The sequence below is a fragment of the Oncorhynchus tshawytscha genome, linkage group LG01 (assembly GCF_018296145.1).
Source record: "Oncorhynchus tshawytscha isolate Ot180627B linkage group LG01, Otsh_v2.0, whole genome shotgun sequence".
Taxonomy (NCBI): domain Eukaryota; kingdom Metazoa; phylum Chordata; class Actinopteri; order Salmoniformes; family Salmonidae; genus Oncorhynchus; species Oncorhynchus tshawytscha.
Genome location: NC_056429.1, coordinates 25,838,788 through 25,982,966, shown reverse-complemented (window position 1 = coordinate 25,982,966; position 144,179 = coordinate 25,838,788). Strand labels below are relative to the sequence as shown.

Genomic DNA, 144,179 nt, shown 5'->3' with positions numbered 1-144,179 from the left:
TCTATTTCTATGTCTGGCCTGATATGGTTCTCAATCAGAGGCAGGTGTTAGTCATTGTCTCTGATTGGGAACCATATTTAGGTAGCCTGGGTTTCACTGTGTGTTTGTGGGTGATTGTTCCTGTCTCTGTGTTTGCACCAGATAGGACTGTTTTGGTTTTCCACATTCTTTGTTTTTGTAGTGTTCGTGTTTATTCCTTTTTGTTATTAAACATGAATCAGTATAATCACGTCGCATTTTGGTCCGCTTCTCCTCCCATACAGAAAACCGTTACAGTGTGTGGCATTTGCATGTCTGTTAATTCCTATACCCATCGTATGAAGGCTGTGGAAGACAAGCCAATTTGAAGCTTGATTTCACATTCAATGCTCATAGGTTTAACATTGGAATGGAGCTAAAAAGGGAAAGCTAGACACTGTGAACCAGGCAATGCCCTTATGAATATTAAGTCCAGTCAAGTACAGTGCAACCCCAAATCCACTCTAGTGCATTTATCAGTCATAAGCAGGCACGCTCGCATGCACACACAGTGCAATATCAGGTTCCCTTCTTGTGCATTCATGAGTCATACACACAAAGATGCACACGCATGTGAGCACATGCATGCATGCACACACACACACACACACACGAATATCCATTGACAGGTTTCTAATGACCATGACTTGTCACAGCAGCAGATATAGCATTATATGTATGCAGTTCTATACGTTTGAGGAGGATGGGGAATGTTAGTGGATTTCCAAATGACTTATTTTTACACCTAAATCAAGACATTATCTCCACTCACTGGGCTTCAAGGCAAAGTGATGAAAATTACATATATGATGAATTATAAAAAACTGAAGATTGTGTGCATCTACTATCAATTCCATCCGCAACTCCAACAGTGTGAAAGCTGTTTGGCCATTTGGGGTGAGGAAAATTATATTCTGTCACTAAATATCCAACAATGTTAAATCTCTATTATATATTTAATGTAGATATAACCCTTAGATAGAATAGTGTGAATCTGTGTACATGCACAATCCCATTTGAAAACTAATCCACTTATATCTAAAGAAAGGCATTAATAAATCAAAGAGAAAGCTTTTAAAGCTTTAACCTCCATGCATTCTGCAACTCCAACACATGCAAATGCAGTGCTTTGACACTCCATAGTAAGCATTGTTTAATTAAAAAGACAATTGGGCATAACAAAGCTTATAACCCACAGGTGTGAAGGTGTCCAACTGAATGTATATGGTCTTGCAATCACCTTCATGCAAGTAGTAAACCATTCACCTGGTATGAAGTCCAGTTATCACTCACAAGTAAATACATGTTTAAACTGCAAATAGACAATATGTTCAGTGACTTATCATCCCAATCCTTGGCTGTGGTTAGTAGAGAAAGGAGTAGCTCGGAGGAGAGAGCCACACCGGGGGAAGAGGTGAGACACATTGTGATGGCCATGAGTGACATTGCATGGAGGACGCATACCTCCCGGATAGTGATGGCAGCCATTTGTTCATTAAAGCCTGCAACATTGGTCCCATAGCAGCCGCATATTTAAATAAATATGCAAATGACTAAATTTCTATTCAAATGCTTCTTTTGACTTCAACAAGGTTTCTAAATAACCCAAGGGACACAATTCTTTCCATGTGAATAGACCCACCTGTCAACGACTTCAAATTAACATTTAAAAATGGTTTGAAGTTCCCCGTTCGGTGCTGCTATCTCAGAAATGGAGGAGGAGGAAGAGTGAGAAGAGAGGGAAAGTCAGCGTCACTTTAAAGGTTAATGCAATTATGAAATCAGTACCCCCCCTCTCCAAAAGTACAACAGTCAGCTAATAAAGAGAGTGGGGCTTTAATGCACACAGACATTTTTATGGCCTGCAGCAGTCATCATTTGGTGAACAGAGCTGGGAAATTCATCCAAACCAAACAACACAAATAAAACGGCAACTGAATCAAATGGGTGAGGAAATTGCTTTGCTACCAGGGCCTACAGCTTGGCAAAAGACATTACCTCTCATATAAATATTCAGGTGGCCGCAGCAGCCTTTGTTGTTCTTTTGTTATGTTTTGTTTTCTACCCAGTCATCAGTTCAGTTCATGGAAAGATTGTGCTCTTGAAATAAATGTCAAAACATGTCCCTTTAAAACTCGGGAAGAGTCTGAATGGGCACATATTCTGTGCATTTGGTCCAGGTACACTGTCTGTCTGTCACTGTGTGAGAGATATGCTCTGCACACAACATGCCCTCAGAACACACCCAAGCCATTGATATCAAAGCACAAATACAACTCTCAGTGCAGGAATGAATTCCATGCCACTGTAATGTAAAGCAGCTCCGGAACACCTGCTGTAGATATCTAAGCAAACACAATTTGCTTGGTGGGTCTTGGCAGATATGTCTCAATTTCCCTCCCTACACATGCTCCCCCTGTGTGAGTAACCGCAGCTTTCGCATTCAGAGGGGAACTGAGAAACAGCATGTTTCAAAAGACAGTGCTTTGATTTACTTTGCCTGTCCCAGCAGGCATGTGACAATACAGCACAGAGAACAACACTAAGGATTTCTCAAATAAAAAAAACAAGATGATATGCCAAATAATGAACAAAGGAATCAAAGCAAAAATAGACTGGAGAAAATAGACTGTAATACTAATAACTGTACTGCAATGGCACTATGTACAACTATATACCAAACATTAGGAACACCTATCCAATATTGCCCTCAGAACAGCCTCAATTAGTTGGCGTCATGGAGTCTACAAGGTGTCGAAAGCATTCCACAGCGATGCTGGCCCATGTTGACCCCAATGCAAGTTTGCTGGATGTCCTTTGGGTGGTGAATCATTCTTGATACACAAAGGAAACTGTTGAGCGTGAAACTCAACAGCGTTGCAGTTCTTGACACAAACTGGTGCACCTGGCACCTTCTACCATACCCCATTCAAAGGAACTTAAATCTTTTGTCTTGCCCATTCAAACTCTGAATGGCACACATACACAATCCATGTCTCAAGGTTTAAAAATCCTTATTTTACTGTCTCCTCCCCTTCATCTACACTGGTTGAAGTGGATTTAACAAGTGAGATCAATTTGGGGTGGCAGGTAGCCTAGTGGTTAGAACATTGGACTAGTAATCAAAAGGTAAAAGTCTGTCGTTCTGCTCCTGAACAAGGTAGTTAACCCACTGTTCCTAGGCTGTCATTGAAAATAAGAATTTGGTCTTAACTGACTTGCCAAGTAAAATAACATTTAAAAAAAATAAGGGTTCACAGCATTCACCTGGTCAGTCTATGTAATGGAAAACTCTTTTTTATAAGCACTGTATATATTTTTCATGGTAGCATCCCTCCCTATTCATATATAGATATATCCTCTCTATAAATTATAAATCCTCACTGTAAATCAGTTGATACTCCAGAGTTCTGTTTTTTGTTTACTGTATTTATATTGCATATTCTGTATGTTGACTGTAATCTAGGTGTCTGTATTCTGTTTGTACATTGTCTATTGCTGGCAGCACCCATTCACTAAGTCAAATTCAGGGTATGTCAAATGTACTTGGTGAATAAAGTGATTCTGATATTTTAAATGGTTTATAAACTTACAACTAAATTGTCTCAACATGTTTATTGAACTGTATATATTTTAGGAAGACAGTATGGCTGTAAGAATTAATAGAGTCCTCTCTCCCATATCTCCTGCTCATCTTCCAGTCCAGTGGGTGCACTGGGATGCAGCAACCAGTGGTACTGGTGAGAGTGCAGACATCCAACATCTGGCCAGACATCTGTTAGCGACCTCATCTGTGTCCTGCCACCTTGCTACCCAGGCCCTTAGCAGGACAAAGGTACTTTAGCAGTAATGACGCATCCCCAACCAGCAGACAGCCAGGGCAGGCAGACCAGGAGGCTGAGGCCAGACAGAGAGGGAGACAGGGAGGACCACAGTCATGGGGTGAGGTTTTAACTACAGTAGAACAGGACCATGGAAAGCGACACAGGCTACTGAAATTCAGAATTAACTGAGTAAAGAAACTATTCTGTATTATCTTGTCAACAATCATATTGTGATTATGCAGCTACGAGGCAAAGACAAGACAGAGAAGAAGCTGTGTATGCTCTTAATGGCATTGTAATGCTTATTGCATTAATTATTATCTTCTCAGGTTTCTGAGAGAGGTATTTAATGAGCGAATCCAAGTCACATGAGGCCTTTGCTAGCTGCAGGAGTTAAACACTGGAGTCGTTACAATCGATAATGATATGAGACATTAAAGACAGGTTGGTGTTTAATGATAAGCCACATGCTGGTCGGAGTGCTAGACATCTGAAGTGATTACTAAAGATGATGACACAAACAGCAGGAGGCCCCCCAGCGACAGCCTGAAGTGAGAGTGATAATAGAGACTGCAGTGAATTTACCTCGCACCAACACGGCAGCCATCTCTTTTTCATATGATATGAGACAGGTAAGGAAGTTTAAAGAGCCTCTGCTTTCTGTATCAGTAACACAGGTTTAGGTTGCAAGACACTGAGCCTCTATGTGTAATGCACAGATCCAAGAACTGCAGTATTAGCATTATGTTTGTATCAATTTCTGAGGGATTTGTAACAGATATCTTGATTCTGTTATTGTTTACTTGGACATTCTCTTGGCTTTGCAGTTTCAGCTTCCACTGTCACTGTAAATCCTAGACCTCAATGTCAAGTCATTATCTTCAAACAAACAAAGCAACTTTTGAATCTCTTACCTATTCAATCTCTCTCAGGTTGTGTCCACCCGGGGACACACACAAGCATGCACACACACACACACACATACAGTATATATTATCAACACAGAGGGCCTCTTAGGACTTTGTGCGTCCATTAGACTTTCAAATTCGGTGCAAAATGCCTCAGCATCTAAAGAGGAAGCAGAAGAGGGGGGGAATGCAGAGCTCCTATTAAAATGAGAAGGATGTACTGTGTAGAGGCTAGGGTGTTCTGTGGTCACGACCGATCCTGGATCATCTTCAGAGACGGGGTACAGTACACTCACCAACACTGGGCTATCCAGGGGTAGAGGAGTCTCCCCGGGGATTCAGGTTGACACCAAATGCCTTGTGCCACAGACTCTGGTCACTGGGGCTATCACAGGGGTCCATGTAGAGGAGTACACCCCCAAAACCCATATCTGCCAGGAGGGAAACCTTTGGAAAGAAATACACACAGAAGTCTTACAAAGCGGTTTGATTGTACAATACACAGAGGCAACCATTGAGAGAAACAGATTTAAAGTCAAATAAAAAGACAGACAATTAAACGTCCACACAGGCTACCCCATTTCCTTAGCATCTCAATACTGTATAGCATGGACACCAAGATACTATAGTTTTGACAGATACAGACAGACATTTTCATGCACATCAATGTGGACAGTGACCTAGAGATGGAGCTATAGCCCTGAAATGGATTGATAAGATTGTCAAAGAACCAGGATGCTGGAGAAGAGTGGTGCACTACTTAGAGGGATTGACATGGAGCAGGTATGTAGACATGTGGATTAAACCTAAGGTCATCTGTGACATTTGAAGCACAGAAGGAATAACAGTGTAACATCCAGAATAAAATATTCACTAGGATACACACACACATGCACACACACACCACACGACACATCATGCAACACACATACACTCACGTATGCAAGACTATGCCAGAGGTGCAGAGCGTGGGGTGATGGCTGCATATTTAGGCCAAATCTCAGTCTCAACTTCACATTGATTAGAATAAACTACAGCACACAGTTTGATAACAGCATAGGCAACACACAATGTAAATGGCACGTTTACTGTTTAAATGTGCACAGTGTTTAAAATCTGTTATCTTGTTATATCCTAATTGAAGATTGTCATGTCATTGTCCCTTTAACCCTAAGTAGGGGACTTTACATCTCAGAGGTTAACTGGCTTTTAAATGGGAGAGATCAAATCAAATTTTATTTGTCACATACACATGGTTAGCAGATGTTAATGCGAGTGTAGCGAAATGCTTGTGCTTCTAGTTCCGACAATGCAGTAATAACGAGCAAGTAATCTAACTAACAATTCCAAAAAAAACTACTGTCATACACAGTGTAAGGGGATAAAGAATATGTACATAAGGATATATGAATGAGTGATGGTACAGAGCAGCATAGGCAAGATACAGTAGATGATATCGAGTACAGTATATACATATGAGATAAGTATGTAAACCAAGTGGCATAGTTAAAGTGGCTAGTGATACATGTATTACATAAGGATGCAGTCGATGATATAGAGTACAGTATCAACGTATGCATATGAGATGAACAATGTAGGGTAAGTAACATTATATAAGGTAGATGGTACTGTTTTGAATGTGTCACATACACAGTCACAGAGTGGGCCCATATATATCCCATATATAGTAGGTAAGAGGTATAGGAAAGCTGAAGGGTAGTTTAGACCACAGGAAGCTGCTGAGGGGAGAACGACACATAATAACAGCCGGAACGGAGCATATGGAATGGCATCAAACACCTGAAACCATCTGTTTGATTTATTTGATACCATTCTGCTCCAGTCATTACCATGAGCCTGTTCTCCCCAATTAAGTTGCCACCAACCTCATGTTGTTTATACAGCCAGTACAGGTGCTACTGACCCACTGTGTCCCTTTTTATCAGGCCATTTAGAAAACCCTGGCTCTGTGGAGGAGAGACCTATCTGTCTCAGCGATACTTGTAGCTTACAAAAAGACTACAAGTCGTCTGCTACTAGGGAAATGTTAGCAGGAAAAACTCCCTAGTTCCTGACATATATTACTGTCACTTTCTGAATGGATCTGGATACATTGACTTGTGGCGGTCGAGAAATCAGTGAGAGAATAATGTTTGAAATCATTGTTGGCATTGTAATACCTGCTCTGAGCTCCTAACAGTTGCCATAGATCACAGGCCTCTGGCTAAATGGCAATAATCTCTAACATCTTGAGAAGAGAGAGAAATCAGGTAGTGCTGCTTCGAGAACATGACAACCTGATGAGGGCATGTGTGGCTGATAAAAACGTTTTAATTGCAAAAGGAGTGCCTTTGTATTTATTACTACGGATGGTTCAAAGACAAGTGAGTCTATGATGCAATGTCTTCATAAGAAGTTAGCTAAAAATGTAAATAATTCCATAGCCATCCATAGCCATTATTTTGTATCCACCACCTGTATGAGAAGGAGCATGATATTTGACATACTAATAAACTCATCTGAAGAAAAGTGTGCATGCTAACAACTTTTTGTTGAAAAGTGTATTTCCTCAAAAGCAACATATTTTGATGAAAACATCATAGGGTTGACATTCAAAGACAAGTTTGAATGTTACCATAAGTTACCATATGTTACCATAAGAATACGTAATGGAAGAAAACATACACAGTACATGATTAGTCCCTACATTATTACTATATGAACAAATACATATGGATTGGATCCCTTGATACTATTTAAACTTGTAAAGCATTCTTTAACCACATATTTCAACGCTCTGGACATTGTCTGTAATTGCTCTCATTGGCACAAAAGAACAAATTGAGAGTACATTTATCATTCACCTGTCTGCCTGCCTCATTAACATTTTAAATAAGGATCATTTTAGTGCAGCACTCTGCATCACTTTTCAATCTGAACATTAGTACTCCCTCTCCATCATTCACCAGAACCACAAATTAACAGACATCAACATCTATTAGTCCATGTACCTTTAAAATAGAAAGGACCACTTCAATTATATCTGCCAATTTTTTTGTTTGAGAGTGACATTGGGAGGAAAAGGACCATAACGCCAAGCGCGGAATCCTCACAATCCTCTCAGTCTTGTTACAAATGTCCTTTAGATATGATGCCCTGAGGGCACTGGACATATGAGAACATTGCCATAAAGTGTGCTATAACACCAGATACTGCAGGCTTCACAATCTAGCTACATCTGTGGGAGAGAAAAAGGTTTTGGCATTCGTAGACAGGATTCATCCATGTTCAATCATTTGGCGCTGAATGCCTGGGGCTAATGAGAGAGAAACAGCCATTGAATGATAAAACAGCCTGGTCAGTGTGGGTCATGTTGACCAGTGGGGTTCCTATGGCTTTCACTTTGATGCACCATAATCACATCCGGGACATGAGGCTTAGATATACAGTCGTATGAAAGAGTTTGGGCACCCCTGACAATTTCCATGATTTCCATTTGTAAATAATTGGGTGTTTGGATCAGCAATTTCATTTTGATCTATCAAATAACTGATGGACACAGTAATATTTCAGTAGTGAAATGAGGTTTATTGGATTAACAGAAAATGTGCAATATGCATCAAAACAAAATTAGACAGGTGCATAAATTTGGGCACCCCAATAGAAAAATCACATCAATATTTAGTAGAGCCTCCTTTTGCTAAAATAACAGCCTCTAGACACTTCCCATAGCCTCTAATGAGTGTCTGGATTCTGGATGAAGGTATTTTGGACCATTCCTCCTTACAAAACATCTCCAGTTCAGTTAGGTTTGATGGTTGCCGAGCATGGACAGCCCGCTTCAAATCATCCCACAGATTCTCAATGATATTCAGGTCTGGGGACTGGGATGGCCATTCCAGAACATTGTACTTGTTCCTCTGCATAAATGCCTGGGTAGATTTTGAGCAGTGTTTTGGGTCGTTGTCTTTGAAATATCCAGCCCCGGCGTAACTTCAACTTTGTGACTGATTCTTCAACATTATTCCCAAGAATCTGCTGATATTGAGTGGAATCCATGCGACCCTCAACTTTAACAAGATTCCCAGTACCGGCACTGGCCACACAGACCCACAGCATGATGGAACACCCACCAAATTTTACTGTGGGTAGCAAGTGTTTTTCTTGGAACGCTGTGTTCTTTTGCCACCATGCATAATGTCCCTTGTTATGACCAAATAACTCAATCTTTGTTTCATCAGTCCACAGCACCTTATTCCAAAATGAAGCTGGCTTGTCCAAATGTGCGTTTGCATACCTCAAGCGACTCTGTTTGTGGCGTGTGCTGAAAAGGCTTCTTCCGCATCACTCTCCCATACAGCTTCTCCTTGTGCAAAGTGCGCTGAATTGTTGAACGATGCACAGTGACACCATCTGCAGCAAGATGATATTGTAGGTCTTTGGAGGTGGTCTGTGGGCTGTTTTTGACCGTTCTCACCATCCTTCGCCTTTGCCTCTCCGATATTTTACTTAGCCTGCCACTTCTGGACTTAACAAGAACTGTGCCTGTGGTCTTCCATTTCCTCACAGTGGACACTGACAGCTTTATTCTCAGCGATAGCTTTTTGTGGCCTTCCTCTAAACCATGGGTGTCAAACTCTGGCCCGTGGGCCAAATTTGGCCCGCGGGGTAATTATATTTGGCCCGTGAGACAATACCAAATTACTACTAGAGCTGGCCCGCCGGTATTATACAGCGCATTCACCACTAATACTACGAATCCCATAATGCTCTGCTGTTTTCGCGCGCCAATCAGGACAGGACCCAGAAACGCTCTCTCCTCTGTGACAGTAGTCATAGCAACATAGACGCTACAACTGTCAGTGAGCTAACCCTTCCCAAAAATGGCGAAAAGAAAGGCAGAAAACAGGAGCTTTCTGGACAAGTGGGAGGCAGAATATCTGTTTACATATGTAAAAGACAAACCTGTTTGTCTTGTTTGTGGAGTCAACGTGGCTGTAAGTAAGGAGTACAACATTAGACGACACTATGAAACGAAACACCATGACAAATACAAGGACCTGGACATGACTCAAAGGAGCCAGAAAGTAGAGGAGATGAAAAGAAGTTTGGTTTCACAACAGAATATGTTTAAAAAAGCCACATCACAAAGCGAGGCTGCTGTAAAGGCTAGTTATATAGTGGCAGCAGAGAACGCAAAATCAGCCCGGCCCTTTAATGAGGGAGAGTTCATGAAAAAGTGCATGATGAAGGTTTGTGACCTCGTATGCCCAGAGAAAAAACAAGCATTTTCAAACGTGAGCCTGAGCAGGAACACAGTAGCTGATCGCACATGTGATCTTGCCACCAATCTGTATGACCAGCTGATGGAAAAGGGAAAAGATTTTGTTGCGTTCTCCTCGCTGTGGATGAGAGCTGCGACGCATCTGATACTGCTCAGCTGTCAGTCTTCATCCGTGGAGTGGACTCAAATCTGTGTGTTACGGAGGAGCTATTAGGATTCAAATCAATGCATGGCACAACCACAGGAAAGGAAATCTTTGAGGAGGTTTCCAAATGTGTAACTGAAATAAAGCTGCCGTGGGATAAACTCGTTGGATTAACGACAGATGGTGCGCCAGCGATGTGCGGTAAAAAGAGTGGACTGGTGGGCATGGTTCGGGAGAAGATGCGGGAAGAGAACTGCGCAGGTGAGCTAACTGTTTACCACTGCATCATACATCAGGAAGCACTGTGTGCCAAAGCCCTAAAGATGGAACATGTTATGACCACAGTAACACAGGTAGTTAACTTTATAAGAGCCAAAGGTCTAAATCACCGCCAGTTTAAATCTTTTCTGGAGGAGTGTGGTTCGGAATACGCAGACGTGCCGTATCACACAGAGGTGAGATGGCTAAGCAGAGGAAAAGTACTGAACAGATGTTTCGAGCTGCGTGAGGAAATATGTCAATTCCTGGAAAACAAAGGGAAGGATACAGCAGAGCTCCGGGAGCAAAAGTTCCTGTGTGAGCTGGCCTTTCTCTGTGACATCTCGAGCCATCTCGATGCGCTGAACCTGCAGCTTCAGGGGCGGGGGCGCATCATCACAGACATGTACGCTGCAGTGAGGGCCTTCAAAACTAAACTGTGCCTGTGGGAGAATCAGATGCTGCAAGGAAACCCTTGCCATTTTCCCTGCTGCCAATCCATAAAAGCGCAGATCTCTACCGCCGTGTTCCCATGCGCACAGTTTGCTGAAAAACTCAGTGTTCTCGCCGCTGAGTTTAGCCGGCGATTTGCCGACTTCGATGCCCAGAAATGCAAGTTTGAACTGCTTAGTAATCCCTTCGCAGTTGATGTGGAAAATGAACCAACCAACATCCAAATGGAGCTGATTGAACTCCAGTGCAACGACACGCTGAAGTCAAAGTATGATGCTGTGGGCGCCGCACAGTTTCCACGGTTCATCCCTGACACAATGCCTCAGCTCCGCACCCAAGCTGCTCAGATGCTCTCCATGTTCGGCAGCACTTATCTATGCGAGCAACTTTTCTCCCGATGAAGATGACCAAAACAACTCACAGGAGACGTCTGACTGATGAACATCTTCGCTCGATACTGAGGATTTCTTCAGCTCAGAGCTTGAGCCCAGACATTGATGAACTAGCATCCAAGAAGAGATGCCAGGTATCTGGCTTGGGCACATCAGATTAGACCAGTGTGCAATAATTAACGTTTTCTTTATGCACTTTTTCTTGCTACAAGGCATGGGCTTGAATGGTTGATTGATTTATTATCATTTTATTTGTAAAATTATTAGCCAGTGGAAAAAGTTTATTTTGGTATTTAAATCAGAAGGCTGCAAATAGAAAAGAGGCATACAATTTTTATTTAAATTTTATTTATTTAATAAATGAATGCCATTGATGTGTTTTTTCATTTGAAATTCGATTTTGCATGTCTCCACTATTAAATTATATATTGTATGGTAATAAGCGATGCTTGTTCCATATTCAATGTTAAAGCAAAACTTGTTTGGGTCCATATTAAAAGGTTAATTTGTTCAATGTTGGCCTGTGACTTTGTTCAGGTTTTACATTTTGACCCACTGGGTATTTGAGTTTGACACCCCTGCTCTAAACCATAATGTTGAACAATCTTTGTTTTCAGGTCATTTGAGAGTTGTTTTGAGGCCCCCATGTTGCCACTCTTCAGAGGAGAGTCAAAGAGAACAACAACTTGCAATTGTCCACCTTAAATACCTTTTCTCATGATTGGATGCACTTGTCTATGAAGTTCAAGGCTTAATGAGCTCACCAAACCAATTGTGTGTTCCAATTAATACGTGCTAAGTAGTTACAGGCATTCAAATCAACAGAATGGCAAGGGTGCCCACATTTTTGAATAGACTATTTGTCACATCTGATTTAATATCATACAACTTAATATTGCTACACTAAAAATCTTTGTCTGGACAATACCCCAGTACTCAGCTTTAATTAGAAAATGAATGGCATGCCACTGTGATCATTTTCTGTGACGACAGAGTAAATTATTATGCAGCCTCAGAGGGGTGCGCAAACTTTTTCATATGACTTTATCTGTCCCTTACATGACAGGGAAAAGGGCTGGTGGGCTAGAGATACCATTGTCAATGGCAGATGCCCCATCGATCTGTATAATCTATAATAGTACATTGAAAGCTTGATAGTGACTCTTTAGTGTTTATTCATTTAAGATATCCAAATATTATAGCTGTTAATAGAACTACCCATCCCGGATCCGGGAGAATTGTCATTAACTACACTAATTAGCATAGCGCAACGGTCAAAAAATATTACTAGAAAATATTCATATTCATGAAATCACAAGTGAAATATAATGAAACACAGCTTAGCCTTTTGTTATTCACCCTGTCATCTCAGATTTTGAAATTATGCTTTACAGCCAAAGCAAGACAAGCGTTTGTGTAAGTTTATCGATAGCCTAGCATAGCATTATGTCCAGCTAGAAGTAGGAAGCTTGGTCACGAAAATCAGAAAAGCAATCAAATTAAATTGTTTACCTTTGATGAGCTTCGGATGTTTTCACTCACGAGACTCCCAGTTAGACCGCAAATGTTCCTTTTGTTCCATAAAGATTTTTACAGCCGAAATACCTCCGTTTCTTGTCCACGTTTTGTTGAGAAATCCACCAGATATTGCGGTCACGACAATGCCGAAAAAAACTTCTACTTAGATCCATAATATCGACAGAAACATGGCAAACGTTTTTTATAATCAATCCTCAAGGTGTTTTTCAAATATCTATTCGATAATATATCAACAGGGACAATTGGCTTTTCAGTAGGAGCGAGAGGAACACTGGCTGCCTTTGTCTATTACGCACAAATCACTCTGAGAGCCACCACCTGACCACTGATGCAATGTTGTCGCTCACACTCATTTTTTCAGAATAAAAGCCTGAAACTATGTCTAGTGGCTGTAGACACCTTAGGGAAGCCATATAAAAAGGAATCTGGTTGATATCCCTTTCAAATGGGCAATAGAGATGCATAGGAACACAGGGGTTTCAAAATAAGAGTCACTTCCTGATTGGATTTTTCTCAGGCTTTCGCCTGCAATATCAGTTCTGTTATAGTCACAGACAATAGTTTTACAGTTTTGGAATCTGTAGAGTGTTTTCTATCCTAAGCTGTTAATTACATGCATAGTCTAGCATCTGGTCCTGAGAAATAGCCCGTTTACTTTGGGAACGTTATTTTTCCAAAAATTAAAATAGTGCCCCCTAGTTTCAAGAGGATAAGTTGCATTATGATTATCTAATAGGGTGTGTATAGATTGGAACCTTACGGAGTATAGGTGTGCAGTCACATGTATAATCCTTCCCTAACAATTCATGCCTCATTGTGTCGTTAGAATTCAAAGACACAAACGTCGCTATAACTTATACCTGATTTTGCCAAAAAGGAGAGGCTTGACAAAGCATGGGTAGTGCTACTGTGCCTTTCACAAGCACTGTAGTATGATCAGAGTGCATACAGTAGCTTAACCTATTTGAAAAGTATGGCCCTGTACTATGTTACATCCTCTATCAACACCAGGGGTATTAACCAGCTTCCAATTGGCTCATTCATGCCTCTTTCCCCCCTGTAACTGTTCCCCAAGTCGTTGCTGTCAATTATGATGTGTTCTCAGTCAACTTACCTGATAAAATAAAGGTAAAAGATATATATGGTATACACTGAGTTTACAGACATTAGGAACCCCTTTCTAATATTGAGTTGCAAACCCTTTTGCCCCCAGAACAGCCTCAATTCTACAAGGTGGCGAAAGCAGATGCTGGCCCACGTTGACTCCAATGCCTCGCACTATTTTTTTATGAAGCCATATACACACACACACACACATCTTTAAAAAAAAAATGTTTTGGTACATATACATACAGTTGACATATCACACTTTACATACATGGTACTTTTATATACAGCAAAGCTATCTTTAATCCCACCTCTCAGCCCATCCCACCTATCACCATAGACCACCCTCATTTGGATTCCATGTGCCATATATTTTTCATATATTTTCCATCATTCATCATCATTCACTCCTGTCGTATGCCATGGTTTGAAGGTGTAATCCGGAGACAGGTGTTTTCTCCATCTCCTTAGCTATCATCATTCCACTCATGTCAAAACTTGGACCTCCAGAAAGTGGAGAGCAACACAGTTTTACAACACAATACATTTGAAAAAAAACGGCATTAGACAGGATTATCTATACATACTGAACAGCTCCAAAAGACAGAAGCGTGCTATTTGGCAGACCAATCCAAACTCATCTCTCAGCATGTCCAGCCCACTCATTATCTCAGCCAATCATGGCTAGCAGGAAGGTTGCTGACTTTTTCTATGGTTAAACCAACTAGGCTCGTAACTTAACAATTGTATTAATATTTACAGATGTCATTCAAGTTTGTTATTAAAAGGTACATGAAAGTTCACATGTTCGAGAAGGCATTTCTACCCAAAAAACGCGTATTGATAAAAAAATCAACTTTACGTTCAAATGCCTCTCCAGTGAAGTAGTGACCTGCAACATATGCCTAGTTTCCTGAAACGAGTCACATGTGTAAAAAAAATTATTCCTTTTTTTAAATATCATTTGGTGAATCATGGATGATTGTCATTTGTAAAGAGTAAATACATTATTTTTGGCAGCATTTCTATGTTGAAGATTCAAGACATGTTGTGCATTTTTCATAATTTTACAGCCTATTTGTCATTTTACATCCTATTACATCCTAGTTAAGAACAAATTGTCATCCAGTAGGCTTTGATTACATTTCTAATATCCCCATCCACATGGAAAGTCTGTAAGAGTTATATGGAGGCCAATTAGGTTGTATCAAGTTAGCTGGATGTCCTTTTCGTGGTGGATCACTCTTGATACACATGGGAAATGTGAAAAACCCAGCTGTGTTGCAGTTTTTGACAAACTCAAACTAGTGCGCCTGGCACCTAAACATACCCCCTTCTAAGGCACTTAAATCTGTCTTCTGTCTTGCCCATTCACCATCCCATTCACCACACATACACAATCCATGTCTCAATTGTCTCAAGGCTTAAAAATCCTTCTTTAACCTGCCTCCTCCCGTTATCCTGATTGAAGTGGATTTAACATGTGACATCAATGAGGTATCATAGCTTTCACCTAATCCACCTGGTCAGTCTGTCATTGAAAGAGCAGGTGTGCCTAATATTTTGTACACTCAGTGTATAACAGTCCTCCCACAGATTTAGTGGATAACACATGTGAATGGGATACTGATCAGGAAGCTTTTAGCCCAGAATCTCAGGATGATTGAACCTCTTACGAATCAATACAGTTGTTTCTAAATGACCAAGTAGAAGCCATTCTCTATTCTCCAGTAAATAAAAGCACAATTACTGTGGTGTAAACAACAGTTTCTTACCTATAACGCAATATTTGATCACTTTACAAAAGCTGTAAGTTGTCCATAAAAGTCACTAATAACACATTGAAAGTGATCTTGAGAAGAAAACATTGAAAATTCCTTCAGGTACATAATGATGAAGTTGAATAATTTAAAGCCATTGTTATGAGATACTGTGTGGGTGAATCATTGTGTGGCATGTGTGCATGCATGTGTGCATACATACTATATGTGAATACACTAGTGAACAACTGAACATAGAGTACATTTCTATTATTTCCTGTTGAGTTTTATTTTATGTTGATCCTTCCCAAACAAATGATGCCTCAGTGTTGTGTATGTCATAAGAATCCAAACAAGATGTTAAATGATGCAAAGTTTGATATTACCTGCTATTCAGTCGAATACTGGCGGGGTCATTTAACTTTGCAAAAAGGGAAGAGACTTTACAGAAAATTAAGTTTTGCTTTCATATTTTAAGGGAATTGTTATCTAGAATGACTGTCTACATACTGTATATGAAAACAACTAGAAATAAATTACATTGCTCTAGCTTCCTGAAATTACATATACTATCCACTATACTGTATGTCACTAAGGCAACAGTTTTAGCTCACAGTTAGAGGACAACATAATGAATGGCTAGGTACTAATCAGAAAGCTTTTAACACAGCCACAACATCTCAAGGTGAAAACACCTCAGATAAGTCAATCAACCTTCACTAATGTTGAAAATATCAGTGGGATTTCTTTCCTAAATGACCAAATACAAGGTATTAGACAGTCAAGACAGAAAACTACATACACTTAGCCTTTTATTGTGATGCAAATGTCCTTTGTCTTATCGATGAGGTTGTAACTAGTCTGTGAAAATCCAGAATGACACAAACACGTGAGATGTTTTGAACAGAAAGCGCTGTGAAAATGGGGATTTTGGGCAACAGGGCACTTTATCTACTTCCCCAGAGTCAGATGAACACATGGATACCATTTGTATGTGTCCAGCAAAAAATAAGTTTGAGGTAGTTTCGCGAGATAATGCTAACTGGCATTAGCAAAATGACTGTAAGTCTATGGGTATCTGCCAAAGTATCCCTTTAAGTAAACAAACACACAGCATTCTAAACTATGCAGCATTTGGAGAGGAACAGATTAAATCAAGGTACTCCATGCAAATAGGGCTGCTCAGAGAGGTGCGAAGGGTAAACACTTTCTCAGTGCTGGATATTATGCTTATTCTTAATCTCCTAGTAACACCCCAGCATTAAACAAAGCAGGAACACTTCATTTTGGGTGATTACAGAGCAATGAGGTTCAGAGAAAAACCTCCAAATGCATCAGTAAACTAAACACTCAAATTCAAGGTCACACTTTGGACCCAATTATATTATCCTGCTACTTTTTCTCTCAAAATAGTCCATTGTACAAACAAATGTGGTAGGATTGATAATTACACCCACTTGGATTCCAGATGGACTGGCACAAATATTGAACAAACACAGAATATAGTGTATATCAATTTATTAAAAAATATATAGTACATGATATATGGTTTACATTTTGGGTTTTGGTACTGTATATATTCCTTTATTTTTAAACAGTGACAAAACAAACTGACCATGATCCAGTGTTGCAATAAATATAGTACGCACTGCTCACATTGATCACTAGACTACTTTCTCTGAATACAAAGCATTTCAAAAATAAAATGTACAAAAGAAAACTTTACATTCCATGAATCATGATGAATAATGTGTCTTTATCTGTAAATGATTAGACTGTCATTGGCCTGACATTGGTATGGCTTAGAGTGTTCCTATATGCCCATGGAGCAGCAAGATACTGAACATACATCTTGGGTAAAAATAGATAGATACAAATCCTATATTAAAGACAAGTTAATGCTGTAATGAGACACAAATACAACACAAAACACCCTGTCAAGACACGTGTGGACAGCAGAACTGTTAGACTGGCCAAAACTGGGGCAAAACTGGGAATTGATAGTTGTCACACCCTGACCATAGTTTGCTTTGTTCTATGTTTTGTTTGGTCAGGGTGTGATCTGAGTGGGCATTCTATGTTGGATGTCTTGTTTGTCTGTTTCTGTGTTTGGGCCTGATATGGTTCTCAATCAGAGGCAGGTGTTAGTCATCGTCTCTGATTGGGAGCCATATTTAGGTAGCCTGTTTTGTGTTGGGTTTTGTGGGTGATTGTTCCTGTCTCTGTGTTTGTTACACCAGATAGGGCTGTTTTCGGTTTTTCACATTTCTTGTTTTGTATATTGTTCATTTATCATCTTCATTAAAGATGTATCACAATAACCACGCTGCGTTTTGGTCCGCCTCTCCTTCAACAGAAGAATCCCGTGACAATAGTGCTCAAAGCTGATCTGAAGTCTCAACACACCAGCACTGACCTTTTCACTTAATCCATTATAATTAGTCAAATCAAATCCAATTGTATTCGTCACATGCTCCGTAAAACAACAGGTGTAAACTAACAGTGAAATGCTTACTTACAGGCGATTCCCAAGAATGCAGAGAGAAAGAATCATTGAGAAATAATAGAAAAAGTAAAACACGTAATATTAATAGTATTTATAAATAAATCACGAGTAACGATAACTTGTCTATATACACAGGGCACCAGTACAGAGTCTATTTGCAGGGATACAATGTAATTGAGAGATACAGTGCCTTCAGAAAGTATTGACACCCCTCAACTTTTTCCTAATTTTGTTGCATTACAGCCAGAATTTACATTTGTACAATTATTTTACAAATTAAAAGGTGACATGTCTTGAGTCAATAAGTATTCAACCCGTTTGTTATGGGAAGCATAAATACGTTCAGTAGTAAACATTTGCTTAACAAATTTGCTCTAACTTGCATTGACTCTGTGTGCAATAATAATGTTTAATGAGAAGTTTTAATATACCTCATCTCTGTACCCCACACATACAATTATCTGTAAAGTTCCTCAATCAAGTAGTGAATATCAAACACAGATTCAACCATAAAGACCAGGAAGTTTTCCAATGTATTTCAAAGAAGGGTACATATTGATAAATGGGGGAAAACACATTAAAATCAAACATTGAATATAATATCCCTTTGAGCATAGTGAAGTTATTCATTACAATTTGGATGGTGTATCAATACACCCAGTCACTAGAAATATACAGGCCTCCTTCCTAACTCAGTTGCCGAAGAGGAAGGAAACCCACAATACTAACCTAAATGATTAGGTAGAAAAGAGTGAAAAGAGGGAAGCATGTACAGAATAAAAATATTCCAAAACATGCGTCCTGTTTGCATTATCGCACTAAAGTAAAACTGCAAAAAATGTGGCAAACATATTCACTTTATGTCCTGAATACAAAGTGTAAGGTTTGGGGCAAATTCAACAAAACACATCACTGAATACCACCCTTCATATTTTCAAGCATGGTGGTGGCTGCATTATGTTATGGGTATGCTTTTCATCAGCAAGGACTAGGGAGTTCTGTAGGATAAAAATAAACGGAATAGAGCTAAGCACAGCCAATATCCTTGAGGAAAACCTGGTTTCGTCTGCTTTCCAACAGACACTTGGAGACATATTCCCATTTCAGTAGGACAATAACCTAAAACACAAGGCCAAATATACACTGGAGTTGTTTACCAAGACGACATTGAATGTTCCTGAGTGGCCTAGCTACTTAAATTGACTTGAAAATCTATGGCAAGACTTGAAAATAGGTGTCTAGCAATGATCAACATTACCAACATGATAGATCTTGAAGTTTTTTAAAAAGAATAATGTGCAAATATTGTAGAATCCAGTTGTGCACGGCCATGGGTGAATAGGGAGTACAAGCACGCACCCTTGAGGGGCACCTGTGTTGAGGGTCAGCGTTGCAGATATGTAGTTGCCTACCATCACCACCTTGGGGCAGGCAGTCAGGAAGTCCAGGATCCAGGTGTTCAGTTCCAGGGTCCTTAGCTTATTGATGAACTTGGAGGGCACTATGGTGTTGAAATCTGAGCTGTGGTCAATGAACAGCATTCTGACATAGCTGATCCTCTTGCCCAGATGGGAAAGACCAGTGTGGAGTGCAAAAGATATCGGGGATCTGTTGAGGTGGTACGCAAATTGGAGTGGGTCGAGGGTGTCTGGGAGGATGGTGTTGATGTGAGCCATGACCAGCCTCTCAAAGCATTCCATGTCTACAGGTGTGAGTGCTATGGGGCGATAAAAATTTAGACAGGTTACCTTGGCATTCTTGGGCACGGGGACTGTGGTGGTCTGCTTGAAACATGTAGATATTACAGACTTTGTCAGGGCGAGGTGGAAAATGTCAGTGAAGACTTGCTAGCTAGTCAGCACATGCTCTGAGTTTGTGTCCTGGTAGTCTGTCTGGCCCTGTGGCCTTATGAATGTTAACCTCTTTAAAGGGCTTACTCACATCGGCTACGGAGAGAGTGATCACACAGTCATCTGGAACAGCTGGTGCTCTCCTGGCATGGTTCAGTGTTGCCTGCCTCGAAGCGAGCATAGAAGGCATTTAGCTAGTCTGGTAGGCTCACGTCACTGGGCAGCTCAGTGATAGTTTGCAAATCCTGACACATCCGACGAGTGTCAGAGCCGGTGTAGTTGGATTCGATCTTAGTCCTGTACTGACACTTTGCCTGTTTGATGGTTTGTCGGAGGGGTAGTGGGATTTCTTATAATTGTAAGGATTAGTGTCCCGCTCCTTGAAAGCAGCAGCTCTAGCCTTTAGCTCAGCGCAGATGTTGCCTGTAATCCATGGCTTCTGGTTAAGATATGTACATACGTTCACTGTGGAGACGATGTTATCAATACACTCATTAATGAAGCCAGTGACTGATGTACTAAAGTCCTCAATGCCGTCGGGTGAATCCCGGACGCAATGGAATAAAAGGAATGGTATCAAACACACACGCACATACAAGTATATATATATATGGTTAGCATGTAGTATGACAGATATACAAAATGAACAACAGATCAGCATGCTTCTGTACCCCAGAGCAACATCCCCACAGTCAGCAGTTCTTCCATGAAGAAGCCATGCAGTCACCTTCACAGATCAAACAGGCTTCATCACAAGGGCTCAGGACCATCAATCTACATTTGGTATACTTGAAAATTTGAAGCCATAATGACACACACAAACAAGTTAGTACCAGTCATCCCATTCTATCCCATTTAATGTTTTGTTGCTTGGCGGTTTTATGATGCATTTTAGATGATTGAATATGACTTTGGGTTTTATTTCATTTGCTTTAATTGTTCTGCATGTTTGAATGTTTTCTGTGCTGTAGAGGGCTGTTTTTGAGCACACATCATATGTTATTCTGTATTACTATTATTTTGCTCAAACCACTGACATCACCCTGGGGGTCCGCACAACACATACCAACCAGCCTGCCTCTGAATCTTACACCCCTGTATCTTTAATTATTAGATATTGATCGAAAAGGGAATTTAATGGGATGTCAAACCTTTGATTGTTACCTTGAAAAAAAAGGCTACTTGTCCAAGTTTTAATAGCGCAACCTGGTTGATGACATTCATTGTTGTTCTTGCTCTTATCAGGTCCTACAAATGTCCATATTGCACATACAGCACCACCGCCTTGAAAGGAAAAAATAAATATCAGACCATTTGAAATCATTTGTGCAAAAGGCACAAAAGATGATCTGCAACCTAATTGGAATTATAGTTGCAATAATCACTCCTGTGGCGGGGTTTGGAAGGCACAATAATGACTAATGACCAAACGTCTAATGACCAAATGTCTGTCTGTGTGCTGGAGGAGCCAGAGTTAAAAGTTCAAGGTGTAACAGCAGCGGTGCTATTTCTGAGTGGGACACTCCTGCTGCATTACCTGGGTCCTGTTCATTTTTCATGTGGCCTGGGGGCAAATAAGATGCGATGCCAATGAGCAGAGTAGATCTCGTTTGCATCAAGAGTCCAGGGGAGTGGGAGATTTATCGCCCTTATCAGCATTTGCATCATAAAAGCGCTTCGTTAAACTCCACGGAACTGACACCAAATTGAAATACAGAGGGATTTCTAGGCTGAAAATTTCTTTTTTTTCTTTCTAGAGGTAATGTAATGAACAATGTTGCTTGCCGCACTGAGCGTATTCCGTCTGTAAACCAGATTTATTATTCCCTGTTCACTATTCATCTGGCCTACATGGTGGATGAGGGAGGCAATGATAGTTTCTCCATCAACGTGATTGAAGGGAGCAAAAGTCCTCCCAATAATTAACTATTATCATGCTGAGGAGTTGAATTGCCACCTCAATCAGGTGCCTCAGACAGAGAGGGTGGCAACATGTCCTGCTTGAATGAGGAGCAAATTCAAATCCCTCACAATGAAATGTCAATTGAACACTTCTACTGTAGCATAATCCTACCAGAATGAGAGCCATGCATCACATGCAACACTAGAGCACTGCACAGTATAAACATAAGGAATGTTTACAAGCAATGACCCACCTCCAAAAAACGCACTGCATTAATCAGTATGTTCCAGTCTATGAGCTTGGTGTAATCAAAATTCATAAGGCACTGTTGAGGCTTAGAGGGGGTGGACAGGGAGACTGGAAGGGGGACTCATACACCACTTGACCAGAGCAGTACTGCTGAATTAGTAAGAATATCTATTACCCTTAGTGGATGTCTTTGTTTACTCTGGGTCCAGCAGGAGACATCCTGGGACAGACCCATGTATTTAAATAGCTATAGTGCAGAGTTAACACAATCAGAGACAAAGAGGTAGTCTGCCTTCTCTTCTCCAGCCTGCTCTGCTCTGGCTGCTCCTCGCTCTGACGAAAAAACTGCAATTCTCCAGAGTCAGCTTGAAGGAAACAATTGCTAAATTAAATGTCTGTGTCTTTATGAAATTATATTTTGTTGCAATCAAATATGAAGACAAGACCGCTTACAGAAAGTGTAATGAGGCAAAGCCATGCACTTGTTTTTGAACAGGAAACCTTAGTGTATTTGCTTCTAAGGAGCAAATCTCAAATGAATGGAGATCTCCACTGACAAGAGACAGAGAGATGAAAGACAGAGCTGTAAAGTAAGTCAGAATATTAAATAGCCAATTTAAAGATGATTTTGGGCTACTGTAGTTGTCTTAGTGTACCGGTGCAGCTAATGGATAAAGATAATATGTAGCATATTGTACCTTGCAGTTCCATGTGCATGATGATGCATTACTTTAATGAGCAAGGCTAAGGCAGGTAGTGTAGTGGTGGATGTGTTGCAGGCTCAAATAATGGTAATTCATTCTTCAAACAGAGCCCTGAGGAGGATCCTGGTCTGACCAATGAGTATGTAAAGCTCTACCAAGCTAAAAGAGCCTCGTTATACTGTTGTTGTTGATAATGTTTTCTTCCAGTCTACCATCCTTCGCTGTATAGTTCCAGAGTAATTTAAATTGTAAAATTAGATATGTTGTGACAAGGCTGTCAAGTACAGTTTGATGACTAAGATAAAGAGAGGATCACATATTTTCTCTGTTTGAGAGAGTCTAAAATAGCTCATGGTAGTCACTGCCCAGCATTAATAGGGCTTATACTAAATGAACATCATAAACCCATGAAACAGAATATATGTCTATGCCATTAGTAAAAGATGATCCTAGAGAAACTTCCCAATGTCCCCTCTTTAAACACAGCTTCACAGTGAACAAGAACACCATTGTCACTTAAACCTCTATATTAAATATATATGCACTAAAAGACCACCTTAACAAAAGGTAGCCATCAGAGGATTTGTAGAGAGAAATAGATGGTTAAGTGACAATGGAGATCATATGTTCACTGTGTAGGTCTGTTTAAAGAGCGGACATTGGGAAGTTTATCTATATGCACTAAAATACCACCTTAACAAAAGGCAGCAATCAGAGGATCTACAGAGAGAAATAATGTATGTTCAAATACTTTACAACTGTCTGTATGTTGTCCCTGTAATTTTTATTTATTTATCCATGCTATCTCTCTGCGATGCGGAGACTGGTCTAATGTGAATTGCTCACTGACCCCTCTGTCACGTGACAGGCTCAGAGATCCCGTGGAGCCAAGCACATTACTATGGTGTTCCCAGGACTTTCATCCATCAAACCATCCATCTTTGTTTTTCTAAACTGATGTTTAGATATTGCAAATGCCATTTAATTCAAGGCAGCAAACTGAAGAGCGAATGGAACCAGGCCTGTAATGGATGACTTTGATCCCTCTTTTGGGGAGACAGATCCAGAGGACTAACTTGGTAGGGACTTTTGATTCTCCAACTTTTCTCGTGTGCATTTAGTCCCCTCAGCTAACAGCCATCTCCTTCAGTCACTCTCTCTTTGTGTTCCCCTGGAAACAGAAAGCATAACCTCTAAAAATAGCCTGGCTATATGTCGTATGTCTGGGAGTGTGTGGCCTGACTTGCATAAAGACTTGGATTAATCTTCAATCTCAAGGAGGCATTTGCGCCAGGGTTTGGTAATTATTCTGACGTAGGAAGCAGCGCTCTCATATTCTGCAGAGAGGGAGGGGATGTTTATTGTGACTCAGAACAGTGGACTGTGATTTTGATTGACCTGAATTGTGGACCAAGTTTAAAGGCATAGCGCAACCAAATTACAAAATGGCATGTTGTTTTCTTTGACCTGTAAGCAGTCTATGGACAAGGTATGAAAGCAATCCATGCTTTGGTTTAGTTTCCTTGGTACTGTTTCCAAATGCTAACATTTTAGTATTTGTGGCACAAATCCCATTCAAGTCATGGGACCAATATTAGCATTTTTTTGTGCATCTTGTCAAAATCATCCAAAAGTTTCTAAAATGTATTGTGACGCTCACCAAAGTCACTTATAGATGATTTCAACATGATCGGTGAAAAATGATAATATTGATCTCATGACTTGAATGGGATTTGTGCCACAACGGCTGAAATGTGCCAGACACTGCCAGGGAAACTAGACCAAAGCATGGATTGCTGTCATACCTTGTACATACTGTAGACTGCTTAAAGGGTAAGAAAACAAATGTGTAATTTTGTCATTTGGGTGAACTATTCCTTTAACATAAATGTACTTCTTGACCTCTGGCTGTGGCCTTTTGGGTGATCTCCGCTGCGAGAGAGGGGATTCTAAACAAAGCTAACTGGAGCCAACTAGTTTGAGGGCAGAGGGCAGGGTTGCTACTGTACTACCCTCCAGTCAGGAACACCACACACATATGTTGGCTGGGGAGGAGAGCTACAAGAAATGCTTACACTGATATTACTCAACAATGGTTGGGGGTGAAGAACTAGGAGATGACTGGGGAACATAGCATTAACCAGCCTGGGGCTACTACATTCTGCTGTCCACTCAGAGAATAAGACAGGGTAAATGTGCTGTACCCCTAGACTGCCCTTGGCATAGCAGGCAGCGTAGGAGAAGTGTTGGTCTGCAGTGGGGTTGTTGTTGTGGTTCCTGGGGTCAAGCTGAGCCCCGCTGGGTAGGAAACACTGGTGGCTGTCCCAGTGTACAATGCTGCTGGGGGAGGGTCCAGTCAGGCTGAGGAGGATGCTGTAACTGGCTTGCTGGATGTCCTTCAAGCGCAGGTATGTCCACTGTTGGTACAGCTGCTTAGCCTTGGCCTCTATGCTATCATCTGAAAGGGTAGTAAATTCCCTGATGGGAGACAGAGAAAGGCAGAGATGTAGTTATGGATGTCTGTTTACTACTCTGTGTGACAGGATTCCTGGTAGATGGTTTGGAAACAGATTTACCAAAGCAATTACTATTTATTAATTTAACACATAGTTGATTTTAGTTCTATTCACACAACCAGTAATCAGGATATCTGTGACAGAATTGAGGAATGAGGACAGTCTTCATGGTCATAAAATGTGAATAATGAGAATGGTTAAGCAGAAAATCAATTGTCTCTTGAACAAATGGATGCAGTAATAAAACTGTGAGAATACTTTATGCTGCAATAATACTGTTCTGCTGTAAGAACACATTATCAACAGATGGTTAAACATGAAGAGGAGTAAAGTGTTGATAAAGGTGCTCTGCTAGCATTTTTCAACACTGTTGATACGATTAATCTACCATACTAAGTAATGCAGCTAAAATGGCATGCATAATTACTATGAATAGAATACACAGTGTATGATATTATTTAAGTATAGAAATAATTGGTCATTCAGATACTATGTAAAAGCAGAAAGCATTTCAAAAGGATTAACTTCACCACATCATCTCTCAAGAAAAAGATTAAAGCACAGAAACTACTGAAGTTACAAGAAACCCTAAGAAACTTAGAACGATCTCATAGTCAATACAAAGACCCTCTTATATTAGGGGAAATTCAAAAGGTAAAAGAGGAAATTGACCAGATTTATAGAGAAGAGGTAGAGAAAAAGCTTATGTTCCTGAAACAATGACATTATGAAGCAGGCTCCAAGGCAACCAAATTACTAGCATGGAGACTCAGGAAGCAACGAACACAGAATACCATTTTCAAAATAAAAGACCCCAAAATAAGAAAGATCACATGCAAATTAGATGAAATACAGAATGCATTTGAATCATATTACACAAACCTGTACAAGCAACCAGAGAAGGCACAGACAATAGAGCACTTTTTGAACTCACTTGATCTCCCCTGAATTGGGACAGAGCAACATGATAGACTAGCTTTAGAAATATCCACTGAAGAAATTAATAAAGCAATATCTCAACAAAAAGTCAATATGTCTCTAGGCACTGATGGCTTCCCTTCAGAATGGTTCAAGACCTTCAGAGAACAATTAGCACCTCTACTTAAGGCCTGTTTTAACTGGACTCTGAGGGAGGGGGTTCTCCCACCGACATGGAGAGAGGCCATCATATCAGTAATCCCAAAAGAGGGTAAAGTTAAGAAATAATGCAGTTCATATAGACCTCTCACAATTCTTAACACAGATTATAAAATATATGCATCAATAATAGTCAAAAGAATGGAGAACATAATCCCAGAATTGACACGGGACAATATAAGGAGAACACTACATGTCATGGACCACATTACTCAGAATAAAACAAGTGCAATATTAATCAGCTTAGATGCAGAAAAAGCATTTGATTCAGTGGGATGGGATTACCTATTCCAAGTTATGGAAAGATTTGGTTTCAACAAAGAAGTGATACAGTGCATCAAAACACTGTATTCATGTCCGACCGCTAGAATAAAGATAAATGGACATTTGACACGAACGATAAAATTAGAGCGAGGGACAAGACAAGGCTGTAATCTTTCACCCACGCTCTTCTCCTTATACCTCCAACCATTAGTACAGGCAATAAGACAGGACCCAACTTTAGAGGAAATAACAATAAGAGGCAGTGAACATAAGATATGCATGTATGCTGATGACGTTCTGTTATTCCTTAAAGACCCAGGCTCAAGTGTACCTGGATTGACGGATGTTTTACAAACATTTGGAACATATTCAGGGTGTGCGCTTAACGTACAGAAGACCCAAGCCCTAGTATATAAATTATACCCCACAGGAAGAGCTGAAGAGTAGGTATAACTTCACCTGGACCTCTTCATCCATTAAATATCTGGGAGTAAATTTACCAAAAGATACACTCAAACTTTATTGCATGAATTACGATAACATTAACAAGAAAATATCTGATGACCTGGACAGGTGGAATTCACTTCCCTTAGATCTTAGTAGTAGAATTGAAACAATCAAAATGAACAACCTGCCAAAGTTACTGTATTTGTTCCAATCACTGCCCATAGAAATCCCACCTAAACAGTTTAGGGAATGGGATAAACGGATATCAAGGTTTATCAAGGACCAAGAACTAGATATACAACATTACAATTACCAAAAAACTGTGGGGGTATGGCCTTACCAAACCTAAAAGATCATTATGTGTCAGCCCAATTGAGACCTCTGGTGTGTTGGTGCAATTCAGAATACAAATCCAAATGGAAAGACATCGAGACTACTTTGACAGAGATACCCATACAGTCAGTTTTGGGAAATAAGGACATGGTAAAATAAATATACAATAGACAAAATCAGTGGATTAATTTATCTCTGAAGACATCGTTTAGGGTAGTTAAGCAAAATAATTTAGACAGAGAGATCAAACTGCTGAGTTGCAAACTGCTGCAACGCAGGACAGCAGATTTAAGCAAAGGACGCAGAAAGGCATCACATCATTCAGTACAATTATAAGAAATGGGAACCTAGATAACTTCCAGGACCTAAGTAAAAAACATTGCTTGGATAAACAAGATTTTTACAGATACCTACAAGTTCGACACTATTTCTTAAGGAAGATACAAGTGACTGACCCTCAAGCACCTCCAAAATTAATCCAAGTATTCACTAACGCATACAACTTGGGGAGTACCAAAAAAACTATTTCAAATCTCTACTTGGGTATTCAATCCTCAAAGAAACATTCTACAAACTATATTAAAAAGAAATGGGAGGAGGAACTTAACATTGAAATAACTGATGAAACATGGTTGAACATATTAGAGACTCAACAAAGCTCCACCAACTCAAATTCATGGAGAGAATTCTGTTGGAAGAATGTTATACGTTTCTTCATAACACCTAAACTGATATCAAAATAGACTGGCTCACTACACCCTTGTTGGAGAGAATACGGTCTATTGAGGGCGAACCACTCTCATATCTTTTGGACTTGCCCCGCAATCGAAACTGGGGAGAAATAAGATCTAACATTGGAAAAATAATGGGATTTGACATAGAACAAACATTAATTTCTTTGTACATGGATGAAATACCTGATAACTTACACAATAGAGAAAAGTACCTCTTGAAGGTCTTACTGGCAGCCAGTAAAAATGCTATCACTAGGAAATGGCTACAAAAAGACCCTCCCAGAGTGACACAATGGATAGACATTGTAGAAGAAATACACCACATGAAGCGTATGACCTTTGCTTTAAGAACTCAACAGGAGAGAGGTCAAGAATACTGGGAAAAATGGGTTTCGTACTTGGAAAAGTTCTAATTCAAAGATGTCAATGTAACTAATATGATGATATGATGATGAAGGTATGAAGAGCACTGTAACTGCCAGATCTTTTTTTGTTGTTCTTTTATTTGACTTTATTTGTACTTTCTTTGTGTTCCTACAATAAAAACAAAGTATAAAAAAATTAAAAATAAAAAAGGATTAACTTCACCAAACCACATTTGACTTAAATTCAAGTGTGACAATGTATTCTATCCTCTGAATCATGACTGATTCAATATGTCCATGTCAATCTTCCAAGACACAAAATTATGATCCCGAAGAACTGACATAAGACTGAAGCAGAATAAAAATGTCTTTAAAAAAAATAAAGACTTCTTACCCAGACCTCTTGGGATTTAAATCTGAGCTTTGAACTTTTTTGTTTGAAATATTACCATGCAAAATTCACTTTATCCACCCGCTGTTAATGATTTAAGAAATAAATAATTACTTTTAGTACGACGATGAAAGAAAAGAGAGGAAGAACATCACATTGACAACTTTTTTTTAACTAGAAGAGCAAACCTGAAATAGGTTTGGGAGATAAGATTTAGGAGATAAGGTTCTGAGGACATTATTCAATGTTCCCATCAAATATAGACATCTAATGAATTCTGCATAAAAGTCTGTTTATTTGACAACTGAAACCCATCTCACATCTTAAAGGCCAAAGGAGACTGGCTAAAAGGACACATATGTTACCGATATCAATCATGTTGCGTTTCCTGACCCATTAAATGTAAATAAGTAGCAGAGCATTACACTGAAAATAGTTCTGTATCACTGTATAAATTAACTACCGAATATGGTTTAAGACATATTTGGTAAGCCATTTTTCAAGATTATCTTGACCATATTTCATAATCAGGGATATGTCGATAGAAAGACCTTCTGTTCCTGACCTATGGGTGGAGGGCATGTTTAGGAGGAAAACAGTCGTAAATAAACCAGTCAGTCATAAACATATTTCAGATCTCTTCCAGGACTGGAAGTTGAAAGTGAACAACAGGGGATCGATCCACCAGGGATTCATGTGCATTAGACTGGATCAAAATGCATGCTATTTCTCCTGGTGTGGATGAGCTTCAAATTATATGTTAGGGTATTGTAAAATTACAGGGTTGGATAGGGACAGAGGTAATGTATTTACCAGATGAGTGGACCTAAATTGACAATCTGGACCCTCTATTTCTGAAACTATCCGCCGCCATTGTCGCAACCCCTATTACCAGCCTGTTCAACCTCTCTTTCATATCGTCTGAGATCCCCAAGGATTGGAAAGCTGCCGCAGTCATCCCCCTCTTCAAAGGGGGAGACACCCTGGACCCAAACTGTTACAGACCTATATCCATCCTGCCCTGCCTATCTAAGGTCTTCGAAAGCCAAGTCAACAAACAGGTCACTGACCATCTCGAATCCCACCGTACCTTCTCCGCTGTGCAATCTGGTTTCCGAGCCGGTCACGGGTGCACCTCAGCCACGCTCAAGGTACTAAACGATATCATAACCGCCATCGATAAAATACAGTACTGTGCAGCCGTCTTCATCGACCTTGCCAAGGCTTTCGACGCTGTCAATCACCATATTCTTATCGGCAGACTCAGTAGCCTCGGTTTTTCGGATGACTGCCTTGCCTGGTTCACCAATTACTTTGCAGACAGAGTTCAGTGTGTCAAATCGGAGGGCATGCTGTCCGGTCCTCTGGCAGTCTCTATGGGGGTGCCACAGGGTTCAATTCTCGGGCCGACTCTTTTCTCTGTATATATCAATGTCGTTGCTCTTGCTGCGGGCGATTCCCTGATCCACCTCTACGCAGACGACACCATTCTATATACTTCCGACCCGTCCTTGGACACTGTGCTATCTAACCTCCAAACGAGCTTCAATGCCATACAACACTCCTTCCGTGGCCTCCAACTGCTCTTAAACGCTAATAAAACCAAATGCATGCTTTTCAACCGTTTGCTGCCTGCACCCGCACGCCTGACCAGCATCACCACCCTGGATGGTTCCAACCTAGAATATGTGGACATCTATAAGTACCTAGGTGTCTGGCTAGACTGTAAACTCTCCTTCCAGACTCATATCAAACGTCTCCAATCGAAAATCAAATAAGGGTCGGCTTTCTATTCCGCAACAAAGCCTCCTTCACTCACGCCGCCAAACTTACCCTAGTAAAACTGACTATCCTACCGATCCTCGACTTCGGCGATGTCATCTACAAAATTGCTTCCAACACTCTACTCAGCAAACTGGATGCCGTTTATCACAGTGCCATCCGTTTTGTCACTAAAGCACCTTATACCACCCACCACTGCGACTTGTATGCTCTAGTCGGCTGGCCCTCGCTACATATTCGTCGCCAGACCCACTGGCTCCAGGTCATCTACAAGTCCATGCTAGGTAAAGCTCCGGCATTATCTCAGTTCACTGGTCACGATGGCAACACCCATCCGTAGCATGCGCTCCAGCAGGTGTATCTCACTGATCATCCCTAAAGCCAACACCTCATTTGGCCGCCTTTCGTTCCAGTTCTCTGCTGCCTGTGACTGGAACGAATTGCAAAAATCGCTGAAGTTGGAGACTTTTATCTCCCTCACCAACTTCAAACATCTGCTATCTGAGCAGCTAACCGATCGCTGCAGCTGTACATAGTCCATCTGTAAATAGCCCACCCAATCTACCTACCTCATCCCCATACTGTTTCTATTTATTTACTTTTCTGCTCTTTTGCACACCAATATCTCTACCTGTACATGACCATCTGATCATTTATCACTCCAGTGTTAATCTGCAAAATTGTAATCATTCGCCTACCTCCTCATGCCTTTTGCACACAATGTATATAGACTCTCTTTTTTTTCTTCTACTGTGTTATTGACTTGTTAATTGTTTACTCCATGTGTAACTCTGTGTTGTCTGTTCACACTGCTATGCTTTATCTTGGCCAGGTCGCAGTTGCAAATGAGAACTTGTTCTCAACTAGCCTACCTGTTTAAATAAAGGTGAAATAAATAAAAAAATAAAAAAAATTGAGGACTGAATGAGAGATGATCCTTTTCCAGAAATTTCCTTCAGTGTCTCTGCCATGTGTTTCCTCAAAATGTCAATTCTGGACCCTCTCAACATCCCACTTTCTCTGAATCCTCAACATTTGGATTCTAATCACAAAGAGGGAAATACTGTGACATTCCAAAGGAATACATAGGTTTGCATATGGACCATACCTTACATGCTGCTGCTGCCAATAGGGAGTTACCATCCAAATTGAATTCAAATTCCCAATGAACACAGCAGACCAGCTCATTTGGGAGAAAGATATGGGATGAAGAGAGCCTCCCAGCAGTTGAAGCAGTGATTAAGAACATTGGGTAATACAATATATCTCTATCAGGTGGAGTCTTCATCATCATTGTACACCACTACCTATTAATACCTGGCCTGGGTCATTGTAGCCTAGAACAGTCGTTAGTGACATACTGTTTGGAAGGCGAGGTGGGATAAGTTAGGAGACCTGATGTCATCACTCAGAGCACCACTTGAGACAACAAGATTCACAGGACTGGTGCCCAAGTCCCACACCACAGGGTGCCACTCTTAACAGCTTGGCTGGCTGACTGAAACCTCCTCACAGCGAACGAAAAGAGAGCCGTGATTCTGACACACAGACGCACTTGCTGCTGCTCCTGGCGATGGCCGATACGCACCCCGCCCGCTGACTAGAAGATGGCAGGGTGCTCTGTTTGGGCCATCTGTTACGGAGACTGATATAGCTATCACACTACCTACAGCCGCCATAGACCCAGCAGACTACCCAGCTAACAGTTACAGGGAGAGAAAACGTTTTTGTAATGTTTTTCGTTAGTTAGGGGAACATTCTATCTACAGTTGAAGTCGGAAGTTTACATACACCTAAGGCCAAACAAATTTAAACTCAGTTTCTCAATTCCTGACATCTAATCCTAGAAAAACTTCCCTGTTTTAGGTTAGTTAGAATCACCACTTAATTTTAAGAATAATAGTAGAGAGAATGATTTATTTCAGCTTTCATTTCTTTCATCACATTTCCAGTGGGTCAGAAGTTTACATACACTCAATTAGCATTTAGTAGCACTGTCTTTAAATTGTTTAACTTGGGTCAAACATTTCGGGTAGCCTTCCACAAACTCCCCACAATAAGTTGGGTAAATTTTGGCCCTTTCCTCCTGACAGAGCTGGTGTAACTAGTCAGGTTTGTAGACCTTGCTCACACACGCTTTTTCAGTTCTGCCCACAAATTATCTATGGGATTGAGGACAGGGCTTTGTGATGGCAACTCCAATAGCTTGACTTTGTTGTCCTAAAGCCATTTTGCCACAACTTTGGAAGTATGCATGGGTTGATTGTCCATTTGGAAGACCCATTTGCGACCAAGCTTTAACTTCCTGGCTGCGTTGGCTGCGTGGTCCCATGGTGTGTATACTTGCGTACTATTGTTTGTACAGATGAAAGTGGTACCTTCAGGCGTTTGGAGATTGCTCCCCAGGATGAACCAGACTTGTGGAGGTTAAAAACATTTTCCTGAGGTCTTGGCTGATTTATTTTGGTTTCCCCATGATGTCAAGCAAAGAGGCACTGAGTTTTAAGGTAGGCCTTGAAATACATCCACCAGGTACACCTCCAATTGACTCAAATGATGTCAATTGGCCTATCAGAAGCTTGTAAAGCCATACATTATTTTCTGGAATTTTCCAAGCTGTATAAAGGCACAGTCAACTTAGTGTATGTAAACTTCTGACCCACTGGAATTGTGATACAGTGAATTATAAGTGAAATAATCGGTCTGTAAACTATTATTGAAAAAATTACTTGTGTCATGCACAAAGTAGATGTCCTAACCGACTTACCAAACTATAGTTTGTTAACAAGAAATTTGTGGAGTGGTTGAAAAACGAGTTTTAATAATTCCAACCTAGGTGTATGTAAACTTCCGACTTCAACTGTATATTAGCAAAAACCTTTTGAGAACCTTTTTAGCATGTTTTGGTGTTAAAGTTAGGAGAACATTCCTTTAATGTCAAGCATAATTATCTAGAACGTGTTTACAATGTTCTCAGAATATACAACATTAATTTTCTTGATGCGTTTTATGGGACGTTGCAAGAACATTCATGTGTCCAGTTTTCTGAGGGTTAGGAGAATATTCCATCAATGTTCCACCAAACATGGTTGCCATGTTCTCAGAATTTACAATATTAATGTTCTAGACACGTTTCATGGGTCATTGATAGGTGTTTCACATTCCCATAAAACATGTCTGGAACATATGTTCTGAGAACATGGCAATCATGTTCTGTGTATATTTGGTGGGACGTTGATGGAATAGTCTCCCAACCCACAGAAAACAGTACATTTAAAAAATTAATATCTAGAAAATTAATATCATAATTTCTGACAACATGGTAACCCCGTTTTGGGAATATTCTATATGACATTTAAGGTAATGGTATATTGGAAACATTCCTTGCACATCACAGGAACATTCCTATGAAAGTGTTAGTTAATGACCGATTTAGACTGATGGGAACATTCTCTAAAGTTGTGTTAGTTGTTAGCTGGGTTGGATCCACACTAAACATTCGCCCAAACAACAACGTTCTACTCTACTTCAGAGTCAGTGTGGGTTGTGGATTTGTCACTGCAGCTTGGTCATCATCTAAAATGCACAACTTCCCAACACAAAAAAATATGTTTGCGATTGTATTTGGACAATCTTTATTACAATTTTTTAAAGCCCTTTTTATCCCCCCCAGATCACTATTTGAGTAAATAAATACCCCCCAAAACGAAGGCAGAGCATACCTGGCTCCTGGTTCACCGTTATTGACATTTTGCTCTCCTAATTAAATGCATCTGAGTGACAGTGATTGACAGCTGGTGGATCCGTGTCTGCGGTAGAGCTGGCCACCGGGGGTAGCTGAGGTACTGTCGACAAGGGCCTGGCCAATTGATAACAGCTGTTTTTGTGGCCATTGAACTGTGGCAGAATGCTATTATGGATGATAATACTGGCAGGACCGGCCCTTGCTCTTTATGAAAGTGCTATAGCTCCCCACCTCTCTACCTCTGGCTCCCAAGAGAGACTTCACTGTTGAAGCGCTGACAAAGGGGGTGATGGGAGATATCCCTCCCTGGCCGGCAACACCTACTGTGTTTCTGTTCAGAGTGTCTCCTCTGTATTTCACATTAAAGGAATAATCCACAAAAAAACTCATCATGATGATGTGGCAAGTTAATGTGCTTTTGAAAGTCATATATCTTGAAAATTTGACAGCTGACATGCAAAACATTTTGGGACTGTATCAATAGTGAACTAATGGAAAAAGAAATCCCAAAAGATAGTTTTTGAGTGGATTATTCCTGCATGATGTGACCGTCCATACTGAATACCAGAATGCTAGAGCAGGGGTCTCCAACCCTGCATTATCGCAAGCTACAACAAAAAAAATGTACCTTTCGAATTGGCACATTCTTCTCTTCTCTACCCTGGAAATATTCCTTGGGTCCCTGTGTACAAAATATGTTTATTGTCAATATACCTGGTAAAATAATGGTTAAAATCCTTCTAACTCCGTACTAGAATGTATTATGGATGTTTTTCTAATGCTAGAAAGCACTGCAGTCCGTGAACAATGTATTTTTTCTCAGCAGTTTGAGTTGTGTCCTGTCTGACAGTGAAATGCGGCTAGCTCTTACTGTAGCCTGGACTATGTAGTAGCTAGCGACTGGAATGGTTCCTGCGGGCACCAGAGGGTGGCAGAGACTGCCTTAGAGACTTTGTTTGTTACCTAGGTGTTTCTTAATATTTCATTATTGTTTCCCCTTTAAGAGAAGTGTGCTTTCTGTTCCAATTTTGTTAGCTCATGAATTTGGTTTCCTGTCTCCCTCATGTAGTTTTCAAGTTCTAATTTTTATTGTTTTGGTTTTTTGAGTTTCCTGTATTATTCCGTTCTCAATTTTTTTCAAGTAAAGTCTTTACTTTTTCTCAAGTCGCCGTTTCGTGGTCTGGTTCATTCTCTGCTCTTGGGTTCAACATTGCCACGTCACAGCTGGCTAGTATTGTAAAAGCCCATTGCCTTCATAGTAAGTTATTAGTGTGACAATTTGTTCAAAGTTTGGTGCTGATTTTGAACTGATAAACGTTAGCTAGCTATGTTTTGTGGAAAAATTTAGGATTGGCTTTTGGACGTGAACTAGCTATCATTAGGTAGCTTCAGCTGTAGTTGTATGGCTCTAACTAGCTAGCTAGCTAATGGCTAGAGTGATTTGTGTAACACACCATCGATAAATAAATATAGCTAATGTTCTTTGCCTGATCGTTAGATAGATAGCTAGCTAGCTTTCAGCTGACTGGTGTTAGCTAGCTAGCTGCTGGACTTTGTACAATCAAGCTAACATTAGCTAGGCAATGTTAGCTAGCTAGCTACATAGCTAAGCAAAATATATGTTTGCATGTATTGATTAATATCAGCTTGAATACCACCATATAGCTAGCTATCTACACTTCTGCTGACTGCCAGGATGGTGCAAGCAGCTGTGTTGTTGCCGAGCAACTGACCCGGTGTTAGAACTGAGATTTGGCTGAAAAAAAGATGATAGCATTGTCAGAAATGCTACAAAAAGGTATCACATCGCTGGATCTTAACGGATAGAAATTAGCACGAGAGAGAGAAATTATAAATGTAATAAAAACTGTTGTACTGACAAACTTAGTCAATCCGGCATTTTTTTAAATCCAATGGTCACTTTACACATGCTATATTCAACATCGAGTTGACTTTGAACTAGGTAGGCACAAGAAATACCTTAAAAATCAATTGCTAATGACCCTGTTAAAAAATCCATTACGTAGTTCTCGGTAACAGCCGGACGGCTCATGACAAGAGGCGGGGAGTGTGTTGTGTTCCTCCAATCAAGTTAATTTGCTAATTTTCATTGAGATTTGTGTCACATTGACTTCGATATGACGGTAGGGTATTTAATTTAACACTGAGCTTTAAACAATCCTGCTAGTAGATACGACGATCGTGGCATCTATAAGCTAGATATAGGACAGACACTTCAAAAGCTTACTCCTTATATTTTTTTTACTGGTTTCCAATTTCTGAATGTGTTATTCAATACGTTTCTATGGGCTAGAGTAGTGAAGACCAAATTCAATATTTTACTTTGCGCATCTAGCAACAGAGGTATGTGTCAGTCTATCAATGTTTCTGCTGTTAGGCCAACTGCTGCAGCACGTCATAGCAGAGTTTGCAAAACAATCGCCACCAAATTGATACAAATAATCATGAAATAGTTCAATCAGGTAAGCTTACTCTGCAGTTAACAATTAATTGAGAAGGTTTTTGGGGAAAGTTTCTGTCTACCCACAAGACGGTTATCATTAGCATCGCTATTGTTAGCTCACACTCACCTGTTGGAGACCCCTGCGCTAGAGACTACTCCTCCAACATGATTGCTGTTGATCTATTAGTTAGCCATAATTTGATATTTTCTATTTACAAAATGGGGTATTAGTATGTACTTACGGCATAATGAGAAAAAGGTAACAGAAATTTGATCTGTTATTATCATAATTTAAAACCGGGTGTTACATTTGCATTGAAATAGAGTCCTGACAACTGAAATCATGAACAAATACTCTTTGACAATACTGCACAGAAATTGAAAGTAACAGAAACCCAAGAAGACAAAGAGGAGGAGAATCATCCACAGACGCTGACATCAAAGCCTGTAAGAGGAAAACAAAAGACTGCTCCTAAACTCGAGATGAAACTGAGCATTTGTCTTCCAGCGTGCAGACCCAAAGACAAGCTCCTGACAGTTCATACACATCTGCATAGGTAATGTAGAATGATGCTTAAGCGTCTCTGTGATCACTTCATGCAACTGGAAGTGGATCCATCCAACCTGAGAGGTGACACCACTGTGTTAAATGAGAGCAGAGCAGGGTGTGCCAGACAGCTCCTTTGAACAAAGGGAACATCCATATTTGGAAATAAAAAGCCAAAGTTCAGGTGTAGAACTACATTGTAGGGCATAGAGAATGTGTTCCATGTGTTATGGAACAGGATAAACATACAATATTATTATGACACAATTAAAAGTCTGACATATTGCATATTTTGATGCACATTTCAATGACTACAACTAGTAGAGATATTGTTCAATAAGTTTGTTTTCATGTGAATATTGTTGTGTTAGATCACAGGGAACAGAATCATTGTGGAAGACGTGACAGGTTTTTATGTATGTTATGACTACAGCAGCGACTATGCATAAAAATTGTGGCTGTAGTGCATGTATCATACATAAATACATGCATCATTAATTACTACCATGCTGCATTGCACTACATATTCACACACACCAAATTGATCCCTTTCCATTGGCACTACCCTGCTTTATCATAATATGCAATATGGTTTAATAGACGTAGCGGTCTGTGTAGAATTTAGTTTTTCATATGTGCATGTCATTGTTTCAGACACTTAGGCCTATTGGCACAGAATGTTTTATACTCAAGTGAGACTAGCACCGATAATATAATTTCTTCAACAAAACTCCGAACAAACAAAAACAAAATCTGTTTTTGCCAAGAATGTCTCTTGCACCAATCTGACAGTGTTTTTCTCAGAGTGAGAATATTTTATCTTCAATCCAGGAAGTTATCCACAGTTTCTATTCATCTGGAGTAGCTCTGTGAGCCAGGGGAGCACAGGGAATAGGGAGAGGAACAGAGGTGGATTTTAAAGATAAAGTAAGACAATCTGCTCTTAGTGGGAGAAAAGACCTAGAAACTACTACAAACACTTCTACATGCACACAGTAAAACCTCACATGAGCACACTGTACACAACAAACACTTCCACACACTCACACTAAAACCTCACATGAGCACAGAGTACATAACACATTCAAAACAATCATACAAACATAAAAGCATGGATGAGTTCACAGACTTATGTAGCCTAGATGCAGGTGAAATTGAGGAATGCAAAACATTGTTTAGATGCTTTTTTGGCGACAATGTGATTGTTCCAATCACATATTTGCGATGGTAGGCTGCAGGGACCACTCAATAATGATCACAAATATGTGATCTATCACAGATCAGATCCCCCCCGGTACTGCTGCTCATTCCGTTCACCAGCTCCAGAGGCCTGCGTTACTGAACTGGATGCATTACCACCAACCCCGGACTTTCTTGTCTCGTTACTCACACCTGGTTCCCATTCCCCCTGACTAGTATGTGTATCTATGTGCCCTCTGTTCCCCATTGTCCTTGTTGGTTATTGTAACCATGTTGGTCACATTGGTCCTGTGAGCACCTGTGCTGTTGTATCGGCTTCCATGCTACGTGTTATTGTGCACTTGTTATACGGATCTCGTCCCGTGTATAATTTAGAGGTTTTCACCTCGCTCTTTTGTTTGGGTGTAGAATATTTTAAAAACTATTACGTGTTCCTGCACTTGTCACACTGTATAATGATAGGAGACATGATCGTATGAGTCAAAAGGTTAATATTATTATTATTTACATATATATATATATATTTTGTTTGTTTGTTTTACATTTTAAAAAATGGTCACAAAAAAAAGATCATTTAAAATGTAGTGAAATGTATGACTGTAAAAATAAGACACAAAAAAAAGATAGACATTAAGCATATGCTTGTTTACCTGAAATGAAATAATTTGACTCCTGGGCTCCGTTCCTGAAAGAAAAAAGAATGAAATGTACATTATCAACTTTCATTATTCCTAGATTTGTAATGTGTTCTCGCAATCTTGTTTTTATACATTTCAGTTAAACTTTTGAAAATCATATTTTACCTAGCCAACAGCCTTTAACCTAACATGTTTCATCAGCTGGCCACTACTGTAGACTAAAGAGTACAATTTGAGTTGTTACATTACATCGATTTTTCCTAGGAATATATAGTTAGTAATCATTTAAGTTTATACAAATGGAAGGAGTGATAACTGGTCAACGTAACATTCAACCTGTCAATGGCGCCAAAGCATGAACCTAGATAATCCTGTCTAGCTCGGTAGGCCAGGCAAAAATCTATATCCAATCTATAATACTCACCCAATTTCATGATTGCTAAATATCATCCTTCCTCGCTTGGCGAAAAGACAAGCATGTCCTGTGGTGATATGTCGACATGATGATAAAATGCAACTACCGGTGTAGCATAGTTTTTCCAAGGGAGAATAAATGAAATACATTTATAAAAATGAACAAAGGTGCTTCCCTTAGCCATGGTCGGCATACAGTACAGTATGTAATATGCTCCATATATGCTCATACCCCGCTCTCACTTTGTTCGTTTGCCACTATTGTATCAAATACACTGGACTTAGCACCTCAGGTTTCCCACCCTGTCTAAGACTTGCAGCCCCTCAGGCAGACTAAAAACAAGGCCTCTTTCAGATAACAATAAATGCAATATAGATAATAATAATTATCAATAATACTATAAATACTCGCTGCTACTACTATAGGAAGAAAGGATAAGAGATTGAGTTGTTAAAAATGACCGTTTTTGTCATGACTCCTACCGAAGGTTGCTCCCCTTCCTGTTCGGGTGGCACTCGGCGGTCGTCGTCACCGGCCTACTTGCTGCCACTGATCCCTTTTTCCCCCTTTTATGTTTATTGGTTGCACCTGTGTTTAGTTTAGGCTAATTGGTTGGGTTTTATTTACCAGCCGGCCCACCTGCTGGTTGTGCGGGATTATTTCAATGCACTTGTGTACACGGCTGTATGTCACGGTTGTCCGTGTGTTTGGGTTTTTGCTGGACTGTTTAAGTCCCCCGTGTTTGGGGCATTTGTTTGGGTTGGCGTCTGTTCACCGTTGTGGTGCATTAAAAAGTAGCGCTACCCTGAACTCTCTGCTTCCTGCGCCTGACTTCTTCCCCACTACACCCCAGGCGTTACAGTCTTATAAAGCCTCAAACAGTATGCAGCTGACAATGCGGTCTTGATGCAGCAAGGGGTACAGAGAATAGCAGCAAAATGCAACAATCAAATTCTAGAACAGTTGCATAGAATTCTGGTATGTGTGCAAAACTAACTCACACTGTAAGGGCCATTATTAATATTTCCATTAGTGTCATCACAGCTGTAGAGTTTTAAAACTCGAATATTGTTGCTTATATTCAGTGTGAACACGGTAACTGTCTGTCTCGCTCTTTCCATCAATTCCATTCAAATAGATCATCCTGTTCAAGATTGATATTTATAAGCCTAGATGTCCTACCTCTTTGAGCACCAGTCCATTTTCCTGGGATTTTTCTCCCTCGTTTCTTGATATTTCTGAAATCACAATTTGAGTCGATTGATCAAATCGTTACTACTTTTATAGCCTACCTGACAGATATTTGTGCCATATCCAATGTTACAACACAACAAGAGTGATGGAAGACATCAGAACGTTTAGCTAAAAATGTTGATAAACTATTATTTATTCACATTATAAGCTCAGTATTGTGCACACACAGTGGTGCAACTTTTGTTTTAGAAGTGTGTGGGGGGTGGGGGGACACGACCTAACCTGGCAGGGAGTCTGGGGGTCAACCCTCAGAATTGTTTTGTGCATCTAAAGCTCATTTCCTGCATTTCTACAAAACAATCTTGGTTGACCAAGAGTAGTCTTTTCTTTCGACCAATCGAATAGTCTCAATTTTTTTACGTGCATTTTTCCATATATACTGTGGACACACCGTATGTGTTTGAATAAAATGCTCTATATGTATTGAACGTGTCAAATGCTTTATTAAGCATGTTGTTTGATTAAATAATGAACACACTCAAATGACTCAAGGAGGAGTCAGAGATTGAGATAGCCTAACAAGAAGAAAAAAAACCTGTTCCGGATAAATTTAATTTATAATAGGTTTCTCAAAATCATTGTCTGTGGTTAATCTACAATCTAAATTAAAATGATGTAAGAATAGTCTACATAAAGCCAACACATATAAACATTGCAGCCTGCAGGTAGAAAATATCCTGATAAAAATAATTATCATATAAATCACATTGGCTACGCATGGCTTGTCTGCAACAAACTCAAAACATTGTATCAACTATCAACTGGGTCGCCCCGACTCGAACCATCAACTTGAAACATTGTATCAAATATTCTGTACCCTCAGAGTTTTCCGCGCTAATGAGCTCAGGACAGACACAGCTGTAGGCTATTTGTGCAAGGGATAAGGAGGGGATAAGGAGTAATCAGGTATTTTATAATGTTTCCACTGGATCAGAGCATTACATTTTTTCATTTTCATGCCAAGTGGTTATCGAAAGAGAGAATGCTGGAAATATTACTCAAATACTTTCAGGAACTACTGTCATTCTCAATTCATTCTAATAACAGACTTTGTTTACTTGCTGTTTGAGTTGAATATTTTTTGGGTGAGAAGCTCCACAGCTCATTAGTGATGTTGAGTTTAGACAATCAGAAATAGTCTACTATCAGACTATCATACAGAATTCCATATAAGGCACCCAGACCTAATGAAAGTTGCACAGTATACCCTTAATCTTGTAACAAATCAAAACTAGTGATACATAAATCAACATTTCTGCCATTGTGACATTGTGGGAGGGTAACCAACTTAATTGATGGTAATGCATTTTTTAGCCACTATAAATGATATGTTACACCGTTTGTTCTGATAACAGTCTACAGTGTCAACATTTCCAAGCAAACAAAAACAGGGAGAAGAGAATCAGCGGACATGCTGCGATAAAAGAATATACATTTTACCAGAATTTAGCCAGCCTTCACACGATCATAAACTATGCAAATATGTCCCCTTTTGTGTTTTACACCTACAGCAGAGGAATTACATTTCTGAGTGGATGATTTTCAGTTTCACTGGCATATAAACTCAGCAAAAAAAGAAACAGCCCCTCACTGTCAACTGCGTTTATTTTCAGCAAACTTAACATGTGCAAATATTTGTATGAACATAAGATTCAACAACTGAGACATAAACTGAACAAGTTCCACAGACATGTGATGAACAGAAATGGAATAATGTGTCCCTGAACAAAGGGGGGTCAAAAGTAGCCACCAGCTACATTAAGTACTGCAGTGCACCTCCTCCTCGTGGACCACACCAGATTAGCAAGTTCTTGCTGTGAAATCTTGCCCCACTCTTCCACCAAGGCACCTGCAAGTTCCTAGACATTTCTGGGGTGAATGGCCCTGGCCCTCACCCTCCGATCCAAGATGTCCCAGACATGCTCAATTGGATTGAGATCCAGGCTTTTGCTGTCCATGGGAGAACACTGACATTCCTGTCTTGCAGGAAATGCACAGAATGAGCAGTATGGCTGGTGGCATTGTCATGCTGGAGGGTCATGTCAGGATGAGCCTGCGGGAAAGGTACCACATGAGGGAGGAGGATGTTTCCCTGTAACGCACAGCGTTGCAATTGCCTGCAATGACAACAAGCTCAGCCCAATGATGCTGTGACACACCGCCCCAGACCATGATGGACCCTCCACCTTCAAATCCCTCAGTCCAGCCTCTCTCAGCCTATAGCAGACAGTCTGAGCACTGATGGAAGGATTGTGCGTTCCTGGTGTAACTCGGGCAGTTGTTGTTGCAATCCTGTACCTGTCCCGCAGTTGTGATGTTCGTATGTACCGATCCTGTGCAGGTGTTGTTACACGTGGTCTGCCACTGCGAGGACGATCAGCTGTCCTTCCTGTCTCCCTGTAGCTGTCTTAGGCGTCTCACAGTGCGGACATTGCAATTTATTGCTCTGGCCACATCTGCAGTCCTCATGCCTCCTTGCAGCATGCCTAAGGCACGATCACGCAGATGAGCAGGAACCCTGGGCATCTTTCTTTTGGTGTTTTTCAGAGTCAGTAGAAAGGCCTCTTTAGTGTCCTAAGTTTTCATAACTGTGACCTTAACTGCCTACCGTCTTTAAGCTGTTCGTGTCTTAACGACCGTGTGCATGTTCGACCATGTGCATGTTCATTAATTGTTTATGGTTCATTGAACAAGCATGGGAAACAGTGCTTATACCCTTTACAATGAATATCTGTGAAGTCATTTGAATTTTTCCAAATTATCTTTGAAAGACAGGGTCCTGAAAAAGGGACATAACTTTTTTTGCTGAGTTTAGTATGTTCTTTGGATGGTGTTGGATTCGACATTTTGAACATTGAGATATTAAAGACATGATAGATCAGATGCATAGTATTTTAACTTCTTGGATATAGGGGGCGCTATTTTAAACAAGATATTTTGTCACGAAAAGATGCTCGACTATGCATATAATTGACAGCTTTCGAAAGAAAACACTCTGACATTTCCAAAACTGCAAAGATATTGTCTGTGAGTGCCACAGAACTGATGTTACAGAAAAAACCCCAGATAAAAATACAATCAGGAAGTGCCGCATTTTTTGAAACTGCCTCATGGCAATGACTCCTTATATGGCTGTGGAGGAGCTAGGAGTCAGCTTACCTTTTCCATGTCTTCCCCAAGGTGTCTGCAGCACCAAGGTGTCTGCAGTTCGGCGTTGTGTTGACTGCATTTTTGTTTGTTTTTCTTAGCCAAACGTGATGAAGAAAACTGAGCTATTTCTCTTACACAAATAATCTTTTTGGAAAAAATGAACATTTGCTATCTAACTGAGAGTCTCGTCATTGAAAACATCCGAAGTTCTTCAAAGGTAAATTATTTATTTTATTGCTCTTCTTGTTTGTGAAAATGTTGCCTGCTGAATGCTAGGCTTAATGCTATGCTAGGCTATCAATACTCTTACACAAATGCTTGTGTAGCTTTGGTTAAAGCATATTTTGAAAATCTGAGATGACAGTGTTGTTAACAAAAGGCTAAGCTTGTGTTTCAATATATGTATTTCATTTCATTTGCGATTTTCATGAATAGGAACCATTGCGTTATGGTAATCAAATCAAATTTATTTATATAGCCCTTCGTACATCAGCTGATATCTCAAAGTGCTGTACAGAAACCCAGCCTAAAACCCCAAACAGCAAGCAATGCAGGTGTAGAAGCACGGTGGCTAGGAAAAACTCCCTAGAAAGGCCAAAACCTAGGAAGAAACCTAGAGAGGAACCAGGCTATGTGGGGTGGCCAGTCCTCTTCTGGCTGTGCCGGGTGGAGATTATAACAGAACATGGCCAAGATGTGCAAATGTTCATAAATGACCAGCATGGTCGAATAATAATAAGGCAGAACAGTTGAAACTGGAGCAGCAGCACAGTCAGGTGGAAGTTGAAACTGGAGCAGCAGCATGGCCAGGTGGACTGGGGACAGCAAGGAGTCATCATGTCAGGTAGTCCTGGGGCATGGTCCTAGGGCTCAGGTCAGTTGAAACTGGAACAGCAGCATGGCCAGGTGGACTGGGGACAGCAAGGAGTCATCATGTCAGGTAGTCCTGGAGCTCAGGTCCTAGGGCTCAGGTCCTCCGAGAGAGAGAAAGAAAGAGAGAAGGAGAGAATTAGAGAACGCACACTTAGATTCACACAGGACACCGAATAGGACAGGAGAAGTACTCCAGATATAACAAACTGACCCCAGCCCCCGACACATAAACTACTGCAGCATAAATACTGGAGGCTGAGACAGGAGGGGTCAGGAGACACTGTGGCCCCATCCGAGGTCACCCCGGACAGGGCCAAACAGGAAGGATATAACCCCACCCACTTTGCCAAAGCACAGCCCCCACACCACTAGAGGGATATCTTCAACCACCAACTTACCATCCTGAGACAAGGCTGAGTATAGCCCACAAAGATCTCCGCCACGGCACAACCCAGGGGGCGCCAACCCAGACAGGATGACCACAACAGTGAATCAACCCACTCAGGTGACGCACCCCCTCCAGGGACGGCATGAGAGAGCCCCAGTAAGCCAGTGACCCAGCCCCTGTAATAGGGTTAGAGGCAGAGAATCCCAGTGGAAAGAGGGGAACCGGCCAGGCAGAGACAGCAAGGGCGGTTCGTTGCTCCAGAGCCTTTCCGTTCACCTTCCCACTCCTGGGCCAGACTACACTCAATCATATGACCAACTGAAGAGATGAGTCTTCAGTAAAGACTTAAAGGTTGAGACCGAGTTTGCGTCTCTGACATGGGTAGGCAGACCGTTCCATAAAAATGGAGCTCTATAGGAGAAAGCCCTACCTCCAGCTGTTTGCTTAGAAATTCTAGGGACAATTAGGAGGCCTGCGTCTTGTGACCGTAGCGTACGTGTAGGTATGTACGGCAGGACCAAATCAGAGAGATAGGTAGGAGCAAGCCCATGTAATGCTTTGTAGGTTAGCAGTAAAACCTTGAAATCAGCCCTTGTTTTGACAGGAAGCCAGTGTAGAGAGGCTAGCACTGGAGTAATATGATCAAATTTTTTGGTTCTAGTCAGGATTCTAGCAGCCGTATTTATCACTAACTGAAGTTTATTTAGTGCTTTATCCGGGTAGCCGGAAAATAGAGCATTGCAGTAGTCTAACCTAGAAGTGACAAAAGCATGGATTAATTTTTCTGCATCATTTTTGGACAGAAAGTTTCTGATTTTTGCAATGTTACGTAGATGGAAAAAAGATGTCCTTGAAATGGTCTTGATATGTTCTTCAAAAGAGAGATCAGGGTCCAGAGTAACGCCGAGGTCCTTCACAGTTTTATTTGAGACGACTGTACAACCATTAAGATTAATTGTCAGATTCAACAGAATATCTCTTTGTTTTTTGGGACCTAGAACAAGCATCTCTGTTTTGTCCGAGTTTAATAGTAGAAAATTTGCAGCCATCCACTTCCTTATGTCTGAAACACATGCTTCTAGCGAGGGCAATTTTGGGGCTTCACCATGTTTCATTGAAATGTACAGCTGTGTGTCATCCGCATAGCAGTGAAAGTTTACATTATGTTTTCGAATAACATCCCCAAGAGGTAAAATATATAGTGAGAACAATAGTGGTCCTAAAACGGAACCTTGAGGAACACCGAAATTTACAGTTGATTTGTCAGAGGACAAACCATTCACAGAGACAAACTGATATCTTTCCGACAGATAAGATCTAAACCAGGCCAGAACTTGTCCGTGTAGACCAATTTGGGTTTCCAATCTCTCCAAAAGAATGTGGTGATCGATGGTATCAAAAGCGGCACTAAGGTCTAGGAGCACGAGGACAGATGCAGGGCCTCGGTCCGATGCCATTAAAATGTCATTTACCACCTTCACAAGTGCCGTCTCAGTGCTATGATGGGGTCTAAAACCAGACTGAAGCATTTCGTATACATTGTTTAATGTAATGAGCTTGAGGCTATGATTACGCTCCCGGATACGGGATTGCTCGACGCTAGAGGTTAAGGAGTGAGATCTGTAGAAAGACAGAGTGGCTGTGGAATGTGCTGGGTGGATGGGAGGAGATCAAAGGATTGCTATAGGGGAGACAGACGGACATCTGTGGACTAGGCGAAGGAGGGGTTGAGGTCAGGAGGTGAGGTCAGATCCCCTGAAGGGAGTAATAAAGGTTTACTACGCTCTTCCTGTGGAACCATAAGATGTAAGGATTGGAGAGAAAGAGGAGTGTCTTAAGTGGGATATATATCTGTGATGGTAGAAATGTTTAGCTGTCTGAATTACAGCTGTACAGAACATTTTGGAATGGTTAAACTTGGTTAACGCTTCTTTAGTGTCCGTGATTTATTTACTCTGAAAAATAAGAACCTAACAATGGTCTTAAACTGCAGTCATTTATGTCTGAGAGTATATGAACATGACTGGGCATTCAAACATATTTGTATCCATTAATCATCATCAATAGTGTCTCCCAGGTCTTCCTGAAATGTTTGTTTAACATGTTTTGTGTCTTCAGAAAAGTCTATATCAACCCTGGATACAGTTTGGAAATCAACTTTAGAGGCTTGTTAGACTGTCGTTAAATATAGTTTTAATCTTTGAAGCTTCTGGCTTGTCCAGTGTTTACTAAATAGAAAGAATAAAGCGTTGTATCTGCAAAAGGTCACCTCAGCGCCGTCACAGTCTGTTCTTCCCAGGTTGCCTGACCCTGCTGAGACCGCTGTCGCTATCTGATCCTGCTCAGATGAGGCATGACAAAGAATTACCTTGGTATACATTTATACATTATATTAGAACCAATGGGTCATTTATTTAAATTAAAATTTTTCCCAAATCCCAGACTGTAGGCTACCCATCAACTCAAAATGGAACTTTGTAGTCATTTTCTGATGGTTATAATATACTGCAAAATTCACCTGAGCTCCGTAGACTGGTCTTCCCTGGCTTTCTGAGCATGCTGTGACACCTGTCACCATCCGATCCTGCTAAGACATGATGAACATTGTTATTAACTGTGCACCGTGACAGTTTAACCTGTAGAGCCGTTTATACCTTGTCAGTGTGAAAAGTATGGAATTAGCTAGGAAACTGACAGATCATTAAAATAACATCAAATTGATCAGCAATACAGTGTAGACATTGTTAATGTTGTAAATGACTATTGTAGCTGGAAACGGCAGATTTTTATGGAATATGTACATAGGCATACAGAGGCCCTAAATCAGCAACCATCACTCCTGTGTTCATATGGCACGTTGTGTTCGCTAATCCAAGTATAATTTTAAAATGCTAATTGATCATTAGAAAACCCTTTGCAATTATGTTAGCACATCTCAAAACTGTTGTACTGATTAAAGAGGCAATAAAGCTGGCCTTTAGCATTTGTGGGTTCAATTACAGGCTCAAAATGGCCAGAAATAACTTTCTTCTGAAACTTGTCAGTCTATTCTTGTTCTGAGAAATGAAGGCTACTCCATGCGAGAAATTGCCATGAAACTGAAGATCCCGTACAACGCTGTGTACTACTCCCTTCACAGAACACAAACTGGCTCTAAACAGAATAGAAAGAGTGGGAGGCCCTGGTGCACAACTGAGCAAGAGGAAAAGTACATTAGTGTGTCTAGTCTGAGAAACAGACGCCTCACAAGTCCTCAACTGGCAGCTTCATTAAATAGTACCCGCAAAACACCAGTCTCAATGTCAACAGTGAAGAGGCGACTCCAGGATGCTGGCCTTCTAGGTAGAGTTCCTCTGTCCAGTGTCTGTGTTCCTTTTCCCATCTTAATCTTTTCTTTTTTTATCAGCCAGTCTGAGATATGACTTTTACTTTGCAACTCTGCCTAGAAGGCCAGCATTCTGAGTCGCCTCCTCACTGTTGACGTTGAGACTGGTGTATTTCTGATCAATTTTATGATATTTTAATGGATAAAAAATGTGCCTTTATTTAAAAAACCAGGACATTTCTAAGTGACCCCAAACTTTTGAACGGTAGTGTATATGGCTATACTGACTCAAAAAACATCAGAATATCCAGAATATCATGTCTCTACATGGCCATAAGCAAACAGGAAAATGCTAATCCAGAAGTGGCGCTCCTAGTGTCCGGGGACTTTAATGCAGCCAAACTTAAATCAGTTTTACATAACTTTTACCAGCATGTCACATGTGCAACCACAGGAAAGAAAACTCTAGATGACCTTTACTCCACACACAGAGACGCATCCAAAGCTCTTCCCCGCCCTCCATTTAGCAAATCTGACCATAATTCTATCTTCCTGATTCCTGCTTACAAGCAAAAACTAAAGCAGGAAGTACCAGTGACTCGCTGGACAGATGGGGATGCTACGCTACAGGACTGTTTTGCTAGACAGACTGGAATATGTTCCAGGATTCATTCAATAGTATTGAGGAGTACACCACCTCAGTCATCGGCTTCATCAATAAGTGCATCGACGACATAGTCCCCACAGTGACCGTATGTACATATCCCAACCAGAAGCCATGGATTACAGGTAACATCCGCATCGAGCTAAAGGCTAGAGCTGACGCTTTCAAGGAGTGGGACACTAATCCGGACCCTTATAAGAAATCCCGCTATGCCCTCAGGTGAACCATCAAACAAGCAAAGCGTCAATACAGGACTACGGTGGAATCTTACAACACCGGCTCTGACGCTCGTTGGATGGGGCAGGGCTTGAAAACTATTACAGACCACAAAGGGAAACCCAGACGCGAGCTCCCCAGTGACGTGAGCCTACCCAGTGATGCGAGCCTACCAGAGGAGCTAAATAACTTTTATGCTCGCTTCGAGGCAAGCAACACTGAAGCATGCATGAGAGCACCAGCTGTTCTGGATGACTGTGTGATCACGCTCTCGGTAGCCGATGTGAGCAAGACTTTTAAACAGGTCAACATTCACAAAGCCACTGGGCCAGACGGATTACCAGGACGTGTACTCAAAGCATGCACTGACCAACTGGCAAGTGTCTTCAATTACATTTTCGCCCTCTCCCTGAAGCTGTAATCAATAAATGTTTCATGCAGACCACCATAGTCCCTGTGTCAAGGAAGCGAAGGTAACCTGCCTAAACTATTACTGCCCTGTAGCACTCACGTCGGTAGCCATGAATTGCTTGAAAGGCTGGTCATGGCTCACATCAACAGCATCCTCCCGGATACCCTAGACCCACTCAAACTTGCATACATCGCAACAGATCCACAGATGATGCAATCTGAATCACACTCCACACTGCCCTTTCCCACCTGGACAACAGGAACACCTACGTGAGAATGCTGTTCATTGACTACAGCTCAGCATTCAACACCATAGTGCCCACAAAGCTCACTACTAAGCTAAGGGTACAGTGCCTTGCAAAGCTGTTCATCCCCCTTGGCATTTTTCCTATTTTGTTGCATTTCAACCTGTAATTTTTGTTTGGATTTCATGTAATGGACATTCACCAAGTTGGACTATTTTGTGTAATTAAATTGAAAAAATAACTGGTTTAAAAAAGTTTTAAAAAATGGAAAAGTGGTACATGTATTTGCTATGAAGCCCCTAAATAAAATCTGGTGCAACAAATTACCTCCAGAAGTCACATAATTAGTTTTAAAAAAGTCCATGTGTGCAATCTAAGTGTCACATGACATCAGTATACAGGTATATACACCTGTTCTGAAAGGCCCCAGAGTTTGCAACACCACGAAGCAAAGGGCATCACCAAGCAAACGGCTCCATGAAGACCAAGGAGCTCTCCAAACAGTTCAGGAAAAACGTTGTGGAGAAGTACAGATCAGGGTTGGGTTATAAACAAATATCCAAAACTTTTAGCATCCCACAGAACATCATTAAATCCATTATCAAAAAAATGTAAGAATATGGCACCACAACAAACCTGCCAAGTGATGGCTGCCCACCAAAACTCCCAGTCCGGGCAAGGAGGGTATAACTCAGGGAGGCAACAAAGAGACCAAAGATAACCCTGAAGGAGCTGCAAAGCTCCACAGTGGAAATTGGAGTATCTGTCCATAGGACCACCTTAAGCCATACACTCCACAGGGCTGGACTTTACCGAAGAGTGGCCATAAAAAAGTAATTGCATGAATAAACAAATAAGCAAACACATTGGTGTTCGCCAAAATGCATGTGGGAGATTCCCCAAACATATGGAAGAAGGTACTCTGGTCAGATGAGACTCAAATTAATTTTTTTGGCCATCAAGGAAAATTATATGTCTGGCGCAAACCCAACACCTCTCATCACCCCGAGAATAACATCCTCACAGTGAAGTATGGTGGTGGCAGCATCATGCTGTGGGTATGTTTTTCATCGGCAGGGACTGGGAAACTGGCCAGAATTGAAGGAATGATGGATGGCGCTAAATACAATTGAGGGAAACCTGTTTCATTCTTCCAGAGTTTTGAGACTGTGACAGAGGTTCACCTTCCAGCAGGACAATGACCCTAAGCACACTGCTAAAGCAACACTCAAGTCGCTTAAGGGGAAACATTTAAATTTCTTGGAATGGCCTAGTCAATGCCCAGACCTCAATCCAATTGAGAATCTGTGGTATGACTTAAAGATTGCTGTACACCAGCGGAACCCATCCATCTTGAAGGAGCTAGAGCAGTTTTGCCTTGAAGAATGGGCAAAAACCCCAGTGGCTAGATGTGCCAAGCTTATAGAGACATAACCCAAGAGACTTGCAGCTGTAATTGCTGCAAAAGGTGGCTCTACAAAGTATTGACTTTGGGGGGTGTGAATAGTTATGCATGCTCAAATGTTCTGTTTGTCTTGTTTCTTGTTTGTGTCACCCCAAAAATATTTAGCATCTTCAAAGTGGTAGGTATGTTGTGTAAATCAATTGATACAAACCAACAAAAAAAATCAATTTTCATTGCAGGTTGTAAGGCAACAAAATATAAAAATGCTAAGGGAGATGAATACTTTCGCAAGCCACTGTAAGGGCTAGACCTACTTTAAATTACACAATGGCTGAGCATGAACATGACACACATTGTCAATAAGCAAGATTCAATTAATTATTGGTAAGGCCTAAAAAGAGAACAAATTATTTGAATCAAATTATAAACAAAACGAAACATCAACTTGTTTTAAATACAGTATGTCACACTTACAGGCACCATTATTTCTCCCCTTTGGCATATAATATTTAAACAACGCAGACCATGGAGGGTTTTACGCACATCCAAACTTTTCACAGTAGCTGGACAAAGATCCATTATAAATGGAAAGGGAGAATGTCCACTTACCGTTGTACTTCTCCCAAATAGTCCTATGTTTTATGATCATAATCGGAACAATCTTACATATCAGATCGCTTTCACACATGCCCAGAAGTTGCATTGTATGCACTTCATGGAAGTTGCACCCATAAAACCAGGAAGGTGAATCACTCTGATAAGTTCGGTTGTAATAACATTTTCTGAAAAACAAGCAATCCGTTTTCTTAAATAACAATAAATGCATGTAAAATGTAACGCAAGCATAAAATCGCCAGGATAAAAAAAAGACACAAATTGCGGTTGAACCAGCCTTCTATGGGGCGGCAGGGTAGTGGTTAGAGCGTTGGACTAGTAACCGCAAGGTTGCAAGTCCAAACCCCAGGGCTGACAAGGTACAAATCTGTCATTCTGCCTCTGAACAGGCAGTTAACCCACTGCTCCTAGGCAGTCATTGAAAATAAGAATTTGTTGCCTAGTTAAAACCTCTTGCGACGAGCAATCCCGGATCCGGGATCGTAATCATAGCCTCAAACGAATTAGCATAACACAGCGGACATAAATACCCCTAGTAACTTTTCCTACTCATGAAAATCGCAAATGAAATGAAATAAATATATTCAAACACAAGCTTAGCCTTTTGTTAACACTGTCATCTCAGATTTTCAAAATATGCGTTACAGCCAACGCTAGACAAGCATTTGTGTAAGTTTATCATGGCATAATGCTATGCTAGGCTCTGCTGGCAGCAGGCAACATTTTCACGAAAATAAGAAAAGCAACCAAATTAAATCATTTACCTTTGAAGAACCTCAGATGCTTTCACTCAGGAGACTCCCAGTTAGATAGCAAATGTTCCCTTTTTCCAAAAATATTTTTGTAGGCGAAATAGCTCCCGTTTGTTCATCATGCTTGGCTGAGAAATCGACCGAAAAATGCTACAACTATAACGCCCTCAAGGTGTTTTTAACATATATTCGATAATATATCCGTTGAGGCAATTGGTTTCTCATACGAAGCGATTGGAAAAATGGCTACCTCAGTATTTTACGCAAGATTTTCTGCGGGAGACACCATGTGACCACTTGCTATATATGGTCCCTTACGGCTATTCTTCAAGGGAAATGCGTAAAAAGACGTCACAATGCTGTAGACACCTTGGGGAATACGTGGAAAACGTAAGCTCATTCGTAGCTCATTCACAGCCATATAAGGAGTCATTGGCACGAGGCGGTTTTAAAAAATGTGGCACTTCCTGGTTGGATTTTTATCTGGGTTTCGCCTGTAACATCAGTTCTGTGGCACTCACAGACAATATCTTTGCAGTTTTGGAAACGTCAGTGTGTTTTCTTTCCAAAGCTGTCAATTATATGCATAGTCGAGCATCTTTTCGTGACAAAATATCTTGTTTAAAACGGGAACGTTTTTCATACCAAAATTTTAATAGCGCCCCCTAATGCATAACTGGTTAAATATAGGTAAGAAAAATTAAATGTAGTAGGCATAATGGAGGGCTGGCTTTTCAACATATGAAACAGAAAAACAAGAAATTTTACAGGTAACAGATAACTTATGAATACAAGGTTCACCGGTATTTAGCAAGGTTCTCATCTCTCATTTCATGATGGACATGAACACAAAGCCTACGTCATGGAGGGGGTTTTACGCACGTCCAAAACGTGACCTGCATGGCTAAAATAATGTGGGCCTGCCTACAATGCATAGATAAAAAGGTAATGTCAGCTCACTGTTTTACTCCTCTCAAACTTGATATTTTAATAAAGCTTTGGTGATTCATGTTTATTTCTAAGCAGTCTCAGGAGCCAAACCCTTTATCGACAGTCTTGACTACTTGCATTGGGCAGGACAAAAAAAGCCTTAATTGAGAGGAAAGGAGGCCATGCTTGGTTTTAATTAAATTGGAAAAAACATACATTTTATGTTTCTAATTACAAAGTATACAGGCACAATAAGCACTTTAGGCTACTGTTGTTTCATGCGCATATGGGCAGTGTGCGTCACGGCTGGATAGGCTGTGTTTATGCTGTCAAAATCCATGCCATAACTGACTGTTACCACTAAAACCAACTTTTGGTTGGTTTTAAATATCCCTAACAGCGCTGTCTGAAATTAGCGCTTTGGATTATGTTTTTAAGGACCCACCTCAAATATTTCCACCCCTCCCATCTGAGCACAAGCGAGCTGATATAAGGTAGGCAAATTGCCGAAACTGGCTTTAAAGGCTGGAAAATGGCCGTTTTTACATGACGAAATTGGAAACTAACTTGCGTTTGAACTAGCGCTGCCTTGATGCCAGCAGAAAATAGAGCCTTTCTATGTTCTGTTAGATAGCTAACACTCAATCCATGATATGGCATAGGATGTAAGGCCATAATACATATTTTCTTTCAGCACCAGATTATTATCGATAACATCAAAAGCTCTCTCTGAAGTCTAACAAAACAGCTCCCACAATCTTCTTATCAATTTCTTTCAGCCAATTATCAGTCATTTGTGTCAGTCTCATACATGTTGAGTGCCCTTCCAACTAAGTCTGTTAATTTATTTACTGTGAAGTAGCATTATATCCGGTCAACGCCAAAAAAAATCTCCAAAAGCTTACTAAAAGGGTCGGTAGCAGGCTGTTCAAACCAGTAAAGGGTACTTTGCCATTCTCGGGTAGTGGAATTACTTTTGCTTCTCTCCAGGCCTAACGGCACACACCGCCCAGGATTCAGGATTTTTGGCCTCCAGCTCAGATTGCTGATGGTGTTGATGTGCGGGGAGCTACAGGCAATGGGCTTTCTTTCTTGTGACCATCTTTATGTAGTCTAATTAAAAGTATCATTAAATTACATTTTCTGCTGCTTCCCTCATCAAATCAAATTTATTTATATAACCCTTCGTACATCAGCTGACATCTCAAAGTGCTGTACAGAAACCCAGCCTAAAACCCCAAACAGCAAGCAATGCAGGTGTAGAAGCACGGTGGCTAGGAAAAACTCCCTAGAAAGGCCAAAACCTAGGAAGAAACCTAGAGAGGAACCAGGCTGTGGGGTGGCCAGTCCTCTTCTGGCTGTGCCGGGTGGAGATTATAACAGAACATGGCCAAGATGTTCAAATGTTCATAAATGACCAGCATGGTCGAATAATAATAAGGCAGAACAGTTGAAACTGGAGCAGCAGCACGGCCAGGTGGACTGGGGACAGCAAGGAGTCATCATGTCAGGTAGTCCTGGGGCATGGTCCTAGGGCTCAGGTCCTCCGAGAGAGAGAGAGAGAGAAAGAGAGAATTAGAGAACGCACACTTAGAGCCACCGAATAGGACAGGAGAGGTACTCCAGATATAACAAACTGACCCTAGCCCCCCGACACAAACTACTGCAGCATAAATACTGGAGGCTGAGACAGGAGGGGTCAGGAGACACTGTGGCCCCATCCGAGGACACCCCCGGACAGGGCCAAACATGAAGGATATAACCCCACCCACTTTGCCAAAGCACAGCCCCCACACCACTAGAGGGATATCTTCAACCATCATCTTACCATCCTGAGACAAGGCTGAGTATAGCCCACAAAGATCTCCACCATGGCACAACCCAAGGGGGGGGCGCCAACCCAGACAGGATGACCACATCCGTGAATCAACCCACTCAGGTGACGCACCCCTTCCAGGGACGGCATGAGAGCGCCCCAGTAAGCCAGTGACTCAGCCCCTGTAATAGGGTTAGAGGCAGAGAATCCCAGTGGAAAGAGGGGAACCGGTCAGGCAGAGACAGCAAGGGCGGTTCGATGCTCCAGAGCCTTTCCGTTCACCTTCCCACTCCTGGGCCAGACTACACTCAATCATATGACCAACTGAAGAGATGAGTCTTCAGTAAAGACTTAAAGGTTGAGACCGAGTTTGCGTCTCTGACATGGGTAGGCAGACCGTTCCATAAAAATGGAGCTCTATAGGAGAAAGCCCTGCCTTCTGCTGTTTGCTTAGAAATTCTAGGGACAATTAGGAGGCCTGCGTCTTGTGACCGTAGCGTACGTGTAGGTATGTACGGCAGGACCAAATCAGAGAGGTAGGAGAAAGCCCATGTAATGCTTTGTAGGTTAGCAGTAAAACCTTGAAATCAGCCCTTGCTTTGACAGGAAGCCAGTGTAGAGAGGCTAGCACTGGAGTAATATGATCAAATTTTTTGTTTCTAGTCAGGATTCTAGCAGCCGTATTTAGCACCAACTGAAGTTTATTTAGTGCTTTATCCGGGTAGCCGGAAAGTAGAGCATTGCAGTAGTCTAACCTAGAAGTGACAAAAGCATGGATTAATTTTTCTGCATCATTTTTGGACAGAAAGTTTCTGATTTTTGCAATGTTACGTAGATGGAAAAAAGCTGTCCTTGAAATGGTCTTGATATGTTCTTCAAAAGAGAGATCAGGGTCCAGAGTAACGCCGAGGTCCTTCACAGTTTTATTTGAGACGACTGTACAACCATTAAGATTAATTGTCAGATTCAACAGAAGATCTCTTTGTTTCTTGGGACCTAGAACAAGCATCTCTGTTTTGTCCGAGTTTAAAAGTAGAAAGTTTGCAGCCATCCACTTCCTTATGTCTGAAACACATGCTTCTAGCAAGGGCAATTTTGGGGCTTCACCATGTTTCATTGAAATGTACAGCTGTGTGTCATCCGCATAGCAGTGAAAGTTAACATTATGTTTTCGAATAACATCCCCAAGAGGTAACATGTCATTATCAGTGTAGACATGAGAAGCTGTAGCCAATGTGCATATCACCTTTGACCTGTAGGATTATTATACAGAACAAAAATATAAACGCAACATGTAAAGTGTTGGTCCCATGTTTCATGAGCTGAGATGAAATATCCTAGAAATGTAACATATGCACAAAAGCTTATTTCTCTGAAATGTTGTTCACAAATTTGTTTACCTCACTGTTAATGAGCATTTCTCCTTTGCCAAGATAATCCTTCCACCTGACAGGTGTGGCATATCAAGAAGCTGATTAAACAGCATGATCATTACACCTTGTGCTGGAGACAATAAAAGGACACTTTAATGCATAGTTTTGTCACACAACACAATACTACAGATGTCTCAAATTTTGAGGAAGTATGAAATTGGCATGTTTACTGCAGGAATGTCCACCAGAGCTGTTCATTTCTCTACCATAAGCCACATCCAACATAGTTTTAGAGAATTTGGCAGTACATCCAACCGGCCTCACAACTGCAAACCACGTGTAACCACACTAGCCCAGGACCTCCACACCCGGGTTCTTCACCTGGGGGATCGTCCGAGGGGTTGCTGAGGAGTATTTCTGTGTATAATAAAGCCCTTTTCTAGAGAGAAACTAATTGTGATTTACTGGGTTTGGCTCTCCAGTGGGTGGGCTTATGCCCTCCCAGGCCAACCCATGGCTGCGCCCTTGATAGATACGGGCCTAATGAATTTATTTCAATTAACTGATTTCTTTATTTGAACTGTAACTCAGTAAAATTGACATTTTTGCATGTTGTTTTTATTCTTTTGTTCAGTATATTTAAGTACATTCATGCCAAAAACGTATAATATTATTATAATGTTGGCTGTTTAGAGACAAATATTTGAATGTGCATTTTGGGCTCAGTTGACAGCCCCATTAATATATTTCAGTAGGCCTAGTACACTTACTAGCCTATTAAACTACTGTCTTGCACAAATCGATTAACCATCATGACATGTTCTCTCCCAGCTTCATGGTTTGAGAAATTGGTGCATAATGCCACACTGCTGGGTTCTTTGGATGACCCAACTGCTGGGTTACAGGCATTGAGTAACTTAGTTGGGTTGTTTTCTTTAAAAAGAGCAGTGCTGGGTTATTCAAATCAAATCCAATGTTAGTCACATGCGCCGAATACAGCAGGTGTAGACCTTACAGTGAAATGCTTATTACAAGCCCCTAACGAACAATGCAGTTTAAAAAAATAAAAATAAGAATAAGAAATAAAAGTAACAAGTAATTAAAGAGCAGCAATAAAATAACAATAGCGAGACTATATGCAGGGTGGTACCGGTACAGAGTGAATGTGCGGGGGCACCGGTTAGTTGAGGTAATATGTACATGTAGGAAGAGTTATAAAAGTGACTATGATAACAGCAGAGAGTAGGAGTGGTGTAAAAGGGGAGGGGGGCAATGCAAAGAGTCTGGGTAGCCATTTGATTAGATGTTCAGGAGTCATGGCTTAGGGGTAGAAGCTGTTATAAAGCCTCTTGGACCTAGACGTGGCGCTCCGGTCCTGCTTGCCCTGCGGAAGCAGAGAGAACAGTCTACGACTAGAGGGGCTGGAGTCTTTGACCATTTTTAGGGCCTTCCTCTGACACTGCCTATAGATGTCCTGGATGGCAGGAAGCTTGGCCCCAGTGATGTACTTCGCACAACCCTCTGCAGTGCCTTGCGGTCAGAGGCCGAGCAGTTACCATACCAGGCAGTGATGCAACCAGACAGGATGCTCTCAATGGTGCAGCTGTAGAAATGTTCTGAGGACCAATGCCAAATCTTTTCAGTCTCCTGATTTAAAATAAAATATATATATTTTTATTTCACCTTTATTTAAACCAGGTTGGCCAGTTGAGAACAAGTTCTCATTTACAACTGCGACCTGGGCAAGATAAAGCAAAGCAAATGTAGAAGATTAGGGCGGTAAGGCAATAAATAGGCCATAGAGGCGAAATAATTACAATTTAGCATTAACACTGGAGTGATAGATGTGCAAGTAGAGATACTGGGGTGCAAAAGAGCAAAAATATAAATAACAATATGGGGATGAGGATGTTGGGTGTGCTATTTACAGATTGGTTGTGTACAGGTACAGTGATCAGTAAGCTGCTCTGACAGACAATGCTTAAAGTTAGAGAGGGAGATAAGTCTCCAGCGATTTTTGAAATTTGTCCCAGTCATTGGCAGCAGAGCGGAAGTGTTGGCTTTGGGTATGACCAGTGATATATCCTTGCTGGAGCGTGTGCTATGGGTGGGTGTTGCTATGGTCACCAGTGATCTGAGATAAGGCGGGGCATTACCTAGCAAAGCCTTACAGATGTCTGGGAGCCACTGGGTTTGGCGACGAATATGTAGCGAGGGCCAGCCAACGAGAGTATACAGGTTACAGTGGTGGGTAGTATATGGGGCTTTCGTGACAAAACGGATGGCACTGTGATAGACTTCATACAGTTTGCTAAGTAGAGTGTTGGAGACTATTTTCTAAATGACCAAAGTCAAGGGTCGGTAGGATAGTCAGTTTTACGAGAGGTATGTTTGGCAGCATGAGTTGTGTGAAATAGGAAGCCGATTCTAGATTTAATTTTGGATTGGAGATGCTTAATGTGAGTCTGCTGGAAGGAGAGTTTACAGTTTAACCAGACACCTAGGTATTTGTAGTTTTCCATATATTCTAAGTCAGATCCGTCCAGAGTAGTGATGCTGGTCGCGGGTGCGTGCAGCAATCGGTTGAAGAGCATGCATTTAGTTTTACTAGCATTTAAAAGCAGTTGGAGGCCACGGAAGGAGTATTGTATGGCATTGAAGCTCGTTTGGAGGTTTGTTAACACAGTGTTAAAAGAAGGTCCAGATGTATACAGAATGGTGTCATCTGAGTAGAGGTGGATCAGAGAATCACCAGCAGCAAAAGCGACATCATTGATATGTACAGAGAAAAGAGTTGGCCCGAGAATTGAACCCTATGGCACCCCATAGAGACTGCCAGAGGTCCGGACAACAGGCCCTCCGATTTGACACACTGAACTCTGTCTGAGAAGTAGTTGGTGAACCAGGCGAGCCAGTCATTTGAGAAACCAAGGCTATTGAGTCTGCCGATAAGAATGAGGTGATTGACAGAATCGAAAGCCTTGGCCAGGTCAATGAAGACGGCTGCACAGTACTGTCTTTTATCGATGGCAGTTATGAAATCGTTCAGGACCTTGATTGTGGCTAAGGTGCACACATGACCAGCTCGGAAACCAGATTGCATAGTGGAGAAGGTATGGTGGGATTCGAAATGGTCAGTGACCTGTTTAACTTCTTAAGGTATAGGATTTCACAGCATTTTCACTTTTGGATAAATAGCGTGCCCAATTTCAACTTCCTGCTACTCATGCAAAGAACATAAGATATGCATATTATTAGTAGATTTGGATAGAAAACACTGATGTTTCTAAAACTGTTTGAATCATGTCTGTGAGTATAAAGGGACTTATGTAGCAGGCAAAACCCAGAGGACTAACCGTTCAGATTTTTTTTGAGGTCGGTCTGTTCACTACGTTCTCATTGGCAAACGATATTTCTCAGGAACTTGTTTTCATTTCCTACCGCTTCCACTGGATTTCACCAGTCTTTGGAATTTGGTTGAGGTTATTAATTTGTGCAATGAAGAAGTAGGGCCAACTAGGAACTGCTTAACACTGTTGAGTTGCGCACGACTTGAAAAGTAGCTTGGGGTTTGTTGTCTTCCTATATTGAACACAGATAGACCCGTCTTCAATTTGATCGATTATTAACGTTTAAAATTACCTAAAGTTGTATTACAAAAGTAGTTTAAAATATTTTGGCTATTCGATGCTAATGCAGAATGCCTCAGGATGTTTTTGTGCTGGTCAAGGGCAGTCAAGTCTGGGGTGAACCAAGGGCCATATCTGTTCTGCGTTAGCAGGTAGCCTAGTGGTCATAGCGTTGGACTAATAAAACGTTGCAAGATCAAATCCCTGAGCTGACAAGGTTCTTACTGTTGTTCTGCCTCTAAACAAGGCAGTTAACTTCTTCGATATAGGGGGCGCTCTTTTAATTTTTGGATGAAAAACGTTCCCGTTTTAAACAAGATATTTTGTCACGAAAAGATGCTCGACTATGCATATAATTGACAGCTTTGGAAAGAAAACACTGACGTTTCCAGAACTGCAAAGATATGAGTGCCACAGAACTGATGTTACAGAAAAAACCCAGATAAAAATACAATCAGGAAGTGCCGCATTTTTTTAAACCGCCTCCTGGCAATGACTCCTTATATGGCTGTGGAGGAGCTAGGAGTCAGCTTACCTTTTCCACGTTTTCCCCAAGGTGTCTGCAGCATTGTGACGTATTTGTAGGCATATCATTGGAAGATTGACCATAAGAGACTACATTTACCAGGTGGTCGCTTGGTGTCCTCCATCGCAATTATTGCATAATCTCCAGCTGCAGTATTTTGGGGTTTTCTGATGAGAAGCCAGCTGCCACCACTGATATATAAGTGAAAAACACCTTGAGGATTGATTCTAAACAACGTTTGCCATGTTTCTGTCGATGTTATGGAGCTAATTTGGAAAAAAGTTTGGCGTTGTAAGTGACTGCATTTTCATTTTTTTTTCTTAGCCAAACGTGATGAACAAAATGGAGCCATTTCTCTTACACAAATAATCTTTTTGGAAAAAATGAACATTTGCTATCTAACTGAGAGTCTCGTCATTGAAAACATCCGAAGTTCTTCAAAGTTAAATGACTTTATTTGAATGCTTTTCTTGTTGTGAAAATGTTGCCTGCTGAATGCTAGGCTTAATGCTATGCTAGGCTATCAATACTCTTACACAAATGCTTGTGTAGCTTTGGTTAAAGCATATTTTGAAAATCCGAGATGATAGTGTTGTTAACAAAAAGGCTAAGCTTGTGTTTCAATATATGTATTTAATTTAATTTGCAATTTTCATAAATAGGAAACGTTGCGTTATGGTAATGAGCTTGAGGCTATGATTACGCTCCCGGATACGGGATTGCTCGACGCTAGAGGTTAACCCACTGTTCCTAGGTCACCATTGAAAATAAGAATTTGTTCTTAACTGACCTGCCTAGTTAAATAAAGATAACATTACAATTAGTTTTTAATGGGGCATGCTTATTTAAGATGGTGAGGAAAGCACTTTTAAAGAGCAACCTTTCAAGGATACCCAGGCCAGGTCGATTAGAAAGGCCTGCTCCGTGAAGTGTTTTAGGGAGCGTTTGACAGTGATGAGGGGTGGTCGTTTGACCGCGGACACATTACGGATGCAGGCAATAAGGCAGTGATCACTGAGATCCTGGTTGAAGACAGCAGAGGTATATTTAGAGGGCAAGTTGGTCAAGATTATTTCTAAGAGGGTGCCCATGGTTAAGGATTTAGGGTTGTACTTGGTAGGTTCCTTGATAATTTGTGTGAGATTGAGGGCATCGAGATTAGATTGTAGGATGGCCGGGGTGTCAAGTCTTTACTGAAGACTCATCTCTTCAGTGGGTCATATGATTGAGTGTAGTCTGGCCCAGGAGTGTGAAGGTGAACGGAAAGGCTCTGGAGCAACGAACCGCCCTTGCTGTCTCAGCCTTGGCGGTTCCCCTCTTTCCACTTGTATTCTCTGCCTCTAACCCTATTACAGGGGCTGAGTCACTGGCTTACTGGTGCTCTTTCATGCCGTCCCTAGGAGGGGTGCGTCACTTGAGTGGGTTGACTCACTGATGTGATCTTCCTGTCTGGGTTGGCGCTCCCCCTTGGGTTTGCTGTGGCGGAGATCTTTGTGGGCTATACTCGACCTTGTCTCAGGATGGTAAGTTGGTGGTTGAAGATGTCCCTCTAGTGGTGTGGGGGCTGTGCTTTGGCAAAGTGGGTGGGGTTATATCCTTCCTGTTTGTCCCTGTCTGGGGGTATCATCGGATGGGGTCACAGTGTCTCCTGACCCCTCCTGTCTCAGCCTCCAATATTTATGCTGCAGTAGTTTATGTGTCGGGGGGCTAGGGTCAGTTTGTTATATCTGAAGTACTTCTCCAGTCTTATCCGGTGTCCTGTGTGAATTTAAGTATGCTCTCTCTTTCTCTCTTTCTTTCTCTCGGAGGACCTGAGCCCTAGGACCATGCCTCAGGACTACCTGGCAGGATGACTCCTTGCTGTCCCCAGTCCACCTGGCCGTGCTGCTGCTCCAGTTGCAACTGTTCTGCCTGTGGTTATTATTATTTGACAATGCTGGTCATTTATGAACATTTGAACACCTTGGCCATGTTCTGTTATAATCTCCACCCGGCACAACCTGAAGAGGACTGGCCACCCCTCATAGCCTGGTTCCTCTCTAGGTTTCTTCCTAGGTTTTGGCCTTTCTAGAGAATTTTTCCTAGCCACCGTGCTTCTACACCTGCATTGCTTGCTGTTTGGGGTTTTAGGCTGGGTTTCTGTACAGCACTTTGAGATATCAACTGATGTACGAAGGGCTATATAAATAAAGTTGATTTTGATTCGATTTGATTAGGTGGATCGTGTGGTCTACAGCTTATGAGACACTACCTCAGGCGAGCAATAGCTCGAGACTTCCTTAGATATCGTGCACCAGCTCTTATTTACAAAAATACATTGTCCGCCGCCCCTTGTCTTACCAGACGCCACTGTTCTATCCTACCAGTACAGCATATAACCAGCCAGCTGTATGTTGACATGTTTCATTGCTGAATGACCACACTAAGATATTACAGTTTTGAATATTCCGTTGGTAGTTTAATCTTCCGCGTAGGTAATCGATTTTATTTTCCTAAGATTGTACGTTTGCTAGCAGAATAGAAGGAAGTCGGAGTTTATGCAATCGCCTACGAATTCTCAAAGGCAACCCGCCCTCTGGCCTCTTTTTCTCTGTTTCCTTTTCATGCAAATCACGTGGACCTGGGCCTGTTCCCGAGAATAAGTTTCATTCGCTTTGGGCTCGTTAGACTTGTTAAAAGGAAAAAAAAGGATTCTGCAAGTCCATGGTGAGTAATCGTAGTCTTTTTAGTTCGTCAGAGACGGAATCAGCAACATTATGTTCAAAATAAGTTTAAAAAAATAAGTTAAACAGCGCAAATAAACAAACATAAAAACACATCGGTTGGGGACACGTAGAACGTCAGCCTTCTTCTCCGGTGCCATTTTCCTTGATGCTGGGTTATTGAGATAAGTCACAGCGGGTCAGATCATAAGACTAGAGGCGTGGCTTATTAGAGACTTGGCTTTTGGATAGTTCATTTTGGCCACCCATGAGAGAAAATATCATTCCAATGAATCTGTTCTGGTGTACTGTTCTCAGATATTAAGGTTGAACACTGACAATTTGGGACCTTTAATGAGGTTTACACAAGTTTATGAGTTCCTCAAGAGCCTATACATATCCAAATGTTTGGATATATGTAGATAAAACACATCCTAACATTGTACTTCAATGTTGGGATATGTAAATAATAATGTTATGAATTTGTGATATGTAACGTTCAAAAATCTTCAAGGAAATGTTTTATTTGCAGTGTACAAACTTAACATGATTAACAGGAATGACACTTCCTCTTTTGGGTTGCCAAAAATAACTAAAAGCCACAACCCCTAAAAGCCACGACCCCTGCCTCCTGAAAATAACCTATGGATTACATTAAACAAAAGACACAGCTGCTGGGTCAACCAAGCATGAAGGTGGATAAAAAAACAAAACAATTAATGGTTAAATTAACGCATGTTTGGGTAATTCAAACAGCCCAAATGGCTGGGTAAAAATAACCCAACATCTATTCTGTCCAATATTTACCAAACGCTGGATTACCAAATAACCCAAATTGTTAGTTTTTTTACCCCAAATTGTTTTGAGTGCAGTCCATGTGGTCGGCCTACAGTATGCATAGTCGAAACTCGAATGCCATCCTGTATTTAAGAGTACTGCCCTTTTTTTCTGCGCTGTCGGGACCAGCATTTGGACTGGTATAAATTGCTAGTTGGGCAGTGCATTCAAATGAGTTGGGTCCAGGGCTGATGGAACTAAATTTATTGTATTAATACTCAACTTAACACAAACTACTCAGTGCCTCAACCCACACACCGGGAAGATATAAAACATTACTACAAATACACAAAAAAAAAAACACACTATGGAGGTTTAGGTGAATGTGTCAAGGCGAACGTGTTCGGTTTGACCACTCAAAGCACTCTCAAAGCCCTACACTGTATTTCTTTCCTCATAATCACATCATCATCACACCGACAAGTCTGGAGGAGAGGAAGGAAGTTGTTGAGAGTAACAATGTAACTCCTTTTTTCAGGGAATCAGAGAAAGCAAATCCCCCCGCCCTAATTAAATTAAAAAATGGGCGCAGGAATTCAGCTTTGGCAGAAAGTCATCTCTGCAGGCGAATGCCATACAAATGCATTACAGAGAGATGGGGAGTGAGGTATCAAGAGAGATAGAGTTGGGAGAATCAATGCATGGTGTCACTATATAATGCCTTCAGAAAGTATTCCACATTCTGTTGTGTTACAGTGTGAATTCTACATTTTCTTTTTTTTCACCTTTATTTAATTGATTAAATATGATTTTATTCTCACTCATCAACACACAATACCCCATAATGACAAAGTGAAAACATGTTTTTAGAAATGTCAGATAATTTACTGAAAATGAAATACGGAAATCTCATTTACATAAGCCTTCATGTTACGCCCCTGAGAACAGGGGAGAAATAATCACGAGAGAAATACGGTGTTGTATTCTCAATTCAACGTTGTGTAATCATTTCAATAAAGTAACACATTACAAAACAACAGAAAACCCATTATACAACTAACACAGCAAAATATCTTATTAACAACGTACATGTTCATTCACAAATCGACATAAAATGGCAGCTACTCTCAGTATAATGCTATTCTTCACTTCAACCGAGCAGGGCTAATATTACTCTCTTCAAACTTAACTCTAACTTCCTCAAGACGTTACTAAGACACACCTTAAACACTCTTGACATGTTAGCGAGTTATAACATTTAAATTACTATTTTTATCATCAATAAAGTACCTGAGAACAGGGGAGAAATAATCACGAGAGAAATACGGTGTTGTATTCTCAATTCAACGTTTAGTGCATTGAGAAAAGACCGCGATTTTCACCAGGAATATGGGTGGAGACCAGAGCAATCGATCTCCGGCTCATAGATTAAGAGCATTTCGTAGATCAGATTATTTTGTGGTGCCTAAAAGTGTTAATCAATATAACGTTTACACATTACTCTCACAATTCGTACCCTTTGACAGATTTTAACTTTAACACAATTATATGAATGTTATCAATCTCTATCAACTAATACTGAATGCATCTTTTTAACCTTAGATGTTTTAAGATCCTCACATACTATGAACTTACTAATACTTTTTAATGTATAACAGGCTATGAATATTTCCTTTAACCTGTCACATTCACACCCCTGAGTCAGATGTTAGAATCACCTTTGGCAGTGATTACAGCTGTGAGACTTTCTGGGTAAGTCTCTAAGAGCTTTCAACACCAGGATTGTACAATATTGGAACATTATTCTTAAAACAATTCTTCAAATTCTGTGAAGTTGGTTGTTCATCATTGATAGGCCGACATTTTCAAGTCTTTTCTAATTGATTGAAGTGAAAACTCCGTCACTCAGGAATATTCACTGTCTTCTAGGTAAGCAACTCCCGGGTATATTTGTTCCTTGTTTTAGGATATTGACCTGTCGTAACCGGCCGCGACCTGGAGGTCCGTGGGGCGACGCACAATTGGCCTAGCGTCGTCCGGGTTAGGGAGGGTTTGGAAAATCCTTGTCTCATCGAGCACCAGCGACTCTGGTGGCGGGCCGGGCGCATGGCGCGCAAACCAAGGATGTCAGGTGCACAGGGTTTCCTCCGACACATTGGTGCGGCTGGCTTCCGAGTTGGATGGGGCTGTGTTAAGAAGCAGTGCGGCTTGGTTGGGTTGTGTATCGGAGGACGCATGACTTTCAACCTTCGTCACTTCCGAGCCCGTACGGGAGTTGTAGCAATGAGACAAGATAGTAGCTACTAAAAAAACTATTGGATACCACGAAATTGGGGAGAAAAAGGGGTAAAATATAAAAAAATATTTTAAAAAAACACGAGTCCTATATTGACAACCTGAAAGGCCGCTCAGCAAGAAAGAAACCACTGCTCCAAAACTCCATAAAAAAAGCCAGACTACGGTTTGCAACTGCACATGGTAAAAAGATCATACTTCTTGGAGAAATGTACTCTGCTCTGATGAAACAAAAATAGAACTGTTTGGCCATAATGACCATCATATTGTTTGGAGGAAAATGAGGAAGGCTTGTAAGCCGAAGGACACCATCCCAACCGTGAAGCACGGGGATGGCAGCATCATGTTGTGGGGGTGCTTTGCTGCAGGAGGGACTGGTTCACTTCACAAAATAGATGGCATCATGAGGATGGAACATTTTGTGGATATATTGAAGCAGGAAGGAAGGAAGTTAAAGCTTGATCGCAAATGGGTCTTCCAAATGGACAATGACCCCAAGCAAACTTCCAAAGTTGTGGCAAAATGGCTTAAGGACAACAAAGTCAAGGTATTGGAGTGGGAATCACAAAGCCCTGACCTCAATCCTATAGAACATTTGTGGGCAGAACTGAAAAAGCGTATGCGAGCAAGGAGGCCTACAAACCTGACTCGGTTACACCAGCTCTGTCAGGAGGAAAGGGCCAAAATTCACCCAACTTATTGTGGGAAGTTTGTGGAAGGCTACCCGAAACATTTGACCCAAGTTAAACAATTTAAAAGGCAATGCTACCGAACACTCAATTAGTATATGTCAACTTTTGACCCACTGGGAATGTGATGAAAGAAATAAAAGCTTAAATAATTCACTCTATTATTATTATTCTGACATTTCACAAGTGTTGATCCTAACTGACCTAATATAGGGTATTTTTACTAGGATTAAATGTCAGGAATTGAGAAAAACTGAGTTTAAATGTATTTGGCTAAGGTGTATGTAAACTTCAGACTTCAACCGTCTATTCAATGTTAGTTTTACATTTTTTACCCATCTACCAATAGTTGCTATCTTTGCGAGGCATTCAAAAATGCTCCCTGGTCTTTGAGGTTGAATCTGTGTTTGAAATTCACTGCTCGATAGAGGGACTTTACAGATAGTGTGTGGTACTGAGATGAGGTAGCCATTCAAAAAGTATGTCACACAGTCCGTTCAACTTACTATGTGCCTTAACAAATGGGTTAAATACTTATTGACCTTTTAGCTTTTCATTTTTTAAATAATTTGTAAACATTTCTAAAAACATAATTCCACTTTGACATCATGGGGTATTGTGTGTAGGCCAGTGACACAACATCTACATTTAATCCATTTTAATTCAGGCTGTTACAGAACAAAATGTGGGAAAAGCCAAAGGATGTGAATCCTTTATGAAGGCAGTGTACGTACTCTTTAACTCATTTTCTAAAAGTAACCCAAAAAGGTCATTATTTATCATGAGAGGGCCATACACAATAACTAGTAATGCTGCATACTGGTAATTTGTTTTTATAAACTGCTGAGGTGTAGTCACTTTTGAGGACACAAGCTCTAGAACAGTAAAAATATGGTCAAAATATGAAATTCTGATTTCTATTTCCTATTCAACAAAACTGTATAAATAAGGCTTGAAATGAAATATATTCTAAATATAGCATAATAAAATTATAAAATGACTACCTGTAGGATTTCACTTTCGTTTCAACTGTAAAATGCATATTTTTATGTTTAATGTTAGATGAAATGTGTATACTCTCACTCTCTCCTACTGCGGTACGATGTACAGATTGCAGTGGCTGTGACATAGGGTTCCGATGGAAGGACAGTTGGAAGAGCGAACGAAATGGTTGGAGGGACATCTCAGATTCAAGTGATTTCAGATTTCACATCCTACGTTTCACAGGCTCAGAAAATATACTACTGTGTCCACGGGCAGGGTTTCCAATGTCTGTGGTTTTGTGTCTAATTGGTCTACTTTGATGTTGCGGGTAAAAACATTTCACTGTGACCTGCTCCTGCTGACTATCACGCAATGAGGCAGGCTGTTGAGGAGAGAGTGAGTGGTGGGGAGTGCTGGAGGGCTGTGTGTGTGTTGAGAGAGCACAGCAGCATGCAGTTTACATGCTGACCACACCGCTCCTGTCACGTGCACGAGCATTGCAAAAATAAATATGCACATACATGTTATTCAATCATTGCACCCACACTGCTGCGTAGCCAATCGCTAAAATACAACTTGGTTCTATTTGTGAAGCTTGATGGACTGCAAGTCCCACCTCTCAGATCTCCTCAATGGTTTTTAGGAGCATATACCCACGTGGGTGATTGAAAGATCAACTGCGCTCAACACTCCAGTCCAGTTGGTAGTGGTAACGCACCTTAAAGTTGGTTACCAACCACCATATAAAGTCCAAAGAAGAAACCTGAAGGAGGAGAGATTACCAGAAACAAACTCGGTGTCACGACTGGGAGTCGCCGGTTTACTAGCCGCTACCGATCCCTTTTTCTTTTTCTGGTTGTTTTGTCTGTGTTCCTTTTCACACCTGGTTTCAATTGCTTTGATTTCTGTGGGTATATAGGGCACCTGTTACCTGCCGTAATTCGTGCAGGATTAAGTTTGTGAGTATTCGCGTTCAGTATTCTATGCGGTTTATTGTTTTCGCATTGACGTATGTAGTGTCGGCACTGTGGTTGTTCCTCCGTGTACTGACACGAGTTTGTTTTCCTTCGAGCGCGTTGTTTGGACTTTCATCTGGGCCAATTTTGTATTGGTGGACTATGTGTACAGATCTCTACATTGAACACGCTTCTCAAAGAAAAATCCCTGCTCTCCTGCGCCTGACTCCTACCGAGACGCACTTTATCACACTCGGTTTACCCTTTTATTTGTGGATTAATTGTCAGAGTAGAGGATCTTTCAGGTAAAATGACAACCCAATTTTATATCCCAGGAAAAATATGAGAGCAACAGCAACCTGTCCCCAAATGAATATAGTTGGTTCAAAGTTAGTTTTTATATTTCAATTTGCGTGTCCTGATCGCGTCTGGCGTGGGTGGACAAAATCAACATGCGCGCGAGAAGTTTGGTCGGCATGTTAGCCCGCTATTGGCTGAGTCATGAGAATGAGAGGAGACAGATCAGCACATGCTCACATCATTACAACTTTTTACCAGTTGTAGGTAGGCTATTTAACTCGTCATTATTTGCTAGCTTCTGTTATGGGGAAAAGTCCTCAATGAAACTGACATTAAATGTGGAGAATTATAGATTTGTATCTGTTGGCCATCAAGTAGCCTGTTAATTTATATGCCATTGTAGGCTACTGTCAGTGGTGTAGCGTACTTAAGTAAAAATATTTGTAAGGACTATTTAAGTAGGTATGTGCTTTGCTTTACTATTTATATTTCTGACTACCACCCAAGTCATAGACTGTACTCTCTGCTACCTACCGTTCTCTCTGCAGTACCAGAGTGCCAAGTCTAGGAAGACTACTTTTACTTTACTACATTCCTAAAGAAAATGTACTTTTACTCCATACATTTTCACTGACACCCAAAAGTACTTACTACATTTTGAATGCTTAGCAGGACAGGAAAACTGTTTAATTCACACTTACCAAGAGAACATCCCTGGTCATCCTCTGATCTGGCGGACTCACTAAGCATATGCTTCATTTGTAAATGATGTCTGAGTGTTGGGGGAATGCCCCTGGCTATCCGCAAATAAAGAAAATGAGATTGCCTGAGACTGTTTGCTTAATATAAAGACATTTGAACTGAATTATAGCAATTACATTTACTTATATTTAAAAGCACATTATTTTAGACTTTTACTCAAGTAATATTTTACAGGGTGACTTTCACTTTTTAAATTTCACTCAAGTAATGACAATTGGGGGCTTTTTCAACCACTATTCAACCATTTAATACAATAAATATGTTGAAATTATTATATTGCTGGAATGATTGCAGATCAATTTGTGCCACTTGTGTAGTCTACCTGGAGCTGGAAAGCAAATGAATAAATAGCCTTTAACTACAGGGTATTATGCAATTATTAACGACCATGTTTAGTTAATTAATCTGGAAGTTATAAAAGCAAATGCCTATCAGCTGTTAGAACACATTAGATTGACTAACAGTCAGTCAGATTAGGCTACAAGTAAAATAACATTTAAAAAGAATAAACACTGGCTGCTGTTGACAAGCACATTCAGTTCATACAGTTGAAGTCGGAAGTTTACATAAACCTTAGCCAAATACATTTAAACTCAGTTTCTTAATTCCTGACATGTAATCCTAGTAAAAATTCCATGTTTTAGGTCAGTTAGGATCAACACTTTAATTTTAAGAATGTGAAATGTCAATAATAGAGAGAATGATTATTTAAGCTTTTATTTTTTTCCATCACATTCCCAGTGGGTCAGAAGTTTACATACACTCAATTAGTATTTGGTAGCATTGCCTTTAAATTGTTTCACTTGGGTCAAACATTTTGGGTAGCCTTCCACAAGCTTTCCACAATAAGTTGTGAATTTTGGCCCATTCTTCCTGACAGAGCTGGTGTAACTGAGTCTGGTTTGTAGGCCTCCTTGCTCGCACACATTTTTCAGTTCTGCTGACACATTTTCTAAAGGATTGAGGTCAGGGCTTTGTGATGGACACTCCAATACCTTGACTTTGTTGTCCTTAAGTCATTGCCACAATTTTGGAGGCATGCTTGGGGTCATTGTCCATTTGGAAGACCCATTTGTGACCAAGCCTTAACTTCCTGACTGATGTCTTGACAAGTTTCCTACCTCATGATGCAATTTATTTTGTGAATTGCACCAGTCCCTCCTGCAGCAAAGCACCCCCACAACATGATGCTACCACCCCGTGCTTCACGGTTGGGATGGTGGTCTTCGGCTTGCAAGCCTCCCCCTTTTTCCTCCAAACCTAACAATGGCCAAACAGTTCTGTTTTTGTTTCATCAGACTTTCTTCCTTGCTGAGGAGCCTTTCAGGTTATGTCGATATAGGACTCGTTTTACTGTGGATATAGATACTTTTGTACCGGTTTCCTCCAGCATCATCACAAGGTCCTTTGCTGTGGTTCTGGGATTGATTTTCACTTTTGTTACGGTTTTCTTCCGTCGAAGGAGAGTCGGACCAAAATGCAGCGTGGTCAATTCGATACATCTTTAATGAAGACGAAACACGAATAATACAAAACAAACGTAACGTGAAAACCGAAACAGCCTAAACTGGTGAAAACTAACACAGAGACAGGAACAATCACCCACGAAACACTCAAAGAATATGGCTGCCTAAATATGGTTCCCCATTAGAGACAACGAGAATCACCTGCCTCTGATTGAGAACCGCCTCAGGCAACCATAGACTTTGCTAGAACACCCCACTAAGCCACAATCCCAAAACCTACGAAAAAACCCAATACACAAACACACCACAAAATAACCCATGTCACACCCTGGCCTGACAAAATAAAGAAAGAAAACACAAAATACTAAGACCAGGGCGTACAACTTTTTGCACCAGAGTACATTGAGCTTTAGGAGACAGAAGGCATCTCCTTCCTGAGCGGTATGACTGCTGCATGGTCCCATGGTGCTTATACTTGCGTACTATTGTACAGATGAACGTGGTACCTTCAGGCGTTTGGAAATTGCTCCCAAGGATGAATCAGGTCTTCTGAGGTCTTGGCTGATTTCTTTTGATTTTCCCATGTCGTCAAGCAAAGAGGCACTGTGTTTGAAGGTAGGGCTTGAAATACATCCACAGGTACACCTTAAATTGACTAAAATTATGTCAATTAGCCTTTCAAAAGCTTCTAAATCCATGACGTAATTTTCTGGAATTTTACAAGCTGTTTAACGGCACAGTCAACTTAGTGTATGTAAACTTCTGACACACTGGAATTGTGATACAGTGAATTAATCTGTCTGAACAATTGTTGGAAAAAGTATGTGTCATGCGCAAAGTAATTGTCCTAACCAACTTGCCAAAACTATAGTTTGTTAACATGAAATTTGTGGAGTGGTTGAAAAACTGGTTAATGACTCCAACATAAGTGTATGTAAACTTCCGACTTCAACTGTATATACATATTATTAATATTTAATTTACGAGCCCATCCTCAGTAGCCTATTCCAGCAGGCTATTGGTAAACACAAGCACTTCTTGCCTCAAAATCTTCAAGCTATTCATGTTGAATAAATAATTCTTAATTTGATCTAAGCAAATTTAAGTTGTTCAGTTCACATCTAGCCTAGGCTACTGTAGACCATCTTAAATAAGATGTAGGCCTATCAGGGGCTATAGGCTACCTGAATCTAAGCAACCATGTGGCAAAGTTGAATTACAATCATTAACCCAGATTTTAGTCTGTAGCCTATGCCTATTGAAATGACAAGTCAATCTTGGAAATTGGCCTTTAACTGTTTGTAGTCGTAACATCTGGTTTATGGTTTATGGCCAATATACTGTACCCAGGCACTCCTCGTTGCATCATGCTTAAGAACAGCCCTTAGCCGGTGTATATGGTATACCATACCCCCTTGTACCTTAATCATAGCAGTCAAACAAGTTAAATCGACATCCATTGATGGAAAATGATCTGGCGAGTTAAGGGCAAATTATATTTTCTCTTGCGACATATTCACATTTCTTTATTACACTCGCAATTATTTGGAAACCAAATTTAGCTTCTAACATCATTACAAGTTACGTCGATATTCCTTCTTAATTGGCTCAATGTGGCAACTCCTCTCTTGCTGTGAAACCTAGTCTCATTTTTTTTCAGGCCTTTTGGGTGGGTTTTGAGTTGTCATTGCAATATAAGTTTTTGCTAGACCTGTCCGTGGGAACCAGGGCTATCACTCAATGAAAGCCATTTCGATCTATGGTCTTCACAGATCGATGTATAAGCGTAAATGTCGGTTGGAACCAGTACCAGCACCACGCAAGTCCACTTAATCAGGGGACTTCAATATAAGAGGTATACATACGGCAGTACAAAATTATGCTTTTCATCTCATTATAATGTGATAAGTACTCCCTTTAAAAAGAAGCATTTACCCAACTTAATGGGTAGTTACTTCAGAGCTTTTGCACTACAATGATACCACTGCTTCATTATTACTCCAGGTGAAAAACAAGATTTTTCATTCTATTCATAAAACAATTAGGCTACACTCCATGATAATGACTTCAGGAACAGGGTTCAATGCCTTCAGAAACTATTCATACCCCTTGACCTTTTCCACATTTTGTTGTGTTATAGCCTGCATTTAAAATTGATTAAATTTAGATTTTTTTTGTTGTCACTGGCCTACACACAATACTCTATAATGTTAAAGTGGAATTATGTTTGTTTTTTACAAATTAATTGAAAATTAAAAGCTGAAATGTCTTGTGTCAAGTTTCCAACCCTGTTGTTAGCCTAAATAAGTTCAGGGGCAAAAATGTGCTAAACAAGTCACATAATAAGCTGCATGGACTCGCTCCGTGTGCAAGAATAGTTTTTGATTTCTGAATGACTACCTCATCTCTGTACACCACACATATAATTATGTGTAATGTCCCTCAGTCGAGCAGTGAATTTCAACCACAAAGACCAGGGAGGTTTCCAATGCCTCACAAAGAAAGGCACCTATTGATAGATGGGTAAAAATAAAAAAGCCACCATTGAATATGCCATTGAGCAAGGTGAAGTTATAGTCACACTTTGGATTGTGTATCAATACACTCGGTCACTACAAAGATACAGGCGTCCTAACTCAGTTGCCAGAAAGGAAGGAAATGATTCAGTGATTTCACCATGGGGCCAATGGTGACTTTAAAACAGTAACAGAGTTTAAATGCTGTGACACGAGAAAACTGACGATGGATCAACATTGTAGTTACTCCACAATACTAGCCTAATTGGGAAAATGAAAAGAATGAAGCTTGTACAGATTTTAAAATATTCCAAAACATGAATCCTGTTTGCAACAGGGTACTAAAGTAATACTGCAAAAAATGTGGAAAAGCAATTAACTTTGTGCTGATTAGAAAGTGTTATGTTTAGGCCAAATCCAATACAACACACTTCTGAGTCCCACTCTCCATATTTTCAAACACAATGCCAACTCTACACTGGAGTTGCTTACCAAGAAGACAGTGAATGTTCCTAAGTGGCCGAGTTACAGTTGACTTAAATCTACTTGAAAATCTATGGCAAGACCTGGAAATGGTTGTCTAGCAATGATCAACAATCAATTTGACAGAGCTTAATATTTTTTGAAAATAATAATGGGCAAATGTAATGTGTGGAAAGCTCTTAGAGACTTACCCATAAAGACTCAGCTTGTAATCACTGTCAAATGTGACGCAAACATGTATTGACTCAGGGGTGTGAATACTAATGTAAATTAGATGCTTCTGTATTTCATTTTCTAAAAACATGTTGTTTTCACTGTCATAATTGGGTATTGTGTGTAGATGAGTGAGATTTTTTTTAAATTGAAGCTGTAATACAACATGTGGAATAAGTGAAGGAGTATGAACACTTTCAGAAGGCACTCTACAGAAAAAATAATATGACATTCTAACAGTGCACTTAACAAAAAAGTAGAGGTCAAATTGTTCTGTAGCATAACACGAGTAGGAGGGCACAAAATGTACACTCCTGGCTTAAGATGTTACTCACTAGAGAGGTGAACCACCAACAGAGGAGGAGAAGCAGAGCTTGAACCACATCTTTCAACTGTCTGCAGCCAAGTGGAGTTTTTTTAAAGATATAATTGACAAGTGCTGTCTAAATCCTGTGGGTGTGACACATGCCTCTTTATGAATAGTGGAGTGTGACTGTTTGAGGTTGTGGACAGGTGTCTTTTATACTGATAACAAGTTCATACAGGTGCCATTAATACAGGTAACGAGTGGAGGACAGAGGAGCCTCTTTTAAAGAAGTTACAGGTCTGTGAGAGACAGAAATCTTGCTTGTTTGTAAGTGACCAAATACTTATTTTCCACCATAATTTGCAAATAAATTCATTAAAAATCCTACAATGTGATTTTCTGGATGTTTTTTTCTAATTTTGTCTGTCATAGTTGAAGTGTACCTATGATGTAAATTACAGGCCTCATCTTTTTAAGTGGGAAAACTTGCACAATTGTGGCTGACTAAATACTTTTTTGCCCCACTGTAGTGTACACAGCCAGTTAAAGTTTATTTAAACACCTTGTTTCTGCTTCACTGCATTGACCGCTGGCTTTATGATACACTATGACTAACACAATTTGAACATTACAGGTCTACTGTATGCTAACGATCCAGTCTACCAGTGATCCATGACATCAATCTTTTGCATTGTGGGGCAATATTCTGCGTGTGAAATGGTGACACTAGCATCGACAGCTTCATATTTGGGCTCCCGAGTGGTGCAGCGGTCTAAGGCACTACATCTCAGTGATAGAGGCGTCACTACAGACCCTGGTTAGATTCCAGGCTGTATCACAACCGCCAGTGATTGGGAGTCCCATAAGGCGCCGCACAATTGGCCCAACATAGTCCGGGTTGTCTGGGTTAGAGTTTGGCCGGGGTAGGCCTTCATTGTAAATAAGAATTTGTTCCTAATATGAATTAGCCCCTTTTTTCCATTTTCTCCTAAAATGACATACCCAAATCTAACTGCCTGTAACTCAGGCCCTGAAGCAAGGATATGCATATTCTTGGTACCATTTGAAAGGAAACAGACATTTTTGGAAATGTGAAAGTATTGTAGTAGAATATAACACAATAGATCTGGTAAAAGATAGTACAAAGAAAAAAACAATCGTTCTTTTGTATTTTCTTTGTGGCATCATATTTGAAATTCAAGAGAAAGGCCAGAATGTATTGTTCCAGCCCAGGTGCAATTTAGATTTTGGCTACTAGATGGCATCAGTGTATGTGCAAAGTGTTAGACTGATCCAATTAACCATTGCATTTCTGTTCAAAATTTTGTATCAAGACTGCCCAAATGTGCCTAATTTGTTTATTACTTAACTAGGCAAGTCTGTTAAAGGTTAAATAAAAAGATCCGCACTAGGAAGTACTGTTTTGCCTTCTAGAGAAAGAGGTCACGGCCAGGTACAGAAGCACCTCTCATCAGACAGATAAATAATCTGGAATTCAGGAGCTGTGCTTCACTTTCATATTTCATTCACCCTACCCCCTGCCCAGGCACACAGAGGGCTTGAATGTCACTGTGCATCTGGAATTCAAAGCTGCCTGTGAGGAAGCAGTGCTGCTCTTGGTGCTATGCTCCTGTGCTGTATGCTTCCAGTATGAGTCTAGCCTCATACTCCTTCCACACATTAGCAGTAGGATCCTAACTTCCTAATATCTTCCGTCATCATACCAAAAACCACAAACATTCCACCAGCAAAGGCCAGCAGGAAGATAAGCAATGCAGTCTACCATCTCAAACGTTTGAACAAATCAGAATCTCTTAAGATATTTCCTATCATCCACTATTGTATTTCAACTCTACACACTCATACTGAGTTTTTCCTCATTCTGAAAGGAGTCCTACCTATCAGAGTGACTCTCATTGACACAGAGACTTGGGTTTGAGAGATAGCTGTATGTGGGAGCATTGTCAAAGGAGATGTGAAATGACTTGAGTGTCATTTGGGATTCAGAGATTTGTCAAAGGGACCTTAGTGGCAGTCCAGCCTGCAGCAGAAGACCTAGTCATTGCCATATGCACAACATGGTTTATTCAGAATGCATATAGCAGCTGATTTCTACAATCAAGTCTCAACCAAGATACCACAATCTGCCTATGGCAATTCCCATAATCATTGGTGCCTTGTGTCATACCGCAGAAGACTTATGAAAAACACAATTTTAAAGCCACCTGCTGAACCTTATTCCCCACATTATTCAAATCAGAAATATCAAACTCTTGAGCTGGGACTTTGGATGTGGCTTGGAGGTAACCACAATGCAAAACACATCCCCTGCACTTAGATAGTGTGGATGCCTCTGTGGGTTTGTGGCGTATCGTAGGGGGATGGATGGGGTGTTTAGTTGTAGGGTTTCATAACAGATAGCAGAGGCACTGCAGCCCTGTGTGCTTTGCCCTGAGGGAGAGGGCAGTAAACAGAAAACCTTACTGGAGCAATGCATCTGAGTCACTGACAAGCCATGCCGCTTCCACACACACAGCCCTGCTCTGCTCAATACCATGGAAAGCAGCCTTCTCCACTCAGCATACTGACTTATCTGCGCCCACCATTCCTTCACTGTGCAGCACAACTGTAAGCACCTTCACTACCAACTGACTGTAGTGTTTTCTGAACTGGGTGTACTGGGGACTGTGGGATGTGCACTAAATAGAGACTTTGTTGGGGGATCAATGCTGATGCTTGGGAGGGGGGGGATTAGGACTTTCACTAAACTATTAGTCCATGAATCCAGGGAATGAAAGCACTACACACAGTATAAACATGAGCACTAAGGTAAGGGGGTTGTCAGAGAAAATGCACTCCCTTGTATTAGATGGGCCCTCCTTATCACTTTCTAACAGATTCCTTTCTTGCAGCATTGTCGTACAGTAAGATCTTTAACGCTAACCAGCTTTGCTGAAAATTTCGCCTTCAGAGGTGAAATATGATTATCAAGACAAAACGCATTTTACACCAAAACTCAGGGGGAGAGCCTGGAAAAAGAATTGGGGGGGTTTGAGAAGGATAGAAGGGTAGGGAGAGCAGAGGGAGGCCACGGTGTCGCCCACGCAGGCAGCAGGAGCCAGGGGAGAGGACGGCTATTTCCTGGCTGCAGAATAACAGATTGCACAATATGGGCAAAATAACACAATAAGAGGTAAATCCATTTAAATTCAATAACTTTTTGACAGCTTCCCTTTTGATTTAAACAAAACTTCCCATACATGTTGCCCATGGAAGAAATGGTCAGAAAGTCACTTTTTGTACCAGAATGACAAAACATTTAGGAGATAAGGGTGCTTTATGTTGATTCATTTTGCATACCCCACCTTACCATGAGACACCCATGGTCTTAATCACTGGAAAAGATAAAATGTTGAGTTTGATATCATTTAAGGTTGCAAAAAGTGTTGTCAAACTATTTTATTATTTATTGTTTAAACCTTTAACATTAAATATAAAAAAAAATGTGTAAACTCAAAACTATTCATATTCGCATATGTTCTAGCTTAGACCCTATTTCACATTATCTGAGGTCTTTGTTGTGCCCGCCATCGGTTGAGACACATGCTCTTGAGTACAGTGTGGGTGTTGTTTCAATCATAGAAATATAATTAATAGAAGCAAGCTATCCCTTCAGACTACTGCAATTTAGCTAGTACACCACTGACATTATATTTTAATAGAAATTGTAAGTTCTATTTACTACCACAAAGATAACCGCCAGTCCACCCACCATTGAATGTCAACTTAAGGCCACAAAGATGCCATTACCATGAGAAATAGCATTCATTGTGATGAACCATTAGCATAGGCTACTTGGCAAGCTTGGCTTCCTCTCATGCACAGTTTGACATTATGGCCGGTTTGTGTGAGTTGATCTACTTTTATTTTTCTCCTCGGTTTCAGGCAGCTATTCAGGCAGGATATGTTAGTGTCATTGAGAAATATTGATGGTGTTGTCATTAGCTTACTTACACTGCAGAGAAATCTGAGTTCTCTACGGCTCTACAGCAGATGGAAAAAACTACCGGACCGCCTTGACATAGTGTTATTCCTTCATGATCAAATGGGTGGACATGGGGAAACGTCATGGATACAAACTAATGCATCTTAAATGCATTCAAACGGGTTATCTAGTGACAAAAAAAACAGTCAGGCGTTTACTTCATATTCTAGACCCCCATGAACTGTGTATTTGGGCGGAAGTCTCTAGAAAAGGAGATTAGCTACAGTATATACGTTACCTTCACAATAAGACAGAGCATAGTTTAGGTGTCCTTCTAATTTCATATTTGGAAGGTGCATTGAAACAATTAGCTAGCATGATTTTATATTTTGAGCACAACCAACTAGTTAGCTAGAAAGATATATCTGAATGATGCACGAAATTTAGCTACTCTCGAGGAGATTTCTATGGTACCTAGTTATGGCCATTCTTAAGAACAAGCAAGCCCCTATCTGAGAAGCATGTCCGACTGATTGAGCATGCTCAATGAGCACTGATTTCATCAAAAGTGCATTACAGTGGCTTGGAAATACAGCGACATTGCAGAAGGAGTCAAATATCTAGTAGGAAAATCTTTAGTCATCATCATCACCAGATGCAGGGGAGACCAACTCTGATTTTAGCTAGCTACCATTAGCATTGCTAGCTATTTTTGACAAACTTTGTTAGCTAATGACAGCATTGCCATCCATTTGATGACATGATAATGATGGCAAAGTTGTTTCCTACTAAACAAGTGCCTATTTTAACAATGTCATCATATTTCCGGGCCACTACAGTGTAATTTAGATGAAACAGTCGTTAGCCTCCATCTATCATGAATTTTGGGCACCATCTATCATGAATTTTGGGCACCGTTATAGTCAACCAACGTTCATAACAATGGTGGAGTTCATTTTGTATGATCAGGTGTCCCGGGTGGGCATGGTTTGTGCATTTTAGACCATTCCATTTGTCCTTAGTGAAGTCTCCACCCAACCGGGGCACTGGGCCATGCAAAACGAACTCCACTGTTTGCATAACTTGACCTACTGTAGCACCAGAGGTATAACCTATGAATAGTAACATTTGTTTCTGTCTCTCTGCCAGCCGGTCTGTCTGTGCCTTGAAGTTCCAGATGTGGCTGGAGGAGTGGTGGTGGCCACTGGAGGGCAACTTTACTGGAGCACATGTAGGAGCTCATCATCATGAAGTTCATCTACAACAGCTGATAGGAGTATCCTATATTAGTTACTTCTACATATGGATTTACAGTACAAATCATTTTTCATTAATGTACAGGGTCCACTGACCGAAGAGAACAATACAGACTAAGAATTTGCAAAAGGTACGATCACAATGAATACTAGCATTATATGGACAGAGTGGACCTGTTCCTAGATCACCACTCCTACTCTGATGACAAATTCTCCCCCTCATCCTGGTCTATAATTAGTAGATGTGGGTGAGTGGACATACAGATCTGGGACTAGCCTAGCAACAGCAGCTCAGGAGAGGTAAGCAACTATCAGATCCCTCTGCTGACCATCGCTGAGGCCAGGAAGAAGTCTGCCAACCAAAGTAGGAGCCATGTTCATCGCCATGCAACGCTCTACGGACCGAGGTAGACTTTGCTTTGAGTAGAAACTCACTGACAGGCAGTCAGGCAGAGACACACACGCACTCACATTTGACCTTACATCGACAGCACGCTTCTCACAGGTACCCCCCTCTCCCTTCCCATTCATCTCCCTTTCTCCACTGTAGGTGGCATGTTGTCTCCCATCTCCTTCATAATGGCCTTAGCTGGACCCCACCGCATAACCTTTTGCTGTAGCTAGGTGAATCAAGAGCTTCACCCCGGCCAGGCTTAGCCTACCAGGTGGGCTACAGTTATTATCCCATTTGCTTCCACCAACCTCAATTATCTACTAGGGGCTTCACATTCTTCTTGAAGCGCTGATATTACTTTCTAAATTAAATATCATGGTCGGATGACTTACAATAGTGAATTATTATAGTCGCTCAGGGGACAGTACCAGAGACTGTAAGGGGGCTGTTGCCTGATAAGTTTACAGAAGTTATTTTTTGAATGTTATTTTCTATATTAGTTTAGGGTTCATCTAATATCGACCTGATGGTTTGCCTATCAACTAATGTATATTGTATATTTTCCAAACCTCAGGAGACTATGGGAAGGGAATGGGCCACCTGACCAATGCCATTGCTGTGTGTGGTTAACTCCAGCAGACCTCCTGTCTTTTAGATCCTGCTGAAATGGTCTACTATTAGCCAGGCGAGGATGCTCTCCCATGGAAAGGAAGGGCTGTTGTGGCACCAAAATAGCTGACAGTTGCCTTCTTTCTTCAAAAAATTACATATCCCCCTGACAATCTTAGTGCATTAAACTGACAACTATGGACAAGACTGTTTAAGGAAAGCCATGTTTTCCTGTCATCCAGAATATTTTCAAGGAATATATTAGGATCCTCCTCATCCCCACTTTGGGTATACTATTGCCACTACTTTATCATGCATGCACTTTTTATATTATTTGTATCCTAATTAATGTGCTTGTATCTCCCATCCAGAAAGCAGAAGCATTCCTTCTAACACCCCAACCATCCTACAGGGCTCAAAACTCCAGCTACTGAACCTCCAATCCAACCAACTGTGTTAAATTGTTAACATTTTAACCACCCTCCTCCGGTGATTGGAACATCCCACTTAACTGTTTCTCTCCCTGCAGTTCACACCTCCTACCTCTTTATAACCTGTAGTCCACCTGTGTTTGTGGTCGATCGCCTCTTAGGGCAGAGCGGGGAGCAGGAATGTTTGTGGCGCTTTGGTCCAAGGAACAAGCAGTCAGGCCAAACTGCAAATGTCTGAGCTGCGGAGATCTGGTTGGAGCTAGATCATATTGGTGTCTGTCCTAACATACACTGAGTATACAAAACATGAAGAACACCTTCCTAATTTTGAGTTGCATCCCCTTCCCCCCTTTTGCCCTCCGAATTGCCTCAGTTCGTCGGGGCATGGACTCTACAAGATGTCGAAAGCATTCCACAGGGAAGCTGTCCCATGTTGACTCCAATGCTTCCCACAGTTGTGTCAAGATGTCTGGGTGTCGTTTGGATGGTGGACCATTCTTAATACACACGAGAAACTGTCGAGCTTGAAACCTCAGGAGCGTTGAAATTCCTGACACAAACCGGTGCACCTGGCACCTACTAACATATACCGTTCAAAGGCATTTAAACACCTCCTGGGCGTGAGCCAGGTGCCCCGTTCAAAGCCCAATGCAAAGTCGGCTAAAAACAAGTGACGTAGCTTGGACTAGATTAATGAGTAGGTTTCCGTTTTTTTCACAAGCAAAAGTGATTCCTTTTGATAAAAATGCTTTATCTGCCTTTCCAATGAAAACTAGTTTGAAAACAGATGGTGCATCATCCAGAAACATACATGCTGCCTTGTTGACAAATTACTGTTAGATTTTAGAAGGGAGCTCCTTCCTCACCACTTTTGCCCATTCACGTCATGGGCCATAGACCGGTGACCCACTGCTTAGGTTAATAGAAATCCCTCATTGTGCAGGGGTAGTGTTTCACAAGTACCCTACAACTGTACACGTTTCCGATGTAGCCCCTCAAGGGCTTGATGATTAGTTGACAGGTTGAATCAGGTGTGCATGTCTGGGGCTATTAAAAATGTATACTTTTGGGGGTACTCGAGGACTGGAGTTACGGCAACAAGTGGATAAGGCAGTGATGTAGGAACGCCAGATGTCCCTGTCCTCTACGCCAAACCGACGTTTTTTTGCATACAGACATGTAAGCCGGCACATTGGTTCATTGTGGGAGGCCACCCGTCTGTCTAGAGAGACTACCATCCGGGTATGTATTATTATTGATTGATGACTGTTGGAACTGGCTAACAAACAGAAAGTGCCAGTAGTTTTAATCTTGCAATTTAAAGATAAACTATTTTTGATAGTGCTGTCTGTTCATATGTAATGCTCAGATCATCATCCAAACTCAATAGGTGCTCAACTCACCTGCAATATAAGTGTTCAATGCAGAATAAAGCATTTCTCATCATTGACAATAGTTGAGAAGAGCTGCTGCTGCTGCTAGGCTAGTCCCAGATCTGTATGTCCACTCACCCACATCTACTAATCATAGACCAGGGGTCAATCTGAAGTTATTGGAAGGATTAGAGAGAGAGATAATTCACTACCAGAGTAGGAGTGCTGATCTAGGATCAGGTACACTCTGTCCATAATACTAGTATTCATTATAATCTTACCGTTCTCAAATTCTTAGTCTGGATTGTTCTCTTCGGGCCAAATTAGACACTGTACATTAATGAAGTATGATTCATTCTGTAAATCCATATGTCCAGTACATGTACTACTGTAGCAGTACCTAATATAGGATACTTGTATAAACTGTTATAGATTAACTTCATGAAGATGAGCTCCTACTTGTGTTCCAGTAAAGTTTCCCTCCAGTGACTCCTCCAGCCACATCTGGAACTCCAAGACAGGCAGACAGACACAGATACTCAGTCTGAGAGCTACTATGAACATTCTCAAGCTGCATGGTGGCACCCAAAAGTTGTGATAGACTGAGGCTAACAATTATTTAGTCTAAATAACACTATAGTAGCCTAGAAATATGATGACATTGCTAAAGTTGCAAATGTTTAGTAGGAAACACCTTTGTCATGTCATCAAATGGATGGTATGCTGTTATTAGCTAACTAAGTTTGTCAAAATAGCTAGCAATGCTAATGGTAGCTAGCTAAAATCTGAATTGGTGTCCCCTCAATCTTAGCGAGCTAAAGTTATACTGCATCTAACGTCAGTCTGGCGACATCCAAATGATGACTAAAGGATTTCCTTTTAATTAATTGACTCCTTTTGCAATTTTGTTGAATTTCCAAGCTTGTAATGCACTGTAATGCGTCAGCGCTCATTGTGCACTCTTGATCAGTCGGAAATGCTTCTCATACAGGGGCTTGCTTGTTCTTGAGAATAGCCATAGCTAGCTTCCATTGTGATCGCCTCGAGAGTAGCTAATTTTTGTGCATTATTCAGATTTAACGAGCCAGCTATCTTGTTGGTTGTGCTAGAAATGACAGAAAGGACACTTAACTAAGCTGTCCTCTTGGTTGTGAAGGAAAGGCACACTGTATATACAAAAGTATGTGGAGACAAATTTGTGGATTTGGGTACACAGCCATGGAACCTCCATAGACAAACATTGGCAGCAGAATGGCCTTACTGAAGAGCTGAGTGACTTTCAACGTGGCACTGTCATAGGATGCCACCTTTCCAAGCAGTCAGTTCGTCAAATTTATGCTCTGCTAGGGCTGCCACAGTCAACTGTAAGTGGTGTTATTGTGAAGTTGTAAGGTCTAGGGGCAACAACGGCTCAGCCGTGAAGTGGTAGGCCACACAAGCTCACAGAACGGGACCGCCGAGTGCTAAACTGTCTCTCCTCGGTTGCAACACTCACTACAGAGTTCCATACTGCCTCTGGAAGCACGTCAGCATAAGAACTGTTCTTCGGGAGCTTCATGAAATGGGGTTCCATGGCCGAGCAGCCGCACACAAGCCTAACATGCTGACCACATTGCTCAAGTCGTGTGTGCGAGCGGTGTAAAATAAATGTACACATACATGTTATTCAATCATTGTATCCACACAGCAAGCGCCTGACAATAGGTAGGCCCTTTCCTGTTTCAACATGACAATGCCCCCGTGCACAAAGTTAGTTCCATACAGAAATGGCTTGTCGAGATTGGGGTGTGGAAGAACTTGACTGGCCTGTACAGAGCCCTGACCTCAATCCCATTGAACACCTTTGGGATGAATTGGAATGCCGCCTGCGAGCCAAGCCTAATCGCCCAACATCACTTCCCGACCTCACTAATGCTCTTGTGGCTGAATGGATGCAAGTCCCCGCAGCAACGTTCCAAAATCTGGTGAAAAAAGTATATGTACAAATCTGCGACTTGTACAAATCTACAACTTGTACATTGTTGTGCCAGATGGAAATTAATGTAAATAAGGCCTCTATGGTAAATGTAGGCTACAGGACTAGAGAGCTCTGAATTTGACCTGACATCTGAACGCAATGGATTATTGATGACTCACTGAGTTTCTAAATACATACTTTGAGTTTAATCTACTGTATCCAATTTTAATGGAGTCAGTGATCAAATGAGAACTTTTCCTTAAGCAGTTTTGACACATTATTGCATTCCATTACATAGGGATGAAAGGTCCTACAGCGGCCAGAGTCCTGGGGGAGCCTGTGTGTGTGTGTGTCTCATGCCCGGCAGCAACAAGCCTACTAAACCCAGCTAACATTTGAGCCAAGGTGACATGTGAAGCCAAACGTCCCTGCACAGTCACAAATAGAATGACCTGAGTGACAGAACCATGTGTCACTGCCACCTTGACAGGGAGGTGACCTCTCCAAGACACATGTACCGCTCTCACTCTACTCCAAATCTCTGGCACTCTTTCTTGTAGTGAAGATGAAAGAAAAAACAGCAAGTAAGGACATTTGCTACTGCCATGTGGCTGAGGCAAGTGGTCAAAACATCACAGCACTGTGTGTATGTGATGAAGGGAAAGGGGTGGTCATATCTGTGGGCAGTGGGCTACATTGGAAAGACAGTAGCATTTATATCAAAACGCCAGCGTGAAGGACAGTCTTGTATAGAGTGTATTGTGTACCGAGGGACATCTTGTCATGCTGTTGATGGTGGTGGATGCTCACTGTTTCAAAAGCTACTGTATATGGTGGCCAACTCCCTCTACACAACATGTGCCTAAGTATGTGTCTGAATGTGGTGTGCTCAGAGGGGCAGCTATGTCTGCAGGACATTGATTACAGCACACCTTTTAATGGGCTTAAATTAGATATGGACTTCTGACATTTGCATAAGCAGAGACACACATGGAAGGCTATGTAAATCATTTAAGGAAGCAAAACAATGGTCTTATTTAAACAGAAAAATATAACTTCAGGCTCAATTTCATAAACAATGCTAAAATATTCAAATCCCTTAACAAAAACATCTGTGCCCTTATTGATGTTATCTAAGCAACTCTGAAGGCAGAATTCAATAGTTTCTCTAGAAATCATATGTAATAGAGGCCCACAGTGGAGGTGTCATAATACCCATACAACCTAGTGGTCAAACAGGGAAATGGTTCTAATCATTTTTTTCACCATTATTTTTTCCCATAGGGCTGTGTTTCATGTAGTCTTACCTTGGCATGTGTTGATAACCATGTAAATCTCTTGGACACGGTGACGTTTTCACCAAGTTAATCTCAAATTCGAAAATGCTAAATTAGCATTCAAAGTATAATTATGCAAGACTAGAAATATCTAGTGTCAATTTAAATTGTGCACAAGACAGTTCACAGAATTGCTCATTTTAAAAGGTCATTATGGAATTTGTAGTTCTTTATGATAGCCACATTAGCACCTAATTAGCTTTTTTTTTTGGGGGGTAAATAGAGGTGAATATATTGTTATGGTAAAAAAAAACAATTGGAACCATCTTCCTGTTCAACCGTTAGGTTTTATGGGTATTATGACTCATACTGTGGTACTCTATTTCCTCTTCCTGGCTGGATAAAATAGGAAAGAACTAGCTGCAACGATGCCCTAGAAAGATATGATTGTGTGTGGCAATAATTATCAATCTCTGGCCCTGAAGGCTAGTTCACTTCAAAAAGCCCCATCTCTCTCCACTGGGTTTGGCACAGAGCATGAGGTGGTTCCTCCATGTGCTCCCAGTATAGTTCCTCAACATAATGCCTAGCTCTCCAGGTTAGAATGAATCATGCATAAAACAATGTATACCCTAAATACATGTATGTTATATGGAAGAGCATACAGAAACTCTTGAAACCTGATTTCATCATAGTATTAACACGGAGCCTCACCTCATAAAATAAACAAATCAGGTAAACAAAGAGTGAGCTTAACACAATGCACCTTCAGAATTATTTCTACGACTCTATGACAAATCAAACCCTGGCGCTGTACTTCATCTTTTGTAACAAGAGTGTAAATGAATGACTGATGGCATTTCCGATTAAAATGGGATCAAGCTGCCTTTTCAACTTCAGCGAACAGTATAATATTTTATTAACATGCTTTCACTAAATATCACAGGGCCTTGCTCTCGGACTGGGTTTGCAGAGGGATAAAACAGATCCTGACGACAGCACCTTGACTGCTTCTTCAAGGTCAATTGCGCTCCTGTCATAGAAAGCCAGGGCCTCTATTCTCATCTGCAGAGCCTTGTGTTCATGCACACATACGCAGGGCGCCTGATGAGGCTCAGGGTTCAGCTCCAATGCCTCTCTTCCTGCTACAACACAGCTGCAGTTAAAGCTCTGTAGATGAGGGAGTACAACCCTGCCCATATTGAACTGTATTCCGGACAGTCCATTCAGACCATGGCCTTTCAGTGAACACCTCCTGGCTCGATCTCAGCCTTTCCAGGTAGGCAACGAATGGATTTGACAATACCAACAGTGCAGTGGAGTTGCTAGTTGAGACAGTGCTTGTCAGTCTCAGCAACTCTCCAGAGGCCCATTGACTATTATCCACTGCACCGTCTCCCAACAGCGCTGTAAAATAAACCAAAGAAATCACATTTTATTTGTCACATGCTTTGTAAAGAACAGGTGTAGACTAACAATGAAATGCTTACGGGCCCTTCCCAACAATACAGAAAGAGGGAAAAAAAACAAGCACTGTGAGCGCTGCCATGCTGAGCCGCCTGTTCCCTGCTAGTCACTCCATATTATCTAAAATGCCTTGTGAAGCACAGGTTTAACATGTTAGGAAGGAAAAACCCCAAATGTCATCATTTACCTCAGCATGTTGGGTGCTGTTTCTCCTCCTAATAATATGAGGAGAAATGTATCATATGTTATATTATAACAGAGTGGATGATATAACAAAGCATGTCTGGGAGGAAACTCAAGTGGCAGCACCTAGTCTTCTGTGTAGTAATCAACATGTTCGTTCACACCTGGCATTCGATTACAAGGTTTCCCATTCTACTGTAGTTATCCAGACATAATGACGGTAAATGCAAATTGATGAACTCAATAGTACTTGTTCAAAGATGTATACCTTCCACATGTAGGCCTAATATATATTCAAGACAGTGCCCTCTAGTGAAACTACTTCATTATTCCCTGTCTAATACTTTTGCATGTCAACTATCTCCCCTTTGAGATCGATATAGCCATGTATGAGTGGAAGGAGACCTACCAGAAAAACAGAGGTGAATATAGCAGCAGAGCTGTCTCTTAAGGCCTGCTGGATAGGGTGCCCCTCTTAGTTTTTTGCTAAGTAGAGCAGTGTTATATCACACTTGGTCCCTTTCAGCCAATTTGTGATCTCAGCGTGGTTCGCTTATTGTTTTTTGGTGTGCAGTGTGACTCAAGGAACACACTTCAAAAGAGCCCCCGGCGCAAACCAAACTGAGACCATCTAGCAATGTGGTCTGAGTTTGGTTTCCTTGAATTCTGCGGGCCAGTCTTTTTTTGGGCGATGTGAAATCAAAGCTCCCCAGGTTCACTTATCATTATTCCCATATCACACTGGACTACTGCAACACCGTTTCAACACCCTCACACTGGACTACTGCAACACCGTTTCAACACCCTCACACTGGACTACTGCAACACCCTCACACTGGACTACTGCAACACCCTCACACTGGACTACTGCAACACCCTCACACTGGACTACTGCAACACCCTCACACTGGACTACTGCAACACCGTTTCAACACCCTCACACTGGACTACTGCAACACCGTTTCAACACCCTCACAGTGGACTACTGCAACACCGTTTCAACACCCTCACAGTGGACGACTGCAACACCGTTTCAACACCCACACACTGGACTACTGCAACACCCTCACAGTGGACTACTGCAACACCCTCACACTGGACTACTGCAACACCCTCACACTGGACTACTGCAACACCCTCACACTGGACTACTGCAACACCCTCACACTGGACTACTGCAACACCGTTTCAACACCCTCACACTGGACTACTGCAACACCGTTTCAACACCCTCACAGTGGACGACTGCAACACCGTTTCAACACCCACACACTGGACTACTGCAACACCCTCACAGTGGACTACTGCAACACCGTTTCAACACCCTCACAGTGGACTACTGCAACACCGTTTCAACACCCACACAGTGGACTACTGCAACACCCACACAGTGGACTACTGCAACACCCACACAGTGGACTACTGCAACACCCTCACAGTGGACTACTGCAACACCCTCACAGTGGACTACTGCAACACCCTCACAGTGGACTACTGCAACACCCTCACAGTGGACTACTGCAACACCCTCACAGTGGACTACTGCAACACCCTCACAGTGGACTACTGCAACACCCTCACAGTGGACTACTGCAACACCCTCACAGTGGACTACTGCAACACCCTCACAGTGGACTACTGCAACACCGTCACATTGGTGCCACAAAAAAAGAGAATATGATGATGTGAAGGTTTGCATAAAAGAAAGTGCTGTTTTTGGATATTGATTAGCGTTTGTCAAGGATGCACAGAATCCAAAATGTGTGGAGTTTTTAGATCAGATTACTTGTATACAGTTTGATCTTGGTGAGAATCACAACATAGGGTACTTTGTAAATACCAAGAGTGCATTGAGTGAATGTTGAAAAAAGGTCTTGGTCCCATTCTAAACAAAGCAATGTGAACGGGGATGAGAGTTGTGAACGGACAAAAGAGTTGAGTCATCATTCAAAGTCAAGGGCAGTGTGAATACAAAGAGCACTGAGGTATTTTGCTTATTCCTTTACCCCAGTTCACTTTAAAGAGGACTGAGATTGGTTATTTTAAATAGGACTACACATATGTGAAAACACCCTTACTTGCAATGAATCAGATAATTAACTTTTGTTTGTTTGTACTACTTTATTTTATAAACAGATCATTTACTTAATTAACAAGAATATCATCCAACCCCCTTTTAACAATTAAAAAGGTTAAACTAAAAATGGAAGGTAAAACCATTGACTAACAAAACGTGAAACTTGACATCATCAACTGAACATGATAATTACACCATTTTGGCTGACAGAGACTTTGACTGCCACAGGAAATAACAGTGATCAAGTCATCCCTTATTGCATTAAACATTGTCAGGAGAGCCTCCTTTAACAGCCTTTATGGATATCAACTGATGAAAGGAAAGAGTAGCTGAAGTAGGAAAGAGGGAGAGGTTAGCAAAAGTGGAAAATGTTCAGCTTGAAAGCATATTACTCCATTCCCATCACGATTAAAGTATTCAAACAAACTTGGTATCTATGGTTTGAATACAGATATTAAAATATAGAAATTAATGTTTTGTAATTACCAGAACTTTGACATTTGGTTTCAGTAGTTTACAGGGAATCATAAAATGGCCAGTCTAAAGTATGGCAGATTCGGCACCTTCAAAATACGACCTGTAAATGGTGCAGCTGAAATGGAGAATGATAGAACATTTATTCAGTCTGCTACTATATGTATGTGTACGAATCACCTTAACAGTGTCAACCCTACACAGCTGTGTGAAGCTAGAATTGAGATTCACTGCGTTGTCTTGGTACCCGAGCTGCATTGGGACCTGCTTTATAAAAACATAGTGAGATCTTCAATAAAATATCTCTCCAACCACTCGGCGCCAATCACCCACCTCGTTATTATTACTCATTAACCTTTGATCTTCCACTGACCGGGATGGACTAGAACTTTGATGGTGACCTATGACATCCAATGGACAATCAAGTCTGACTATGATCACAAAGAGTTTCAGAAAACGAAGTGAAAATCTAATGATTGTACGGAGATTGTGACAGCCGGTTAAAAGGCATCCCTTGAGAAGGTAAGAACAAGATGTACAGTACCAGTCAAAGTTTGGACACATCTACTCATTCATGTTACATCTGCTCCTGCCATGCCCTCTACTGCTCATCCTGTGTCTCCTTGACCTGCCGCCACTCCCCCAGTGCTCTCTCCCTCTCTGTGTGTGTGTGTGTGATTGTGTGTGAGACACAAGTGTGCTGGAGTCCAAGCAGATCCCCACTAGCTGCAACCTGTTCCATAGACAAGACCTCTACAAATACTCAGTCCTGCCACTTCCACACTGCCAGATCTTAAACTCTGCTCATTCTGCCCGCTGTGACTCTGGTTCCTGTCTCCAGTCCCCCAATCTTCCCATCCTCCTACTCTGTCCTGGATTCCCCACTCTACTGCTCCCTTGGACTTGCTTATCCGGTCCCAACCCCGCTCGCTCCAGCCTCAGCCTCTGCACCTGGTTTCCTGCAACCCGCCGGAGCATCCCCTGGCCTGCACTCCTTCCCCTGTGTTTCAATAAATACCTTGGTTACTTCATCCCAGTCTCCTCATCTGAGTCTGCTCTTGAGTTTCCCTTTTCCACTCTGCATAACAATTCAGGGGTTTTTCTTTATTTTGTTTACTATAACAGTGAAACCATCAAAACTTTGAAATAACACATGGAATCATGTAGCAAAAAAACAAAAAACAAAAATTGTTAGACAAATCAAAATATATTTTAGATTTTAGCCACCCTTTGCCCTGATGACAGCGCTGCACACTCTTGGTGTAACAGATTTCCTCCTCTTTGTCTGAGGAGTAGTAAGGATCGGACCAAAGCGCAGCGTGGTAAGTGTTCATGATGATTTTTAATTAAAACTCAGAACACTAAACAATAAATGACAACATGAATTTACAAAACCGAAACAGTACCGTGTGGCCCAAACACTCACACGGAAACCAACACCCACAAACAAAAAGTGAAACCCAGGCTACCTAAGTATGATTCTCAATCAGAGACAACTAACAACACCTGCTTCTGATTGAGAACAATACTAGGCCGAACACAGAAACCAAACTGTTTCTTTTTCTGACTGCCCACCCCAACTCACGCCCTAACCATACTAAAGCAAAGAATAAAATAACAGAACTATGGTCAGAATGAGACACTTGGCATTCTCTCAATCAGATTCAACTAGAATGCTTTTCCAACAGTCTTGAAGGAGTTCCCACATACGCTGAGCACTTGTTGGCTACTATTTCTTCACTCTGCGGTCCAACTCATCCCAAACAATCTCAATTGGTTTAAAGTTGGGTGATTGTGGAGGTCTGGTCATCTGATGCAGCACTCCATCACTCTCCTTCTTGGTCAAATGGCCCTTACACAGCCTGGAGGTGTGTTTTAGGTCATTGTCCTGTTGAAAAACAAATTATAGTCCCACAAATGCTGTGGTAGCCATGCTGGTTAAGTGCCTTGAATTAAGTGCCTTGAATTCAAAATAAATTTGACCGTTTCACCAGCAAAGCACCCCCACGCCATCACACCTCCTCCTCCATGCTTCACAGTGGGAACCACACATGCGGAGATCATCCATTCACCTACTCTGCATCTCACAGAGGCACGGCGGTTGGAACCAAAAATCTCAAATTTGGAATCGGACCAAAGGACAGATTTCCACTGGTCCGATTTCCGTTGCTCGTGTTTCTTAGCCCAAGCAAGTCTCTTCTTGTTATTGGTGTCCTTTAGTAGTAGTTTCTTTGCAATTCAACCATGAAGGCTTGATTCACGTCGTCTCCTCTGAACAGTTGATGTGTCTTACGTGCGCTTTGTGAAGCATTTATTTGGACTGTAATTTCTGAGGCTGGTAACTGTAAATCACATTACTGGTCAACATGAGCTACCAAAATTATTCATAAGTGTGCCAAGCCTTGCAGACCCAAGGGGGGGGGGGGGATTTTGGCAGGCAAGAAAATAGCCTTGCTGAAATCCTCTCCCCACTTCTAATTCCCTTAATTTTGTGGCGAGAGTCAAACACTTTCGATAGAACAAACTTCACACCAGGATAGCTAACTGAAATGCATAATTAATGTACAGCTGAAGTCGTAAGTTTACAAACACCTTAGCCAAATACATTTAAACACAGTTTCACAATTCCTGACATTTAATCCCCCGTCTTAGGTTTTAAGAATGTGAAATGTCAGAATAATAGAATGATTTATTTCCGCTGTTATTTTTTTCAAATTCCCAGTGGGTCAGAAGTTTATATACACTCAATTAATATTTGGTCGCATTGCCTTTAAATTGTTTCTTGGCTCAAACGTGTCGGGTAGCCTTCCACAAGCTTCCCACAATAAATTGGGTGAATTTTGGTCCATTCCTCCTGACAGAGCTGGTGTAACTGAGTCAGGTGTGTAGGCCTCCCTACTCACACACGCTTCTTCAGTTCTGTCCACAAATGTTCTATATGATTGAGGTCAGGGCTTTGTGATGGCCACTCCAATGCCTTGACTTTGTTGTCCTGAAGCCATTTTGCCACAACTTTGGAAGTATGCTTGGGGTCATTGTCCATTTGGAAGACCCATTTGTGACCAAGCTTTAACTTCCTGACTAATGTCATGAGATGTTGCTTCAATATATCCACATCATTTTGCTTCCTCATGATCCATCTATTTTGTTTAGTGCACCAGTCCCTCCTTCAAACATAACGATGGTCATTATGGCCAAACAGTTCTATTTTTGTTTCATCAGACTAGAGGACATTTCTCCATTTCTGTTTCTTTGTCCCCATGTGCAGTTGCAAACAGTAGTCTGGCTTTTTTATGGCGGTTTGGAGCAGTGGCTTCTTCCGAGCTTTAGCGGCCTTTCAGGTTATGTCGATATAGGACTCGTTTTACTGTGGATACAGACACTTTTGTACCTGTTTCCTCCAGCATCTTCACAGGGTCTTTTGCTGTTGTTCTGGGATTGATTACCACTTTTCGCAACAAAGTTCATTCATCTCTTGCCTCTGTCAGGAGCCCAGGCTTTTGCCATAGATGGTAGAATTCTCATCTCTGGACCACACACGCTTTAGATTCTATTCTGCTAGGGCACTTGTCTCTCTCTATATTGATCAGCTACATTGGTGACCAGGGTGGGATCCTTTCGATAAGCCTATGGGGCATGGGCACACTACTTCTCCTAGTGATAAGGGGGAATACTGAAGCACGTGTTATGACAGTTCTACAGTCTCCATCAGAACCCAGGCTTTTGGCATAGATGGTAAAGCTCTCATTTCCAGACTTCAATATTGTAAGATTGTGCCCTAGACAGCACTTGATGTACATTGATTGTTAGGTTACATTATATTTAGATACTTCAAATACTGCCTGATACACCTTTGCCATTTGTCTACGTACTCAATAAATGGTGAAATGCTATTTGTGATGGTGTTCTTTGTTCAAATGTATATGCATGAAACGTACATTATGGAAAACATGTCTCACATGGATTGTCAAGATTTTGGCAATGTCATCTTTTAGAGGGTTGGTAGGAAAGTTAATCATTTAAACCACATAAATATACTCACATTTCTCTGAACATTTAGTATTTCAAATTCAAACATTAAATTATAGAAAAAGCATTCTATCATTCTCCATACCTTATATTCCAATGCATCCAACATGATGCATGCCCTCCATGGTATTGGATAGCTGCTATTTGAGAAATCTTATTGCAGAGAAAATTGCATAACCATTTTCAGAAAAGATTGTATTGCAAGGTATGCTATGCCATATGTATTGGCTAATATTCCTATGCCGCTGTCGTTTTTAAACCTCAATACTAGCATAAATAACACAGCTTTCTATCTACATGCTTTGAGTTTCTATGCAAAGTATATGATCTTATGTTTATTTAAGCCTGCAGCTAGTTACTTGAAATGAGACAATCATGCCAAAACACGATTCAAAATGTGTATTTACTGTGTTCTTAACTGACTTGCCTAGTTAAATAAATGGTCAAAGGAGTTACTGCTTCCTACTATCAAAACAATTCCTATTATATGCTGCACTAGAAGTGCACTTGTTTCAGTCTTTGGGAGCTAGGTATATCCGTTCTTCATTAGAAAGCAGCTCGCGTTTTTAAAAGAAGCCGTTTACATCGTATATATACGCAGGTGACTGGCTGCCTTGATCACAAGCGGTATATATAGGTGTTCTGATTGGTTCCAAGTTTAGCAGTCAGATACATTTGCCTTAGCTAACAGAGTGTTGAAATATACTTATGAGAAAATGTGCAAGAATTTAATGTTCCAACACATTTTATAGACATAAGGTTTTACTGTCATATACAAAAAAAAACTCCCTTGATGTGGATTGATCAATTCACAAAATTGGCTGTATCGTGAAAACAAAGGTGAGCTTGGTTAGGTTAGCACTGTGGTTAAGTTTAAAATCACATTTAAGAAGAGAACATTTAGAAATAGGTGGGTTTATGGCTTTGTGGCTGTGGTAACTAGTGACAATCGTTGTAAAGGAAGTGACTGCACATTCATCACCTTTTTATGAATGGGTTCCCTCCACTTTTGACATGGGCTGGTCCACATCAGTAGTGCAATGTGATGTGTATTTCAATGCAATTGATTGTCATGAAGATTGATATTATTTGTCAACATTTTATAAATGTTGATTAAAATGTGAAAAAAAAGTTGTTCATTTGGCAGTTTGAAGAAATGCATATGCGATTCAAATCTGTTCTTTTTCCTGCAGTCTGAACAGCCAAAAAGCACATGGAATCAGATATTTCAAGCCACATTTCAAACCACATTCATAGATGGTTTGAAATCAGAAACAAATCTGATTCCTGGCAAGGTCAAATCTGATGTATTTGCCCTCAAGTGGTTTTTAGACTGTTATTTGCATATCTTGTTGCTTACTAGTTAATCTGTTAACAGTTTGGAAAGAATGTGGTAGCTACTGTAACTAGCTTGTTAATTGTTTACCAACAAATTGGTGAATGTGCTGGAAAGCTAAATAGCTATCTAGCTAGCTAGCTGAAGGGTTCTTCTGACTGAAAATCCTAAGCAACTTGGAAACATTGGCAGTTATGTCACCTTAGCTTCCTCCATGACAACTTCTGAGTGATAGGAAGTACGAGCACCACCACCATTCAGCCTACACCACTGCACACACACCTGTAGTTACTATGACAACTAGCATAGCCATGTCCGCAAATGACTGCTTTCCGAACACACATCCGATTTGGTTTCTTCTAGTGTTTGGACAGTCAGTATTCCAAATACTTTGAGCATTAAGGCATGCAGTGTGAACAAGGCTTTAGACCTGGAGTGCCAAGAGAGCAGGCTGGCCCAGCTAGACAAGTCTAAAATGATAGGCTAAATCAAATACATTTTGAATTGTCACATGCTTCTTAAACAGGTGTAGACTAACAGTGAAGCTCTTACTTACGGGTCCTTTTCCAACAATGCAGATTAAGATAAATGTAATAGCGACACAAGGAATAAATACAGTGAATAACAATAATGAGTAGAAGTAACATGACTATATACAGGGAGTACCAGTACAGAGTCGATGTTCAGGGGTATGAGGTAATTGAAGTCGATATGTACATATAGGTAGGACTCTCCAGGACTCTGTAAAGTGACTAGGCAACAGGATAGATAGACAATAGTAGCAGCACATGTGGTGTGTGTGTGTGACACTATTTGCCAGCATGTGTGCGCATGCTATGTGTGTGTGGGCGTATGTAGTGTGAGTGTATTGGGATGTCAGTGTAAGTACAATATGTGCGAGTAGAGTCCAATGTGTGTGTGCATAGAGTCAGTGCTAGAGAGTTAGTGCAAAAGGGTCAACGCAGGTAGTCCGGGTAGCCATTTGATGAGCTATTTAGCAGCTGTAGAAGTTAGAGGATCTGAGGGGCCCATGTCAATTTTTTTTAGTCTCCTGTGGGATGGAAGAGGTGCTAACGTCGCCTCTTCACAACTGTGCGAGTGTGTGGACCATGTTAATTCCTTAGTGATGTGAACACCAAGGAACTTGAAGCTCTCGACTCACTCCACTATAGCCCAATCGATGTGGATGGGGATGTGCTTGCCTCTCCATTTCCTGTAGTCCATTATCAACTCCTTTGTCTTGCTGATGTTGAGGGAGAGGTTGTTGACCTAGCACCACACTGCCCAGTCTCAGACCTCTTCCCGATAACCAACGGCGATGAGGCAGCCTATCAGTCCTACCACCATAATGTTGTCATCAAACTTGAAGGTGTTGGAGTCTTGCACGGCCATGCAGTCATGGGTGAACAGATGGGGATTTAGGTCATACCCTTGAGGGGCCCCTGTGTTGATGGTCAGCATGGTGGATGTGTTGTTGCCTTCCCTCACCGCCTTGGGGCGACCTATCAGGAAGTCCAGGATCCAATTGCACATTGAAGTGTTCAGTCCCAGGCTCCTGAGCTTGGTGATGAGCTTGTAGCTATGTTTTTGAATGCTGAGCTGTAGTATAAACAGCATTCTTGTCCAGGTGGGTGAGGGCAGTGTGGAGTGCATTAGAGATTGCGTCATCTGTGGATCTTTTGGGGTGGTATGTGAATTGGAGCTGGCCCAGGGTGTCTGGGATGATGGTGTTGATATGGTGGAGAGATGAAGCTGCAGTGGATAGCTGCCATCTTATGGATGTCGTGACGTTGTCTTAGTTAATGTGACGACTGTTGCTCATCGAATGATTAAAAGTTACTAATTGCGTGATTAACTGAATCAAGCAATTATTAACTCATTAACCTGGGGCACCATGGGAAAGTAAGTTTTATTGAGTTTCTATTTCCCAAATTAACTCAAAGAATATCCAAACATCGATTTTACAACAGCGGCTAATTAATCCGTTACCTCCACAATCTCGTTCTGAACGTCGTATAATCCGGGGATCTGCACGGACCCGGGTCTCACCAATGAGTTCGTACCACACCAATCTTAGTTGAGTATTTATTTACTAGAAAGCTAAAATGATAAAATATACACATACACAAAAACACATTCTAGGCTATTGATTAGAACTTATATAACAGGCCAACACACTATGGCCCGTGTTACCCAAAATAGGGATTTAAAAGAGAGAAAAAGAGAAAGTACAAGAGAAATATACATTTGGGTGAATTTGTCAGCTATGCTTATTCTAACCCTAGCCTTGCCCCAAACTGCCGCTCTTATGGGGCAGAATATAATGATTCAATTACGTGGGGAAGGTCTCTGTGGATTCTCCGCGTGGACCGTTCAGGCTGCTCAATGACGCACCTCTCTGGTCGTCCTCACGATGTCAGTGTCCTTTTGGCTTAGGAGTCAGTTCCCTCGCCCTTGTTCTGGAAGGGCTCTTCTGAGGACAGACAGCTCTGTAGCTCAGAGCTCACAGTGTAGGAATTAAACAGTGTAGATACCACGATTCGATGGGAGATGGAGGCTAGGTGGTTTGACTTGAATTCACCCGCTTAGACACAGCTACTCATCCGTAGCTTGGGTAGAAAAAGATTTCTTTGTCTTCAAACTTGCGTTGCGTTTTGGGTTCATTGACTTTTTAAGACCTCGGCTGCAGCTTGAGTCACTTAGTCTCCTCTGTAAATTCTTTACTCACAGGTTTTATACCCTCGTGTCAGAAGTGGTCGTAACCGCCTTTAGGGCCCTTTTCTGGGTGTACCAAGTTATGGGCAAGGTCTAGATTTTAGACAACTTCACATTTCATCTTTACCAAAACATTCTTTGATTTGGACATTTTCCATACAACGTACAATGTATAAACATCAAACATATACTAGGTAAACTGTTGACGTTACAATGTTTTCGTAATAACGTCATCTATTAACCTTTAATAACAAAACAAAAATGACATACATTTTCAAATTCTATTCATCGTCAAGACCACCATTGTGGCTGACGGAAGTATTGTTCCAAAGTCCCTTTCATGTTTAATGTTCTGAGGCTGGCTCTCCATAGTAACAGGACAAAATGAATTTGTCTGTGGCCTAAGACTTACCAGGGGTGTGAAGGGTCATAAAAACCCCACATCTTCAGACCCCTAGATCTCTCCTCCTCTGTTGGGGTTGAGAGATAATATGTAGGGTTGTGATCTCCTGTAACCTGACCTGATCAGGACAGTCATGAAATGGGCTCCTGACCAAATCTGCTATTTTGTGTGTTTATTTACACTGATCTTAACTTTTGTTTTTACACAATGTCTACGCCATCCTTTTCTATGACCTAAAACAGCTTCTGGACATCAGAACAGTGGTCACAAACCTCAATTTAGATTAGTACTTCAGTGAGTCGTCAGGCCCTGATCCCCAGGACTCGAAAGAGGAAGCGGTGGCTAAAGTGAGACAAGGGAGGCAGTGTCATGACAAGACATGTCGGCGAGCATGTAGGCCGCCATTTACCTCTGTTTTGTTGGCGAACGTGCAGTCACTAGAGAACAAACTGGATGATGTAATATTTATTTTGGTTGAACAAGCTATTGAAATTCCAACTGTCTGCCATCCTCCTGTCCAGTCCTTGGGCATCTTAGACACCATTCCAGCCGGTCCGCCTCCTTACAGGGGCAAATCAATCTAAGGTGATTTTGGTCCATTTTAGTTGCAATTAATCATAATTTTTTTCACTAACCAGAATATCATCCATTAAACTATTAAAATGGAAAGGGTTATAATACAAATGGAAGCTAAAACCATGGAAGTCATCACGTATTGATGCACTGAGTCTGTTGAACAAGATAATTACACCATTTTGGCTGACAGAGGCTTTGACTGCCACAGGGAATAACAGTAATCAAGTCATCCCTTTTTGTACTAAACATTGTCAGGAGAGCCTCCTTTAACAGCCTTTATGGATGTCAACTGATGGAGGGAGAGAGTAGCTGTAGTGTGAGAGAGGGAGAGGTTAGCAAAAGAGACAAGAGGGCAAATGTTCAGTTTGAAAGCATAGCACTCCATTCCCATCCCGATTAAACTATTAAAACAAACTTGGCATCTACGGTTTGGATACAGATATTCAAATCTAGTATTTAATGTTTTCTAATTAGAATATAAGAGCATTCATCACCATAACATTGGTTTCAATAGTTTATGGTGAATCGTGAATGGCCATTCTAAAGTATGGTAGCTTCAGCACTGTCAAATTACAACATGTAAATGGTGGAACTGAAATAGAGAATAATAAAAATGCACTCACAGTTTGCTACTGTACGTATGTTTAAGAATCACCTCAGCAGTGTCAACCCTACATAGCGGTGTAGAGCTAGAACTGCGTTATAAAAACAGAGTGAGATCTTTAATAAAACATCTAACTTCTTGGCACCGTTCACCTACCTAGTCATTATTACTCATGAACTTTGAAACTTCCACTCACTGGGATGGACTAGAACTGTCATGTCTGAATATGATCAAAGGAGATCAGAGATAATCAGGAGACTTGTAGATCTAATGACCTTCTCTATCCCATGATGCACCTTCACATTAGCCCCTAATTGAAATATCAACCAGGATGTCACCACTCTGAGGACAATAGAAAAATATTGTTTACATTCAAACTGCTCTCCTGTGAAGTCGTGACTTGCGACATATGTCTTGTTTCCTGAATCGGGTCACAATTAGATCCAGTCACAGTAATTACCTGATGGTCTGTGGGTACATGCAGTATAGACTACGTATATATGAAGTATAGCACTAATACAGTATACTCTAGATATGTACATTCAAATGTGTTAAACTACACAAATATTGGCTGATTATTCATGTCTTCTTGGGAAACTGTATGAGCTTAGTTCCCAAGGGACAGTTGTGTTCTAATCGGGATGAGAATCAGTGTGATGACACAACCTGAAGTTAGCTATAGAACAAAACAAATATCTAGGGGTGGACTGATCCAAAATATGCACATGACAGGCAGAACATAAATCGTCTTAAAACCTCTTGGAACCACCCATCCCGGATAATTGTCATCAACTACGCTAAATAGCATAGCTCAACGGTCAAATAATCTTACTAGAAAATATTCATGAAATCAAAAGTGAAATATAGCGAAACACAGCTTAGCCTTTTGTTAATCACCCTGACGTCTCAGATTTTGAAATGATGCTTTACAGCAAAAACAATACAAGCGTTTGTGTAAGTTTATCGATATATTACAAAACATTATGTACACCTAGCGGCAGGTAACTTGGTCACGAAAATCAGAAAAGCAATCAAATTAATCGTTTACCTTTGATGAGCTTCGGATGTTTTCACTCCCGAGACTCCCAATTAGACAGCAAATGTTCCTTTTGTTCCATAAAGATATTTTTTATATCCAAATACCTACGTTAGTTTGATGCGTTATGCCTAGGAATCCACCGGAAATAGCGGTCACGACAACGCAGACAAAAAAATCTAAATTATGTCGATAATATCAACAGAAACATGGCAAACGTTTGTTTATAATCAATCCTCAAGGTGTTTTTCAAATATCTATTCGATAATATATCAACCGGGACAGTTGGCTTTTCAGTAGGACCGGGAGGAAAAATGGCTACCTCTGTTTTGCGCAAAAATCACACTGAGAGCCAACAACTGACCACTTACGCAATGTGGATGTTTACGCTCATTCCTCAAAATAAAGGCCTAAAACTACATCTAAAGGCTGTAGACCCCTTAGGGAAGCCACAGAAAAAGAAATCTGGTTGATATCCCTTTCAATGGGCAATAGGGATGCATAGAAAGACAGGGGTTTCAAAATAAAAGTCACTTCCTGATTGGATTTTTCTCAGGCTTCAGCCTGCAATATCAGTTCTGTTATACTCATAGACAATATTTTTACAGTTTTGGAATCTTTAGTGTTTTCTATCCTAAGCTGTCAATCATATGCATATTCTAGCATCTGGTCCTGAGAAATAGGCAGTTTACTTTGGGAACGTTATTTTTCCAAAAATAAAAATAGTGCCCGCTAGCTTCAAGAGGTTTTAACAGCCACCTGCAGAATCCGCCATTTTGGCTGAGTTGCTCGGGACAAGTTGGCCATGACTTTTTTGACACCCGTCTGTCTTATCATGGTTGATAAGTGTAGTAGAGGGGATTCTGGTTGGCTCAGACAGAGTAGGGAGCATGGCCGTGTGGTGGTGTGGTGATTGGTGGTGGGTTCCCCAATCGTGCATTGTGGGATCCCACTACCATCAAAGCTCAATTATTCACGCCAGCTTTGTGCAGATGGGAAAGTTTGTGAAAGGGGAGCGTGTTTTGTTTGTCAGACTTGCGAACTAACCACTTCTGAGTGCCCAAAGATACATTCAAGACTACAGATTGAAATGTCCTAGAAGGAAGGCTTTACATTTCTAAGATAGACCTCAAATGATGTGTCAAAAAAATCCATGTGATGCAGTCGAACCTGACGTGACATATCACAGCCATTAACGATTGTTTGGATTCGTTTAGACAAAGTCTTGTACAAGACCCAGTGGTGTGTATTCATGGATGCCAACGGAAGTCCGGCTTCCCCAAAAGTTTACCGATATTTTAGTAAAAAAAACAAATAATTATCTTTCATCTGTGTTTCATCATTTTCCTTTAATTTGCAAAAGGCTGAATGTATCTTACCGGAGAAAGCAGCCGAGCGTGCGACACAGCGCCCCTCTGCATCGCTGTGTGTAGGCCTGATGCGGTCTGACGCTGTCTGGTCCAAAGAGGATGAAATTGTTGTTGCCCACAGCATTGAATGTGTAATGGTCGTCGTTGGTGGAACAAGGTGAGGACCAAGGTACAGCGTGGTATGTGTCCATTTTTTAAAATGAACATGGAAATAACAAAGAGAACTACCGAAAACAGTTCTGGCTGGTGCAGACACACAACAGAAAACAATCACCCAAGAAACACAATGGAAAACAGGCTACCTAAATATGGTTCTCAATCAGGGACAACGATTGACAGCTGCCTCTGATTGAGAACCATACCAGGCCAAACACAGAAATAGCAAATCATAGAAAAACTAACATAGACAACCCACCCAACTCACGCCCCGACCACACTAAAACAAAGACATAATAAAAGAACTAAGGTCAGAACGTGACAAAATTCAAAGGAAGCCAGTGAGCATTTAGCCTCCCTTGATAAAAAAGTATTTAAAATGTGCCAAACAGCGTTGAGCTAAACTGAGTGAGCTCAACTGTGAATGGTCCTGGCGCCCCAAAAAAAGTGTCAAGGGAAAGCACCTTGGATTTTGGCATCACTCCTATCATATCACATTGAGAGCATGCTGTACGTCATTGACAGAAACAACTTGAATTGTTGCGTCTTGTTGTGTTGTTGTCCTCTGGTGGCTAGCTAGCTAAAATGGTCCCTCTCCTAAATTAGTCATGGATGGAGATAAGGATTTCGACTTGTAGTTTTACTTAATTTTCCGTACTGGCCAATGATTATAATGCCGATTCTGATCCAAACATTAATTCATACCTTGTTGTGCCCCTGGCATGGGGATGGAAGTTCAGTATGTAGCTAGATGGAAAAGGCTAATGTTAACTAGCTAACGTTGCCCATGAATGGAAGTTAGGCTAGATGACAAGCATTTTAGCCAGGTGATAGACCGTTTCATCATCATGAAAGAGAGGAGGATGGTATTTCTCTACAATTAGGGTGAGTCAACATGTTTTTCTACTTGCACGAACACAAATCAGAACCATGTACAGCCACATAATAGTTAACTTATGTTGATTAGACTAAATAGTTTTTGGTATCTTTAAAAAAAAGTTTTATTTAACTCTGCAAGTCAGTTAAGAACAAATTCTTAATTTCAATGACAGCCTAGGAACAGTGGGTTAACTGCCTTGTTCAGGAACAGAATGACAGATTTTTACCTTGTCAGCTTAGGGATTTGATCTTGCAACCTTACAGTTACTAGTCCAACACTCTAACCACTAGGCTACCTGTGGCCCCTTTTAGCTGTCACTGTATGAGAATAAGCAGAGGTAATTTGATGATGTTGAAGTTGAAATGGTGCTGGAATAGTTGAGGCAGCTCCTTATTTCTTTGCAACTTGTGGTAACTCTCTGGGGTTCTAAATCAATAGTTATTTAGTGGTCGGAAACATTAACTTGCTTGACCATGCTGTAGGTCTTGCAACTGTTTGTTACATGCAATATGCTTTGTGGATTTCACCGGACAAAGGTTGCTAACCGATTTTGTGATAAAACAAAGGTATGGTTTAATTTTTTCTGCTACTGCGTCTTCTTATCTTCTCGGCCGTTAGGCCTATATATCACGGCTGAAAAGCATATGAATTAACAGGTTATAGAGCAAACAACGCAATTATCAAAATACATTGGTTGGAATATGGTATTTTTGGGGGGCTTAACCAATGATTTTATCCACGCACCGCTACTGACAAGGGCTCACAGGTGGCACAGTGGTCTAAGGGACTGCATCTCAGTGCTTGAGGTTTCACTACGGACACCCTGATTCAAATCCAGGCTGTATCACAACTTGCTGTGATTGGGAGTCCCATAGGTCAGTGCACAATTGGCCCAGTGTCAACTGGGTTTGGTCATTGTAAATAATATTTTTTTTCCTGTTAATGGTGCCCACCGTTAAAGTAAAAAATTCTGTGTCAATCTAAAATACTGTAATTTAAAAAAGCCCCATCAAAATCCATAATTTTAAGCATGGGTTGCGTCTCAATCCACAGCATCCGCTTATGTCGGTCATCTGCATCTGCATTGGAAGGTTGCCGTGTTACATCTGTGTTTGTTAAACCATGAGACACCCCAAAAACCGGTCTTCTCATGGAAACGCATGTAGCGTCTGAATGGTTTGGCCTAGAAACTATTATGACCAGTCTATGGAAAGATGTGATTCCTACAAGTGTCACTGGACTTGCCTGAAGGTAGCCAGGTACCGGTTTTAAAAAAATAATGGAAGTATGGAAGTAGTTTTCTGCCAACATCAAAAAGAGGTTAAATATGTGTAAAAATTTTTTAATGTGTCCTGAGCTTTCTTATGTCTCCTAAATTAGGACAGATACATCAAAACCTTATTTCCTATGATTTCTTTTTTGACTGTCTGTTTTGTAATTTACGAATGTGTTATTCAATGCATTTCTATGGGCTATAGTAGTAAAGGCCAAATGCAATATTTTATCAAATATTTTAATACATTTTTTTTGTATACCCACAGGGGTCCTAAAATGTTAAATCAAATAGCTAAATGATCCATGGTATGGCCATCTTAAAACAATTCCATATGTTAGCTTAGTAGAACCCCACCCACACCTCCCAAAGGCTTAGACTTTTAGAGGTTAAAGAGGACCCCTAGTGTGATTCATGATTTGGTTGGAGATCTGAATACATTAAAGAATTCCTAATTGCCTCTTTTGTTTGTTGCAATTTCCCTTTAGGTCTTCCCCAAATAGATAGGGGCATTTGACATTTTAGTCATTTAACAGACACTCTTATCCAAAGCAACTTACAGTCATTTTTGTGCTTTTTACAACTGGTCTCCCATGGGAATCAAACCCACAACCATGGCATTGAAAGCACCATGCTCTACCAACTGACCCACATGGAACCTTCATAATCCATGAAATAATTAGGAATACTTAAAATAACTCCATTCCAGGCCAATGTGATACACAGTCCATGTAGCTAATTTTACAAAGAAAGACAATGAAACTCATTATCTGTAGATAATGCAGTAATATAAGGACATAACTGGACTGCAATGTAAATAAACTCGGATGCAAACCAACTTGAAGGTCACTCAGAGAAAATACATTCAGGATGTTCCAGACATGATATCATTATCACAATAATCTACCCTCATCTCTTCACATTACTGTGCATCTGTGACCACAACTGAATAGAGGCTGTCGGAAGTGCTCCGATGACATTCCCTCTGGCTCTTACAGGATATGTTTCTCCTCTGAACATTATATCATACCATTGCATTCCCACTGGGCAAAAAATGGTTGAATCAATGTTGTTTCCACTAATTGGATTTGAGAAAAGTCAACAAAGTAAGGGCATTTATTTTTTTTCACCCAACTTTTAACCTAAATCCAATGACATAGTGATTATTTTTGGTTGATTTCATGTTAAATCTACAGACAATACCTCAAAATGACAAAGTGAAAACAGGTTTTTAGACATTTTTGCAAATCTGAACACATTTACCTAAGAATTCAGACCTTTTGCGATGAGACTCAAAACTGAGCTCAGATGCATCCTGTTTCCATTGATCATCCTTGAGATGTTTCTACAACTTGATTAGAGTCCACCTGTGGTAAATTCAATTGATTGGACATGATTTGGAAAGGCACACATCTATCTATATAAGGTCCCACAGTTGACAGTGCATGTCAGAGCAAGACTTACTAGAGCTGGCTGCTCAGTCAAACGTATTCATCAGGGGAGAAGGGCCTTGGTCAGGAAGTTGACCAAGAACCCGATGGTCACTCTGACAGAGGTCCAGAGTTCCTCTGTGGAGATGGGAGAACCATCCAGAAGGACAACCATATCTGCAGCACTCCACCAATCAGGCCTTAATGGTAGAGTGGCCAGACAGAAGCCACTCCTCAGAAAAAGGCACATGACAGCCCGCTCTGAGTTTGCCAAAAGGACTCTGACCATGAGAAACAAGATGATCTGGTCCGATGAAACCAAGATTGAACCTGCTCCAGAGCACTCAGCACCTCAGACTGGGGCAAAGGTTCACCTTCCAATAGGACAACGACCCTAAGCACACAGTCAAGACAAAGCAGAAGTGGCTTTGGGACAAGTCTCTGACTGTCCTTGAGTGACCCAGCAAGAGCCCCGACTTGAACCCAATCGTACATCTCTGGAGACACCTGAAAATCACTGTGCAGCAACACTCCCCATCCAACCAGACAGAGCTTGAGAGGATCTGCAGAGAAGAATGGGAGAAACTCCCCAAGCTTGTAATGTCATACCCAAGAAGAGTCGAGGCTGTAATCGCTGCCAAAGGTGCTTCAACAAAGTACTGAGTAAATGTCTGATGATATTTACATTTTTAATTTTGTATTAATTAGCAAAAATTCAAAAATTACACTTTTTGCTTATGGGGTATTGTGTGTAGATTGACGAGGGGAAAAAAAACATTTTTTCAATTTTAGAATAAGTCTGTAACCTAACAAAATGTGGAAAAAAATCAAGGGGTCTGATATTTTCCAAAGGCACTGTATACTATCAGAAGGACTGTAACGGTTTTCTTCCGTTGAAGGCGAGGAGGACCAAAATGCAGCGTGGTTAGAGTTCAACATGTTTAATAAAGACCATACACGAGAACACTACAAAATACAAAAACAACAAATGTGAAAACCAAAACAGTCCTATCTGGTGCAATGACACAAAGACAGAAGACAAGTACCCATAGAATATGGCTGCCTAAATATGGTTCCAAATCAGAGACAACGATAGACAGCTGCCTCTAATTGAGAACCAATCTAGGCAACCATAGACTCACAAACTACCTAGAAAGGCTGCAGCCCCATAAACATACAAAAACCCCTAGACCAGATGAAAACACATAAATCCCCATGTCACACCCTGACCTAACCAAAATAATAAAGAAAACAAAGAATAACTAAGGCCAGGGTGTGACAAGGACAATCATTTTGTTGTGCTTAAGAAGGTCTTGGGCAACATTAGAATAAGACAGAAAAGAACATAGTAGTATTTTCATTAGTTTATTTAACTGTAGGCAATATGTACAAAAAAAAACACTAAAACAACAAAGACATAAAAGTGGTATCCACAAATTCATCTGACTTTAGGGAAATGGATAAAGGGCTTCATTGCCAAAATCCCGAAGTGTCCTTAAGAGGACATGTAATTTCTTTCCCCCTGCTCGTCAGGCCTGTGCAGATGAACTATATAGAAGCAAAGTGCCAAATCCAAAGTATCACTTTAAAACTGCTTATAACACATTCTGTTTGTGATATTAAGATTATAACAATGATAGTGCGCGCCCTACCCTACCCAGCCCACACCATTAATAATCCTTCCGCAGGTTCAGCTACGGAAACCTTGTTACTTCCTCTAGATAGTCAAGTTTGACTATTGGTGCTCCCAGGAGACATACCATAATGTCACCTGGGTTGCGCCTGACCAGCTCCACCTCCCCCCCTTTAAAAATGGAGGAGTAATTAAAAAAGGTGTTTTGAGTCAACATGACGCTCTCGGCTCTCCTAGTCATAAATGGTTACATTTGTGGCCGCCTAGCCAGTGAAAGTTGCCAAGATGATTGTGATTATTACTGTTATATCAGGGCAATATGTTCTAGTCTCATAGTATATTAATTATAAGCCTATGGTTATTTATGTGTAGGTTTATGTAAGTCACATGTTAAATGCAAGAGTCATGGATTTACGTAGACCTACAAGACTGTGGTCTTTAATGTGAAATCACATGTTAGATGGTTTGTTGTGTGCAATCGATTACAGTAGGGTATATGATAAGCTATGATTTAATGATGATTTGAGTGCCCAAATTTTGTCCCACCTAAATTTTAGCTGGCCCTTCCATCAACAGATTTCTGCATACACCACTGCATTGAGCTGATGCCCAGTGGGTTTCTAGTCTGTGCCCAGTGGGTTACCAGTCAGAAACTATGTTTGGTCCAAACACAGAAAAATAACTATTCTGTGAAGTCTAGCCTCTATACCGTAGTTCCATCTGAAGTTACATGTTTTGTTCAGTGATTGCTATCGCTACTGACAATGTCTGGTCCAATTCTAAAGGAATGTAGATGATTAAATATTTGAGCAAAGTCGTGCAAGGCAGGGCTGCTTACAGGAAGTGGGAGGAGGGCAGAGGAAGCAGAGTGAAATATTACGCAGTGTCTGAGTGGAGTGTGCAGAAGGCTGGAGGGAGTCATTACCTTGCTGTCACCCAAAAATCTCAAATGACCAAAATGACCTCAGCAGACAGTCACTTTGGTAATATCCTGCTTAAACACGGTTTGTTTTAAATGTCACGGGCCAACAGTGGATCCATCCGACATCTGACTCCTGATTCCTGTACTGCTCCCCTGCACCCACAGAGACTAGCTCCCTACTTTAATTGCTTTTCACAAACCAGCACCCTGGGCTTCACACTCTGGGAAGTTTGGTTGGAGTGAGTCAAAGCCGTGCATGCAAGGGCTCATCCTGCGTGTTGCCATAGCAGCAATCTGTTTCCAAAAGTTGATTTCCAAGTTCTTCTTTAAAAAACAAATTTGACCTCTGTTATTAAAAGTCTACCTGAATTGATCTGGATGTTGGGGGAGAAGTTGGTAATAGCTGGTTCTTGTTGAAATGTTGAAAGGTATTGTGCATCTCTCCCATCATTAATGCTACACTCTTGGGTTGGAGAGAGAGTTTGACCAGTCTCTGTCCTGCCTCATCGTGTCACTGCCTCCTTCCCCATTCAGCCGACTGCTATGCGTGGTGATACAGTTGAACATTATTTTACAGCCTGCTACGTCAGGATATGGTAGGAGCTGTGCCAGGAGAAAATATACTGCCACTTAAACATACCGTAATCCATCTGTCTGCTCAAATTTAGTCTCTCTTTAAGAAGAAAAAAGTGCTATCCCATTGTCCTGGGAGTGACAGTGGGACGATAATATTCTCCTGCTTATTAGATGGCCATTGTAGCCCACTGTTATTAAAATTGATTCACACACCCCGTTAATATCAATTTCATTCTATGGCAATCGATCTAAACATGTGTATCCTAATAATATCCTTAGCCTTGAATGAGTAGTGCTTGTGCAGACTCAGAGAAACCTGCATTCACTCTCTTTCGCTCTCTCTCACACACACAACACATTTTTTCCTTTGAATCTCATTTCAGATTTGTATTCATATCATACATTATTTGGTACACCATACATACTTTTATTGATATACGTGCCACACTATAATAGCTTTAGTCCGACTTGGCAATGGTTCATGTTGACACCCAACTCTGTTATTATTCAATTCCAATGAAGGTTACCCATGGAGAGACTGGGGCTCATAATATGACACTATATTCCCTCAAAGTTCTACAGTTCTATTTATGCAAAAGCATTCAATCATAATGACATGTCTGTTAAAGAATACATAATATCCTCAATAAGTCTAGGAAGAATTTGGTACTCTACGATAGGAATGTTACCAGTGCTATTCACAGGTCATATTACAAGCCCCAGATTATCTTGTGGCGGAGTTCATGCACAGGCTTAGAAAGAGAGAGAGAGAGATTCCCAGGCTGTGAGCAGAGCAACAGAACCAACCCCACTAATACACCCACTCATCCTGCGACCTAAGAGGCATGTACCAGATGCTTAGCATGCTCTGCTCACACCTAATGGTCCAAGTCTAAACCACACAAATAACAACACTGGACAAAATGGAACACAAATATTTTACTATCTCATCCTGTAATATGCTAAGTCTGAGGTCATCTGCCTTTGAACTAAAGAGCCGGAACCCAGACTTCACCAAAGAAATTGGAAATACAGAGGAGATGGACCCGCTGGTTGCTCTCTAAATTACAGAGCTAGTAGTACCATCCACCAAACTACCAGGTGTGAGAAAGGGACTCAGGGGCTATGCTAATTTGGTATAGAGCAGACCGAACACACTCTATTAAATTAAATCAAAACACGAACATTTTACATTTGGTTAGAAAAAAGGAAATCATCTCAACAGAGAAAAATATCATCCTGTGTACGACCTACAATATCTCCCTCCACTAGAATCCCCATACTTTAATGAAGACAGCGTCTCCACCCTGGAGGGGGAGATCAATTATTTCCAGACTCAGGGACATGTACTAGTCTGTGGCGACCTATACGCCAGAACTGGACAAAAACCTGACACCCTCAGCACACAGGGCAACGAACACCTATCTGGAAGTGACCTCAGTCCCCCCCCAATATGACCCCCTAGGTATAACTATGACAATACAACCAACAAAAATGGGCCACAAATCCTGCAGCTCTGTCACATGCTGGGTCTGTACATCGTCAATGGTAGATGTCAAGGGGACTCCTACAGTAGTTACACCTACAGCTCATCTTTTGAGCTGTAGACTACTTTATCACTGACCTAAACTCAGAGTTTCTCAGTGCGTTCACAGTCAGCCCACTGACACCCCTATCAGATCACAACAAAATCATACCAGAAAACAATTAACCAACACCAAATTCAAACCCTTTAAGACAACTTCCTGGACAAAACGTTTCACTGCATTAGTGGAGGTGTAAACTTGGCAGTAGGAAGCCTGAATAGTATATTTGACCTCTCAGCTTCCCTATCAAATAAAAAAAATTAAACCAGACAACCTAACAACAATTACAAATGGTTTGATGAAGAATGCAAAAACCTAAGAAAGAAATTGAGGAACCAATATAATCAAAAACACAGAGATACAGACAAGAGACACAGACAACCTGAACCTATGCCTTCGCTATGGTAAAACACTAAAACAGTACAGCACTACACTAAGGAAAAAGAAAGAACAGCACTTCAGAAATCTGCTTAATGTAATTGAAGAATTCTAACCACTTCTGGGAAAACTGGAACACACTAAACAAACAACATGAAGAGCTGTCTATCCAAAATGGAGATTATGGATAAACCACTTCTCCAATCTTTTTGTCCCTATATCAATTAAAAATCAGTCAGTTATTAAAGACTAGCTGAACCCACTGAATAAACTACAGGACAAAGTACAAACCATTCAACTTGGAAAGGCCTGTGGTGTTGATGGTATCCTAAATAAAATAATAAAATATAAAGACCACAAATGACAATTGGCTATACTTAAACTCTTTAACATCACCCTCAGCTCTGGCATCTTCCCCAATACTTGGAACCAAGGACGGATCATCCCAATCCACAAAAGTGGAGACAAATTCAAGCCCAATAACAACCTTGTGATATGCATCAACAGCAACCTTGGGAAATTCCTCTGCATTATCATTAACAGCAGACTACTACAATTCCTAAGAGAAAACAGTTTGTTTTCTAAGCAAATGTCATATTGGCTTTTTACCAAATTACCATATGACAGACCACATTCAACATGGACCCTTATTGACAAACAAACAAAACAAAATAAAAGCAAAGTCTTCAAATGCTTTGTTGCTAAAAAAAGCTTTTGACTAAATTTGGCATGAGGGTCTGCTATACAAATTGACTGGAAAGCAGTGTTAAGGGCAAAAACATACAACATTATAAAATCCATGTACACCAACAACAAGTGTGTTAAAATGTATTTATTTCCTCAAGGCCGGAGGGTAAGAGAGGGATGCAACTTGAGCCACACCCTCTCAAACATTTATTTTGATGAATTGGCGAGGGGTTTAGAACTGTCAAAAGTCTACTGTTTCCAGATGATCTGGTGCTTCTGTTCCCAACCAAGGAGGGCCTACAGCAGCACCTAGATCTTCTGCACGGATTCTATCAGACGTGGGATCTCAGTAAGACAAAAAATAATGGTGGCCAGAACCACAAATACAAATTCCACCTATACACTGTTGCCCTAGACCACAGAATACCTACATCTGCATAAAGATCTCCACCACATGCAACTTCCACAAAGCTGTGAACGATCTGAGAGACAAAGAAAGAAGGGCCTTCTACGCCATCAAAAGGAACATAACATTTGACATCCCAGTTAGGATGGCTAAAAATGCTTGCATCTGTTATAGAACCCATTGCCCTCTATGATTGTGAGGTCTGGGGTCCACTCACCAACCAAGAATTGACAAAATTGGACAAACACAACATTGAGACTCTGCATGCAGAATTCTGCAAAAACATCCTCTAAGTACAGAGTAAAACACCAAATAATGCATCCAGAGCAGAATAAAGACGATTCCCCGCTAATTATCGAAATCCAGAAAATAGCCATTAAATCCTACAACCACCTAAAAGGAAGCGATTCTCAAACCTTCTATAACAATGCCCTCACCTACAGAGAGATTAACCTGGAGAAGAGTCCGCTTAGCCAGCTGATACTGAGACTCTGTTCAATTACACAGAGACCCTACAGAGCCCCAGGATAGCAACACAATTAGACCCAACCAAATCATGAGAAAACAAAAATATAATTACTTGAAACATTGGAAAGAATCAACAACAAAAAACAGTGAAAACTGTAATGTTATTTGGCCCTAAACAGAGAATACACAGTAGTAGAATACCTGACCACTGTGACTGATGCAAAACTAAGAAAAGATTTGACTATATAAAGACTCGGTGAGCATGGCCTTGTTATCGAGAGAAGTCCCCAGATAGACCTGGCTCTCAAGAGAAGACATGCTACATGCCCACTGCCCACAAAATGAGGTGGAAAATGAGCTGCACTTCCTAACCTCCTGCCAAATGTATGACCATATAAGAGACACATTACTTCCCTCAGATTACACAGACACACAAAGAATTTTAAAACAAATCCTATCTTCATAAACTCCCATATCTATTAGGTGAAATAACACAGTGTGACACCACAGCAGCAAGATGTGTTACCTGTTGCCACAAGAAAAGGGGAACCAGTGGAGCACAAAAACCACTTGTAAATGCAACCTATATTTATTTGTTTATTTGCACATTGTTTACAACACAAATCAAAACCAATAAAATAATATTTTTCTTATTTATTTCCCTGTTTTTCAATATCTGTAACGTTCGTCTTCCTCCTCTTCTGAGGAGGAATAGCAAGGATCGGACCAACCCGCAGCGTGGTACGTGTTCATGATGCATTTATTAAACACAGAACACTAAAACAAAAATAACAAAAGAGAATAACACGAAACGAAACAGTCCTGTCTGGTGACATACACAAAGACAGAAAACAATCACCCACGAAACACAGGTGGGAAAAGGCTACCTAAGTATGATTCTCAATCAGAGACAAATAACGACACCTGCCTCTGATTGAGAACCATACCAGGCCAAACACAAAAACACCACATAGAAAAAGGAACATAGACAACCCACCCAACTCACCTGACCACACTAAAGCAAATACATAAAAGAACTAAGGTCAGAACGTGACAATATCACTTGCTTTAGCAGTGTAAACATATGTTTTCCGTGCCAATTAAGCCCTTTAAATTGAATTGAGAGAGAGATTTCTTCCAGTCAGAACTACACTACATGATGTACATGGATTTTATAATGTCATATGTTTCCCCCAACACTTGAATAGCAGATCCTCATGTCAAATTGAGTCAAAAGTTGTTGTTTTTATCAACAAAGCATGAGAAGACTTTGCTTTAGATTTGTTCGCTTGTCAATAAGGGTGCACTTTGAATATGTGGACTGTCGTACGGTAATCTGGTAAAAAGCCAATATGACATTTGCCCAGGAAATTGTTTTCACTGAGAAAATGTAGGAGTCTGCTGTTAATGATAATGCAAAGGATTTTCCTGGGTTTGCTGTTGATGCATATAACAATGTATTTATTGGGCTCAAATGTGTCTACAAAATCTCTGCCACCCACGCACTGTTACTGGAGGTGTGAGTCTCATTTCAAATCAAATCAAACTTTATTTGTCACATGCCCCGAATACAACAAGTGTAGACCTTACTGTGAAATGCTTACTTACAAGCCCTTAACCAACAGTGCAGTCCAAGAAGAGTTAATAAAATATTTACCAAATAAACAAATGTCAAAAAATAATAAAAAGTAACACAATAAAATAACAATAACGAGGCAATATATACAGGGGGTAACCATGCCGAGTCAATTTGCAGGGGTAAATGTTAGTCGGGGTAATTTGTACATGTAGGTAGGGGTGAAGTGACTATACACAGATAAACATCGAGTGGCAGCAGTGTGCAAAACAAATGGGTGGGGGGGTCAATGTAAATTGTCCGGTGGCCTTTGATTAATTGTTCAGCAGTCTTATGGCTTGGGGGTAGAAGCTGTTAAGGATCCTTTTGGTCCTAGACTTGGCACTCTGGTATTGCTTGCTGTGCGGTAGCAGAGAAAACATTCTATGACTTGTGTGAATGGAGTCTTTGACAATTTTTGGGGCTTTCCTCTGACATCGCCTATTAGATAGGTCCTGGATGGCAGGAAGCTTGGCCCCTGTGATGTACTGGGCCGTACGCACTACCCTCTGTAGCGCTAACGTTTCCGCTGCTAATGGGCAACATTCAATATTGTAAGAGCTGTGACCCCAAATGTGGTAGCCCTTTACACTTGTACCAATATAAGGTTTGAAAATGGCAGATTTGGGCACTATTAAGTGCCTAAATTGGAACGTAGTGGCTGTACAGGAACACGCTATACAGCGCTGCATGGATGTTGACTGACAGCGGTTCGGAACCTGAGCGCAACAAGAAGTTCTCCCATCCCTCCTGCTAAATTGGGCAACTTTTGCAAATGTTTTGTTGTCTGAGTGAGGGAAATGCTGTAAATTAAGATGTCTTGATGAGACGTTGAGTATTATAATAAATACTGCTTGTGTCCTTCACATTTCCAAATCAAAAGACTTGTGTCATACAGTGTCAAAGTTTATGATCAGTATGTTTGATCAACAGTTACAAGATGACATGGTGTCATACCTTGGGTTGTTCTGAGAAGAATGAGTCTGTTTGTTTATTGAGAAGAACATTTGCCAGGGCACATGTACCTGATTGCACTCATGACTCCTTTCTATGCGCACCAAAATGTCTTGTTAGACTTTTGACGTTACTGATCAAAGTCTGCTGCTGGAAAAACGTATGTGTTATTGATTTACACCCCCTGCTATAATGTGGATAATGAGTTACTTGTCTAACAGAACATAGAGTGTGTATTTTAATGGAAGCATCTCAAACATAATCCAGGAAAAATAAGGAATTCCCAAGGGTAGCTGTTTAGGCCTGTTACTTTTCTCAATCTTTACTAATGACATGCAACTGCCTTTGAGTAAAGCCAGAGTGTCTATGTATGCAGATGACTCAACACTATATACGTCAGCAACTGGAATGACTGCAACACTTATTAACAAAGAGCTGCATTTCGTTTCAGAATGGTTAGCAAGGAATAAGTTAGTCCTAAATACTTCCTTTAACCATAAAGTGGTATATTTACTGAGTAGTCTGTGCTGCATCACAAAGGAAACAAATAACATGTATCCAATCAAATTCATAATCAAAGATCAAATCATATCAACTCCCACTCCGTCTAGAGTGCTTCGACGATTTCCCATTAGTTAATTAAGGGGTGAGCGGAGCCTGCCTCAGGACGCTGTTCGACCTGTGCGGTGGGAGTTATCTCCTCCATAGGTTCTTCATGTAGAGCACTTTCCTGCTCCAAAAAAGTTGCCGGTCCTTGGCTCAAAGGAGACGTATAGTTGATCCATTAACACTTTGAACTCTGGTGGGCTTGCCCTTTGATGTCGGAATCTTGACCACATAATCCTTAAGATAACCAGGTGCTTGCCTGGTTCTTCTGGTGCTGATGGTGGCTGAGGATGAAGCATTTGTTGCTTTAGGCTTAGCTCCTGGATATTTCCTTTGTTCCAAGACCTTTCCTTCAGCTGCTCTCTCCTCTTCTCTTCTTCCTTCCAGTGGAGACAATTCTTCCCTCTCCGCCTCCATTTCCTTTCCACCTGTCTTTGGTTCAGTCATCATCCCGCTCGAAGGACCATTGAAAGATTAGTGGAATCTGTGTGGGTAGCTGGACAGGTAGGATGACTGACAGTGAAGGTGAACATGTGGTCACGTGTCAGGTGACAGAGGAATGAATGGATGAGACTGAGGCAGGAATTCCATTAACCATAAAGTGGTATATTTACTGAGTAGTCTGTGCTGCATCACAAAGGAAACAAATAACATGTATCCAATCAAATTCATAATCAAAGATCAAATCATATCATTCATTATTAACATAATTTAGGGAATTCAACAGTCCAGTTCATTAAGTCAATAATAATCATCCGTGAGTCATTTAGGCTCGTAACTATTTATCATAAATCATGAAAGAATACAAACAGTGAATGGTTATTCAACCTATAATCCCCATTATCAAAGTCAATTAGTTAGCAAACAATGACATTTCGCATTTCACTCTTTCAATGGTCTTCATGTGTACATATAATTAATTTCAATACATATGAACCATATCAATGGCATAAGTGGCCTATTTTATTTTATTTTTTATTTTTTTATTTCACCTTTATTTAACCAGGTAGGCTAGTTGAGAACAAGTTCTCATTTACAACTGCGACCTGGCCAAGATAAAGCATAGCAGTGTGAGCAGACAACACAGAGTTACACATGGAATAAACAAATTAACAAGTCAATAACACAGTAGAAAACAAAGGGGGAGTCTATATACAATGTACAATGTGTGCAAAAGGCATGAGGAGGTAGACGAATAGTTACAATTTTGCAGATTAACACTGGAGTGATATATGATCAGATGGTCATGTACAGGTAGAGATATTGGTGTGCAAAAGAGCAGAAAAGTAAATAAATAAAAACAGTATGGGGATGAGGTAGGTGAAAATGGGTGGGCTATTTACCAATAGACTATGTACAGCTGCAGCGATCGGTTAGCTGCTCAGATAGCTGATGTTTGAAGTTGGTGAGGGAGATAAAAGTCTCCAACTTCAGCGATTTTTGCAATTCGTTCCAGTCACAGGCAGCAGAGTACTGGAACGAAAGGCGGCCAAATGAGGTGTTGGCTTTAGGGATGATCAGTGAGATACACCTGCTGGAGCGCGTGCTACGGATGGGTGTTGCCATCGTGACCAGTGAACTGAGATAAGGCGGAGTTTTACCTAGCATGGACTTGTAGATGACCTGGAGCCAGTGGGTCTGGCGACGAATATGTAGCGAGGGCCAGCCGACTAGAGCATACAAGTCGCAGTGGTGGGTGGTATAAGGTGCTTTAGTGACAAAACGGATGGCACTGTGATATACTGCATCCAGTTTGCTGAGTAGAGTGTTGGAAGCCATTTTGTAGATGACATCGCCGAAGTCGAGGATTGGTAGGATAGTCAGTTTTACTAGGGTAAGCTTGGCGGCGTGAGTGAAGGAGGCTTTGTTGCGGAATAGAAAGCCGACTCTTGATTTGATTTTTGATTGGAGATGTTTGATATGAGTCTGGAAGGAGAGTTTGCAGTCTAGCCAGACACCTAGGTACTTATAGATGTCCACATATTCAAGGTCGGAACCATCCAGGGTGGTGATGCTAGTCGGGCATGCGGGTGCAGGCAGCGATCGGTTGAAAAGCATGCATTTGGTTTTACTAGCGTTTAAGAGCCGTTGGAGGCCACGGAAGGAGTGTTGTATGGCATTGAAGCTTGTTTGGAGGTTAGATAGCACAGTGTCCAATGATGGGCCGAAAGTATATAGAATGGTGTCGTCTGCGTAGAGGTGGATCAGGGAATCGCCCGCAGCAAGAGCAACATCATTGATATACACAGAGAAAAGAGTCGGCCCGAGAATTGAACCCTGTGGTACCCCCATAGAGACTGCCAGAGGACCGGACAGCATGCCCTCCGATTTGACACACTGAACTCTGTCTGCAAAGTAATTGGTGAACCAGGCAAGGCAGTCATCCGAAAAACCGAGGCTACTGAGTCTGCCGATGAGAATATGGTGATTGACAGAGTCGAAAGCCTTGGCAAGGTCGATGAAGACGGCTGCACAGTACTGTCTTTTATCGATGGCGGTTATGATATCGTTTAGTACCTTGAGTGTGGCTGAGGTGCACCCGTGACCGGCTCGGAAGCCAGATTGCACAGCGGAGAAGGTACGGTGGGATTCGAGATGGTCAGTGACCTGTTTGTTGACTTGGCTTTCGAAGACCTTAGATAGGCAGGGCAGGATGGATATAGGTCTGTAACAGTTTGGGTCCAGGGTGTCTCCCCCTTTGAAGAGGGGGATGACTGCGGCAGCTTTCCAATCCTTGGGGATCTCAGACGATATGAAAGAGAGGTTGAACAGGCTGGTAATAGGGGTTGCGACAATGGCGGCGGATAGTTTCAGAAATAGGGGGTCCAGATTGTCAAGCCCAGCTGATTTGTACGGGTCCAGGTTTTGCAGCTCTTTCAGAACATCTGCTATCTGGATGTGGGTAAAGGAGAACCTGGAGAGGCTTGGGCGAGGAGCTGCCGGGGGCGGAGCTGTTGGCCGAGGTTGGAGTAGCCAGGCGGAAGGCATGGCCAGCCGTTGAGAAATGCTTATTGAAGTTTTCGATAATCATGGATTTATCGGTGGTGACCGTGTTACCTAGCCTCAGTGCAGTGGGCAGCTGGGAGGAGGTGCTCTTGTTCTCCATGGACTTCACAGTGTCCCAGAACTTTTTGGAGTTGGAGCTACAGGATGCAAACTTCTGCCTGAAGAAGCTGGCCTTAGCTTTCCTGACTGACTGCGTGTATTGGTTCCGGACTTCCCTGAACAGTTGCATATCACGGGGACTATTCGATGCTATTGCAGTCCGCCACAGGATGTTTTTGTGCTGGTCGAGGGCAGTCAGGTCTGGGGTGAACCAAGGACTGTATCTGTTCTTAGTTCTGCATTTTTGAACGGAGCATGCTTATCTAAAATGGTGAGGAAGTTACTTTTAAAGAATGACCAGGCATCCTCAACTGACGGGATGAGGTCGATGTCCTTCCAGGATACCCGGGCCAGGTCGATTAGAAAGGCCTGCTCACAGAAGTGTTTTAAGGAGCGTTTGACCGTGATGAGGGGTGGTCGTTTGACTGCGGCTCTGTAGTGGATACAGGCAATGAAGCAGTGATCACTGAGATCCTGGTTGAAGACAGCAGAGGTGTATTTGGAGGGCCAGTTGGTCAGGATGACGTCTATGAGGGTGCCCTTGTTTACAGAGTTAGGGTTGTACCTGGTGGGTTCCTTGATGATTTGTGTGAGATTGAGGGCATCTAGCTTAGATTGTAGGACTGGCGGGGTGTTAAGCATATCCCAGTTTAGGTCACCTAACAGAACAAACTCTGAGGCTAGATGGGGGGCGATCAATTCACAAATGGTGTCCAGGGCACAGCTGGGAGCTGAGGGGGGTCGGTAGCAGGCGGCAACAGTGAGAGACTTATTTCTGGAGAGAGTAATTTTCAAAATTAGTAGTTTGAACTGTTTGGGTATGGACCTGGAAAGTATGACATTACTTTGCAGGCTATCTCTGCAGTAGACTGCAACTCCTCCCCCTTTGGCAGATCTATCTTGACGGAAGATGTTATAGTTGGGTATGGAAATCTCTGAATTTTTGGTGGCCTTTCTGAGCCAGGATTCAGACACAGCAAGGACATCAGGGTTAGCAGAGTGTGCACGAGCAGTGAGTAAAACAAACTTAGGGAGGAGGCTTCTGATGTTGACATGCATGAAACCAAGGCTTTTACGATCACAGAAGTCAACAAATGAGGGAGCCTGGGGACATGCAGGGCCTGGGTTTACCTCCACATCACCCGCGGAACAGAGAAGGAGTAGTATGAGGGTGCGGCTAAAGGCTATCAAAACTGGTCGCCTAGAGCGTTGGGGACAGAGAATAAGAGGAGCAGGTTTCTGGGCATGGTAGAATATATTCAGGGCATAATGCGCAGACAGGGGTATGGTGGGGTGCGGGTACAGCGGAGGTAAGCCCAGGCACTGGGTGATGATGAGAGAGGTTGTATCTCTGGACATGCTGGTTGTAATGGGTGAGGTCACCGCATGTGTGGGAGGTGGGACAAAGGAGGTATCAGGGGTATGAAGAGTAGAACTAGGGGCTCCATTGTGAACTAAAACAATGATAACTAACCTGAGCAACAGTATACAAGGCATATTGACATTTGAGAGAGACATACAGCGAGGCATACAGTAATCACAGGTGTTGAATTGGGAAAGCTAGCTAAAACAGTAGGTGAGACAACAGCTAATCAGCTAGCATAACAACAGCAGGTAAAATGGCGTTGACTAGGCAACGGGGCCGACAGATAAAACATAAACAAGCAGAATGGAGTACCGTGATTAATGGACAGTCCAAAGTGCATCAGCTATGTAGCCAAGAGATCAGTGTCCAGGGGGCAGCGGTGGATGGGGCAGGGATGCTGGACTGGCGAGTGTTATCCAGGTTGAAAAAAAGTTAACAATGACTAAATAGCTTGTAGCTAGTTAGCTGGTTAGCTTCTGGAGGTTCTTGAGTGTGTTCTAAAAATAAAAAATAATAGCGATTCCGTGTCACATTGGGTGAGGCAGGTTTCCGGAAAGGTATAAACAGATTAAAAATCAAAAAGAGATAGAAAGTGAGTATGGGTCCGGTGCGTGTTTGGGACGCGGCGATTCAGACGGTTAGCAGGCCTGTGCTAACAAGCTAACAGTTCGTAGGCCGGGGCTAGACAAGCTAGCAGTTAGCAGGCCGAGTTTAGCAAGCAGGGAGATAGCGAGGGCTAGAGAGTTGGCCTTTGGGGGGACGTCGCGATGGGGTGAGTCTGTTTATTCCTCTTCATGCGGTGACATCGATAGACCGGTCGTGGACCCGGGTATTGTAGCCCAGGAGTATGCTACGGTGGTAGCACAGGTGCGCTGGCCGGGCTAGCTTCACGCTAAGTGGGTGGAAGCGCTAGCCAGGAGTAGTCATCTGGGGTTGCGGTTTAGCTAGATAGCTAGTTGTGAAGATCCAGCTGAAAAATGTTCCGGTTGCGGTGGGAATCCGGGGATGAAAAATAAATAGGTCCGTTATGCTCTGGTTAGAGTCGCGTTGTTCGAGCTGGCGAGAGCTTTCCGAGCTAAAGGTTAGCTTAGCTGATGACCGGTTAGCTGAAGACCGCTAGCATAGCTGGTGGTTAGCTGGCTAGCTTCAGTTGAGGGGTTCCGGTTCCGAAGTAAATATAAATACTTTAGGAAAAATAGCTACATTGGGTGAGGCGGGTTGCAGGAGAGTATTTGGAAGCTTAGGTTTAGCAAAATGTTTTTGAAGAGATATGCGAAGAAAAATATGTAAAAAACGAAAAATATACGGTATATACAAGGGACACGAGACAGGACAACTTACTGCTACGCCATCTTGGAGAGTTTTTGAGGATCCGTAGGGCCTTGATCATTGACAATTCACATTACACAATATGTTTGAAGCGTGCGCTCCAAGCCGCGCTCTGCGGTAATAACGATAAACAATAACTGATGGCCCATCTCCGGATCGCAACAGATAGTTCAGATGAAAGGTAACAGAGTCGGTGGACTTACGTGGATTCATGGACGCACAGAACTTCTGGATCAGATGGAGTTAAGGAAGAGAAAGCAGCGAGATCAGGCAATGGAAATTTCACCCTTTTATGGAGTTGAGAACTGTCGGACATTTCCACCTGACCTAATTAAAGCGCCCCTGGCCCAGCTGAGTAAATGGCAATGAATTAAAGGATTATTCCACCAACTCCATGGGCCTTTTCTACAGTCATGGTCAAAACATATTGATACAACAGTAGCTAAGATGGGGAGAAGTATGTCCATAATAAAGCGCTGCTCTGCCTTCTTAACAACACTATCAACAAGGCAGGTCCTACAGTTCCTAGTTTTGTTGCACCTTTACTACTGTTCAATCGTGTGGTCAGGTGCCACAAAAAAGGACTTAGGAAAATTGAAATTGGCTCAGAACAGGGCAGCACGGCTGGCCCTTGGATGTACACATAGAGCTAATATTAATAATATGCATGTCAATCTCTCCTGGCTCAAAGTGGAAGATACGTTGAATTCATACTACTTGTATTTATGAGAGGTATTGACATGTTGAATGCACCGAGCTGTCTGTTTGAACTACTGGCAAACAGAAGTTCTGACACCCATGCATACCCCACAAGACATGCCACGAGGTCTTTTCACAGTCCTCATGACCAGAACAGACTATGGTAGGTGCACAGTACTACATAGAGCCATGACTACATGGAACTCTATTCCACATCAAGTAACTGATGCAAGCAGTAACATTTTATTTAAAAAACAGATTAAAAAACACCTTATGGAACAGCGGGGACTGTGAAGCAACACAAACATAGGCACAGACATATGCATACACACACATACGATAACATAGGCACTATACACACACATATACATGGATTTAGTACTGTAGATATGTGGTAGAGGTGGAGTAGGGACCTGAGGTCACACAGTGTGTTGTGAAATCTGTGAATATATTTTAATGTTTTTAAAATTGTATGAATTACCTTAATTTTGCTGGACCCCAGGAGGAGTAGCTGCTGCCTTGACACCAGCTAATGGGGATCCATAATAAATACAAATACAAATACCTGACCCAGATTTATAATGGACTGTTTTTAGATTTCGGAAACAACAGTAATTGTGTGATGGCGGGGATGCAGGGTTGTGTTCCAAATTAAACAACTACAACTGTGCTTGCTCTAGTTCCTCAACAGCACAGCTAGGAGAGTGTGCACACTTTGGAGACATGTGTGGCCAATTGGAGACACCAATGAGTCCTCACTCAAACCCTTATGTTGCACCTACCCCACATTTTCCAGGAATAGTCTTATCATGTTATCAACAAATAATACAAAGTTCAGTAAATGTAAAATGCACGTAAAATCAACAGTGTAATGCTTGGATTCAGACTTGTGTCAGGTGAACATTTGTGTGCTCACCTTTGGTCTAATAGATGGTTTGTCCTCTGACAAATCAACTGTAAATTTCGGTGTTCCTCAAGGCTCTGCTTTAAGACCACTGTTGTTTCAACTATATATTTTACCTCTTGATGATGTTGTTCAGAAACATAATGTTAACTTTCACTGCTATGCGGATGACACACAGCTGCACATTTCCATGAAACATGGTGAAGTCCCAAAATTGCCCTCCCTGGAAGCCTGTGTTTCAGACATAGGGAAGTGGATGGCGGCAAATGTTCTACTTTTAAACTCAGACAAAACAGAGATGCTGGTTCTAGGTCCCAAGAAACAAAGAGATCTTCTGTTGAATCTAACAATTAATCTTGATGGTTGTACAGTCATCTCAAATAAAACTGTGAAGGAGCTCGGTGTTAATCTGGACCCTGATCTCTCTTTTGACGAACATTTCAAGAATGTTTTAAGGACAGCTTTTTTCCATCTATGTAACATTTCAAAAATCTGAATCTTTCTGTCCAAAAATGATGCATAACAATTTATCCATGCTTTTGTCGCTTCTAGGTTAGACTACTGCAATGCACTAAATAAATTTCAGTTAGTTCTAAACACGGCTGCTAGAATCTTTACTAGAACCAACAAATTGGATCATATAATTCCAGTGTTAGCCTCTCTGCACTGGCTTCCTGTTAAGGCCAAGGCTGATTTCAAGGTTTACCTGCTAACCTACAAAGCATTACATGGACTTGCTCCTACCTATCTTTCCGATTTGATCCTGCTGCACATACCTACACGTATGCTACGGTCACAAGATGCAGGCCTCCTTACTGTCCCTAGAATTTCTAAGCAAACAGCTGGAGGCAGGGCTTTGTCCTATAGAGCTCAATTTTTTGAAATGGTCTGCCTATCCATGTGAGAGACGCAGACTTGGTCTCGACCTTTAAGTCTTTATTGAAGACTTATCTCTTCAGTAGGTCCTATGATTGAGTGTCATCTGACCCAGGAGTGTGAAGGTGAAATGAAAAACACTGGAGCAATGATCCTCCCTTGCTGTAAACCTGAATAGACTTTTTATTTTTCTGTTCTTAATCGACGATCTTAGATCAGAAAAAATCTAATGTAGATCAATAAATTAAGCTCGTACTATTATTATTTTTTTTTAGATGCAATCTAAAATTGGCTTGGCAATTGCTCCACCTGTTAGAGAATTGACTTAATCATCTCTAAATGCTGCAGTTACTCACTGTCGCGTCTCTGATTGGCACCCTACCAGTCGGGTTAATATGGCTCCAGCTGATGATTAATGGGAGATTGTGTTTATAAATTCAATTTGGCATCAACCCAAAACAGACTACATTTTCACAGAGAAACAGTCTGGTTTTATTCACAGGTCTTCTCATTCAAATCGGGATATCTTCACGGGGAATAGAAGAAGAACTGACAATGTTATGGGAAATCTTGAAGCAGCGAAGCACCGCTGCAATGCATAATGCCCCGTGTACACTAGCATGTGGTACCGTGCAGTGAAACATCACTTCCCATAAATTTCAATGGAAGTAGTGAGAATCGGAGAGAGGGCGGGGTATCGTTGGGCGGTGTGTACGTGCCGTGGGAGGCGGTGAAAAAAATGCAACATTTCCCAAATTTATGCAAATTACCAGTGGTGACCGCTGGGCAATGATCACGTCGAGTGATTCCCTTAACGAATTTGACGCTATCGGAACCAACGCTGGAAACTTTCTTCAGCAAAGATGGCCTGCAAATATAGAGACAAAAATGTAGAGACAAACGATTATGCGTATTGTTCTGTCATAAAGTTAATTTACAAAAATCGTTAGCTAGCTAGTTTTATGGTCATTGTGACATGATTATGAAATTATAATTAGTGTTGTTTAATGTTTTAGGGACTCCTGAGAAAACCAGCAAACTAGGCTGTAAAGAATCTAGCTAGCAATTTTGTAAGCGTGCCTTGCTGATATTTGCCATCTAATGCAGCTGAAGTAACGTACCTAGGTAACTATTTTCTAGCTTCTTGTGTAGTGGAGGATAAAAATACCTGTATGCCTATGGATGTGTAACTACTGTAGCTATGTAGCCGATCTGTGTATGGACCATAAAACCTTTGGTATAAATATTAGTTATGAACTTCAGCTGACAATGCTGGGCCAATTGTGCGCCGCCCTATGGGACTCCCAATTAAGGCCGGTTGTGATACAGCCTGGATACAAACCAGGGTGTCTGTAGTGACGCCTCTAGCACTGAGATGCAGTGCCTTAGACCGCTGTGCCACTCAGGAGTCTGAATAGCTTCAATAAAACATATGGATTGAGTAGAATAATATAACTTTATTGTGCCAAGGATGCAAGTCATACATACATGTAGTTATTACCAAGCATGAGATCCCCACATTGTAGCCTGCACATTGAATATACTCACTGATCATGTACTCTACCTTGGAAAATAAAGGTGCGGTTCAGGTATGAATGTCTGTGAGACATTATTTTTCAGTCATATCCAATACCAGTAGTATCAAACTCCAGTCTTTGAATGATGCTGTCTGCATGCATGTATTACAATTATACACGTCAACAGTGTTTACCAATCCTGGTCCTGGGACATCAATGGTTAGACATTGTAACTATGCAATAGACTAGAAACATGATTTAACTAGTTAAAGGCTGATTTGTAATTCATATATTTAGAAACGTAATTTTAAAAAACAGTACACTACACTTCCTTTACATCATGGAAATACTATAAAGAGGTTAATCTTAATATGTCATTTCCTTCATCTGCACTGATCTGAGGACACAGTATAGGTGTAGTATTTTATCAAATGAGACTTAATTTCAACCAGTAGAGAATGTGAAACGCTTTATTGAAAGAAGTTCATTATCCAAGTATTATAAAAATATATAATACATGCATTATTTATATTAGAATTGTAATATTATATTATAAATACAAGTTCAATCTGTACTTCAATGCAGATCTGGTATATATAAAAACAGGGGAAGAAAGAGGTGGGGAGTGAGGTGTGAGAGTGTAAAAAACTGAAAAAGAAAGAGGTGAGAACAGAGGAGCAGAGAAGACAGCATATGATTAATGAATTACAGTGCTACTAAACTTAATATTCTCTAATTCCATCACAGTTACATAATAGTGTCTCTAGCGGTGTCTCCTAACAAGCCTTGGGGCCCCAGTTGGCCCGAATGTTATCTTAAGAGCTTGTGAGGTGACGATGACTCTACAGTATGTTGCCAGTTCAGATGCGGGATGGGTTCACCGACACAGCTGATACAGAGGATTCAGGGAGAAGGGGGGAGAGGCATGAAGTGAAGGAGAGAGACTGTTATTGAGAAAATAAGGTTATACACAGTTGTGCAGTAAGCAGGCTCAGGTGTATAACACAATCCATCAATCCGATTGATACACAAGTGTGTAGGTGTGGGTTATAGGGTGTCTAAATATTTTCTATATGGGTGACTCTTAAGAGCCTATTTTGTTTTCGTACAGACATCACCCTTACCTGAACAGCACCCTCACCTGTTAAGTAGAAATCAAAGGGAGAGAAACTGGGGATTGAAATAATTGCAGTTGACATAGCTAAGTAAATGGAAGAATACTTTCATTGCAATGTGGATGGCTCTTAAAAGAGCCTTTGGTTGTGTATAGTGTAGTCTATGGTGTTGCCAGGAAACAACACCCTCTTCGAAGGAGTAGGAGGTGAATATCTCCCGCACATGGATTGCCTCCAGTACTGCGTTGTTGGCCAGCACCCTTGAAACATCCTGCAGAGCAGCAGACCTCTCCTCTGGCACACGGCGGCGAGCTGCAGATCCCCCCCACCCCCCCTCCTCGTGTCCCCCCCCCCCCCTCCTCGTGTCCATCCTCATGAAGTTATGCAGGACACAGGTAGCCTTCTCAAGCCTCAATTCCCCCAGAAGGCAGTCCCAGATGGCCCTGGTCACCCAACCTTTCAGTGCCCTACACAGTAACTGTAGACAGATTGTTTTGAAGGAATCTCCAGTTGCAAGGTATCTGTAGGAATATGGAAGATAATGTCATTATTATACTTTCTTTTTCACCAGGTCATTGTGGATTACGAAAGTATAATATTACTAATAACAAATCATGATAACATTGGATAGATAGATGCATGTGTAGCATGTGATAAGGTGTCATATCAAGGATAGCATCACAAATAAATGTAAATACCCCTTTCAGCTTGATGATGAGTTAATCATTTGAATCAGCTCTGTAGTGCTAAGGAAAAAAGCAAAAATGTGCACCCCTTTGTGTCCCCAGGACCAGGACTGAGAACCTCTGCACTTCATTGGGTCCTCTTCATCTGCAGACAGGCTTCACTGCTCTCTGTATCTGAAAACAGACTTCATGATGCTCAAATTAGACAGCACTGAATATTATGTTACTATTATCTCTCCTCACTTCTAGGGACTGGAACTACCCAAAAGTACCTGCCCTATCCAGAATAGTCTACTCTCTCACTTTAACAGTTGGGGCTGCTATCCTTTCACCTTCCTCCATGGCTGTTAGCTAGCTACCTACAAATGCATTTAGCTCATTTTAGTTAGCCTGCACTGTAGCTGGTTAGCTAACAATACATAGTTTTATTTACATTTAAATTAGAATATGTATTTACTTACTTGAATAGGTTCTCCCAGCCATGTGGAGGATTGGAAACAGGATAGAAAAGTTTGTTTGTCACCAGAGCGGTTTAGAACATATGACTATTTACCTGTGAATACATTATGGAAATGGAGAATGGATTAAACTATTTACCCATTTAATAACCAGACCTTCATACAAACTTCCTATGCTGAATACTTGACGCACAATCGAACATGCTGATATATGCTGCTAGCACACCCACAAGCGAGCCACTCTGGGCGGCCGGAGCGACAACGTATCCAGGGCATAATATTTTACAGTGAAGGCTGCAGCAGAAGCATACTCCTTTGTTGGTGACTCTTTCCTCTGCTCGGGCTCCCATGTGTCAGGGAACGACACCTGTGCGCTGGTGGAGCAAGTCGTGAAGGCTCTCATATGTCTTCAACCTTGTAATAATAAAAAAATAAATGTTCTTTCAATTTGCTCTGTAGAATCTAATTATCAATATAAGAAAACGAGGCATATTATATTTCCTTGAATAGGCGATTTTTAGAGTAGCTAGATTTTTGTATTTTTAGGATTGGCTAATTATTAGAGATTCTGCACTTTTGATTGTCGGCAGCACACCAAATCTTTCCATCAATTCTGGGAGTATTAGGCTGTAGTGATCAGCACCAACAGCCTATGTAATGTCTGTATCAATAGGCTACCAGTTGCATTTTTTCAATATGTTAAGGAGAGGGAAATATGACTGACCTGCATAGGAAAGCGTCCAAGCGATTGTGAGCTCATTAACCAGTAGGCTAGATGTGAAGTTTCTAAAAGCTTAATCATCTGAATATGAAACCCATCGATCCTTAAGGGCCATCAGCGGGACAAAAGTCTTGCTGAGTTTATGAGATGGTGAGCTATTAACGGCAGCACAGCTTTATCAAATGTTCATATTGATATTTTAGGCTACTCCGTAAAAACAGTTTTTATGGGCACACAAATCCAAAATGATGTAGGCGTTATGCAATTGAAAAATCTAATGCTTCTAAATGGAAGAGTCACCTACACAGGAAATTTGGCATCAGAATTAACACTTTTTTAGAAACTACATGTGACCTACAGAAATAGTGTTCACAAACTAACAGTCTAGATTGTTGGTCGCAGTCACACTCTATTTGGATAGTCCGGATTATCCATTTGTAGATGCTAAACAGATGGTCATACTATCTGTTGATAAGCAACTGCTTGCTTAGGTTACAGTTAAGGTTAGATTTAGCAATAAGTGTTAAGGTAAGAGTTAAGCACTGGCGTACCACCCCGTACCAGCTAGCTTCTAGCCTAGTGTTTGATTTGCAATGCGATCTCCTCATAATGAACGGTGTCGAGTGTCCTGATGAGAAGGCAAACTTTTTTAGCCATGCAGGCAAACTTGTCAGCTCATTGTTATGGATGTATCCAAATTAATGTCAATAGAAAACAGCAATTTTGCTGTTATTCTGGTTGCAGAGGTCATGACTATGTTAGCCATAGCTAGCTTGCTAGCCATAACAATGGAAAATAAAAGAACAAATCACTGGGTCAAGGCTATGAATATCGAACGAATCAAACAAACGATTGGGTTGTATCTCTAGCAACCAAAAGATGACGAAGTATGAATTCACTTTAAAAAAAATGAAAATATCAACAACAAAAAGTATTTATACCGGTAAATGTGGGCTTTCATATTTTTTTCTTTGGCAACTGTGGTAGTAGCAGGATAAACGCCAACGTTCTGTTCATTGCCTTGGGAAAATGAACTCCGCAAAGGGACTCGGCGGCTGCGTTGTCCATTGTTTCCAAGGTAATGAACAGAACGTTTTCCTTTATCCCTTACATATGCCAACCTTCCATTCAAACAATGCAGTTATTCTACAGGCATACACTGGTTGAAATCAGTAGATGATAGGATTTAGATAAATTGTAAATGCAACAAGTACTAATACTGTATCATATAATATAGCACTCTGAGCTTCTTTTTTTTTTACATATACAGTACCAGTCAAACTTTTGGACACAACTACTCATTCAAGGGTTTTTCTTTATTTTTTACTATTTTCTAGATTGTAGAAATAATAGTGAAAACATCAAAACAATGAAGTAACACATATGGAATGTAGAATGTAGATGCATGTAGAAACCCAAAAAGTGTTAAACAAATCAAAATATATTTTATAATTGAGACTCTTCAAAGAAGCCACCCTTTGCTTTGATTACAGCTTTGCACACTCTTGCCATTTTTATCACTGTCAGTGATAAAACAGTTACAGAGTTGAATGGCTGTGATAGGAGAAAACAGAGGATGGATCAAAGTTACTCCACAATTACTAACCTAAATGAAATAGTGAAAAGAAGAAGCCTGTACAGAATACAAATATTTCAAAGCATGAATCCTGTTTTCAATAAAGCACGAAAGTAAAACTGCCAAAAATGTGGCAAGGAAATTAACTTACTGTTTGAGGCAAAACCAACACAACACACCACTGAGTACCACTCTTCATATTTTCAAGCATGGTGGTGGCTGCATCATGTTATGGGTATGCTTTTCATTGGCAAGGACTAGGTTTTTTTTAGGATGAAAAGAAACGGAATACAGCTAAGCACAGGCAAAATTCCAGAGGAAAATCTGGTTCAGTATGATTTCCAGCAGACACTGGGAGACAGATTCACCTTTCAGCATGACAATAGCCTAAAGCACAAGGCCAATTATACTGTACACTGGAGTTGCTTACCAAGACGACATTGAATGTTTCTGAGTGGCCTAGTAACAGTTTTGACTTAAATCGGCTTGAAAATCAATGGCAAAATCTGTCTAGCAATGATCAATAACCAACTTGACAAAGCTTGTTTTAAAAAATATTAATGTGCAAATATTGTACAATCCAGCATGCAAAGCTCTTAGAGACCTACCCAGAAAGACTTACAGCCTTAAATCGTTGCCTACAGTGATTCTAAGATGTACTGACTCAGGAGTAAGAATACATATGTAAATGAGATATTTCTGTATTTCATTTTCAATACATTTGAGGGAAATAAAATCGTGTTTTCACTTTGTCATTATGGGGTATTTTGTGTAGATGGGTGAGATAAAACTTCTATTTTATAAGTTTTGAAGTTTGGTGGAGGAGGTATAATTTGTCTGGGGCTTTATTTCATGGTTCGGGCAAGGCCCCATAGTTCCAGTTTGGGGAAGGCCCTTTTCTGTTTCAGTGCCTTTGATCGGGGTATGGTAATAGGTGCCAGGTGTACCAGTTTGTGTCAAGAACTGAAACGCTGCTAGGTTCTTCGGGTTCAACATTTTCCTGTGTGTATCAAGAATGGTCCACCACCCAAAGGACATCAAGCCAACTTGACAGGACTGTTGGAAGCATTGGAGTACACATGGGCCAGCATCCCTGTGGAACGCTTTTGACACTTTGTAGAATCAATGCCCTGATGAATTGAGGCTGTTCTGAGGGCAAAGCAAAAACAGGTTTTTAGAATTTTTTGCAAAAACTGAAATATCACACTTACAGTACATAACTATTCAGACCCTTTACTCAGTACCTTGTTGATGTACCTTTGGCAGCGATTTCAGCCTTGAGTCTTTTTGGGTATAACTCTACAAGCTTGGAACACCTGTATTTTGGGAGTTTTCCCATTCTTCTCAGCAGATCCTCTCAAGCCCTGTCATGTTGTATGGGGAGCATCGCCGCACAGCGATTTTCAGGTCTCTCCAGAGATGTATGATCGATCGGGTTCAAGTCCGGGCTTTGGCTTGGCCACTCAAGGACTCAGAGACTTGTCCCGAAGCCACTCTTGCATTCTCTTGGCTGTGTGCTTAAGGTTGTTGTCCTGTTGGAAGGTGAGCCTTTGCCACAGTCTGAGGTCCTGAGTGCTCTGGAGCAGCTTTTTGTCAATGATCTCTCTTTACTTTCCCTCGATCCTGACTAGTCTCCCAGTCCCTGCTGCTGAAAAACATCCCCACAGCATGATGCTGCCACCACCATGCATCTCCGTAGGGACGGTGCCATGTTTGTTCCTGATGTGATGGTTGGCATTCAGGCCAAAGAGTTTAATCAGACTACAGAATGTTGTTTATCATGGTCTGATAGTCTTTAGGTGCCTCTTGGCAAACTCCAAGTGGGCTGTCGTGTGCCTTTTACTGAGGAGTGGCTTCTGTCTGGTCACTCTACCATAAAGGCCTGATTGGTCTGATTTCCAACAGACACTTTCAGCGTCTTAGTGGTTCCAAACTTCTTACATTTAAGAATGATGGAGGCCACTGTGTTCTTGGGACCTTCAATGCTGCAGACATTTTTTGGTACCCTCCTACGCAATTCTGTCTCGGAGCTCTATGCAAAATTTCTTCAACTTCATGGCTTGGTTTTTGCTCGGATATGCACTGTCAACTGTGGGAGCTTATATTGACAGGTGTGTGCCTTTCCAAATCATGTCTAGTCAATTGAATTTACCACAGGTGGACTCCAATCAAGTTGTAGAAACATCTCAAGGATGATTAAGGGAAACAGGATGTACCTGAGTTCAATTTCGAGTCTCATAGCAGAGGTTAAACAAGATATTTCAGTTTTTTTTTATACAATTGCAAACATTTCTAAAAACCTGTTTTCACTTCGTCATTAGGAGGTATTGTGTGTAGATTGATAAATAAAAAAATTATTTTATTCAATTTTAGACTAAGGCTTTAAAGTAACAAAATGTGGAAACAGGTAAGGGGTCTGAATACTTTCCAAGCGCACTGCATATTACACATTTCATAAGGCATTTAGTTATGGCCTAATTATCCTCAGAATTGTGGTCTGTGAATCTTGGCTTATGGGCCTGTGGCGGTCATGATACAGTTATTGTCATGCAAATGTCTGCCGGTCTCACGGTAATTGAACGTTATTTACCATAAACAAATTTAGCATCTCCAAGCCTCCACGCATACAAGCCGCTGATGCTTGCTTTTGAAACATGTACATTTAAAAGTCTAATAAATAAATGTAATATACACCATCACAAAACACTCTAAAAATAGAAGGTTCCTGGAGTATCCTTTACTGGTTCTTAAAATTGAAACTGTGGGGGAACCCTACAAGTTCTCCTTTAAAAGGGTTCTTCAAAGAACCCCTTATAATAGATCCTCGAAGAACCTTTTGAAGAACCTTTTGGGAATAACTACTCCCCTCCTCTATTATTATTATTATTAATAATACGCATAACGATAACACCATATTTTAGTTGTGGCAAAGTTAGTGGCAAAGCAGAATAATAAAATCCAAACGTGAGGTATATTCCCAGCAGAGCCCCATGTCCAATGGTTATATCATCTGGCATGTTGATGTTAATGTGTTTATGTTCTCTGTATCCATAGCCAGAATGATTTTGCAGTGCATGGCAATTGAACAGGTTTCCTGTTAAATTCAACAGAGGTGTAGGGAGGGTGAAGTTTGTGAATCCCAAAAAATAGTAATTATACAGATGTTTAATAAAACATGCACACAACACTATTCATACCTTGGTTTTTGTGGTAAATGTGAAGGAAAAAAACTGTTTTGATGATGTTTTCAAACACATACCTTGTCCGTAATGTAGAGGCCTATGGGATTTTCATTGAAGAGGTAAGGGAGGAGGATGGTACATGTGATCTCCATAACATACCAATAGACATACCTTTGTTTGCCTCGTCTGTATACATGTAGACAGACACAAAAGTGAGCAGTTCAGTCATCTTATAAGGGACAAACCTTACCTTAAATTGAGGAGATCTTTACATTTTTCAGTTAAGTGCCTGCACCTGCTGTTCTTTCAAGTTCAAATCCAAATGTTTCAATTGGGAAGTTAGGTTCCTGCAAGAACCCTCACCAACTAAGGAGGTTCCTCGATGAACCCCACCTCTTATGGGGTTCTTAGAATAACATTCTGGGGGCAATTTTCAGTGCCAAGAACGTTCTTTGAAGAACTTTGAGGATCATAGAATAACCATTTTTGAAACTCTAATTTTAGAGTGTACAGTCATTATTTATTTTAGTCAGGTCTAAAGAAATATTATGATATGAACATTTAAGAAGAATAGAATATGAGATGGTCTACATTATTTTATCTGGCTATGCGTCAGGCTGTAGGCTAGTTAAATTCACACAGAAGATATGCTTATAAGTCCTGTACTAATATTTTTTTGAATATTATTTTATAGTAAGAATAATATAATTTAACTTAGCTGAGTTAATAGAAAGGATATGTTTTCCCATTCCAGAGCGAGTGTGCATATGCAGTGGCTATGTTGAGCATAAATGGGATCATTTGAAACATGTCTGTCACGGCTTTCTTCCTGGGAAGGAGAGGCGGACCAAAACGCAGCGTGGTTGAAGTTCATGGTTCTTTAATAAGATACACTTAACATGAACAAACAACAAAACAATAAATGTGAAAACCAAAACAGTCCTAACTGGTGCATAAAACACAAAGACAGGAAACAATCACCCACAAAATACCCAAAGAATATGGCTGCCTAAATATGGTTCCCAATCAGAGACAACGATAAACACCTGCCTCTGATTGAGAACCACTCTAGGCAACCATAGACTTACCTAGACAACTAAACTGAACACAACCCCATTAATCTAATAAACCCCTAGACAAGACGAACACAATAAATCACCCATGTCACACCCCGGCCTAACCAAAATAATAAAGAAAACAAAGATAATTAAGGCCAGGGCATGACAATGTCCTACATGCTAGATTTGGAGTTATTTGCTAAATGTAGTTGTGAATAATACAAACCTTAGAATATATTAGAAATCTAAACATATATGGGCTGCATGATGCGACTATAGGATATTGATGATTGGAAAAAGTTGCTAAAAACCTTGAACTCTGTTCATTCCTTCAGGCTGCACATCCTGTTCTCTCATCAAGTGATCATATTTTCACCCATCAGACATCATATTCTCAATTTAATATTGTCTTCACCAATATGTTAAATTAGTTTTGATTTAGAATGACCCATTATCAAATGGACAGGAACAGGTGCAAAAATAGATCTTTATGCATTCGAATAGTAAATGGAGGCCTCTTTCCCGGCAGATCGTTGTTCAATCATGATGGCTAGGTTTCTCCGGTTTTATTTAGCAGCTGAGATATAGTAGCTGCTTTCACACGGGATTGCATTTAGAAATGCCTGTGCTTATAAGAACACAGCTTATTTCACTCCATGCATCAACCACTGACATTCTGCTGAAACTCTGTATGAAAGGGGCTCTCGCACCGTGTTCCTGCAACTACCCAGTGCTTAATTTGGGAAACCAAGTGAAATCTGTTCGGGAACATCAATAGTAACATGTTTTCACAACAAAACATATTTCATTAAACTGTTGACAGCCCCTCTCTCTGGGCGCTCAAGAAAGGAATGAAAGAGAGAGAGGAGCTGGAATAGCACAACGGGGAGATATTCTGTAGCTAAAGGTAATGTCAGCCCATTAATTATGAAAATATAAAAACATCTTTTGAAAATATAAAAACATCTTTTGAACATCTTTTTTCAAATTGATCCATCACATTGAGGTGAGTTTTAAAAGTATGATATTGTTTTGATGATAAGGGTTTGATGTGATTTTCGATTGTATTTGCATTGATGTTGGAGTGGTTACAGAGACAATAGAGCGTTGAGTATCATGCCGTTAGCAAGTTAGCCAACACATGTCCAGAGTGCGTCAAAGGAGATTACCGTGACAGTCACATGGAATTTGACTGTGGTCATGACTCATGACTGCCGGTGTGGTGGTAATATGGTCACCAGAACAGCCCTATACAGGCCACATCAGACCTGCAAGTCACAATATGCTGCTTTGTGAAGTGATTAGTAATTCCTATCAGAATCAAGCCAGAGGGAGGATATTCAACAATTTGAATATTTTATCAACCACAACCTGTATTCAGAATTCATGCCCACCACAGCACAGCGACAGCCTTAGTTAAAGTGGTAAATGATTTTAGAGCCAACACAGATGCCAAACCGCTCTCTGTCCTTTATAGTAAGTGCTGCATTCAACACTGTCGACCATGATGTCCTTCTGGAGAGACTAGAGAGGTAGGTTGGCCTCTCCGGTCCAGTTCTAAATTGGTTTGGGACCAATTGAACCGGTCAAGAGTTTTTTTTGTCACCCTTGGTGAACATAACTCAGAGAAAATACATAAGGTCCACAAGTTTCGATTTTGGGTTCGGAACTGTTCAGTTATGTTACCCCTTGGCAGCGTTATCAGAAAGCACAGCATGGATTTTCACTGCTATGCACACGATACACAACTTCACATTTCTGTGTCACCAGAGGATTTTAGCACAACAGATATATTATTAGGCTGTATTAGTGATTTAAATGCTTGGATGGCTCACAACTTTCTGCAGCTAAATCAAGACAAGCCCGAGGTACTTATTATTGGAGCCAAAGCAAAGAGAGAATCTAGGGTCTGAACAAAATTTTGAATAACACATTAGAAATGTGACCAAAATAGCTTTTTAGCACCTGAGGAACATTGCCAAGGTAGGGCCATTTCTCTCTCATGCTGACACAAAAAGATTAATTCACACTTTTCTTACAAGCAGGCTTGACTACTGTAATACTCCCCTGTCTGGTCTACCCAAGAAAGCCATTGGTCAACTGCAAAACATACAGAATGCTGCAGAACGTGTACTGACCAAGGCCAGATGGAGAGCACACATTACACCAGTTTTAATGTCTTTGCACTGGCTGCCTGTGAGTTTTAAAATTAATTTAAGATTCTTCTATTGGTTTTTAAACCAATCCACAATTGTGTACCCCAATACATGTCAGACATGCTTTTAAGTTATGTACCCAGTAGGTCCCTCAGGTCCTCCGGCACTGGCCTCTTAACAATGCCAAAGCCTAGGACCAAGAGGCATGGAGAGGCAGCCTTTAGTTATTATGCCCCCAGCCTCTGGAATAGTATGCCAGAGAACCTGAGGGGTGCCGAAACTGTGGACATATTTAAAAGAGATCTTAAAACACATTTTTTGCCTTGCTTTTTAGTTGTTCAGTTTGTGTTATTCTTCTGTTTGTTATCTTATATTTGTTGTGTAATAAATATTTCAGCTTTTAGGTTCATAGTTTTTTTTTCCTGTAAAGCACATTGCTTTGCATTCCCTGTCTGAAATGTGATGTATAAATTCAATTTTATTTGATTTGATTAAAACAAATTATTCTATATATCAACCTGTAAAAAAGCATTCTGGTCAATAATGATCATGATGCCACTCCCATGTCTTTTTCACTCTCGAATAACAATAAAACCACAACAACACCACACAGTTTTTTCCACTGTGATTCAAATTACACTTAATGTATTCACTGCATGTGGTGTCATTTCCTGGTGTTAACCCCACTAGAATCAACAGTCAGATATAACACACTCACAACACTGAGATTTTAACACAATTTTTTTTCTCGGTTCTTCAATAGGCAATGCGTAGGCTAATATACCTACTTGTTGGGTGCCCATTTGGTATCCAGCTGTTTAGTTAGGCCTAGTGATATTGCCAACCATCAGCTAATACAGGAAATATTTTTCTGAATGACAGTGAAGTGACAAAACAGCTGTTTTGATAGGCCTACATACTGCATGCAATGCAAAAACAGCCAGTATGGAAAATGGTGTTCGGAAGAATGTCCAGAATATCTTTGTCTCATTCGTTGTGCCTGTGAGCCCTACATTTACGTAATTATTTGCTATTGTCTGCTTGATTTACAACAGGGTCTATAATATTTAACAGAGTAAGATATTGTGAAGGTATTATGTTAATGTTCTCAAATGTTACTGTGTGTCAGATTGGACACTGAGTCTAGGCTACTTTGCACAATTGTGTAGGATAGCCTCGGTTCCTCAAACTCAACTTGGGACCTCGAAGCCAGTTCCACTGCATTTTTTTCCCTATTGTGCTCTAATCAGGGAATGATTTAGACCTTGGACGCTTGGAAGATTAGTCCAAATGGGGACTAAAAGAGATCAAAATCAAATCAAAATCAAACACCAGGTAGGTGTAATTAATTATCAGGTAGAACAGAAAACCAGCAGGCTCTGAACCTCATAGTTTCCTTAGACTCTTGTATCCTCTCCTTCTATTCTAACTCCCTTTCCTTTCATCTTTTTTTAGCCTAAATTCCTACAAATTTTCCTAGATCCCTTTCCTTTCTTCCTATCCTAACCCTATTTCCTTTTCTCCTTCTCTCCTTCTTTACAGAGGTGCAGACTGACATGTGTATCCTAAACTGCCAATGCACACTTTCTGCACATGTCTCCAATATGAAGGTGATACATATCTAACATGCATGTCAAAGTGTAAAACTATTTTCAGCAAGAATAGGATTAGCCTATCTGTAACCACACCTGTTAGCATAATTATTACTCTCCTCATTATCTAAAGAAATGTGTGTACTCCTTGATCCCTGGTCCAATGACTGTCAAGCCAACACATGAATAATTACGTCAAGAGGTCTGAACCCCTTGATGAGGCTTCTAGGTATAGGGTTAAGGTTGCTACATTACCCCCTTCCTTCAGGAGAGCATGTTCCTACACTTCTCTATACAAACCAAGTCTCTCACATGTCCACTCTTCTCCAATGGCCTCCCAGGTACCAACCCACTTCTCAAACCAATGTAGAAAATTCAGGGGGTAGGCCTGACCGGGACTCAAACCCAGGTCCAGCGACTATCAAGGCAACACCTTAAACATTATGCCAAGAAGTCTAAAGAGGCCGCTAGGTGTCGGCTTAAGGTTGCTACAATATGTAGCCGGTGTCACTGTGCTGCTAACAGCTTAGCTTCCTCCCAGTAGCCCTCTGATTGCTAACCCACGTGACCGCCGCCTGACAAACAAACCAGAAGATATTAAAAAATGTGTGCTTTATTACAAGGACATCGTTCTACAGTGTCATCATGACACATCATCTGATAAGACAGACAGACATAATTATTTCAGAATCATGCTCATATTTTAAATGACCATGAAAAAAAGATGATGAAAAAAAGTTTACTCCCGTTGACTCAACTCCTTGTGAGACAGACTCAACTTCTTTTGAGTTTGACTTTTGTCAGCCTCAGTTGGTTTAGTGTCACTGGGACTTGGGGAAATCTGCATGCAGCTATGTTCCTACATGGGCAGCAGTGTCTTTGCTGTGCCGGTGTCTTGGTTGGATGGTCACAATACAGTAGATTAGATTAGAGAGAGAGAGAGATGTTATTATTCTTACATTCTAGAATCATGCTCATATTTGAAATGACCGTGAAAAAATGATCATGTTTTACTGCTGCTGAGAATGACTCAAGCCCTTGTGAGACTGACAACTCCTTGTTTGAATGACTCAACTCATTGTGAAAATGACAACTCCTTGTGAGTGACTCAACTCATTGTGATAATGACAACTCCTTGTGAGAATGGAAATATCTCAAATCTTACTGAGACAGACTCAACTCCTTGTGATAATGACCTTTGTCAGCCTCAGCTGGTTTAGTGTCACCGGGACTTGGGGAAATCTGCATGCAGCTACAGTATGTTCCTACAGGGGCAGCAGTGTCTTTGGTGTACTTGTGTCTCGGTCGGTCTTAATTAGATTATTAAATTAGATTGATTCGATTTGATTAATATATTAGAGTAATATGTTCATAGATTAGATTAATAGATAAATATCAGGGCAGCAGGGTAGCCTAGTGGTTAGAGTGTTGGACTAACCGAAAGGTTGCAAGTTCAAATCCCTGAGCTGACAAGGTACAAATCTGTCGTTCTGCCCCTGAACAGGCATTTAACCCACTGTTCCTAGGCCGTCATTGAATATAAGAATTTGTTCTTAACTGACTTGTCTAGTAAAATAAATAAATGTATTAGATTAGATGAATAGACTTGATTAATATATTAGACTAATAGTTTAGATCAATAGATTACATTTATAGATTAGATAGATGTTATTATTCTTACAGTCTAGGGCAGTGTTCACTTTCGGTCAAGTTCAAGTTCACTTTCGGAGTCAAAAAGCAAGCCAAGATCTACCGCTCTGAAAAAAAAAACTTGATTTAAACAATGTAATATTATCCTAATAAAAACAGTTCTGTAGGAATGAGGTTTGTGCAGTAGGCCTAATACATTAGCACAGCATATTGGCTATATGCCTGACCTGCCAATATTGTTCTTTTCAGACCATATTATATTTCAAAATTCGAGCTTTGATAACAAAATAGATCAGTTGGTGTAGCACTTGCGATGCACAACTGAGCATAAATTGAAATAATTCGCAAATAATTAGCTTTTTTATTTTACTGGACTGGTGGTACCTGCATCTGATAGTCATGGTGCTTTCAAGACAACTGGGAACTCTGAAAAAACGAGGTCAAATTATGATGTCAGTGAACTTCAGGTCAGAAAGTCAGAGCTCTAGAAAGATGCCTGAGTTTTTGAGTTGGATGACCGTTCAAAACTATTTTCCCCAGTCCGATCTATTTTTTTCAGAGTTCCCAGTTGTCTTGAATGCATTGCAGTAGGAGCTTTCCGAGTTCCCAGTTGTTTTGAACACGACATTAGTCTCAGTGGAGGCAGGGAGAGAGCAGCACAGGGTCCACCTCTCACAGTCCCTGCTCTCACCTTCCTTTCCTCTGGTGAGACTGACCAGAGAGAGGGGACACTTTCTTCCACCTGATGGGGAAACTTGAATTGCACCACATCTGCCTCAGGCACAAATTCATGTTGTTCCTACGACCAGAGAAAGTGAAATACTCTTTGATATTAAAATAGACACGATGAGCTGCTAGTAATAATAAAAACGCAGGGCTATCGATACACTTGGCTACTCATTCATTGCAGCTGCAGTGCAAGAGGCAATAAAGAGAAGTGCGTTTTATGTTTCGTAATAGTGTTGAATTAAAACAGTGTTGTCAGTGCGAAATAAAACTTCAACATGAACTCAATCGTAAAACAGAAGCTCTTTGCTGTATTCTTTGACAGTATTGGCCAGAGCAGTAGGCACACTCAATTTAGTCACAGATCTCCCTGACCACCAGGTAGGCAGAGATCGTCTTTTCAGACAAATGAAATGATTCAAAATGGGAACACTTTCCCCTGTGCGCAGGGCTTCTGAATGAAGTACAGTTACTGACAACAGCACAACACGGAAAAAAGGAGGGCAAGCCTTTATGCCTTTTATCGTTGGCTTTCCTCCAGAAATGTTTGGTGATCACGATCGACAAGTTGATGACCACTGTTATAGAATCATGCTCATGTTTTAAATGACCATAAAACATTTTTTATAATGTTTTACTGCCGCTGACTCCTTGTGAGAATGACTAAACTCCTTATAAGAACTAAACTCCTAGTGAGAATGACTCAATTCCTGCTGACTCAGCTCTTACTGAGAGTGACTTAACTCCTTGTTTGAATGACTCAACTCCTCATGAGAATGACTCAACTAGTGCGAGAACAACTCAACTCCTTATGAGTGACTCGACTTCTTGTAAGAATGACTCAACTCCTTGTGACAATGACTCATTTTACTGAGACTGAACGTGTCCTAATATGGACACCATACTTGTGTTCTGAGCTGTTTTAACAGCTGTGCACCATCTTTGACATTAAATCTAGCCCGTTTGTGGCCTCTCTCCATTTGGAGAAGGAATTGACAGCCAAGAAGCTTCTTTGGTTTCAGTAGCCAGTATGTCCAAACTGTTTTTATTTTTTTGTTCTTCCTCATCCCTGGAGACATTACCCTCTGATTTTGAGATTACTTATTTCAGTTGGTGGGGATGAGAAATGCTCCCAATATAATGGACTGTATCAATTACTGGGAATAATAAGTGAGTGAGTGTCTCAGGGAGATAAAGAATTGCATTAGTGGCACAAACAGAGGGAAAATCCACTTCTTCCCAAACATCAGGTTGACTATGATATACTGTAGTTCATAATAACACAATATATTCCACGCTTCTATTTATGTATAGTCAATCACCAAACACACAATACTGAACACTGACTAAATGAAGTTCATTGTAGCCTATTAGCATCATGCACAAATCCATTTCCACAAATAAGGTGGAAAGAGAGGAGCCATCCAAGCAGCACACCACCAACTGAAACTTCTCAGTATTCATACCTTGGATGTTGTGTTCCAAGATAATTGCATTATTTACTTTTGGGGCACCCTATGCTATTAGTTGATGTGGGCGATATACTGAGGATAAAACTATTTCATTTACCAGTTTTATTCTCTTTATCTAAACATTCTAAGTTGCCACAATATCCCTTCTCCCCATAGAGCATCACTTTGTGAGAGAGATTGCAGGATTCCCTCTGTGCCCCAAAAGTAAATAATGCAATTATCTTGGAACACAACATCCAAGGTATGAATACTGAAAAGTTTCAGTTGGTGGCTGAATGTGTGATCACAATATTACTTGAGGTTACAATATGGTGTCTCTTTTTCCAAGAGAATCTGAGCTCTGCTGTTGGCCCTGCTGCCTGAAAAATAAATGTGACTAAATAATAAATACACAAAACCCCAAAATCTGTTTAGGAGTCAGATTAACTTAGTTTCCACTGAACTGAGACATCTTTCTGACACAAATATACATATATTCCATGATCCTTGGCACCAAAACAATATCTTGCCGCCAGAGGTTTGTCGGCATTTCATTTAACATTAATACCTGCTTGCGCCCTCTCCCTTCCCTGTCAGCTATACACAGCTGGGCTTGGAGTGAACAAGGCTGCTTGTTACTAGTGGGGATACAGTATGCTACAATGTTTGGCAGGAAGACTGCCTTTGCTAGAAGGATGCAGGTCCCTGAGGGTCTGTTCCAGGAAAGCCCACATCTGTTTCCTAAGAATGTCAAACTTCCACTCAGACTGAGGAAGACTTTCCGAGGGGGCAACAGGTTTTTTGGCTGAGCGATCGGCAGCAATCAATGTGCTCTAAATCACCTTTGCATGACCTGGGAGAGCCTCCTTCTTAGAGAAACGCTTCCAAATGAATGTCATTTTAATGCAAATCCCTGACTCTCACCACCTTGTCTACTTAGTGTTCTGCTGCTGCTGTGCATAATGCCTCTACACTAACAAGATGCATTAC

General features: G+C 41.0%; 1 long non-coding RNA gene across 1 annotated transcript; it reads right to left on the bottom strand.

The window, feature by feature from the left end:
- Window positions 1–47,141: 47,141 nt before the first annotated feature.
- Window positions 47,142–103,679, bottom strand: LOC112230511. The gene is made up of 3 exons (XR_002950375.1): window positions 103,462–103,679; window positions 48,062–48,127; window positions 47,142–47,881 (listed from the first exon to the last, which is right to left on the bottom strand). It is a non-coding gene; the product is annotated as an uncharacterized LOC112230511 (long non-coding RNA).
- Between the last annotated feature and the right edge of the window lie 40,500 nt (window positions 103,680–144,179).